The 144,179-nt window shown below is 39.3% G+C and overlaps 5 protein-coding genes across 8 annotated transcripts; 2 read left to right on the plus strand and 3 right to left on the minus strand.

Annotated features, from left to right (window-relative positions):
- Window positions 1-26,225: 26,225 nt before the first annotated feature.
- Window positions 26,226-52,917, minus strand: LOC135479830 (peroxisomal ATPase PEX1-like). Its single transcript, XM_064759735.1, has 21 exons — window positions 52,792-52,917; window positions 50,527-50,676; window positions 50,019-50,102; window positions 49,151-49,216; window positions 48,030-48,078; window positions 46,392-47,278; window positions 45,368-45,491; window positions 43,749-43,971; window positions 42,526-42,758; window positions 41,438-41,605; window positions 40,068-40,222; window positions 38,437-38,614; window positions 37,287-37,465; window positions 35,221-35,355; window positions 34,724-34,788; window positions 33,952-34,011; window positions 33,398-33,480; window positions 31,941-32,044; window positions 30,950-31,348; window positions 28,837-29,030; window positions 26,226-26,415 (listed from the first exon to the last, which is right to left on the minus strand). Exons 1-21 carry the CDS (start codon window positions 52,885-52,887, stop codon window positions 26,226-26,228), a joined length of 3,822 nt encoding a protein of 1,273 aa, XP_064615805.1. The 5' UTR covers window positions 52,888-52,917.
- Window positions 52,918-53,216: 299 nt separating this feature from the next.
- Window positions 53,217-68,186, plus strand: LOC135479831 (trafficking protein particle complex subunit 14-like). The gene is made up of 12 exons (XM_064759736.1): window positions 53,217-53,582; window positions 54,706-54,928; window positions 55,788-55,874; window positions 58,969-59,086; window positions 60,541-60,682; window positions 61,872-61,954; window positions 62,880-62,957; window positions 63,558-63,658; window positions 63,973-64,039; window positions 65,425-65,494; window positions 66,329-66,648; window positions 68,024-68,186. The coding sequence occupies exons 1-12, from the start codon at window positions 53,217-53,219 to the stop codon at window positions 68,184-68,186; spliced, it is 1,818 nt and encodes a 605-aa protein (XP_064615806.1).
- Window positions 68,187-73,101: 4,915 nt separating this feature from the next.
- LOC135479832 (collagen alpha-1(XIV) chain-like) lies at window positions 73,102-78,867 on the minus strand. The gene is made up of 6 exons (XM_064759737.1): window positions 78,859-78,867; window positions 77,934-78,108; window positions 76,341-76,571; window positions 75,742-75,848; window positions 73,911-74,015; window positions 73,102-73,630 (listed from the first exon to the last, which is right to left on the minus strand). The coding sequence occupies exons 1-6, from the start codon at window positions 78,865-78,867 to the stop codon at window positions 73,430-73,432; spliced, it is 828 nt and encodes a 275-aa protein (XP_064615807.1). The 3' UTR covers window positions 73,102-73,429.
- Window positions 78,868-102,125: 23,258 nt separating this feature from the next.
- LOC135479611 (testis-specific serine/threonine-protein kinase 4-like) lies at window positions 102,126-103,537 on the plus strand. Its single transcript, XM_064759500.1, has one exon. It carries the CDS (start codon window positions 102,227-102,229, stop codon window positions 103,400-103,402), a length of 1,176 nt encoding a protein of 391 aa, XP_064615570.1. The 5' UTR covers window positions 102,126-102,226; the 3' UTR covers window positions 103,403-103,537.
- Window positions 103,538-104,816: 1,279 nt separating this feature from the next.
- Window positions 104,817-122,150, minus strand: LOC135479247 (regulator of nonsense transcripts 3B-like). 4 transcript variants are annotated; one of them, XM_064759054.1, is made up of 12 exons: window positions 122,028-122,150; window positions 120,077-120,183; window positions 119,562-119,668; window positions 118,342-118,440; window positions 117,873-117,983; window positions 117,532-117,614; window positions 116,212-116,373; window positions 114,152-114,795; window positions 113,151-113,243; window positions 112,953-112,983; window positions 109,333-109,551; window positions 104,817-107,260 (listed from the first exon to the last, which is right to left on the minus strand). In XM_064759054.1, exons 1-12 carry the CDS (start codon window positions 122,121-122,123, stop codon window positions 107,090-107,092), a joined length of 1,923 nt encoding a protein of 640 aa, XP_064615124.1. In that variant the 5' UTR covers window positions 122,124-122,150; the 3' UTR covers window positions 104,817-107,089. The 4 variants fall into 4 exon arrangements, with proteins under 4 accessions (XP_064615124.1, XP_064615123.1, XP_064615126.1 ...); XM_064759053.1 differs by having other exon boundaries at window positions 112,953-112,986; XM_064759056.1 differs by lacking the exon at window positions 109,333-109,551.
- Window positions 122,151-144,179: the final 22,029 nt, after the last annotated feature.

Raw genomic sequence — 144,179 nt, forward strand, 5'->3', positions numbered from 1 at the left:
AAATTCTGAGCATATGACATGACTGTGACTCTTTATATGGAATAACTGGCCTTGTAAACTGGTACCTTTGACTCTTTGAGCTCGATCCTCTTTTAGAAAGTTGCAGGCAATAACTCCATATCAATCACACCTTCGTCAAACAATAGGGGAGTGTCGAGTTCAAACTCTTTTATCGACGAAGGTAGAAAAAACCCAACTGTATCATGTGACCAGTCAAAAAGGTTAGGCAATTATTTTTGATCACATTCACTATAACAAGAAAGTCTGAAAAAACTGTCGTAAAAAGCCATTTAGAATAGACGAATGATGGAGATAATTAAGAATCTGAAAGATTGTGAACTTGAGAAGTTTCTAAAGGAAAGAAATGTCATTTGTGCCTCTCGAATGGGGTAAGACAGGCGATCAGTAAATTAATGTCAACATAGGTTGCCTAACATTTTTCACAATTCACATGACATAGTAGGACTGTTTTTACCTTTGTCGACAAAAGAGTTCCAACTCGAAACTCCCCAATAAAACTGATTTTTGAATGCAAATACGGCATCACACGCAGAAACCCCCCCTGTAAAACACACACATTCCACCATCTTGCTATACGACAACCATGCACGGATCTTGGTTTTACCAGAACCTTAACTTCCCGGATATTTTACGACAAAGGTCACTTTGTATCGCAAAGAATTACGCTTTTGTCAGTGCAGCAGAACACAAGCACTGCCTCCAGCTAGGAATCCTGGCGAATGCAAAGTGAAGATTTGCGAGGAAGTGCCAAGAAGCCATAGGAATGGCAATGGCCGATAAAGAGAAAAATTGCTGGTTTTGGAAATTATTTCCGAATAACCCTGCAAGCAATCATAATGCCTACCATAGCATTTAGGTCTTCGTATAAAACCTTTATACTAATAAACAAAAATGAAAATCGTATTAAAGCTGATAAATTGTTTTGCTTTCCTTAATGTTAAACGACTATTTCTCTGTAGTTAAAGCATTAAACTTCATCTCATGTTTTTAATTGCCTGATTACTTCTTACAGTTCAATTACCATGGATTGTCGCACGAAAACAGGCCCATTTGAGTGTGTAGTTAGAGGTACAGAACTGAAATATGTTAACAATAAAAGACTTACCATAATAACAGACCAGAATAAATAAGATAAATGGAGGATATAGTCCTATACACAAGTAAGTAATAAAGCTGCATATATATTTTGATCTCTTTCTTAATGTAACCTTCGTTCTAACTTGAATAATCAAGGATATAAGTTTTAGGTTTGAACAAATGTTGGATTTAGGGCCAGCACAAATGTTGGTCAAACTGAAAGTACTGTATAGCACGAAAGCGTAAAGAACGGTGTTCACATGGTTTAACTCAGAATTAAAAGAAAAAAAAAGGAGACTGGCATCATGTACATACTACAAAAATTCTATAATTGATAACAGTGAAATGAAAGAACCTATTATTTTATTGAAAAGAATCTCAGGTATTAAAAAATAATGCCCGATAGAAAAATAAAGAAAGCGGAAGTCCCGACTCTTGCGCGCACAGTAACCGCCTTTTGTCGTAACTGAAACAAATCCAAAATCTCGGACTACAAAAGAAAAGTGAGTATCGACAAAACGAGGCCGTTATAACGAAGTCCGATTTACAAATGCCAGCTCGGGTGGATAAGAGGCTGGATTGAAGCGTGGTGAAAATCATTCACACGTCAAATAGTATCAAGACGGGTCAATATCGGTGCGCATTCTTAAACCGGCTTTGCCGATTTGCGCCCTCACTGAAGCATTCAGCTGGCAAAAACGTCTAATTTGCTGGCGTAGCCTCATAATCTAATAGCTAAGCTTACAAACACGGGTGTCCACAGTCGGATAATGAACCCGGCGAGTTTCAATGGTCCACTGTTGGAGGGACTCGAAACTACGAGGGTTGGTATTGAATTGCAACTAACACACGCAATGGTCTTCTATTCAATGGGACTCCTTTACTAGATCTAGCGGATTTGAGCGCAGAGAGAGCGCCCCCTTGTGTCCAGACAAGAGTAGATCCTCTCGCACAAACCCTCTCCAGTAATTAATTTAACATCGGTATTCGAACGGCAAAGCCCCGGCTAAAGAAACAGCCAGACGAGCTTGAAGGACCCCACGAAGAATCTGTGTAGAGGAGGGTCCGAGAGTAGAAGGGCTCAGATAATTACTGTTTATAGAGTACAATAGTGCCACGGATAGACGGCTAATTGGAGGACAGTGCCTTCACTCGCCGGCCCATGACGGCGTCCTTAAGAGTTCCTAGGACGAAGATGAAGGACTTACGACGGCTCGTACAGTTTCCAATTTTCTCTCCACTTCTTGGGGTCCACTAAAAAGGCGGATCAAAGTTCCATAGCTATGGGCTCGGAGTTTTCCTGGAGTTTGCACTGTCGATACGCCACTTGGGGGCTTGGATGAATCCAAAGCGAAAATAAAAAGCGATAAAACCAGCGACATAAGAACAAGGATCCAAAAAAGACACTTATAGCCATCAATAGCGTGTTTCCCCTCTGGCCACACATCTTTTGATCATCATGTTTTAAACCCAAAAAGAGTAATCATAATGGTTCTTGTAGCCTGTTGTTGACTAGTTAACGCTTTTTGGAAGAAGGTACTTAGACGTAATTTACAAGAGTTTACCAAGACACTGCGCAATTCGCCCCACGGGCATGTTCAATTTAAACTTTACTGCTCTTTCAGTTCAATTTATTAAACTTAATAATCGAAGAAATCTCGGAAATTGTTACTAAATATATAGGGTAGGCCATGTCATGGATGCGAGTGGAATCAATGAATGATCTTTGGAACTGTTAAATAGAATCGTCTTCATTGAAATGAATTTAAAAATCAAGCTTTTGGATTTAACCTCTCACTGGAAATTCAATTTATCCCGGCCAGAAATCTCGCAAAGGAAGCTATAATTTTCTTTTCGGTTTTTTGTTTTACATACGCAAATCTTTCGTTCTGAAAAAAAAGATTCTCTCATTCAGTGATATGACAGTTTTATTTTGGTGTATTCTTCTTATGATGTGCAATATAAATTTATAGCAGTCTATATCCTTTTAATTTTTCAAGGTATCGTATTTCACCGTTGCAAGCTTGTTATTATGACACATGCGCTGCTGATTGCAAGGACAAAATCACTTCTTGTATGACAATGAACTTTTCTTGCGGTATTTCGCTTCGCATTTTTCACAACTGGCCTCAAAACATGCTAACAAAAATATTTTCTATGCATAAAATCTGTGAATGATCTAAACAGAAACCTTGGTTCCCAGAGTTCTTCTGTTTACTTCAATTCGCAAAAATATCCATCCATCAAGTGATGACAGGTACTCTGAAGTGGACATATGGCCTTACATAGGACATCGCCAATTCCATCACATTGGGATGAGAGCAGTGATCCCCACTACAGCTTGATAATGTAGAGTATTATGTTTATGACACGTCAAGACTGGGTCCGTGTACCACAAGCAAGCATCGTTGGCAAAAGGCAATGGAAGGCAATGGAGGTGGCGAAACAGCCTTCGGAATACAGAAAAAGAGAAAGAGAGCCTGTGTTAATGGGTCAGCGTGCCTGGTGGTGGGCAATTGTGTGTCTCTTTTGAGTATTCTAAGCTGTTTGACATCATACAATGAAGTTCTATTGACGGCAGCCGACATTCCCGTATTGAAGCAATAATAACTCGAGCCCCCCGTCCGACGGGTTGGGTATTGTGCTCCAGACAAGTCTTTTCAAAAGCCTTGTTCCCGGCGTATTCAGCGACGCCTTTACCATTCTTCCTGCTCTTGACAGATGTCCGGGAGCCTCTATTACTTTAATTTGACTTCCAGAAACCCTCTGTAAATCCACGAATGGCTTTGGCACAGTACAGTGCTATTGACCCATCCCAATGACTGACGACCAAGCTCTATTTGTCCAGCCGAACGAAACGTTGACTGGCAGCTCGACGAGATCGACCGGCGACGGGTTCGGCACAATGGGGGAAACCGCTGACAGGGCCATGAAGGGTATCCCTGCCATTTCTAACAACCTTGCTTGCTTTTCCAATCGACACGTTCGCTAAGTAATCAAACTGCCCGGTATACTGTAATTATTGATAGGATTACGCAAAACGCCTGGCAGTTGTGCTATAGCAAGACTCTTTAGCGGTCTTTATCTTACACTGGCGTGAATCGTACATTGTCGTGAATTCCTTCACACAAGAATTATCTATACAGGGTAAACCAAAACCACTCAAGGAAAAAATTCTTTGAAACTGTGTATGCTACACCGACAACATCATCGCATATTCTTTCAAACTGGACATAATTATCGGACATGCCAAAGTTACTTAGGAAAAGAATACAAAAAAAAAATTCTTCGCCATTGTGATTTATTGGAATTAGTACTCAAGAATATTTCACCTAGACTTCAGCTAACATTATGGTGAGAGGAAACCGGACAGAGCCTGGGAGAAACCCACAACCAATCGCAGGGTGCTGCGAGGTCTTCCCACGTAAAGCCAGAGAGGAACACAGCAAGAGCTTGAACTCACAGCGACCACATTGGTGAGAGGCTACTGAACCACTGTGGTGAACAAGCACGATAACAACTCGGCTCTATCAGTTTTATAAATCTTTTGAGGAACCATTTAATGATTGAAACCTGGCTTCCCGCTGACGGTAGTACCAAACTGTGGAAAGGGAACAAAGTACCAATGAGCCGTTCACACAACACATGACCAATAACTTTACGGATGGAAAATTCCGTCCATAAATGAACAAGCGTACAATGTGCAAGATGCCAGTCAACCATATGGCGAACTGTCATGGCTGAATAATCGCAACACTATAAAACCCCTCAAAGTGTGGTAGATGAAAAATTAAAGCTCATCTGTCTGAGATACCAGAGATCATTTGTATGCTGAGCTGATTGAATAGGTATACATGTATTTGATGATCCCTTTCTCACTGAAATGCGTTTTATGATCTGCTATACCAATATTGTGGTAACAACTATACATTAAAGTCAATTCTGGCTTCATTCCAATTCGAAAATCTGATTTAAGAACTGTATTTGTTTATGAAAGTTATCATTTAAATTTAAAACGTAGAGAACAAATAGATCGTGCTATGTTAAGACAAACCTTGCTTTGGGATTACAGTACTTATATACCATCAACGTACATGCACTCATATTAGCTGTAAGATTACATCATGTTTGTGTGATAGGTTTTAGCGCCTTGAGCGTACTATGTCTGCCAAAAAAAGCATGAGAGATTAATGTTGCCACAGAAGCCTTTGTAATTTTATAGGCCAACTGCCAAGAATTACGAGTCAAAACATGAAAGAATGACAATTTTCGCCGGTAAAATTATTTTATACTTTGTAACATTAGCAGGTTAACCTGAACGTGAGTATTATGTATGTATTTCGTGCCATATTGGTCAAATGTATACGTTACACGAGGGAAAGTTTATCAGCTACTTGCTGCAGGCCGGTGGTTTATGCCGGACACCAGAGTTTCTTGTGCCTATTTAGGAATAATCTGACCACTATACTTTAGAGTTATTGCGAAAGGTCGCTAGTTTATCCCAGACATTCCGTTTTCTTCCAACAGAAAAACTGACCGCCATTGCATAAGTGAAAAATGCTTGAGTATATGTTATTAAACAAAGGTCAAATTTATTTATGTATTTGATTGGGATTTACGACGTACTCAAGAATATTTCATTTATACGACGGCGGCCAGATTATGGTGAGAGGAAACCAGGCAGAGCCCAGGGGAAACCCACGAACATCCGCTGGTTGCTGAAAGACCTTCCCACTTACACAAAGGTTAAATAAGTCAGAGTTGCGCACAAGAAAACATCGTCACATCCAGGTTTATAGCCTATATTTCACCTGGTTTCCTATTTTACATGTGAATCATTTACATGTGTGCCACCTCTCAGTTACTCTAAATTGCATTTAATTCACAGGAAATTTTAAGTTCAACATATTTACTCTGCGTTTTTCTTACCTTTCGGTTTTTACGCCGAGGTCCAATGTTGAACTCATGACTGAATTCAGTTAGCTGAAATACCATCGTTCAAAGGGAGGCAATTCAGTCAACACGCATCACAGTGGAGGTGTGATGTACCTCGAGAGTGGTGTATGAATGATATTAGGTTACATTCAATCTTGCCAAAGATACCAAGGGAAACATAAGGTATTTCTTTCGAGAGTCCAGGCTTACTTGCCATTAAAAAGAAGTGGAATTTGCATTTGTTCAAATACAACACTTGTATGTGAACGACTGTAGTATGGCTGAAAAGGCGATACCAGCTTCACAAAGGGACAAAAAAATCCAATACGGCAAATACTGGGAGTGTTGATTAAACAATAAAGCTATGTGTTGTTTTCAGCGAAACACAGCCCGAGTATTGCACAGCTCTCCATGCTGACACGAGGAGTTGAGATAAAAATAAGAAACGTATGAATTCAAATAGAAGTCGACAGATATGAACCGAATCTTGGAGATCTAAACAAACCAAACCCTCTCGGAAGGTTATGTCCTTCTTTCACAGGAAACAAGACTGCCAATCGACTATTTTGACAGCTTAACGAAGCCGTCTGCAATAACAAGTGATCTCCACACATTCGGGGCAAAAGAGAAAATTTCCTTCAACAGAAAAGCAATAAAAAGTTTATTTACCCAACAAAACAAGAAACTTTCAGCCCTCGCCTGACATTTTCATTAGAAAGGCGCCACGTCACCCACTGTACGGATTTGGAGCGGGCTCCTACAGAAGCCGCTCGAAAAGAAGAATAACTCGGAAATTGCCTGGGTGTGAAGAAAGCCAAATAGTTGACGATTAAGTCAATAAAATATCTTTTCAGGCGGAATTCGCAAGTCTCGATGCCTTGACTGACTTCGTGAACTCAACATGACAGCCATTAACGCCAAAGAATGGCCGAAGACGCACAGAGTTTGGTCACATGACAATAGCTTCCTCGCACCGAAAGGCTTCCGTATTTATGAGCGGAATTTCATAACGGCAAAATGCAAGATGTAGTTAACCCTTTAGTCCATTTCAAACAGCACAGATGTCGGTACAAAGGAAAAATGAAGTTTTCGTACAATTAGTTTTATCCCTTTGTGTAATTAATGAAATTATTTAGAAAATTGTTAATAAAGAGCAATTTACAAGATTGTAAATGTAGCCCACACACGTTTGTGAACAAAATTGTTGACAAAATCGAAAAAAATTTTCATCATAATCTTTGCCCTCGTGTTCATTCGTGGGACCATTTTACAGGGCAAGATATTAACTCTTGGCGTCAAAACAAACATTCGTAGTCAAGCCGTCAACCAAAATGGACGCTCCAAGCCTGTACCATCAAGGTCAATTCACAAAACAATACATGCAAAATGGCTGCTATCCGCTTGTTTAAGTCAAAACACAAAATGAAAGACTGCTATTGACTTTCTAGTAAAGCTATGCGTCGAAACAGTCATTTGTATACCAGCAGTCAATCAGCAAAGGCGTTCCAGGTCAATAATCGTAAGATCATTTATCAAAATGACATATAACACAAACCTCCAAAGAACTAAGAGAGGATATAAAGTACGAAAATATTTTGTGGTATATATGAGTAAGTATTGTGTCGCCATGCTATAGTTTGGCGTACGTAATAATGTCAGCAAAAGGCTAAGAATCCTACAGTGATCTTAGAACCATTTTAGCTGACACAGGAAGCTCTGTAAGTCGCTTTGTCTATCTGTCGGTCATATTTTGGACAACCTATGTTTAACATGGGCCGGTAGGTCAAATATTGGACTTTTCATCTTTTTCCGTGGTTCATTCACTAGTAACAAGGGGCTCCAGTGCGAGAGGACAGCGACATTTTGCTGGATATCCCAGCTACTGAGAATTTAAACTAGTTCAGTTATACGACGGCGGTTATGTTTATGGCTGAAGAAAACTACCCACCTTATGCAAGTTACTGACAAGTTTCTCTACGTGTCACATACAGATCTGCACGATGTATTGGTTAGAGGCAAGTGGCTTTTATAAACGAACGTTAAACTGTACAGCGTTAACCAGTCAAACAAGCGGGGTCGACCGGCCATTGTCACCATGGCAACACATACAGTGAGAGTTTGGGCATCTAAAGGCTTCCAGGTCAAAGGCCGGGATTGAACCTGAGCGTTGTGTACCAGCAATTAGGAGTATCTCTATCATCTTTATCATTAGCTATCATTCAGTCACCGCCCTCTCGCTAGCATCCAAAATAAAATACATCGCCACCAAAATCTGCTCTTTTTTTAAAAAGTTTAATAACTTATTTCCTATGTAAATATAAGTGAAATAAGTTAAATGTGATAACATAACATTTTGTGTATTTCTGGACCAGTGACGTCTTAAAACTGCAATTAGCATAACTGCACGTTTTGGTTTGCCTAATTCTGCTCAAACCATGGCGCTCGGGTGTGTGTAAATTGCAAGCATTTACGTGAACAGTTAGGATAAAACCCTGAGGTAAACTGACAAAAGGCATGATTTCCCTAATCACGTGAGACCATTTGCCAACTACCACACTGTTTTATTCTCAATGTTGTTGTCTTTATATTTTATACAAATGAAAAAACCAAAATAAAAATTCGTTTATTTTATGAAAGAGTTTATCATGCTTTGTTAATACAACACAGAACTGATATTAACCAATACAATTGTTGATGAAGGCGACGGATACGGTGTCCATTTACTAGTTAATATTTTTCCATGGGGTACTTAAAAAAGTGTCTGTGTCAACGTATAATGCTGATGTGCTGACGTCCGGTCTACCGGTGTCGTCTCCAGCTCAAGCCGCTGTCATTTCCAATATGGCCGCAGTCTCGCGGGACGAACCTTCCACTTTGTCAAATTGCCAGTTGGCATGGCAATTAGCGTGTTCTCGGAGGGTGAGCCATTGATTAGAGTAACCGCTGAACAAATGCTAATACAAGATCGCCTCTCGAAATCGGCAAATCTCTTGTGATCCGCAGAGTGTGGGGGAAAATAAGTAGGTGAACCCCACATCGTTACTGTCAATTAGACAACAAAGTTGATTCAGCGACTCCCTAAGAACAAGCCGCCCCTGTCCCCCAGCACAATTAGCGTTGTTTAGAAACCCCGATTTTTATACGGCTGTTGAGGATTTTTTATTATTATTATTAATAATCTGCTGTCTTTCTCGGTGCACATGATGTGTGCATCGGTGCTTTCCTTACTGTTTGCTGACGTCTCATGTTGGGAGAAACATTTTTGTACGACGTTTTCTTACAGCCCTGAAAAGGGAAGAAGGACGGATGCTCAAATGTCATTCAACTATCGGCTGATTGTTGTTTGACACCAAACTCAAGAATTTTTCACTTTTACATCAGCCGAAGAAAGATAACCGCTAGATACATTTCCTATATAATCGTTTACATCCATTCTAATGTATGTAAATACAAACTCTGAGTATCCAACGGATTACTTTAATCTTCGGCATTGCCCAAAATTGAGGACGTTTGAGTTTGTGCTTTTGCTGAGCTTCGTTACCCAACATGGCTTTCGTTGATCACCACATAAAGTTCATTCATATTTCTAGAGAGTATCCATGTTGTGAACTCGATATGGTACAGGAAACAAAGGCGTCGCCTTCAAACATTTCCAATGAATAGTGTGAACACACAGTTATGTTCTTGTGGCAAGGCGAGTCCATGCCGCCAAAATGCTGCCGCCGAAGACGCCAGATACGACACCCCAACCAGGCACATTATACTGACACCGGGTCAACCAGTCCTGTTTCCTTCTTCTATCCTATCACTTCTGAGCGCCAAGCGAGTCAGCAACAACTACCGTCTTAGAAGTCTTTGGTATGACTCGATTTTGATACAGACCAGCGAAGCGATAAAAACCTAAATGTGGTGGACCTACAGAACTGACCCCCATAGAGTAGAAGTGAGACGTTTTTCAGTTCGGTGTTAAGTAACAATCAAATAAATTTACAAACGTATGTGATTGTAAAGAGTTTCAATAGGTTAAGTGGTTCAGTCAAACCCAAGCGCAATTGGCTGAGTGACAGAACTGACAAAACAAGAGCAATGAATTCTTTAAAAATATAATGAAATCTGTTTGTTCCAGTGTTCGAACTGAACAATTGAGCCATTAACCCACTCAGGATTTTTAGAGATGCCCATTACACCTAATTAATGTAATGGGGTTCCCACTTAACCGTATTAGGTATTATATTCGTTGTGTTGATAAAATAACTGTCAAGTGCATTGTATCTTAGCACAAAAAGGGCTGTTTTTTTTATTTATTTATTAGTTTCTTTAAATGTCTCGGATCTAACAACATAGGCAAAAATTATTTCCAGTGTTAGATGTAGGAGAATATGTATACATTCCAAAAAATTATTTTGTTAATTTTCACAGAAAGTCTGTTGTCTGATGTATTCTACTATTGCAGCAGATTGCTGTTAAATATAACACACATATTCTGTGAATTTAACATAAAGATTCTATTAGATTAGCATGATACTATGTTAAATATGACAGAATATTATATTATAATAACAGAATATATTCTAGCATCACTCAAACAACAGACGTTCTGTTAAAATTAACATTATTTTTTTTGAATGTATGGCATTAATGAGTAGACGTAAAACACCAATCAAGTAAGTAAATAAATTGTACTCAAATACAATAGACTTGTCATCCACAAATCTGGAGATTTTTTAATTATTACATGACAGTCCAAAATGTCAGTGAATGGCCTTTAATAGTTACATAAAATCACATACATGAGTGGATGGTTTGACCAGGAATATTATTTGACAACATACTGTTGTCAAGTCATTGAGTCATTAATTATTGTATACTCAAACGCCCAATTTCAACATGTACATTATCATTTTACATTCAAAACGTGTTTCTCGCGAATCAATATGATCTCTCTCACCCAAAATGTATACAATTGACGAAATTACAAAATACATGAACAATTAATTAGGACAAATACTGTGATTAGCTAGGCGAATTAAAACAGTTTGTAAATTTAATTCACTGCCTTTGCTTCATCGAATCAAACGATTCACCATGCAACTGTGCAAGATTCAAACGGAGAAATTATTCCGCTTCCGTCGTTGCAATATTGTGAAAAGGCGTTTTTACGATTACCCGACGTATGCCCAATTTGCTGAAACTTTCCAGGGTTGCAATTTGGGAATGGATCACCAATTTATGCCCTACGGTAACTTCAAACATCTGGCGATACTTGGACGAGGCCGTGTTGGGTGACAGGGACCAGCACGTTTCACGCCTCTATAAAGAGGAGATCAACACTCAAGAGAAGTCAATACGTTCTCCTAGATGACATGAAACTGTGACCTCTTCATTAAAATTGTACGTTGCTATTAGATAAGCATTTACGTGAACAAACAGAATAAATTCCCAACTGAGGTAAACCGATAGGAGGCCGTACTTCACCGGTTACGTGTCACCATCTGCCAAATGTCATCACCATTTTTTTGCACTACGTATCATTGTATTTTCTTTTACCTAATTCTCCTTAAACCATATTGTTAGGAGGCGTGTAAATTGCTACTATTTCTGCATTTTCATGAAACTGTGACTTCTTCATTAAAATTGTAAGTTGCTATTAGATAAGCATTTACGTGAACAAATAGAATAAATCCCCAACTGAGGTAAACGGACAGGAATCTGTACTTCAATAGTTACTTGTGATCATCTGTCAACTACCACACTGTCGTCAACCATTTTGTCCATTATATGTCTCGTAGTATAACATAATAACGAATAGAAACTTCAGTCCAGAATAAATTATAAACTATGAAGTATGAAGTACTTGTCTACGGCCTTGATAGGTGTAGGTACATCTCTCTATGCTTTACTTCTTTAATTATATTAATTCACTTAATGGTCTTAATGGACTTACTGGTCTTAAATTGGAGCCAATTCAACAAAGTCACCATAGGATTAGTTAAATGTAGCGATCAAGGCTAAACACATGCTAAAGAATACGTTGTCTATGGACATTTTTGCACTGCACAACCTTAGGCCCCCCACCGCTACCGAATTCGACAAAATGCATACAACCCATTGATGCCCAGAGTGGTAATTTTGGGACCACATATTACCTGCTCTAATGGTTTGTATGACTTACCACTTAACAGTTTCGTTTCACGAATACCTTAAATTAGATCTGAAAACACTTAGAAGATAAAAAACGCCGAAGAATTGTAATCCGCGCGCTATACCCTCTGACGGCCATCTTCTGGAATGCAAGAAGATATGGCGAATAAACCCATAACAGCGACGACAGTGTGGAAGCTGGGAAAATGTCACACGTAACCGGTGAGATACGGCATCATTTTCATTTACCTCATTTAGGATTTTAGTCCAACTGTTCCTGAAAATGCTTGGAAGCAGCTTCCCCACCCTCTAGCTCCATGGAAGCAGAATTAGGTAACAAAGATGCTGCGATGTTAATTGGAATTTATTAGACGCCACAGAATTACTCAAAATGCTGTGATGCTATCACATTTTATAAAAAAAGAAAAACATAAGGACATACTTTCTCCTCCTGTATGTATAAGAGACAGAGCCAGGGTGAGCTCTTCAAACATCTTTAAGCCAGCGTCATACGTTTGCCAGCCGGGTCCGATCCGGATTCGAAGTCACCGCCTCGAGAACTGATGAAATTAGTGTATCTGGAATTGAAAACGAAAATCATAAGAAAAGAGATAAAGTGTCTAAATCAGACGACAATGTTACAAAGGGACATAATGCCATTTATAGAGCGACGCGCTTCTGTGTTAATTCGCTTTTATCCGACATGTGCTATACAGCGCTGCCGTCTTGGGTAATAGCCTCTGGGAATGGTTTGTCTGACATTTCTATAAGGGATTTCAAGAGCGGGCCAAGGGTTGATGCGCTGGCGAAAAGCGGATAAAGAAAACTCCCTTTGAGGAAAGACAATACGAGAAATAACAGGAATTCGCCGTAATCTAATTGTGAGCCACTTCCCACTCGTTTGAGAAGATCCCCAAGCGATCTTCGGAAGAAGGTTTGGGGGGGTTCGCTGGTGGTAGAGGCGATTAGGCGCTAAACCAAGACAAGAAGGGTGTGGGGAATCGGACTAGAATGTCACACCCAAATAATTTAATTTACACTGGAAAGATTAAGTCACGGACACATGCTAAAGTGGCAGGGGATAGCCTTGTGGCCAACAATTGCTGTTACAAACAGAAAATTGACGTCCATTATGTCATCGAAATTCGCTTATAGTAAGGATTTCCTTGCGGGACAAAAGCCCCGGCTCCGTTCACCTATTATATTTTGAAAAGACGTCAGAGAAAACTAGGCAAACAAAGAAACGGCGTGAGAACCCAGGAACAATTTAATCCGAGGCAAACATCAAAGGAAGTTAACGGTTAATAATAACGATTGACCCAATGCCACGGCGTCTTAGTAAGACTTTCGTCAAACTAAAGATGGACAATCCAAACTTTCAGTTTGTGAAAGTAAAAACCCATTAATTCATGGTGTTTCTGTTTATCTATCACCTCAATATTCGTTGAAATTATTTGTAAGATTAACTTGTAGTCTTGAAACTGCAAAGCTGTTTTGGTTTTTCATGAGCCTTATAATATTGTGTAATAAATGAAATGAAATTACTATATAGAGCTCTGAAAAGAAATTCCCAAACACCTACACTGAATTCGTAAAACAATCATTAGACGAAAACAGAACGTTACAAGAAAAAAACGACAATAGAACAGCCGAAATCCGACACAATTACCAACACAAATTGCGACACTAAATGAGTACGTACAAAACAAGTATTCCGTAGATATAGCGGTCTTAATTCATCTTCCAGTTTGCACCATCAGATTAATGGCGAACAACAGAAGAAAAGCCGCAATAAATTTGTTGAAAATTACCGACAAGGTCCAGAATATGAACCCGGCCTGTATATAAAGGTAACTTGTCTGGGAGATGCCAAGCACCAAGTTTCAACTTTAAATAACCAAACGTTTTTGGGTAAAAAACAGTCGATGTCCAATTAAACACTACAAAAACGGACAAATGTCGAAAATGGGAGAAATGACCCGAAACTCGACCGTGAGGTTCTATTCAATCTGATTAACCTGATTCACTGGAACACCTGGGGCAAACCACCACCCTTCGCCAGTTTTATGTACGATAACCCTGCTGACTTAAAGCCACAATAATCTTACATAACTTCAATTTTTAGGACAAAGAATGTGTCAAATTTTCCCAAATGAGTAAAATAATTTTAAGACATCGGATGATACGATGGTATACTGGGATCCAGAGATTATTAATGAGGTCACATCCATATTTTTGCTTGAATCTGGTAATTTCAAGGTTCACTCGGCGCAGATATTCACAGCTCTATTTGCGTTTTTAATGTAGCCTACCACAAGCCGGCATGTGCTAAATTACGTCAACGGTCAGAAAGGTCAACTAGGATACCAGGTTTTCAAATGCATTCTACAAGGTGGCCAAAAACTCTTAAAATAAAAATAAATCAATCTATTTTCCTGGAAAGTGTTTTGTCTTCAGACATATAACATGTAGATAATAATACCACGTGCATGGGCAAGTAAACTTCTATGAAATTAAACAAAATACTCCAGGAAGAGGATGTGCTGTTAACGACCTGGTCTGAGGCGAAAGCATTCGTGGTAGTGTCAAGAACATGCAAATCTCGAGACTTTAGATTCCCACACACGTCGAGCTGTACATTTCAAACGTGCACAGAATTGTCAATCATTACCGCCTATTGGTGAACACCTGGCGAGAAACCAACACCTGGATAGGCATCGCTCATTCGTTGTCTTCTGTGAACTGTTTGGCAAACACACAAGATGGGCCTCGTTCCCCTACATCAGACATTTTGTTCATGTCACGCGCGATTCGTACAAAAGTATCTGTATGACTTTTCATTGCATTAACCGTAAAAACTGGGACGAGAACAGTCTCACGCAGACGTTTTAGTAGCGCCTTCAATACATACACACAATCGTCATAAAAGTGACATATCAGTGAGTTTGACGTGAAGCACCAATCAAATAAAGAAAGATACAATCGATCCTAGTACTTTTGCAAAAAGAGTGACCATAATATTTGCAATACCTTTTTGTTTGCTTTAAAGACCAAAAACATTACTTTCAATTTCCGGCTGCACCATTCCGGATTCTATTGGTCGATTACAAATGCCCGCTTCGTTTCCGAAACAACTGTTCACTTACAATGAAAGGTTTGTTTCCTAAGAAATGTTTGCTTCCGATGCAAGGTTTGTTTCCGAGCAAGGAATAGTCAAGAGAGTTTCTTACTCTGAGACTGTTTGGACTTAAATCTCTTTGTACATTTTATTAGTCTTTCACAACTGTAGCTTATTGTGCCCTGCCTAAATAGAACGTCATGCCACCAAATACGACCCTCCTTCCAGTCACGTTATACTGATACCGGACCGAGCACGACTTGGTCTATATCCCTACACGATGTTGAACGCTAAGAGAAGTAGTGTTAAGATTATCAGAGAGCCAAGATGTGACTCCGGGTTATAAGGGATAAACTATACAGAATACAGCTCCTATTAAAAGTCTGTAGTGAGCTGAGTTCCTTTCTAAGGCAGTGTAAAACCTGAGAAGGGTATTCCTCACAGACAAAAACCTACGGAGACTGAAATCAGTCTAAATTCAACATTATTTTCGGGGTTTTATGTTTATCTTTAGTAATCCGTAATAGTTCGTGTCGCAACAAATAAACAACCTTCAAAACTACAGCCCTGAAAGACTATGTTCGCTTTTTTTTTACTTTGCCTGGCGCTCGTGTTTAGGAACATAAATCATTCCGGGTTACTTCAAAGCTAATGTTTAGAGTGACGTAAGTCTACCTAAATTTTTTTTATTAATGAAATAAAGGTACATGTATACATGAAATAGGCATGAATAAAGCTATTTTATACACGACGAAGACGTCCATAATATCATATTTAATTCTCACCTGTGACAGCTAAACAGATACACAAAACTGTGCCCGACATTTAACTCATTTTTCAGATTAACTTTCATATCTGTAAAATTTTTGTAAAACTTTTACAAATTACTGCATATGCGAGTCCAGATGTCTGTAGAAAGAAATGGCGAATTGGTGTTTGATGCATGGACACTACGCTAAAACTGATACACCTTACCCGAATCTAAGTTTTTATCGAAGTTAAAGCCTTCGTTTGACGTGATAGGCAACTTATGGCGCCAGGCCAAACACGACCTTGGGGTAAAAATAAAACCAGTCATCGTCGACATGAAACCCAATGCCCATGGCAAAATTAAGATTAAGGGGATCGCGACAGAGCCAAAAGGCTAATATACTGAACAGAAAATGAGGAAAACTTGTATTATTTGTCAAACGTAATAGAGAAAACGAGACACATCATACCTAATAATGATACGTGTCAGCTTTTTGTGAGCAATTTTGCGACGTTTAAAAGGACAAAATATACGACGAAATAATTACGAGCGGAAAACTCTAGAGGAATTAAATCTGCACCACTTTCACCTGCAATTTTAGTAATCACAAGTAAATCAGGCGAGTGCCTCATTACAACATGTTTCCTGTGACAATAGCTATTACGCTGTGACAGGTAAAAACAGGTGAGTGTGGATCAGATACTAGTGAAAACGTCCACTAGGGCTTTGATGTCGCCGCTGGGCGACTTTAGCCTAATTAACAAGATCAGATATCGTCTCCGTGTAATTTGTGTAAAATTAATTATCAAATCTCTCTGCCAATCTGTCAACTGTCGTGATTCTGCCCTAGGTCTCGTGTTTCTTCTTTAAATAATGCATTATTACTTTTTTCTGAAGCGGAAAAGGGCCCGCGACGTCCACGTCGCCTGCTACAATGCGTCGTAAAAGTGGTAACGTCACTGACGCCAAATGCCGCAGATGGCAAGGGAGGTAACCGTTACAATCATTGATAAATATAAGCATACATCCATATCTCGCTAGACCTTGGAAGATGACAGAAACTTGTTGTCTGTTTGCATCTATTTATTTGATTGGTGTTTCACGCCATATATACTCAAGAATATTTTACTTGTACGACGGCAGCCAGCATTATGGCGGGAGAAAATGTCAATATGATACTGGCGGAAGTAAACAGTTCATCTCAGAGCCTAAAGTATAAACCGACAGATTAAAAGCTAAAAGAATCTTAAGAACATAAAAATCATAACACATATTAAAAAAAACAAAAAGAATAAGGAATGAAACATATAATCAACGATTCAATCAAACCTAAACTGTAAATATTAGGTATTCCACAATTTTAAAACGAATGAACGAATGAATGGTTATAGTTTATAAAAACGTTTTTCGACAAAATTTTGCAACATCTTTGTCGAGAAAGGTTCGTCATTAAAACAAATAACCCCCTTAATGGAGATTTTTCTCGCTGAATATTAAAAATCATTTTTTCAGCTCAGTCAATGACAGAAAAGTAAATTAAACCACGGGTACATGGTATTCTATGTTAACATAACAATAGTATGACAACAGGTAAAAACAGCTCATGCATTATTACCCTTTCGTTTAAACCACATGTATACTACATGTATGGTATACCCCTTTTCTCTGCAGGGTCTGTGGAAGCGCCTTAAGTCTAGCTACCTGTCAACACTTAAACAAAACACCTGTGTACTAAGCTCAAGTAAACAAAGCGCATTCATGAGCAGAACAGTGGATAAACCACTGCACACCTGAGCTCTGTGTACCTGTATAACGAGGGAAACTGACATCTCTTCTCACCTGATGAGGGTCTCTAAGGGGATTATACAGGTAAGAAATCTACCTCAAACTCAGTCATCAAGCCTCAAACTTTCACAAGAGCTGCTTATCCCAACCATCCAGCCACACATCCTGTCAGGCAGCCGGACATCATTATTTATAGCCCAGAAATATATATCCAGACATTCACATTGGCACAACATGCTCACCACAGCAAAAAGCACCAACACTTGGTTCGAGATAAATAATGCCTTTTTAACATAACTTTTGGATCTTTGTATCTTTCATTTCAGTGAAATTTCATAACGATCAAATAGTTCAAGCATACGTTCCATAAAAACTATGATTTGCAGTGTAATAACAGCTGAAGTTTGAGAAATGTTCAAAAAGTAATTAACTGAATCATGTGTGAGCATAGAGGAATTCCGAGTTCGAAGTCTTTTGTGGCTTAAGTTGTAAAAAGTCCTACTGTATTATTTGACCTGTCCAACATGTTAGGCAACTATTACTGATCATTACTGATAATTTATAGGAGTCGGAAAACAGTTCTACAAAAGTCATGTACAGTAAATTAGCCGTGGAGAAAATCGAGAAGCACAACTTTTGTGAACTAATAGGAAGATGTGTCATTTGTCCCACCGGCACACGCAGACAGGCGATCGGTTCATGATGCAGTAAGACTGTTTTAAATCTTAACGACAGAAGAGTTCAAATTCGAAGCTGTCCTACTGCGTACCTGTACAAATTACTGGGAATGAAAACAAGGTTTATCAGACACGGGACTCCACCTGTGGATCGAGTCCTCTGGGGTGTGTGACCTTTACAATGAAAAATCAAATAAAAATGGAATCGTGGGCAACAGGCTCTGCTGCATGTATCTAAGACACTATCTGTAGGCCCCTGAGCCCTCATTATATATGACAAATAAATTGCGCCAAAAACAAAAATGTTCAAAATGTAATCATTTACCTTTCTACATGTTAAATGTGGAAAACACTACCTCTCTGTGATTACTTTACAAGAAATTTGGAGCAACGACATGAAATTTCAAGGTCTGACCAAAAGCGATGCAATGATAAGGGTTATTTTTTTCTGATACTCTGATTAAATGATAGAATGACTAGGGTTCTCACACAACTAGATGGGATTGCAGTTCTGGTAAAACAGAGTGCAGAATTAAAGTTCTGACAAAAAAATGGAAGGATAAGAGTTATTTTTCTTCTGAGGTTCTGACTAAATGATGGAATGACTAGGGTTCTCACACAAAAATAAATGACAATGTAGTTCTGGTAAAACAGATGCGCCAATATTATATTTGTTAGTTGTGTCTAACCCGCAGTAGCTAACTTCGAGTAGCTAACTTCGAGTGAATCAGTGAGTGAATCAGTGAGTGAGTCAGTGAGTTAGTGCTTGGAGTTTAACGTCGCACTTAGCAATTTTTCAGTCATATGACGACGAAGGAATCCTTAGAGTGCATGTAATGTGCCTGCTTGTTACAGGACGGATTTCCACCGCTCTTTTACCTAGTGCTGCTTCATCGCTCTTTTATCAAGTGCTCCTTCACTGGAACGCCTCCCCGAAGGCAAGTAAGCCGCCCCCAACAAGCCATTATGGGTCACCCTGTCGTTGCACTATCATATTCGCTTTCTCTTTTAGGTGTGACTCGATCCAGGGTTGACCCTCGATCTACCGCTCCCGAAGCGGACGCTCCACCAACTGTGCTATCGGGACCGGTCAAACTTCGAAGGTAATATCCAACCTTACTGGTCTGGTGGCAGCGATTTTTACTTACCCTTCCCACTACCAGCCGACAAATTGTGCTGACATTGCCATCCCTGTATGCCTGGCCGCTCGCAGCTGTGAAGGACGACGCGGGCACTCAGTGACCTGCAGAGCGCGGACGTCAGCGAGATTTCGAAAGTAAACAGCCGAAGCATTACACGCAGTAAGGCATATACGTATCGTGCACCGACACAATGGTGCCTTGGATCATCTGAGACCAATTACATTGTCTCTAGATCCTAACTTTGCCCCCTTTCTGGCGAATGGCTCAAGAAAACACGGGCTATACCCCCGCGTGGTTTCACCGCTGATGGTGAAGACGTGCGCGAAAATCTTCGCCGTAGAGCTCAACAGAAAGCAAACATGTTACAACTCATGTCAGGACAAATTGCTAACTACTGCCCGGTAATTTCTCAACATATTATTGTGCGTGACTCCACTTCAATCGACTAGATATGGAAGGTTATCCGATTACACAACGGATTTCAATCCACTGGCACCCGATTGAAATGGGGCAGTACATCTAGGGCCACAGGAACGATCTGCTGACCTGTACCAGAGTTTAATGGCATTTGTAGACGATAACTTGTTACGTCGGGAGGGCGGAATACCTCACCATGGGAATCTCCAACAGGAGACGAGGAAATGTCTCCCACTCTAGAAAATTTCATTGCTGTGACGTGGTTACCCTTAATCTACCCTTATTTACCGAAGTTGGTCAAACAACGCTTCGGCACTGAGCTCCGTTCTCGTACACTGTCTTCCATTAAACCAGAAATTTCCCCGGCCCTTTCTTCCTTACTGGACCAAATTTCTACACCTGAAGACGCTAAAGTGATGCGCAAATTTACCCCACGGCCCAATGACAACACATGCACATTAGCGCATCCAAGGCAATCCCCCGCTGCGCTCAAACTTCGTCAACCACGCCGTCTTAACAAGTCTTGTCCGTTGTGCCATCAAACCGACCGACCAGTTCGTCACTTTTTAAATGAATGTTCATTTCTTTCCGATTATGGTCGTAACCCAGGCCTAAAGAATACAGATTAAAGAGTCACCATATTTCGAGGCCTTTTCCGGCCATCAAATTACTCAAGTTATTTTAGACGGAGGTGCAACGGGAAACATGGTGAGGACTTTTGCAGCTAAACGCCTTGGGCTAACTATTAACAGGAGCTGTCAGTCAGCTCACCATGCTGACGGCTCTTCCCCACTTACAGTTCTTGGAGAAGTCACCTTTCAGCTCACGCGAGGGATACAAACATTCAGATTTCACATGCTCGTTGTGGAAAATGTATACGTTGACGTACAGGTTGGAACACCATTCATGGAGTTAAACGACATATCTGTTCGACCAGCAAAACGCAACATTATGTTTCGTGACGGATCTATTTTTTAATATCGATCCCCAGATAACCAAAACACTACACATTTCATCCGTTCCTCTGACATTATCTCCAGTGTTTCGGGCAAAATTCGGATAGCCAACAACAAAAATGACCCCCAGGTAATGAAGTCACATGAACATTTCTGCCAAATTCGGCCCGTCTTTGTTGCACCTGAGGAATCAAGTGATCAGTCTGCCAAAGCTCTCCAGCCTACTCCCACTCGCGACCCAACTAAAGTACACTCTGTTGCAATCAATCTGGACCCGGATAACCCCTTCCCTGAAAATATCAGAAACCAATTTCGTCTCATAAACGAAGAATTTGACGAAGTTTTCGACCCCACACCAAAAGGATATAATGGCGCCTCTGGACCATTCACATCTGTCGTTAACATGGGCCCTGTGCAACCACCCCAACGAAAAGGCAGGATGATACTGCACTTGCGCCAAAACTTGGTAGAACTACAAAAACTTGGTAGAACTACAAAAACTTGGTAGAACTACAAAAACAAGTATTAGAATCGGCGGGAGTTAACGTTCGTCCCGAGACCATCGGTGTCTTATGTAGAAAACGTCAACCCATCTTTCCTCGTGAAGAAAACTAACGGCGGTTTTAGGCTCGTCACGGCATTCGCTGATGTGGGTCGCTACAGTAAACCACAGCCATCCCTAATGCCCAACGTAGTCTCAACAATACGGAACAAGCACCTTTTCTCAAATACCGCTAGCAAAAGACTCTATGAAGTATTGTGGCGTTGCCACCTCTTTCCAAGATGTACGCGTTTACGCACGATCTGCCATGGGCATGCCCCGCCCTGAAACCGCGCTTGAGGAGCTTACCCGTCGTGTCCTGGGTGACCTAAAGGAAGACGGTATGATAGGTGAAGTTAGCAGATGACCTGTATCGTGGGGACAATTCCCTCGATGAATTTTGCGTAACTTGCGACGATTACCAGAAGCCCTACAACAAAACAGTCTGCAGTTATCAGATCCAAAAACAGTCACTGGGCGGACATCTGTAAACATCCTTTGTTTGGTGTGGCGCCAAGGCTCGATCTCAGCCAACCCTCATCGAATTGCCACATTATCCTCGTGTACCCCACCAGCTAAAATATAAAGACTCCGGTCTTTCATCAGCACTTATAAAGTTCTTACTCGTGTCATACAGGGTTGCGCTAGCCTGCTGGCCCCACCCGATGCTATGACTGCTGGACATACTTCCCAAGATAAAGTGACATGGGATGATAGTTCTCAACAAAATGTTCCAGGGAACCCAAAAAGCGCTTCACTCCCATCGCCCTATCGTACTTCCTTGCTCAGATGATCAACTGTGGATAATCAGTGACGGATCCGTCAAACAGATTGGTATTGGCACCACATTGTATGTTACCCGTCACGGCAAGCAGCGTTTGGCCGGATACTTTAGTGCGAAGCTCCGCGGCCGCCAAGTCTGATGGCTATCATGCGAGATTGAAGCCTTGTCATCTGCTGTTGCTACTCAACATTTCAGTCTTTACCTGATTCCGTCGGAACACAATGCCGCTGACATTATGACTGGGACGTGCAAGTTACCATTCACCAGTTGTGCTGACTGACTGACGATACAGTAAGAATGTTCAGATCTCCCTCGCACCCATACACATTTAAAGCAGGGGACTCTGCCATCATAGAAGATCACCAATATCAAGGATGTCAAACTTTATCCCCACTCAATGACCATTGCCAAAAGCGGCCTATTAGCAGTCAAAAGAAATGACCAATTCAAGCTGCAGAGTCATTCCACGAGAGTTCTTGCCTTACTTACCACCCTCAATATTAAACTTGATCATCCTTCATCCCATCAGCTTAACCAGGTCGTCCATCGCCACTTTTTCGCACTCGACATGGACAACACTGTCGATGCCTTGACCACTAATTGCCATCAGTGTTCATCCCTTCGCAAAGGATTTCCTCCCCACTCCCCCCCCCCACAAAGTGCGTCTTCTGCGCCTGACATTATGGGCATAAGGTTTGCTGCTGATATATTTAAACGTGAACGCCAACTGATCCTGGCTGTACGTTAGTGCGTTTCGTCCTATACTCGCGCTGCATTCGTCGAAAATGAGAAACACCCAACACTAAAGGAAGCCTTATTAACCATCCTTCTAGGTCTCAAGCTTTTGGATGGACCACCGAACCGATCCAGCTCTCGGATTTCAAGCTTTTCCCCAAGGGGAGGCTCCTTTACGACCATGGCATAGCCATAGAATTGGGCATCAACAAAAAATCCAGTCGTTGAGAAAGCTATCCAGGAACTGGAGGCCGAACTGTGCCGTCAATCACCTGAGGGTGGTCAGGTTGAATTCCAGAATCAGATCCAGAGGTCTTTCCGCAAACGAAATGTGGACCAACCGTGACCAGTACTCAGGAGAGTAAATTCCCCTGAATAACTAAGAGATGATCACAGCCCAGCCCAAAGGCATCTTGCCACCCTGTGGATACATATTCCTCGGAGACCTGGTCTACTTAAACGCAAACGCAAGTCTGTCAATGGTGCATCTTGCGAAATTCACAGGGTTTCGACTTCGTAAAACACCTTATAGCGTCCGGATATCTGATTGTTACAAAGTGCCAGTCTCAGAGCTTCCACAAATTAGACACCAATATCCAAAGTCATCTGAATATGAGAATTATGCCAACTCTGTTCTATCACCGCCGTCTCTCCCCTTTATCCCTCCTGTTTTATCTGAGCCACCCTCGCTGCCTGATTACAACCCCAGTCCCGCCTCTCCAACTCCACACAGAAGATCAACAGGTCTGCGAGCTCAACCAAAATATTTGACCAACTAAGTTCTGTAGTAAGTTGTCTTGTTCGAAACTTTGTAGACATCAGTGTGTTGATAAATGCTCTTCTAGATATGTGCAATGGGGCCGAATAATCCTCGGAAGTTGAGGCCAGAATGGCCGACCATAGCTTCCCATATAACACATGTTAGTTGTGTATTACCCACAGTCTCGCTTACGCACTGCTCACTCTCTCTTCCGGCTCACGTTTCGTATGTATGTGCTGTTGTGATAGAACGATTAATAAAGCTCTTTATTCAACGGATCTGACGTCTCCAGTTAGTCCTGTGTCAAACTAACTTCGAAGGCAATATCCTACCTTACTGGCGATGGAACATTTTGAGTTCTGACAAACATTATGGGAATTTAGTTCTGTTTAAACAGATTGAATAGATAAAACAGTTGAATAGCGTTACTACAAAACGGATAAGCAAGCGAGATAACGGTACTATGTTTGTATATTGTATCAGTTGGATTCTTTTGTGTTAACAGTACTGGTAACGTGACATCTTGTCATTGCTTTTATTGTAGTACATTTTATATTCTGTGACATACAAAGTGTAATGTTACTCTGTATGTTATGAATGTACTGTTGTTTCAGCGGCATACTATAAGGCATACACTCTTTTCCTATTTAATGTCAGAGGCATTATCATACAGAGAAGTCGAACAGGTGTAATAATTAGGGTTGTAACCAAAAATATGAAAGGCTTAGTTCTGACGTAAATGAAAGAAAAAAAAAGAGGAAGCATCGGAAGACAATTCTGACAAAACAGATACAAGAATCAAAGCTCTGAAAAGATGGAACAATTATAAATCTGACAGAGAAGGATTGTATTCGTAAGTCACACATAGAAGTATTTTAAATCTGGCTGAGAAGGATAATAAATCTGACTGAGAAGGGTTGTAAATCTGACAGAGAAGGATTGTAATCTGACTGAAAAATATAATAAATCTGACCGATAAAGATAATAAATCTGACCAAGAAGGATTATAAATCTGACTGAGAAAGATCATAAATCTCACTAAAAAGGATTAAAAATCTCACTAAAAAGGATTATAAATCTGACCAAAAAGGATTATAAATCTGACTGAGAAGGATCATAAATCTGACCAAAAGGGTTGTAAATCTGACCGAGAAAGATAATAAATCTGGCCGAGACAGATTATAAATCTGACTGAGAAGGATTATAAATCTGACCAAGAAGGATGATAAATCTGACCGAGAAAGATTATAAATCTGACTGAGGAGGATTATAAATTTGACCAAGAAGGATGATAAATCTGACCGAGAAGATCCATAAATCTGAAAAAGAAGGATCATAAATCTGACAGAGAAAGATCATAAATCTCACTGAGAAGGATTATAAATCTCATTCAGAAGGATTAAAAATCTAAACGAGAAGAATTTGAAATCTGACAGAGAAGGGTATAAATCTCACTGAGGAGGATTATAAATCTGACCAAGAAAGATTCTAAATCTCACTGAGAAGGATCATAAATCTGACCAAGAAGGATTATAGCTCTGACCGAGGAGGATTATAAATCTGACTAAGAATTATAAATCTCAACGAGTAGGATTATAAATCTGACCAAGAATGAATATAAATCTAATCAAAAAGAGGGAAGAAGGGAGTTCTGTCACAGGAGTGCAAGAATTAGTCCTGGCAAAAATACAGAAGAATTGTATGTAAGAGTTCTGATATAAAAGGTGGACGCACAATAATGAATTCTGAAAAAAGATGGAAAAGTAAAATTCTGACCAAAAACTGGAACAATTATTATATCAACAAAAGGATGTCAGAAATTGGTCAAAAGATATATTAGAACTGACTGTAACAAAAACAGAACTTTAACAAACGACACAAAAAAAAATGGAAAAATATGGAAATATCCTGAAGGCTAGATAATACCAGGATTTTTAAAAACTGTACAAGAATTGGCTTGAGTCGAAACAAGACAGATGAACGAATTACAACACTTTATGATGCAAAAAATGTGTTCAGACATAAATAATTGAAAAAAAAAAATAGGGTACAGAAGAGGAAGGTAAATGAATACTGGTTCAGATGTGAGAAATTGAAGAAATTCAGGTTCTGGTAAAAAATGTTGAAGGATACAAATACTAGTAGAAAGGATTAAATAACAGAGACTAGAATAAAACTGAAGAATAAGGAAGGAATGTTACAGAAATGGAATAGTTGTATGAACTGTTTTGAAAAAGTTGAACCTCTTGGTTCATAACTGAAACTGCTGGTGAGCATGGAAAGTGGCAGGCAAGAGGTGGGGTAGGGATTAATTGACATATTTTGTGTCCAGAAGAAAAATGCTGAAGAATGACTATGCTCCCCTTACGGATCCCTCCAAGCCATTCACCCCTCCCTAAGACACCTGTTTGTGTCCTGAGGGTTGTGTTTGACAATCCCGCAGCCTGCCAGTGTCTGGTAAAGGCTGAGGGATTTAGACTGGCCTGTCATCTCAGTGTTGTCAGCAGTACCCAGCACACCCACATACACAGAGGCAGTAATGGCCACAGAATACATGCTAATCCCCAATCCCACTCTAACAATCATGAAACAAGCGGCTCGCAAATGACTGTATGCACAGCCCGCTGGTGGCTAGCCCATTCAGACGAACACATCCGAGGGGTATTACCATCTCTGTAGTATCGTGGGGGAATCACGGCGGAGGTGGCAGGGACGCACAAAAGCTGTAGACAAACTCCATTCAGCTTGACATGTGCCACGGACAAAAGGCTGCTTTCACGAGGCTGTGCCGAGCATTGTGATGAAGAACCCCTGATTCATAATAATTGAACACACAGACAACATACATAGTTCAACCTGGGCCTGTTTTCTCTTTCAAACATAGCCACACAAGATGGATTTTGCCTCTCCCTCCTCCCCCACAACCCACTCCTCCCTAACACACACACTTTTCTAGCAGGTCTCGTATGCCCTACCACACACGCCCTTTCATCTCTCACGACCCCTAACACAGGACGGAATAAAAGATCTTGCTAAAAAGCAATTGAATCCTACCGATAAACCCAATGTCAAGTAGATGAACAAGAGACCCCAGAGAAAGAAAAAAAGGGGGGACACAATTCACCCTTAATAACCCCATTTTCACTTGCTTTGTCCTCAGCTAAGAGAAAATATTGAACATTTTAATTTGCACCTATTCCCACCCTCTCATCACTTTGGTCAGAACAAAAGCAAATACCACAAACTGACGAATCTACCCAATTTATAACCTTGCCTCGTTAACCAGATAAACCGATGAACAGTGCCATCATCTTCCTCCACAAAGGCATATGACCAAGCATAAGCCGTACAAATGAGAAAGGCTTTTCCCAACACAAAAAGGACATACTGTCAATCTTCGCTTCCTTCTTAAGCAGGACAGATAGGACCATTATATCTCTCTCTCTCCCTCCCTCTCTGTCTCTTTATCAATGGCTAATTGATATAATTTCTCAGCTTCTTGACTAAAGACAGGTGGAAACAGTTCTTTGTGACAAAAGATCCATTAAACTTTGCAAGATCAATATAAGTACCTGTATAAAAGGAAACACCTCACACTTACAGCTTTGTGACTTAGCCATTAGCAAAACAATAATGTAACACACAGAAGGTCACCATCAGATTATTGGAATGAATGATTAAGGCTCAACGCCACCTCGGCAGTTTTTCACCCATATTGTGCTGATAGATTATTTGAAAGAGAAAACAAAAAGTTTGGAAAAGTTAGTTGAACTTTCAGTTCAGAAGACAAGTCATCCTGGTTTCTATTTATTTATTTACTGCAAATCTTTTCAACAACTAAAGCACTTTTTTCAGTGGAATTCACGCATACAATTATTAAGTAAATGATGATAAAAAAAATGATTTGTTTGTGTCATGAAAAGTGCAAGAATCATAGAGCTATGCAAATCTACAATAGTGCGCAATTTGAACCCACGAACACAAGACTTTAAAACACTCCCATATCTCACTGAGTTATCAGGGAAAACCATACAACCTTCTCCTCTTAGATGACTTTAAACTTTTGTTGTGACATCAATCTTTTGTCTAACCGATCATAACAATGTTATACATGAAGGGTCAAATCATTTCTGTTCGATGTGAAATTTATTCTCTAACAATTTCGTCCTTCGACTTCGCCTCAAATACATCAGATGTTGCCAGTGTGAAAAAAGGCAGAGTGGTCTCATCAATTTTCTTTGGCATAACCAGGCCTTGAGATATCCAAAATGTTCGAAATCAAAATGGCAAAATTAGACCCACCAGTTCACCTTAGTGCAAACTCTGTTTTGTGGTTCATATTTGTGCTATTTTGATTTCGAACATTTTGGATATCTCAAGGCCTGCTTATGCCAATGTGACAGAGATTATATAACATACTATCTGACTTCCTCAGATGACATGTTAGCTTCCACCAATTCAGATTTACTTTCCCGCATAACTAATCATAGACCGACTCACCACCCATAATCTTACACACCCAGTGTATGCTCATGTCATAAGCTTTACAGAGTACAAACAACTGGACTACCATCACCTAAAAGCTCTAATGATGTTGGACTTAAACTTTATGTAACACCGTCACGAAAGATCAACCATGATACATACTATATTCCACTATGCAAATAATGTGACTCCACCGGCACGAAAGAACATTCACTGACGATAATTGCGATATAACTTTTTTTTTTTTATTTGCTTGAAATGACATTGCGTGATTCTTGGTCAAGAATCGATAGCTGTGAGTGAGTGCTTGCTTGGGGTTTAACGGCATACTTAACAATTTTTCAGTCATATGACGATGATGGATAGTTGTGACATTACTACAAACACATTTAAGTAAGAGGAACAACTCACAACAGCGGAATTCTTGAGAAAAAAAATCAAGCGTCCCAGGCATTTTTTCTGACCTATTTGGTAATTCTATAAATCAACTTCTAATAAACATAATACTTACATCATTTTGTACTTCAGTCTTTCTTCAGCTGAAACAGACGGCCTCATCTCCTTTGCAGCTTTCTGGAGATGTGATTGGCTGACTTGTATCAAGGCATTTGATTGGCCATTCTGTGTGGGACTAGCATCACTTACACTCCCAGTTGTACTTCTGTAGAGGTTTAACGTCTTCAGACGCTGACTGAGTTGGCCCACCTAATCAGCAAACATGATTTATTTATTTATTATTTATTTATTACTTACTTAAAAAGTTTTCATTGATGGAATGGCGGTCTTAAGTTTAGGGGTGTAGAAAGCCTAATAGCCCATAAATAAATAAATAGCCTGCTGTCTGGTACATGTTCTTGACAAAGCCACCACAACCAAAGTCACAAAAACTGTAAAAGCTGGATTTGAACCCACAATCTCCCTATTAATCTGGCTGGTGTTTACAATGTATTTAAGAATTATTCACTTATCTGGTGGCAGTTAGTTTTATGCATGGCAGAGAGTTTTAGGGCTTGGAATAAACTGTCACCCTTGAGAAGGTACTGGACAGACCTCCCAACCTGAAGCTGCAGTCAAACCAATCTACCAGATTCAAGTCTACAACCTCATTAGTCTGGAACAGCAATCAACTGAGCCGAGACAAATGCTTTTCATTGACAAATTGAACACAGTACAACTTGTATAAACTTAAACAGAAATTTGTTACTGCAAGGCTGTTATACTTTTGTCGGCATTAAGTCCATCTTTCAGCAACTTTACAGAAAAAGTCAATCATGGATTTTGATGAAATTCTAAGCATATCCAGGATGGTCTTGGGCTTTTAAAATTGTAGCAATCTGTTAAATTTTGATTGTGATGTGGATCTGGGTCAGATACAAGAGTTCATGCGAGAGAGGATGGAAATCACGAGGGCTGTCTTTTTCTCCGTAGTGAATTCCAGTTAATTTATTCATGCATTTTTTGTCTTCATTTGTTGACTGATTTACTGATTTTTTAAAAGTTTTCTTAAGTATTAAGTATTGTAATTACTTACTTACCTTTTTTTATTGTTTTTTTTTCATACTAAAAACAAGATTATTTACTTTGGCTATGACCACTGAGGATCAGTTTCCTAATTGAAGAGCGTTATGCATCCCCAGGTCAAATGAACTCCTCAAACCAAATCTTCCTGTAATTTTTAACCACTATAAGCTTGAGGTAAGCAACTGTAAGTACCCACTTTTACCTAAAGTGTATATATGAACATTACCAGTAAAAACACTTTCTTACAAAATATAAAGCTGATTTAATGCTTAACTGGAATTATACACTGAAGGTACATCTAGATATGTACACTAATAATCTCCTTCCTTGAAACATTTAAACTAAACCAGCAAAAACAAGGATCTCCAGACTTGTGTATTTTAAGCTTTAATTATCTTTTAATTTTATCTAAGGTATCCAAACAATTTCAGCAAGGCTCTCAAAACCTGAAAAACCACTGGAACAAAACTTTCCAATGATGTCTATGAGGAACAGTATGCACCAAATATATTGGAATAATTCTAATTCATATGTAAAGCCAACCAAACCCAATTTTCTTAAAATAATATATTGGAAAATTGTTGCAAGTGGTTGAACCCTTCCTATTATGCAAAATAATCTCATAATCTCAGAATGAGTTCCAATACCAGAGGTGAAGTGGGCATTCACAAGAAACAAGGAATCAAGTGTGATCTGCCCATTGTATATGTTCTTGTGCTGAGCTAAATCCGGTTTCTTGTTTTCATGTGCAGGGTAGTATTTCATGTATATGCATTCGAGGGGAGAGCATTCAATCCTCACACAGATATTAGTCAACCATTATTGGGTTACCTCCCCTTAATGTCAACCCGCATTCTCCTTTGAAAATTTGCAGCAACTGACGATGCACCTTACAGATGTCACAAGAAGTAATATAGAAGACTACAGAATGGAGGGTAAAACCACAGCAGTGGCATCATCCTGATTTATTCCTCCACCTTATTGGACCACTTTAGCATACACTGTTAAGTTGGATTAATTTCAGATAAACTTAGTGCTGGATTTAAAAACATCAGTTTATAAGCCATAATTGTAACTTTTATCATATTTTCCCATATTTTTACCTGTTGCAAAAATTGCTTTTCTGCCTCTGGGTCAAGTTGAACGGGTCCCTCTTCAAGTCTTGGGATGTACGTGACAAAACTTTCAGGTCTTGCTAGTTTACTGTCATTATCTTCAGGCGGAGTTGTGTTCCTTGAATCAGAGGAGCTCTTCTCTGCTGTAGTGACAGACTGACACACTACTTGTGTCCTCTCTTCAAGATCTTCACTTGTAGAGTTAGAGATACTTTTCCTGAACACAGGGGTCATTTCATGAATGGCCTCAAGCTGAGCATTGTACAGCAAAGCTTTGAAATCTGCCCCTGTAAAATTTTCACAGTTCTCGGCTATGGTTTTCAAGTCTACATCATCACCTAGTTTCAGTTTTCTTGAAAGACTTGTGAGAATTTCCAAACGTTCTTCCTGGAAAATTAAAATCAAGGAGACGAACGCATGTAAATCAATATTTTGAAAAGTCCTCCACCCATAATGCTTTTCTCCAAACAGTCATAAACAACTTGATTTTCATTCCAACTTCTACATGCCCGATGGCTGTAACAACATAAACAGTTTGAACAGCGTTTCTGTACAACGCCGTGTTTTCAGCACACTGCATATGGAAAACTGAACACCGGTATTTCAAAAAAATAAATAAATAAATAAAAGGCAGAGGACTTTTTTGTCATCATCTACGCGCCATTAACATGATGTAATGTTTTCCAGTATCTGAATGTAGGCCTACATATGAAGAGCTCGGGCATAAAATAGACAAATCCATTTTAAATTTTTTCATTTTGAATCAAATTAAAATTTTGTACTTATCTCCTGTCTTTAGGAATGCAGTCATATGAAGGGAGGTTTAAAAAAGTTATTAGCACCTATCCCAAAGTTGGGAGAGCAAATCCAAATCTATCGAAAAAGTTATAAATTCCATGAATTTAATTTTCTTATCTTGGCATGAATGGTCTTTATCTGCTTTTGCACCTAACCTCTTCATATCCACTTTGTGTCTTACCACAGAGGGCATCTCACAGTGGAGACACTTGTCAAGCCTCCCTGGGCGCAGGAGGGCAGGGTCAATCAGGTCGGGGCGACTCGTGGCACCCAGCACATACACACCTGTGGGTGGACAGGGAGAGATGCAGTTGTGGGAGGGAGCAACAAAATCTCAGATATTCTTTTTCATGTTTTTCAAGAATATTCAACGAATCTCATTCATTTTTTACACCCTTATTTTTCCCTTATTCTATGGCTGCCAGCGTTATGGTCACAGAAACCTGGGCATAGCCCGAGGAAAACTCACTACCATACAAATCATACTGGCAGACCTTTCCACGTACATGTACAACCTCAGACGAAGCCAGCATGTGCTGGGCTTGAACTCACAGCGACTAGATTAGTCACACTAACCACTCAGCCATGCAGAATTGGCCATGAAGAATTCCTACTGAAAAAGCAAAGCATACACACATGCAGTTTTGTATCTATCTTATATCTGACTTCCGTGCCATCCTCGTGAGCATACCAGTATTACTTTGACTCTGACAGAAAGATTCTGGGGAAATATTTGATTTACGTGCCATCCTCGCGAGCATACCAGTATTACTTTGACTCTGACAGAAAGATTCTGGGGAAATATTTGATTTCTGTGCCATCCTCGCAAGCATACCAGTATTACTTTGACTCTGACAAAGAGATTCTGGGGAAATATTTGATTTCCGTGCCATCCTCGTGAGCATACCAGTATTACTTTGACTCTGACAAAAAGATTCTGGGGAAATATTTGATTTCCGTGCCATCCTTGACAGCGTACCAGTATTACTTTGACTCTGACAAAAAGATTCTAGGGAAATATTTGATTTCCGTGCCATCCTCGTGAGCATACCAGTATTACTTTGACTCTGACAGAAAGATTCTGGGGAAATATTTGATTTCCGTGCCATCCTCGTGAGCATACCAGTATTACTTTGACTCTGACAGAAAGATTCTGGGGAAATATTTGATTTCCGTGCCATCCTTGTGAGCATACCAGTATTACTTTGACTCTGACAGAAAGATTCTGGGGAAATATTTGATTTCTGTGCCATCCTTGTGAGCATACCAGTATTACTTTGACTCTGACAGAAAGATTATGGGGAAATATTTGATTTCCGTGCCATCCTTGTGAGCATACGAGTATTACTTTGACTCTGACAGAAAGATTCTGGGGAAATATTTGATTTCCGTGCCATCCTGGTGAGCATATTACTTTGACTCTGACGGAAAGATTCTGGGGAATTTATCACAAGATCTAAAAACTTAAACTCCATTTTTAAACCAAACGCCATCTTGTTTAAACGGCATAAAATTACAACGAATGGATTTACATTGTTTTTTGAAAGCGAACCCCAGCGTGAAGGTTTTACTTAAATGCACCATGTATTGAGAAGGCTGGATAAGTACAGAAGGCACAGATGACCACTGATCAGTTACCTTCTAACCTCTCTACCCCATCCAGCTGCGTGAGTAACTGATTTACCACTCGGTCAGTCACACCGGTACTATCGTGACCACGTCTGTAACATAGACACATGTACACTGGAGCACTTTTGCTAAAAACACACGTCATTTTTCATCTTGTAAATCTATGGTTTGCATCACAGGTTACAAAAGGAATATCACTCAAATTCTTTTTTTCCTAAATTATATATGTGAAAGTCATTTTCCACAAAAATACTGCAAAATGAGTAAGCAACAGAAATTTTATTTTAGGAGTGAGTCGACACTAAAATAATCCCAACTGGAACGAAAATAAAAACTAAAAATCCAGCTTTTTATTTCTTTAAGTGATTTTCCTGTTTTTCAAATCTTTCTGATCAGTTTTTTGGTGGGAAATTCCACATTTCCCACAAATTACAGGTAGATTTTCATTCCACACCCTAACCCAATATTGACAAAAGACTTATTCTGCTCTCAAAACAAAAATCTGAATTGGTTGGACACTTATACATACATGTAGCTCTGAAGTGTTCAGATAAAATGCTTACCTGGGTGCTATAGAATCAAACTCATCAAAGAACAGGATACAGGGTCTAGCACTGTGTGCTCTGAAAGCAATATTCCAAAAACTGACATGTACATTTTTTCCATTCAAATTGGCCACCTAAAATAAACATTATCATACGAGGCATACGACTGAGATTTGGAAATGCCATTTCACTGAAGCCTAATACTTCCCTTTTCGTAATTCCAAATTTGTGCAATTATCTTATTTTCTGGGTGTTTGTTAATACGTTACAGATGTGTATTTCATACTAAATAAATCAGTAGAACTCAAACATTACCTTTTCTTCATAATTTTTTAAAAAGCTCAATTACGCTAGTGGAGTGAAAATAAACCACAATGCTTGAAAATAAAGTGCAAGATGTTTAAAATGTTGCTGTTGGAGATTTCTCACCTTTGACCAGTGAGGTGATATGTCTGTATTCAGATGCACAAGTATCTAGTTCAGCAGTCATAAAATTTTGCCCCCATATTGCGTCATCTTTCCACATTTAAAAGGGCAACTTTCAGAGCAATTTATGTACATATTTGATTTGACTTTGGTGACAAAACAACACTGGTTGGATGGACCAAATTCTGGACTTCACAAAAAGGTATAATTTTATCAGCCTACACAGGATAATGCCTCCAAAATATGTTTAAATAAACACGCAAACATGCGGAAAGGTTGAAGAATGACAGTATGTGCATGCAGATAAATAAATATCAGAGAATGACATTTGGTGTCATCTTGAATGAAGGATGGAGTGACTTACCTGGCAAACGTATCCCGAAGAGCCTCTTCACTTGCTCCTATGTACTTACTTAGCAACTCAGGGCCCTGAGGACGCAAACCAGAAAGAATCACATTTTTATTAGTGACAGATTTGTTCTCTGTATTTCACCACAGGTTTGGCCTGTAAAATGTGCTGTTACAAGCACATAAATAGTAAGTGCTCAAGAAGTTAAACTCAGAACAAGAAAGAACTCAAATTGTGGTGGGCAAATACTGTAGTTCTGCAGTGAAATAAATACTTCCTCGTGCAAAATGTTTCAATAGTACGCTTAGCTATTTGAATTTTTGAATACGCCTTAAGACATTCAATGTACATATATATGGGCCCAGGATAGAATATATATGGGCCCAGAATAGAATGTATAGAGGCTTTTTTAGTATGAATGGAAACCATTTCCATGAGTTATGAGGTGTCAGAAAAACTGTATGTAGACTGCTACTTTATTTCACATGACTGACACTAACATCTCAACCCACCTTAATACTGATGAAGTTAAGTCCGCACTCCTTAGCGACGGCACGTGCCAACAGTGTTTTGCCTGTTCCGGGTGCACCAAACAGCAGCAACCCAGACCTAAGCCTCAGGGGGCAGTTAGCAAACAGTTGAGGGTACTGAAACAGATCATTGCAGCTGTCTCAATTCCTTAATATAGATCCCAAACTTAATAAAGAACAACCTCCATGAAGATTTACTCCTGTCAATTCTGTTGCTAGGGCTTTACTTATTCATGATCTTTAAATACATTTGAAATTGCAGTGTAAAAAAGTGTACAGAAGTTTTTTTCATTATTGTTCCCTTTCTTTTATTTAATATTGTTCCTGATATTTATTCATCATTGTTATTTATTTATTATTGCTCATGTTTTTTTCTCATTACTGTTTCTCTGTGATTTCATGACACCTTCAGCATGATTTCAGTGGTGTGTGTCCGTAGCGAGACAGTCCTGATGTAGTTATACTGGCATACAGTGGTGTGTGTCCGTAGCAAGACAGTCCCGATGTAGTTACACTGTTATACAAGCATACACATTTCAGTGACGTGTGTCTGTAGCAAGACAGTCCCAATGTAGTAACACTGGTATACAAGTATACACATTTCATTAATGTGTGTCCACAGCAAGAAAGTTCCGATGTAGTTATACTGGCATACAAGCATACACATTTCAGTGGTGTGTGTCCGTAGCAAGACAGTCCCGATGTAGTTATACTGGCATACAAGCATACACATTTCAGTGGTGTGTGTCTGTAGCAAGACAGTCCCGATGTAGTTACACTGGTATACGAGCATACACATTTCAGTGATGTGTGTCCGTAGCAAGACAGTCCCGATGTAGTTATACTGGCATACAGTGGTGTGTGTCCGTAGCAAGACAGTCCCGATGTAGTTATACTGGCATACAAGCATACAAATACAGAATCTATAGAATGTATACAGAAAAATACATCCAAGATATCATACTTCAAAGTAAGCAAAATAGTGCAAATTGAGAAAAATGTAAGCCATGTCATCTTTTTAACCAATGCAGCATTTCTATACCCCTGGACGTCAGCTGTTTCTGCTTACGTCACCAGAACAGTGTTTTGCATGTTTACCATATGAAGGTGGAGTACGAATGACACAGCATCATGTTCCCGGTTTCCCTAGTGTAGCGTATCCGATGACCTCATCAAAATTCCTGGTTAACCTTGATTTACAGAGTTACTAAGCAAAGTCCAAACAAAATGACTGTGGCCGTTGAGGTCATTTTCCACACATCTTGAAGACACTAGTGTTGCCCAGTTTTTGATCTCTGTCATTGTTTTGAGCATAGATCAAGGTTGTTGCCATGATTGTCAATTCTTCTGTCTCAGGCCTGGGACTACGCTATGTTAAGCGCATTTACCATGATGGCGTAACTCTTCAACATGTGTGTTATCATGGAAGCTGCTCCAGGTGCAAATTGTGACACAGGTTTGTGATGCTTCGTAACACAGGCCCCAGGCCCAGTCTGCACATTTCCAGATTGGACCCTACGATATCAGAGTGATGTGATGTGATTTGATGTTGCTTTACGGCAAGGTAAGATCAATCAGCCAATTTTAGCTTCGGTGGTATATGTAATGGAGAAAACTAAGTACTGTTTCAACCACTAAAGCACTTTTTTCAGTGGAATATATGTATACAATTATCGTGAAAATGATGCTAAAAATGATTGTTTGTGTCACTAAAAATGTAAGATTCACAAAACTGTGCATCTTATTTCTCTACAACCCAAAGTTCTCTCAGAGGATGAAAATGCTGAAGAACACAAGTAGGTAAATAGGAATAAATTAATCATCTGAATTAAGAGTTCTTGGATGAGTCTCGGTGTCAAATATTGCAAAAGTGGTCAGATTCTGACTGTAGCGTTATCTGAACACAAATACTTAAAAACAATATGCATGGAGCTATACCACGCCATAAAGCCGTGACTTTGGTTGTAATGGAGTAACTAGATAATTGTATATTCTAGCAGTTGTAATTAATAACTTCATGCAGTTCTCAGCATGTCTAGCTCACCAACCTTAGTCGGCCACTCCAAAGTTTCCACCAGTGTTTTCTTCACCTCCCCAAGTCCCCCGATATCGGCCCAGCCTACATCTGTCTCCTGATGAAGGGTGACATTTCGTAACGATACAGGTGTGTATCCCTCCAGGGCTGCCCCAAAGTCCTCACCGGTCAGCCAGATGTCTTGGGCAGAACCTGACCATGACAGAACAAAGCTATTTCGTTCCCAAAAATTGTTTCAGAAACCTGTTTGCAAATATTTCCAGAGTCCAAAATCAGTTACCCCAAAACAGTTGCAAAATCCATTTCCGAAATTTTTGTGAAAATATTTGCCAAAAACTGTTTCCAAAATCTGAATCAGCTTTGAAATATGATTTTAAAAAGTTTATGCGAAATCTGATTCAAGAAACTATTTCCATGATCCGTCTCCAAATTTCATTTTGGAAAACTCGTTTCATAGATTCACTGATTGACTGGTTGATTGATTTTATTAGCCATGCAATAATAAATACATACATTGGATTTTAAGACACCAACAAAATACAGACACAATGTGATAACAATGAAGTCTAGAAAGATATAATACACGGTGGGAATAAAGCTTAGGTTAGGCTTGAGCTTGTTCTATCATATATATAAATAACAGCAGCATTGGAAGGGTGAGCCTGACATTTTAGTTTGTGTCTAAACAATTTTCTTTCTTCTAAATATATATGAATATATTTTATCTCAGCTATGCCTTGTGTAGTGTTAGACTGAAGATTGCAGCTTAGAAAGTAGAAAAGATTTTAATAAAGATTGAAAGTGCGATTTAGAAGAGACTGATCTTTGTGTTAATGGAAGGTCATTCCATTTCCTAGAACCGAAAGTGAATAAATAATATGATGGACTTGTTTTATACAATGGTTTGTGGAAGGCTAGATGTCTGTCTTGCGTGTGATACGGATTTAAAATTTCTTGTTTGATTAAACAGGACTTTAAACTTACAGGGATAGTGTCTGTGGAATAAAAGTAAATATGAGTTTGTAACAGAGTAGAAAATAGAGATAGTTCGACAAGGGGTAAGATTTTCAGTTGGCAAAAAAGTGGTATGGCAAAGACATTTCCCCATAATACATAACAGATATATTATATGGTCTGTTAACTAATTAATCATGAATTCCTACCTGATGGATTAGACATGTGATGTGCATGTATGGCTCTGTTCACAACCGTTTTCAAATCCTGAGCCACAAATCCTTCCATCCTGTTGGGTAAATCCTGATGCAAAAGCTCAGGAAGACATTCTGGATCAATAGATGGTTTAGACCGCAAAATGGCTTCCAGGATTTCTTTTCTTTCACGCTAAAAAAAAAACATAATAAAGACAAAATTAAATGGACAATATGTATCACCCAGACTGAAAAACTGAGTCTCGATCAAACAGAGTAAAATGAACAGATTTTTTCAAATATCAACTGTACATTTACATAGTAACAGTTCATAAATATTTACATGTAAACTTACATGTTTTAATACACATGTAGTTTATTAATATTTACAATGCATGACACTGGGGAGTTTTCAATGCCATAATTAAGAATAGTTGACTTTTATGTCACCAGTAAGGTTCATTGGTATAAAAAACAAAAACAAACAAGCTTATCCCAGAAACATCTTTGTTCACCTCCAAATACTTGACAAACCATCTTACTTAAACTGTCCGGTTTTCCATAATGCTGGCCGCCATTGTAGAAGTGAAATATTCTTGAGTACGGCGTAAATCACCAATCAAATAAATAAATACTCAAACTGTAGTCAAAACAGTTGGCTTATCAATTTAAACAAATATCTATTGTTGAGTTTGGAACAGGAATACTTCAACAAAACATCCATCCCTGCATAAAGTACATTACTAAGAAAGCCTGGAGAAATACAGATAATCTGTAGAAACACTACCACATTGTCCAAACTTTCCACGACATCATAGTCTGAAGAGCACTAAGGGGAGACAGCTCAACCAAAACATCAAATTTTCCATCCTCTCTAACCATTGCTTGATGTTAGTATTCTGAATCAACGAGCATAAATTCACACTAGCTGTTACCCACAAAGCTCACCTTATCTTACACGCATGCCCCTTGTTATTATAAACTTAATGGCCTATGTTAAAAGTTTAAAATTTAACCAACCGACGGACAGACCAACCGACCAATCCAACTGACAGTGAGAGCTAAGAATGCAACTGGGAACATGAGCATCACTGCGTTGTTTACATGGGAAACCAGATACATTTTGTGTGACTCTTGTCATATAAATGACAGTAATAAACTTTTCATGACACCTTTGCCTGAAAAAAAAACTATGCAGAAGACATAAACTTGTGCCACTTAGTCTTTGTCCTTATAACTATAGTCAGGAACCCTGTAGAAGGGTTGATGAGTTCAGAGTAAAAACTTGGCTGTAAAACCTTTCTTGGAAAACTGTGGAGTAGACAATCAACACTTCCCACATGGCCTGTGCAATGGCCTACACCCCAATAAACCAGAGACCTTTCCAATAACTCAACTAAATCATGCTCTGTGTAAATTAACAATAAAATGACATTAATAATTATATTAGTTAGAAAATACAACTACCTTTATCAAGTTGATCCACTGAACAGCTTAGCATAATAAACATGTAGTATTTCGACTTTAATTAAGCCAGCCTCAGGGGGGACTGTGTTGATTCTCACAAGGATAATTAATTAAAGTCAAAATACTGAGATTGTCAAAATGAATTTCTTCAAAGTTAATTTGCTTATTTGTTAAACTACCTTTCCCTGAGGTTGTATCTCCAAGACCTCCTGTATAATGTGCAGGCCACGTGAGGCTACGAGGGAGAGATGGACGGACGTACGAGACCTGGTGGTAAATATCACAGCTAGCTGAGGGTTGTTGATCAGTTCGCACTTTATTAATGTTCGTATCACTGAAACAGACAGGGTAAATTACCTTGTTTAATTACAGTACTTCCAGTCCTAGGATCCAATTAATCTCCTTCTCACAAAATTCACAATTTTCACAGTTTTGTTTTTAGACAAAAGTTCACTGAGTAATATTTTTTTATTTATTTGATTGGTGTTTTACGCCGTTCTCAAGAATATTTCACTTATACAACGGCGGCCAGCATTATGGTGGCAAGAAACTGGGCACAGCTCGGGTTAACCCCATGAGCATCAGCAGGTTGTTGCCAGACCTTCCCAGACAGCTGGAGAGGAAGACAGCATGAGCTGAACTTTAACACACAGCGACCGCATTGGTGAGAGGCTCCCGAGTCATTACACTGAGCTAGCATGCTAACCAACTGAGTCATGCAGCCCCCACCCACCACCCCACCCCCGGCCCACGTTAGTAATATGAAATATGCTTGATTAAAAATATATTTCTTCCCTTTTCCAGCTAAAATGAGTGCGCACACTGAGTGAGCATATGCACTTAACTTTGAAAATAGATGTTCGATGAAAGACCGTTAAACCCTCCCCATGAAAATAGTTACAATCTAGAACAGTAAATTTTTTTCGTATTTTTCCAACCAAAAATTTGGATTCTTCTGAGGCTTGTTCCACCCAGACTGGGACCATCCATGTCACATCAAGGGTCTGACACTTATTACACAGGCTGCTACATTTCTCCATTCAAAATGTATATAAATGTGCACATAAACACTGTGATTCTGTGAATGCATTCGGCAAATGGACCTAGAAACAAACTATTTCAAACCATACATATGAATATGATGTCAAGTACACGCCCTGAGTCACTACGGGCCACAGGAGAATCTGATGTTTTATTACCATTTTACTACTTTAATAAAATTAAAAAAAAAAACAAAAAACAAACCAAATCTATTTTCCCAAACAGTGTATAATTGCCTTTCTATTCTGATATATACTTCATTTTAATGTTTTCTTAGCAAATTAAGGGATACAGAATTGACACTGATTGGCTGACAGTGGAGATAGGATTTCCTGGGTTAAATCCTGCACTCTGATCTTGCTGGAATAAATTTGCCATAACTAAAATTCAGGCTAGCCTAACGACAGCCTGGACTTGCCTATCTCTCCCATCAGCCTACCTGAAATGATTCTGTATCCCTTTAAGTTTTAAGACGTTTGAGAAATATGGGTTGAGCATTTCTGGTCACCTTCAGACATTTTATAAGAGTACTGAGCCTCCGCAGACATCTCGTCTGGGCCGCTGTTTGACCCCGCTAAAACATCCACATCATCCAGAACCACAATGGATGGCTGTCGCCATGATAACTCATCAAACAACTTTTCAAGAAGTCTCTGAATTGTCTCAGGTCTTTTTCCTAAAAAAACAAAAAAAGCAGAGATCAATTAAAATGGCATGAGAACACAAACTTGCTCACAGGGGAGTCAAAAAGGTAAAATCAAATCAGAATCCTCAGAATCTAGTCAAACTGCTCAGACTGCCTCAGATCCCGCAACAGTACATATCTGAAGTTCATAGTCTGTAGAAATGTAAGATTTTGACTTTTTGGGGTATTACAAGTAAATCAATAAAGGAGATAAAAATCAAATATATTAGAATCTGATTTGATTGGAGTTACGCCACACTCAAGAATAATGGTGGGAGGAAAATGGGCTCCAAACTGTGACCATCGGCAGGTTGCTAGTAGACAACGAAGGGACTACACGTTAGCATAAGCTGGACTAGAACTCAAATCGAATGCATTAGTGAGAGTCTCCTGTGTTATTGTTCTGTACTGGCAAACTGGAATTTGAAAATGTCACATTTCAAAAGATTCTTGTTTTTTATATATTTTTTCTTAGAAAATGGAACAAGTCATACTTTATATCCAAATGACTGGATCTTAGAGAAAGGCTAGAAGGCAGCTGTAGTATTTAACCAAAAATTATGTTAAGATGGAAGGGGAAAAACTGAAAATTCTGAAAAGCAGATACTTTTAAGCAAAAGTCTATAATATTATAATATAAATTCCACCATTTCTGCAGATATATTCACAAATACAACAACCTTTACACTAATTCGTCAGCCTTTTCACATACAAAAGAGCAACTATTAGAGCAATTTATGCACATTTTTAATGTGCTACATTGGTTGGATGGGCCAGTTTTAGGGCTTTACAAAAAGTATATTTTTTATCAGTCAACAAAGAATAATGCCTTCAGCATATGCTTGAATAAACACCTGGATAACATGTGAAAAGTTTGAAGAATTACCATAAATGAATGTGTGCATACAAACCCTTCAAGCCTTTACATTCCAGTACACTTGTGTATGCCAGACATGGCAATCCAGCAACTTTCCTGCACAGGGCTTTCGCTAATGTGCTTTTCCCAGTGCCTCTAGCCCCTGTGATGAGGAGCACACCCATGTTCAGACCAATCATTGATGGGTACACAATCTGGGTCAAAGGTCGCTGACCAAAACACATCTCAATATGAGATAAGGCTTTGGGTATTAAGTAACTTATGCCACTGCAATTTAACAGAAAGAAGTCACAATCAAATCTAAAATATATTTAATCAGTACTGCATTTCACTTAAAGTTTTGTCAATAGAAATGTGCTTTCAGAAGAACATCATGGCCTTGAAATGATGCTACATCGTGCAATCACTTACATGAAAAGAAATCAATCAAACTTTACAAAAACACCCCAAAGTGGGCCTATAAGGTGGATGAATCAATCAGAATCAAGCAAAATGTGTTACATGAAAAATGCCATGCTTTATGTCATATACATTCATTAGAACTGGATTTGTCTGAGCATTTTAATGAGATCAATGTAAAAGATATCAGGCAAATACAGAGAATTGATATCCCACACAACAGGTTGAGGAACATAATTTTTGCATGAATGTTTTTTAAACTGATCAGATATTCTACAAAGTGAAGTTGCACACAAAATTTCACTACAAGGGAAGAATGTTTGGACGAGTCATTTTATGGGAAACAAAAAAGTGACAGGCAAACAGCTAAATGGGCAGGTTTAAATTCCATGTATTATCCCTCTCTCTCTTCGAAAAGGCATGGGATAAAAAATTTGGTGATTTACACGTACATGTATGTAGTCCTGTAAGAGTGGATCAATGTTGAGCAGATTTTCATGAACACAAATGTCAATTTCACACAATAGTTTTGTAAAAGTTTTAGTTTTGCAATTACTGCTTTGCTATATTAAGCAATTTGTACGATTTGCTTGAAATGCTTCCTTTTAATAATAATTTGGGTGGGGGGGAGGGGTGCACGGCCGAGCGGTCAGCAGGCCAGCACGCCAGCACGCCAGCACGGTAGGTCTGTCAATAACCTGCAGATGGTCCTGGGTTCTCCCTGCAATAATGCTTGCTGCTGTCGTATCAATGAAATATTCTTGAGAATAGCAATTAAACACCAATTAAATAAATGAATAAAAAAATATATTTTATTTTGTGTTCTCCTCTAATTCCCAAAGTAAAAACAAGCAATACCCAAGATTCTCTAATGACACATTGGGAACAGCTGGGTCAAATTCTGTGACGCTGGAACACGGACGGTGAGATATCTCTGGCCATTTTCTCCGTCCATTCACTCTCTCACGAACAACAATGGTCAAATTCTTGCACATGTCCAAATCAATGACGGCATAATCCGCAGAAAGTGATGCACTGGTTTTTCTGGTGTCAAAGGTCAAAAGGGCCTCCAGGTGTAAATCTGAAAATTGAGAAGAAATTTACATGAGGTTTTACATTAGGTTTATGGGTGAAGAAAACCGAAAAGTGCCTGGTTAACACTTAAGTTCGCTAGGTACATGTACCTGACAATTCTACCAACACAAAGCCTCAGCCAGAATATCAAAAAATTGGATCTGACCACACAAACTGACTGGTAAGGGGCTTCTCAGCAGAAAACTTGTTTCAAATGTGTTTATGGTTGGGATTTTACATTGTTACTAACAATTTTTCTGTCACACAACAAGGAGTCATTAGGTGTTTGTATATACAATGTGTCCAAAGCACCAAATGATACCCCTCCCAGTCACATTATACTGACACTGGGCCGACCAGTCCTGTTTTCTTGTTCTAACCTCTCCGTGGTGAGCACCAAGCGATGCAGTAACAAATACCATTTGAAAGTCTTGGCATGACTCCACCCGGCCAAACATTTGAGCCAGCAACAAACCATGGTTACATATGTATTAATATTTTAATTCCTTTATTTGATAAAAGTTTTATCTTTGAGTCACAAAATGCAATCATATTTAGCAGCACCCAGAAGTGATGAGGATCACCTAGGAGTTTTGTTATACTTTCCTGATGATGGAAAGCAAACAGCGAAGAAAAGAAAGACATGGATCGTGCGCAAAAATGGGCCCTACACAGCTACAGTACAGCTCAGCTTAAAACCTAAATCAGCGCAATAATTAACGCGATATTTCTCCGCTGGTAACGCGATATTCCTCTGCTGGCTAGCGCATTTTTCATCCACACTGGTACTTTGCCAGAAGTGTGAAGTCAGCCATATCACAGGACACTTCACACACGAGTACAGAACACTAACATAGGGTGAAAATATAGTTCTGCAGCGGGTAAAAGCTCTTGTGAAAAACTGAAGTAAAATGTAGACTTTTTCTCCTTTATTTAATATTGTTCAGGACAAAGTAAAGTAAATTCACAGAAATATATGGTGTTAACGCACAGGAACAGTGGGATCTGATTTCGTTGTATTCCAGCATTGACCTGGCTACATATAATCTGCCTTGACAAGAGTGGAATTTCGATGCGCAACACATTTCAAATCCATAAATGTAATAAATGCTAATGTGTACAAACAACTGAGTGTGCCACTGATTTTATCTCAATCTGTATCACGTCTTTCCTCGGCTTGATTTGGGAATTAAGCAGAGCTGTACTGTAGGCCATAGGGACATTGGTACAAGTATACTGATTCATTTGTGTTATTTATTTGATTGGTGTTTTATGTCATACTTAAGAACAATTCAAAAGAAGCAATATGGTGGAAGGAATAACACACTGAAGACAGAGCTATGTATTACCTGGATAAGCACCTTTGCTATAAACAGATGAAACCCAAATCAATACTATCATACCTGGTAAGACTGGAAACCTGATGAGCATTTGCTGGAAGATGAGAAGGGATGGTTTATCTGTCAGAGCTCTCTGTAACCATGACCTGAAAGCTGCGGTAACCATCTCACTGTTTATGCTGCTGGGCTGAAAAACAAAAGTACAAAAACACGCAGCTTTTTATTGATCTCAATGATAAAAACACATATATACATTCATGGAACAGCCATGAAATCACTGGAATCTTTCAACAGTAGTGACTTTTTTCATTCCAAAATTAAAGGATATTGTAGAGTAGTGTTTTAATATTTATTTGTTTGATTCGTGTTTCACATGTACGTGATACTCAAGAGTATTTCACTTATACAATATCAGCAAGCATTATCAGTGATGGAGAGAAGAAACAAGGCAGAGCCTGGGGGAACACAGTATGGCCTTAATGTTTAATATTCAATACCTGACGATAAGTTTGTTGCTTTATTGAGAAAAGTTGCCATGCTAAGCACACTAAGCATCAGGAAATGGGACAAACGCAGAGCACCATGTGTCATTTTTTACACATTTCTCATATTAAATTCACCAGTGGCATCATACCTCCTACTTTACCTTGGTTTTGCACAGAACAGACCAAAGTAATGGACAAGTGGAATACATGTTCATGGTTTTAGCTTCCACACTTTCCACAACGCTAAAGGGTATGGTCAAAGTATACAAAATACTGTCCAAAATATGCCACTTAAAGACAGTAATAAATTTTGGATCCACCCAAAGTAAGGCTAAAAAGAAGAACAGAGGGCATGACTGTTGAACTGGAGAACTCTATTTTGCCCAAAGCTTACCTTTTCTTTAAGTGACATATTTCGCTCGAATCGGCTTGATCAATCAGTATTTTTGTGAAAATTGATTAATTTCTAATTGGCAAACCTTAAGTGTGAACATCAAAAGTATCATTTTACGGCCATTCAGACAGTGAATTTTTACAGGCCAAACTTTGGGGGAAATTCATTAAATTAAAGCCGTGAGCACAACATCTGGAAACCTACTCACCAAATATGAAATCTGGAACAAGTGGACTGTGTCAATTTCAGCAGGTGGAGAACAAACAGCTTCTAACTGCACACGGCCAGTCACGTCCAGTTTTAGTTGCCTCCTCAGAAAGTCTGATATCATCATGTGACCTTCTAAAATCGTCTGCTGACGTAAGATATCACGAACAACAGCCTGATAGCTCGAGTTCATGCAGAGACCCGACGATTCTATGGTGACCACACGAACAACAACGCATAGGTCTTTGGTGGTAGTTGCCTTAGTCAAATTTGATGTAGCGTTTGAAGGAGGTTTTTTGTTGCCTGCATTAGTTTCTTTTGCTTTCTCAGCTTCTCTCTGTTCAGCTGCTTTTTTTTCTTCCTCCTTTTCAACAGGAGACAGAATTTTTGTAATTTTGGCGAAAAATACGGAAGGGAGAGGATTAGCTGTCGAGTAATCATTTCCATAGTTCTTGGGGGCCACGTCAGAATATCTCACAAACACATTGGTTGAATATTCAAGCTCCGCCTCCTCTTCTCCTAGTCTCAAAGCTTGGACGCGCAGGCCACATCTGAAAGTCTTCTCCAAAATAGCAGAGTTGTCTTTCCTTGAATTGACAGTCGGTTTGGACATATCTTTCACAATCTCAGGCGTCCAGAAAAATGACTTTACATAATCACTCAAACCTTGCAACATTCCTGCAGGCTCTGAAGAATGATGCTTCTGATTGGAGGAAAGTCTTCTGAGATTTGATTGGTCCATCTGGGAAGTCTGATCACCACTGGCTGATGAAGTCTCAGGAGGAGGAGCTAATCCCTGACCTTGAGACGTATGTCTGACCTTGGGATCAACAATAACTTCTGTATTATTGACTAGAAGCACACACTGTCCAGCAGGTTGGATGGCACCTGATGAGGATAAGAGTAAGAAATATTTACACGATGCATGAGATGCATGTTTCAGAGGTATAATACGAGGTGAAATGCAGTAACTGAAACGCTATATGTATAAAGCCATTAATTTACACTAATCTCAACGTTTTATCTATTTCGTCTCCAGAAATTTGTACTATAATAATAAATCATGTAGGGGGCTAAATGGTTAGGTTTGTTGCTCCAGCGACAATAAAATAAAATAGGGAAATTACAGAATGCACTCCTCCCAAAGTTTATGTAGCCTTGAGGGCAATACACTGTCAGTGACATTCACTGAAAACTAACGGCCTTCCACCAATATGGTATGATAGTCTGTATTTCAAATGTGGGAAAGTTCATTAGTAACTGGTCAATTGTTTAACCTAGCCCCTATGGCATCACTCTGTATATTTATTGATTTATTGATTTATTTATTTATTTATTTATTTGCTGTTTTACATCATAGTCACAGTTCTTTCAATCTTGGGTATGACAGTGAACAGAAGTCAAATACAGCATCTTCCTTGTGAGAATTTGATTTACTTATTTGATTACTATTCCTGAGTAACCCATAGACTTTGGCTAGGAGCCTGGCAAACCTCCCTTTTATTCAAGCAAGCGACCTTATTCGCCAAGGGCCTGTAAGAATTTCAATTACACAATAAATAATGTTTTAATCAGATTAAAAGTGTTGGTTGTTCTGGTTGCACAGGCTAGTGAAAGTTGACCTATGAGACACACCTACCTATTTTGAGGAAGACACAGGTAGATGAGCTGACCCAGACAGGTAATACCTGTTAAAACAAGAGTTCATGTGAACACAACGTATACCCCAACAAATGCGTTTGTTTGAAAAGTATAATGCCAGCAGTATTGTGGTGAGTATACTCCCTGAGGGGAATCTTCGTGGGTGTCGATCATAGGCATGACAACTACGCAAGCGGACAAATGTGTCCACCAAAAATGAAAACTTTATGCGGAACACAGTTGGAGTCGTAGCCCAGACACGAAATCATTTTTATTTATATGGTATATATAAAAAAATGGCTGTCTGGTTACCATGACAACAGTGGAAATAGACTAATGTGAGTCGTGACACATTGTCATCTGTGTATGTATGTATCCACCAAAAATTATAGCTCTGAGTGGAGTTATAGCCCGGACATGAAATCATATCTATTTATATATTATACATTTGGAAATGGTAATCTGGTAACCATGACAACTGCAGAAATGAACAAATGTCATTCCCTACACATTGTCATCTGTGTATGTATGTATCCACCAAAAATTAAAACTCTATGTTGACAGTTGGAGTTATAGCCCCGACACAAAATCATATCTATTTATACAGTATATATAAGGAAACTAGCAATGTGGTTACCATGACAACTGCAGAAATGAACAAATAAGAGTTATGACACATTGTCATTTGTGTATCTATGCATACACTAAAAAGTACAACTCCCCATGGAAAACACTTGAAGATATAGCCCGGACAGGAAAACGGACGGGCAGACAGACAGATGGACAACATCACTATAACATAATACCCTTCACCTAATGGTGGGGGTGTGTAAACATCACGCAATGTTAATGTCTTCGGAAAACGAAACTGAAGTGGTTATCGTGTCAAAATAGGTCTCTGTTCATTAATGTGAAATTGTCTATGGCGTACTACATTGGATATAGTCAGTGATCACCTTTTATCTTATTTACCTATATTTCATACATACTTTATACACAAATAACTTTATGTGTAAATGTGAGCATGTGTGATGGACTCAAGGAAGATTGGTTTTGTAATTAACTGGTCTCCTTCACGAAACAAAGTATTATTATTATTATTATTGTTATTATTATTACCTGTCCCTGCCACACCACTCTCACTTGATCCAGCAGGTGTGTCTCCACAAATGACGCATGCAGCTCCTACAACAACAACGGTAAATTGTAATGTCAGATTAAAGATTACCTATTTTGGATCTCTTGCTCGTTTCTACAGCTGAATTATGGCTTGATCCCGTTTTTCAGTGGTTTTGTCAGCTTAATGTGACATGCCCCAATTCCTCAACCTTTTCGCATAAAAAAGAGCAACTTTTAGTGCAAAAATTTATGCACATTGGTCAATTTGTGGGTTTCACAAAAAGTATAAGTTTATGAGTTTACACAGAATAATGCCTTTAGAATATGCTTGAATACACACCTTGCAAACATGCGAAAACACTGAAGAATGGCAGTAAGATAAGCTCAACAACCATGTTAACAAGTCCAGACTGTTTAATTCCATAAAATTTTTTTAAAAAAACACAACAGCATAGCATACTATTCAGGGTGGGAAACATGGTAAAGGTATCAGCCAGTACATTACAATATCCCACACACCTGATGTCATATACATGTACATGTATGTGTATTTGCACACGTACCACATCTGACATCACGGTGACTGACCCTAACACAAACTTGAGCCTGTAGTCAGATGATTCACACCAACTCTGGATCAGTCAAACACCCATACCGGCCGTATGAGGCTGAGGATTTCATTGTGATCATGATAGACAAGCTATAACTATTTATTCTTTAACATTTGACTGAATTTTTAAAAAAGTCTAAAAAATCTAATATATAAATTTTGATGACCTATCAAATGACAGTTACATAACTTTCAAGCGTTCTTTGCCTGTCTACAAAAAAAAAATGACCATAACAATGAAGACCAGTAACAACTCACCAGTATCTCCCAGTCATCTACAGACACTGGCTCCACAAACACTTGTTTACACTCCAGAAGACCCGATATCTGTTTGAGGACAACCTGCACAACATACAGCATTTTGAAAATTATTCCAGAATTTCCAATCATATTAATTTCTATGACTTGAACACAGCAGCAGGCCAACTGCTGCTTCAAAGTTGGGAGGCCTGGGACTACAGCCTGGAGAGGACTATACCAAAGACTTTAAATACGGCTTGGTTGTCCGTGTAATGTGACTGGGTGGGGTGTCATGTCTGGTGTTACGTTTCAGTGGCGGCATGGACTCGCCCTGTCAAAAAAAGACACAGTATATGCATACTAATGACTCCCTGTTATCACATGAATGAAAGATTAAGTACGAAAAACCTCAGGTACATATAAATATTAATTAATCAAATTTTGTTACAAAGTCTTTAAGGGAGTGAAAATACTAAGAGAGGTACATGCAGCCTTGGTTTCATTCAAGCTTCTATAAAATGTTTACCACAGAGCCATGATCAATCCCAAGTTTGTTTGCATAAAGTCCATTCAGCAAAACCGTCTTCGATCCATCACTTGATGCCTGAGTTGTCTCCCCTGACCAACTGCAGTATGCGCTGCCTTTACCTTCCACTTGAAGTTCAAAGACAGTAATCTGGAACATAATTTATTTCATGAGAGCGGTTAAATTATTTTATTCAATTATTAAACTGTTAAGGGGTGAATAAGAAACAAGAAGCTGCATACATGGCAAGTGCTTCTCATGTGTCATCACCAGTAAATCCACACAAGCGTGAAACTTGTGGAAACTATACCACTGCAATGTTTCCCCTCACTGTGAGAAGTGTGCATTCAAACACATCAGTTTCATGCTTGTGTGGATTTACTAATGATGCCACATGGGAACATGTACCTGGAATTGATAGCTGAGACAATTATGAGTCTGGACAGACAAATCACTTGTTGGATAGCAGTAGTGTATTGAGGACAGCATGGGAAGTACAGAGGTGTTCCAGATAAGCCTATGGGACAAGACAGGGCTGTAACAGTACATGTATATGTAATCATAACCCTATAGAGCTAGCCTTTTATTTGATTTTTTTTTTCACTCATATATCTTCTAGTTCAATTATATTGAATGTTGAGGTCTATTTTCAACAGTTTCTGATATTGGATTTAAACGTGTGTGAGTGTTTCAAAAGGTTGTTTTTTCGTTCAATCCACACAAGGAATCGATATGCGCAGCCATTTTTGAGTGGACTGAAAAGGCCCAATTTGTTCTTTGCAGAATGGATCGAAATTTTGAAAACAGACCTCAACGTTTAATTTAATTGAACTAATATATTACTTATTTTATTTCATTGGTGTTTTACCAATATTTCACTTACACGATGGCGGCCAGTGACCATCCGCAGGCAGCTGGAAGACCTTCCCATGTACATCTGGAAAGCAAGCCAGCATGAGCTGGACTTGAACTCCAGCATTGGTGGGAGGCTCCTGGGTGATTGCTACATGCTGTTGTTCTAACCATCTCACCGCTGAACTAATATAACCTCTTGACAAAATATCCTGCTAATTAGTTTACCCCCTTCCAATTTTTGCACACATGGCAAAAAGACTACTCCTGGCTATTGAACATCAACCGTGAAGAAGTAACCTGGCAGTTAAGGGCCTCCTGATATCAGATACATACAAATTTATTTTCAACCATGCCTTACTTCATACTAAAGATAAAACACCAATAAAGAGCTCAAAATAATCCTCGTTAAACAGTGACTAAACATAAAACCATCAGTAATTAGGATTAATCTAATTATGTTCTAAGACAATGGCATGGAGTGAAACATGCATATCTCTTTCTGTTTCTCATATAGATGTATAAAATATAATGCAAAACAATCCTCATGTTTCAATGTACAGCACCCTACCTGTTCTTTTTTAAAATATCATATTTTATACCACTACACAGGCAACAAATGTAATTAACATAAACAGAAATGCAAATGAATAATTTGACACTGCCTTTGTCAGAAATTTGCAAAAATGTGGATAGAGTGCCCTTGAGGGATATGCAAGGCATGTTTTGTGTTATAGGCGGGGTCATTGAGTTTAAAATTTAAAACTTCTGCATGTTCTAGTCCATATACCATTCTGTAAGACAAGTCCGAAGTTGGAGGTCATGTGACAACTATTTCGTTATTACAACAAAATGTCTGCGCAATTATAGCATTGGGGAAAAGGCCACTTTTTGCCACTTCACTAGCGACCAGTAAGACCTAGTTGTACAAAATAATGTCATGAAAGCTCTGTAGAAATACTCAGACTATCTGCAATGCTGAAAATTATACAAATCCAACCGATATAACATTGCTTACAGCAATTCAAAAAAGTCATTTTCCTACGCCATAAAGTTGCAAGCACATTTTCTTCACCCACGTTGTTAGTTTCTAAGGAGATCACGTAGTCTCTAGCTTCAGATCCATCTCGCAGAATTGTCTTACAAGATAATGCCATATAATTAGAAAAGATCTAGGCCTAATTAATGCATACTCTTGATATGATATGTATACTCTGTGCTCTGAGAATTATATTGATGGGTTGGTTGTTGTGCAGTGGAAAATAGGGACAAAGACACAGTCTAACAAAGATATGCACATTTTCTGACAAATGTCACAACAGATGATTCTTAAAAGCGAGTCTTGTGACAATGTGTTGTTGTTGTTGTTTTACTAGCAGCTGAAAAACGGTACTAACAAAATGACAGCGTTACCTGATCCGACACACTTCCAGAAATCAACCCATCTGGGAGCGTGAGAAAACAGTTCTTGTCCGACTTGTATTCGAGAACTGCACAATAACACGTCATCTTATCACAAAATCGCTAAGTTACCGATGACCTTTTGGCATACCGACGATATCGTGTTGGAAAATGAAAGTTCAACATGGTCTGTCTAAAATTTTGATATGGATAATATTTTTTACGCAAAATCCGGAATTCCATTTCTGAAAAAAAAAAATAATTGAAAGAAGGTAAACCTGAGGTGTGTAACTTGCAATACGGTAACTGGACGCATAATCTGCAAGATACAATGTGATCTTGTAATATAAAAAAAACCTCTCATTGGAAATTTAACATAATTGTCAGTGTCAGGTCAAGAAATGTACGAGTCAGCTCTAAGTTTACGTTTCAACAATATGGAAGACACTTTGGACGTCTCGACCAAAATCAGATTAATTTTCCGTAAAGATGCAGAATTGCAGACGTTAGATGTCAGCAGCACAGATGCGTTGCTAAGGTTACATGTCGGGCAAACGATTGCACTAGCTGTTGTGGCTGTTTATGCCGGAAAACATGCGCACAATGAGATTGAAATGGATGGTTGGCGATCTCGGGTTCGTCTGCTGTCAGTCCACGCATGTTTGTCTCCGAGAGAGGCTCAGAAAGATGGGGCATGTCCGACTCGAACTGACGACAATTTCGCACAGTCGACAAAACGATGTCCACCGTGTTCAAGCTTTGTAGAAGGACTGGAAAATGAGTGTATCTGTGATTTTAAATTGGTACATATTTTTAAACTGTTAATTAAAATGGTCATATATTTGTAAATGCATATTAATTTATTAGGTAAGGTCTTTTCTGGTTTTGGCTTGATAAATGAAACCGTGTGGTGTTAAAGTTGAGAAATCCACCAAGTGATTTATTTGTCTGATCAGTGTTTAACATTTCTAATGAAAAATTTTTCATTCACACAACAGTGTTCGAATTCTGTCAACATGTCTTAGGCCATAATGTCGTATTGACAATTGATTCCTTTTTTCCCGTCAAAACAGGCGTAGTTGATTATTAGTGTGTACAGCAGAACAGTATTTATATTTCATTATCATTATTTCAGCAAATTTTACCTTATGCAACAATATCTGTCAAAAAATGAAATAATGTGTTTATATGTGAAGGTAAACTCTGCTCTTCTTACGTTAAATGACTTATTTGCTGGTGGGTGCCTGGAAACAAGGAATCATGTATGATAGGCCTCACACATAAATGAAACTGAATTGCCCAAATAAAACTAACTCTTCAGCAGGTGCCTGACAAATAATAACCCATTCCCAGTTAAATGTAATTCTTTTTTCCAACTGAGATATTCCGGAACTCAGATATCTGGGCATTTGCTGTTATACTTGTGCCAAGATGCATACTCAGTCACACACAGCAATGAAAACATTGTCTAAATAACATGGGAGTTAATAGAAATCTCTGCTTCACATCCTCATGCTTCAAAAACAGGTTGTGTTGACATTCACAATTTATATGTGCTTTGCATATTGTTCTGTTGTCTTACATACTATAAATTCTGGTTGTTGTCAGCCGTACTGCTCTGAATATCGTCCCGTATTGTTCATTTTCCTATACCTTCTTTCACCTTTATCTTTCACCTCGTTGACTGCTTGCGGCTGACTTGTACTAGCGAAGTACAGTATGTCCACAGTCTCGAATCACTTAAATACATATACTGCTAAAGTGGCATATCTTAAACCACAATCACTAACAACTGACAGAGTTTCAACAGATGCTACCACTTTAGTTGTTGTAAAGATCTAAGACACATGAACATACAGTCTGCATGTTTAATTTTATGATGTGTAATTTAAATAACGTGCATGTCAACATTTGTACATTTCGCAGGACACTGAGCCAAAGTTTATTGATGACCTCAGCTGGGTTATTCCATTCTCGCTGACACTGAACTCCTTGCCAGGGCCTTGTGACAGAGTGGCGCTGAACGTGACCGTGTGGCTGGCAGATAAAGTTCACCCACCAGGAAGTAAGGCACTGGAACAGCTAGATATGATCCTGGAACCTAACGAGGGCATCTTATTGGATGACAAGATTGTGTCACGTCTTGGTTGTAAGTCTGATGATGTGTTGTTGTGTCTGCACATTGGAGTTGTCAGCAATTGACAATATTGTTAATTGGAATTAATTTTACCACAGACCATTTCTTGTGATTACATTGGCTGAGATTACTGTGGGTTTCAAACCCATGACCTCATAGATGTAGTTAAAAATTGGTTACATTTACATGTTATAAAGGAAGGTCTTTGCTCTAAAAATTCACCTGAAAAAAAAAAACAAGCATTTTAAAAGGAAGGCAATTGAAGGTCATACAGTATTATCTTTGGCACTGACATTTTCCCAGTAGCATATCATTCTACCTTCCAGATAAAACATAAACTATTTTTCTAATGTGAAAAGATCTTGCAGGACTAGGCAATATGTGTAACTTATTCAAAATCAAGGTGTTTAGGTCAAATTCATTTGTTATTTGCATCGTTCAGACACATTTGGATGCAGCTGCTTATCAGGTGAGGTTGTCATGCTGTAGCACGAGACAAAAATATTGATTTCATTGAATATTAATCTGCAAATAGAAATTTATATGGTCTTACAATAATAGATGGTTTTTAATGTAGAATCAAGGGAGACAACTTTGCTTTGCTTGTTGTTTTCTCCCTGAAGTCCGTCTGGTAACTTGTAAACTTGTTAACACCCAAGTTTTGTACTTTTTTTGTTTCTTTTTTTTTCTGTTTCAAATCTTTAAAATAAACAACAAACCAGAAAAAAGATAAATAAAATTGTTTGTATATCTGTACACTAAAAGTGTAATTTGTCCTTTTGTATTTTGATAAAATTGAATTATTCCCATGTACTAAGGAGTTACAGGTTTTTCATGGTTTTAAGTGTTTATTTTTAACTATGTGTTTCAGTTTCTCATCTGATTGATGTCTATGATCCTCCTGTTGTTGATGTTAAGCTCATTGTTGTTGGTGGAAAACACAATCTGCTGCTAAAAGGTTTGTATTTGTTTGATTGACTGGTGATTGACAGACTAAAAATATTTAATATGTATGAAAGAAAGGCCATCATTTGTATGGCTAAAGAAACTTACGTACCCGTGGTAATACACTGATCTTTTGCAAGGGGAATCTATGCCTATGTAAGGATTGAAAAGAATACCTTTATATGCCAGGTGAAAAATACTCGGTCCGGAGAGTAAAAGAAGGCTAAAATATGAAGTAATGTTCATCAGACAGACATCTGAAAACTATACGTGTAGATACTTTCATTTATCTTCTTAGATTTTTTGAACAGTGTTAAAGGAACTTAAATATTTGAATTCTATCGTGGGCTTTATTGGCCATAATGAGGGTGTTTAGGATACTTATGTCACATGACCTTTTTTCCCCTTATGTTCACCAGAAGGAAGAAATATTCGAGAACACTATTTCAGTAATCTTTTACTCAAGGCTGAAGAGAGCTATTCCAACAGTCACTGTCATGTGTGGAGTTGGAAAAACTTCCTGTGAGGTCAAGAGTTCCTAAACCATGATAGTATAGTTGACCTTTGAATTCAAATGTTTGAATACCGTTAACTCTTCACAAAAATCCATAAAAAATAAATGAAAGTATATTTAGACATAGTTTTAAGTGCTTCATGTGGTGTTGCCTACTTTGATTTTGAGTGACCTTTTCCTTTAAAGTTTTGAACCTGGGTTTTGTAGGTAATATTTTATGCCTATTTATCTCCCTGTACACATGTATCTGTCTGTTTACTGCACAGTGAAGAACCAGTCCCACATGGCTGTTCCCATGCATCTGTCTGTTTACTGCACAGTGAAGAACCAGTCCCACATGCCTGTACATATGTATCTGTCTGTTTACTGCACAGTGAAGAACCAGTCCCACATGGCTGTTCACATGCATCTGTCTGTTTACTGCAGTGAAGAACCAGTCCCACATGCCTGTACACATGCATCTGTCTGTTTATTGCACAGTGAAGAACCAGTCCCACATGGCTGTTCACATGCATCTGTCTGTTTACTGCACAGTGAAGAACCAATCCCACATGCCCGTTCACGTGCATCTGTCTGTTTACTGCACAGTGAAGAACCAGTCGCACATGCCTGTACACGTGCATCTGTCTGTTTACTGCACAGTAAAGAACCAGTCCCACATGGCTGTTCACATGTATCTGTCTGTTTACTGCACAGTGAAGAACCAATCCCGCATGTCTGTTCACATGTATCTGTCTGTTTACTGCACAGTGAAGAACCAGTTTCACATGCCTGTACACATGCATCTGTCTGTTTATTGCACAGTGAAGAACCAGTCCCACATGGCTGTTCACATGCATCTGTCTGTTTACTGCACAGTGAAGAACCAATCCCACATGCCCGTTCACGTGCATCTGTCTGTTTACTGCAGTGTGAAGAACCAGTCACACATGCCTGTACACGTGCATCTGTCTGTTTACTGCACAGTAAAGAACCAGTCCCACATGGCTGTTCACATGTATCTGTCTGTTTACTGCACAGTGAAGAACCAGTCCCGCATGTCTGTTCACATGTATCTGTCTGTTTACTGCACAGTGAAGAACCAGTTTCACATGCCTGTTCACGTGCATCTATCTGTTTACTGCACAGTGAAGAACCAGTCGCACATGCCTGTACACGTCCATCTGTCTGTTTACTGCACGGAACCAATCCCCCATGCCTGTTCACATGTATCTGTCTGTTTACTGCACAGTGAAGAACCAGTCCCACATGCCTGTTCACATGTATCTGTCTGTTTACTGCACAGTGAAGAACCAGTCCCACGTGCCTGTACACTTGTATCTGTTTACTGCACAGTGAAGAACCAGTCCCACATGCCTGTTCACGTGCATCTGTCTGTTTACTGCACAGTGAAGAACCAGTCCCACATGCCTGTTCATATATCTGTCTGTTTACTGCACAGTGAAGAACCAGTCCCACATGCCTGTACACATGTATCTGTTTACTGCACAGTGAAGAACCAGTCCCACATGCCTGTTCATATATCTGTCTGTTTACTGCACAGTGAAGAACCAGTCCCACATGCCTGTTCATATGTATCTGTCTGTTTACTGCACAGTGAAGAACCAGTCCCACATGCCTGTTCATATGTATCTGTCTGTTTACTGCACAGTGAAGAACCAATCCCCCATGCCTGTTCACATGTATCTGTCTGTTTACTGCAGTGAAGAACCAGTCCCACATGCCTGTTCACATGTATCTGTTTACTGCACAGTGAAGAACCAGTCCCCCATGCCTGTTCATATGCATCTGTCTGTTTACTGCACAGTGAAGAACCAGTCCCACATGCCTGTTCACGTGCATCTGTCTGTTTACTGCACAGTGAAGAACCAATCCCCCATGCCTGTTCACATGTATCTGTCTGTTTACTGCACAGTGAAGAACCAATCCCACATGCCCGTTCACATGTATCTGTTTACTGCACAGTGAAGAACCAGTCCCACATGCCTGTTCATATGCATCTGTCTGTTTACTGCACAGTGAAGAACCAATCCCCCATGCCTGTTCACATGTATCTGTCTGTTTACTGCACAGTGAAGAACCAATCCCACATGCCCGTTCACATGTATCTGTTTACTGCACAGTGAAGAGCCAGTCCCACATGCCTGTTCACGTGCATCTGTCTGTTTACTGCACAGTGAAGAACCAGTCCCACATGGCTGTTCATATGTATCTGTCTGTTTACTGCACAGTGAAGAACCAGTCCCACATGCCTGTTCACATTTATCTGTCTGTTTACTGCACAGTGAAGAACCAATCCCACATGCCTGTTCACATGTATCTGTTTACTGCACAGTGAAGAACCAGTCCCACATGCCTGTTCATATGCATCTGTCTGTTTACTGCACAGTGAAGAACCAATCCCACATGCCTGTTCACATGTATCTGTTTACTGCACAGTGAAGAACCAATCCCACATGCCTGTTCACATGTATCTGTTTACTGCACAGTGAAGAACCAGTCCCACATGCCTGTTCATATGCATCTGTCTGTTTACTGCACAGTGAAGAACCAATCCCCCATGCCCGTTCACATGTATCTGTTTACTGCACAGTGAAGAACCAATCCCCCATGCCTGTTTACATGTACAACTGCAAGGTGCTGCCGAGCTCGTGTCACTGGGCCACCCGCACCCCAGAGGATCCAGAATGTCATCATGATACCAAAGATGGGTGAGTGCCTGACGCCATCGTAAGAGGGGAGAGGGGAGGATTGCAGGATGTGGAAATTGTCAGTCTGTTGAGAACGGTCAATACTTCTGCCATAAATAGCCACTGACACAGTTTTGATAATACCACAAGAATATTTTCTGGTGAAAATTCAAGCCAGCAGAATGCATATGTACCTTTTTTTTTTTTTTTTTTGGCTTTAATAGAAAAGAGAACGAATAATATAACCCGAGCTGATAAGAAAGAGGGGTGAAAATAGATCTAAACGGTTTGTATTAGCTCGCTGTTATGTGGTGATGTATTGCGAGTGTGGGGGAAAAATGTTGTAGGTGTCGGTGTTGGTGTCTGTGTTGGTGTCCAAGTAAGCTTTTTTGTTTGGGTCAGTTGAGTAAGGTTTTATGTTTGGGTCAGTTGAGTAAGCTTTTTTGTTTGGGTCAGTTGAGTAAGGTTTTATGTTTGGGTCAGTTGAGTAAGGTTTTATGTTTGGGTCGGTTGAGTAAGGTATTTTGTTTGGGTCTGCTAGTCTCACAGTCTTCACATCACCTTTATGAAACTTGGTGGGAATAATGAACATGATTTGGACATTTACTGATTTTGATTATAAATTAGGGATGTTTGCATTATTCAAATTATCAGGTCTTTGACTCAGCGTTTTACCCAGTACTATGGTGGGCCAGGGTAAGGTTTTTTTGTTTGGGTCAGCTTTTGCCACAGATTTTACCTCATGTTGCTGAAACTTGTTGGGTACGATGGGCATGCTTTGAAGACTGAATGAAATAAATGATTTTAAATAAATAGTTATATTTGTATTTTTATTCAGATTATCAGGTTTTTTGACTTTGCTATTTTATCTTAGCCAGTACTATTCAGTTTTGCTGGCCAGGGTAAGGATTTATGTTTAGATCAGATATTCCAACAGTTTTCACATCATTTTTATGAAACTTGGTGGGAATGATGAACAGGATTTGGGAATTTCCTCATTTGAATAAGCAGGGATACTTGTATTCTTAGCTCACTGTTATGAAGTAAACTTTTTTTGTTTTGGTCAGCTGTTGTCAAAGTTTTCATGATATGTTCATGAAACTTCTTGGGCAAAGATTAACATGCTTCAGACTACCATTTGAAGTCAAGCCATTATCTGCGAGCTGTCGGGTTACTCTTAACACTTGTTTATTTATGTGATTGGTGTTTTATGCCGTACTGAAGAATATTTCAGGATGAAACCACAACTATCAGCAAGTTGCTGGCAGACCTTCCAGAAACTTAAGATTCAAATTTATGCAAAGAATTATTGTATGATATAAAATATCTGTATTTTATGTCTGTATTTAGAGAGACTTCTTACCTACTTTGTGTTGGAATCTGAACAGTCTATTGCTATTTGCAGTAACTATCAATATATATATATGTAATTCTTTCTCTTGTTTTTCATATCAGTTTTAAATCTTCATTTATAGGACTTCTGAAGAGTCACATGACAACTGTGTAACCATGACAACAAGCATCAAGAAGAAGGACATGATTCTGTTTCCAAGGGAGGAGTTGTCGCTGTTGTATCAACTCAGATACCAGGGTATTATCAAACAACACCGGCTCTCCGTAAGAATTTACCTAAAAATTATGATTTATTGTAAGAATTATTTGTTGTCGGTGATAGATCTATAGTCCAAGATTGCCCTGAGGTTATGTATGGCAAAACTCTGTTCAGCCATTGATGGCCCTAAACTGACATAAAAGTGCGCTCCGTTTAAAAAGCCTGATGCAGTTGCTATGGCAGTTTGTCACAGTGTTTGAGACAAAAATTACGCATTAAAGACATCTCAATGGCCTGAAGTTTGCAGACACTTGTGTTTTTTATCTTTTTTTTTTATCTATCGATTTTTTGCAATCACAGCTTTCTTGCGATTAAGTCACATAGGCCTGAGTTTCCTTGGTAACGCTCAAAGCGAATGGCTGAACTGACAGCCTCAACATATTTGACAAGGGCAGATAACTGCATCATGCTATTAAATAGAATGCCCTCTGACCTGGGTTTGGGGTCATCCTTGGCCAAACAAAACTTTTGCATATCCTAGCGTCAAAGCAGTTAATAGATGTAGAGGCTGACAGCATCTGTGAAAAAACAAAGAGATAATGTATCCAGTGTAATTTTTTGAAAATTTTTTTATAAATCAAGTGAAGATCAAGAAAACTAAAACTTTCCTGGACGTCTCAATTTCATTGTTTCAAAAAGTAAATAAGAAAAACATAACCACAGATTCTTGGATTTTACTGTTTTTAAACCCTGGGCCCACTTGTTCGAAAGTTTATTAGCTAATACTGGTATTAAGTCATATTTTGTACTTAAATTTTTAGCCAAACTCAGCAGCCAATGAGGTTCTCTGAAGTCAGTGTATAACAGCAGCAGTTTTGGTTCATATTTAAGACAATGTTACTCAGTTTTTTTTAGGCTAAGTACAAAATTGAAGAGTTAGCTTAAACTTAAATCTCATATTAAGTCTTGAACCAGTTTTGAACAACAGGGCCCAGGTTGTTTGTTATAATGTTGGTATTTCTATTTTTTCCTACGAGTAGAGCAATAGTTACAACGACAGAATGCATCAGTGTTGCTTCCCATTGAGGCACCACTGTAAATATCTTGACATTAATACACACCTTCTTCAGGGAGACCGTTTCATGATCTGACTGAAATAATGTTGAGAAAATACAGTGTTAAACATCAAGTAAACAGCAACTGAGCATAAATAGTTCAGCACTCTTGACTTCATTTTTACATTTTCTGTTTCAGGAGCTTTCATTGGCTGCCCATCTGACATGGAGTTTTTCACCTCCAAAACAAGAGAATTGCACAAGAGTCATTACTACATACCTGTGAGTAACCTGTTCAATGCAAAATTTTGGGACAGTTGTATCAAATTACACATAGGTCTGCAGTAACCTGCAAACTTTTATGGGTTTCCCCCAGACCTTATGTCCTACCGCCATAATGCTGACTACGGCATAATTAGCGTATAAGTCGAATATTCTTGAGTAAGGTGTAAAGTCCGGTCTGCTAGCAACCTCCATGGCCTGATGGTTTAATGGTGTGTTAGCGTAGCACGAAGACCCAAGAGTTTAAATCCAGTTCATGCTGGCTTCCTCTCTAGTCATACATGTGAAGGTCTACAGCAACCTTCAGATGATCATGGGTTTCCCCTGAGCTCTGCCCGGTGTCCAGCCACCATAATGCTGGCCGCTATCATATAGATGAAATATTCTTGAGTACAGCTTAAAACACCAAGCAAATAAATGAAGAAATAATAAATAAACAAATATATCCCCAAGTTGACATTGATATAAGACGGAATACAGAATTGAATCAAAGGAATGAGCCTCCTGAGTTTTTTATGTGAAAGTTTTCCCCAGTGAAAGGTTGTAAAAGATGTTTTCAGGTTTCTTTCTGCCTCAGCACATGTAGAAGACCATCTTTGGCTTAGTCGATTGTAACTGCTGCGGTAACTTCTGCCTTTATCACGACAGTTACAATCTATTTAGCCTACAATGCCTATTTATAAATAAATCAATAAACAAATAAATAAATAACAGTTGTTTGTTAGTATCGTTTTTGTTTTACTTAAGATCGTTATATTGCTCATTTCACTCCTGTGGTACATGGGAAGTTCTGACAGCAACCTGTGGATGGCTATGTGTTTCCCCCGTTAAGCTGTTTCCTTTTTTTCTTGGAAAGGATTAAAGAGTAAAACACCAATTGATTAGATAAATTAAAATATTTATTTCCATTTCTGTTTAAACACAGTTTGCCAAAGATCTCCTCCAGGAAGCCACTGTTTGTAGTATCAGCATCATGCCCACATGTGACAGAGAAAATGAACAGGTAAGAACAGATCAGAGGTGTAATTATCTCAAAACATGACACCTGAATGGTGTGTGGTTATCAAAATATTTGACATGTCATATGACATCAGAGTGGTCCTGCTGGAAAGCGGATGACACATGTAGTCCGGCATTTGGGGATTGAAGATAACACCCTCCTTGGCAGATAATATCGTATGAATCATCTGGTTCTTTAGAGTAAACACAAAAAGCATGATGTACATAAATAATACTTGGAAATTTGATTGTCTTTAATATGCTCATTGTATATTGATTATTTGGGGGCATTTCTGGTTCATTTCACTATAGCTTTGATCTTGCTGCAACCTTAATGCACTTCTTCCATGTCTAACATGTTTAACTCCCATACTCGATAGATGTGTATGTATGCTTGGGGTTTAACGTTGTACTTAACAATTTTTCAGTCACATGACAACAAGGAGGCATTAGGTGTGAAATGTCCCAGTGGGCAAGAATTAATAAATGAGCAAGAACAAGATTGATTTATTTATAAATAGGCATTGTAGGCTAATGTGTCTTAAAATCCCAATCAAATAAATAAATAATCACAGAAAATATACTGTGTTGCGTATTTTTGTAGTTTTGCTGTGACGTACGACATCTGCAACAATCTCCAAGATTTCCTGGCTCTCAAACTTTACTGGTCGCCAGAGAGGGCTCTCTCAGCCAATCAGGATCCAGGTATTTCTGTCACTTTACTGTTGTGTATTCTGCTTCCCTCCTTGGCCCATTCGACTAAATTATTGCTGTCATTGGATAATGATAGTTGACACACTCACTTCAGGTCGCAGGCTTGAGCTTAAAGCTTGTTGATTCGGCTGAAATTTTAATTTCGCAGGTTTAGCAGGGCCTTGTTATTTATCTTGTTCTTGCTCATTTATTAATTCTTGCCCACTGTGGCATTTTCATTTTCTACTTTAATTTTAATACCAGGAATGAATTTTATGTTCTATGTTACGTATTGATGAAGCATTTGAATCGTTTGTGTGTTTCAGTGTCTCGCCAGCATGTGGAGCGTCTCGTGGAGTCTGTGATCTGCCATGATCCCTGTGTCGAGCTAGGGTGAGTCGTTCGTCATTGACGTATTGAAGTTAACTCATTTTTTGTTTAACACATTGCAAACTTATACAACAAAGGGTTTTATTGGTGGTGGAAATCAGGATGGCCAGCTACTCATACCCCAGTCCCAAGTCAGCTGATATTAGTTCTATTTGAACTCTGTCTTCAGAACTTTTAATATAGGACAGATTAGAAAAAGCGACATCTGAGATAAAAAGGACTCAAAAAGGGTACCCTCTTCCACTTTTGTGAACACAACCTTGGGCAATCCAGTGACCTTTTGCAAGTAACTGACAAGCTTCCCCACATTTGACAAATGTACTTACCACCCACCCCCACCCCGCCCCCGTCGAGCTAGCACAAAGTCTATGCCATATTGGTGGACGGCTGGTGATCTCTAACAACCTTTAGGTAAAACCCGCCTCGTAGGCAGCTTTACTAGCTTTGCCAAGTGTTTATTGCCACGGGGTCCCTCAACAACTGTGGAAACTGGGTTGTTTCTATTTTCATCTGACCACAATATTGTGCTTGTTTTAGTAACTTTTGTCCATTTAACCATCTGTCTGTTCCTTTTGGCAGATGAGATTGGGAAAATGTTTTCTTTGTACTTTCAGACAGGTATGATAACTTCAGTATAACTTGCTGTTCTGGTTGTTTGACCTGAAGTTATGTTGTTCAGAACTCAGATTCATGGCAGTTTAAACATCAGGACCCTTTGTTTATTTTACTTTTATTTATTTATTTATTTGATTGGTGTTTTATGCCGTACTCAAGAATATTTCACTTATACGATGGCGGCCAGCATTATGGTGGGTGGAAACCGGGCAGAAACCCACGACCATCCGCAGTTTGCTGACAGACCTTCCCACGGCCGTAAAGGAAGCCAGCATGAGCTGGACTTGAACTCACAGTGACCACATTGGTGAGAGACTCCTGGGTATTTTACTTTTAACAAGGCTAAATATCAGTCATTGTGATGGATGATGAAGTACATCACAGATATGATTTACCCTGATCACGCAGAAGTGAAACTGTTGTTTTTGGGTTTTTTTTTTTCTTGTTCCACAGAGATTCTTATACTTCTGCAAAACGTTTGTCTGTTTCCTGGTATAAACATCTAAATAGAAATGTCATAAATTGTGGTAGTAAACCATAGAAAATTGTAACAAAAAATTTACTCAAAATAAGGATTTGACAGATCTAATGAAAGTGGCTCCTGTTATGTAATTTTGGCTGGCTATACAACACCTTTGTCCAAATAAAACTACTTATTTATCAGTAATTATTAATTGATTGATTAGTTTTTTTGTTTGGACTAAATATACTGCATGCATACACATATTTATTTTTTGTTTTTTTTTCTGATTTTTCCTTGTGATCGTTTACAGAACCTGTCCAAAGAATACATCCCTTTCTGTGAAAGTGGGTTTCCAGATTTTACAGCCAGGCCTTTTTGAGGTAAGCACTGGTTTATTGTACATAGATCTCCGGTAGTAGTAAGCACCATTTCTGTATTTCACCTAATGTTTAGCACCTTTTGTGTGACACATTTTAGCAGGATTCTGATTGATTCAGCCACCTTATACATGCACACTTAAGAATGTTTAAAGGTTTGGATAATTTCTTTACCAGAAAAACTTAAGTGTTGTCACCACCGCCATTTTGTAGGTCTGAAAGAATATTTGTACATGCCAAGCCATCTGTAAAAGACAGTATTAATCATGAGAAGCAGAGGTACACTTACCTTAGTGGTAATGGGCGGGACTGACATTAGCTAGCACAAGAGTTTGTGTACAGTCCCTGTTCAGGGCTGGAGTTTTTGAGATTTGCCTGTTCTGTTTTTTGGAAGGGAAAATTTGCAGTTCATTAGGGTAATGGGGCACTTTTATCATTGTTGAAGACTTCATGTCTCACATCTTACTGTGTGATGTGCAGGTGCATATTTCACATGTTCATGAGTAACTTGCCAAAGTTAAGTGGTTTAACACAAGGATTCTTACATTTCTATAATTATGCACCATCAAATAAAGAGAACCCCTCAACCTTCTTGCATTTGAAAGAGCAGCTTTCAGTGCAGTTTATGCATGTTTTTGATTTGATTTTGAAGACAAAACTACATTGGTTGGATTGGCAAATTTCAGGGTTTCACAGAAAGTATAATTTTTATCAGTCTACACAGAATAATGTCTTCAGAAGTTTCACCTTGCAAATGTTCGAAAAGGTTAAAGAATTACATTAGCTCTAGGATCTTTTTTTCTTTTGTGTTTTGAGTCAGAATGTTTTCTTTCACAGCTTGGAACACATATGAAGTTAAACCTGAGGTACGCCCTGGGTAACCATAGCAACCTGGTGTCACCAACCTACAGCCTGCCGTCTCCCTCCATTACCAACAGCGATTCGAATGCGACGATATCAGCAGAGGACCAGCTGGTGTTGGAGTCTGAAAACCTTTGGCGAGATCGGAGTTGTAGTGTCTCATCATCTCACAGTGCTGAACCAGATAGCATACCAGTCACAGTTAAGCGAAAGTCATTTGCCACCAAGTCATACTCGTTTGGGGACCTGGGTCCTACGGGTTCTGGTGACTCAACAGAAGATCCTTCTAAAGTCAGGTAGGGAGCAAGTGATGACTCAGTGGTTAAAAATGCATGTCCTTCAGTTTTAGGACACATGGGATGTGAGTTCAATTCCGGCCTTGGACAGGGAATTTCTAGTTTCCGCCGCTATAATTTTTTAAAGAGCCATGGTGACTGTAAACGATCAGCAATGCGTGACACGTGTAAATGTGGGCATTTACACAGTCTGGTCATCGTTGAAACCCATGTGCCTCCACCAATATTTTTTGTGGTTTAATCTGGGATCTCGTTTCCTCCATCCATAAAGTTTACTCTCATTGTAGAAATGAACAGCTCTTGAATTCAGTGTTAAAGAAACATCCACAGTCAGCTATGTGAGATTTCATAGAGCCTTATAGAGCTTCGTAGAGGGAACATTTAACGGGGGTTTCGTCATATTAGATTCAAAACTTCTTGAGTATGGCATTAAACAACAGTCAAATAAATAAATAAATAAACAACTAAGGTTGTCAGGAGTGTGAGTTGTGCTCTGAACAAAAGAAGCTTGATTACTAAACAGATTGTCATAAATGGTGTCTCCGGTGTGATGCTTCAGTGAGGCAGCACTATGGCAGCCTTGGAACTCATTGTCTGGCTAATAGGACAATAATCAATCAACCTATTACAGTGTAAAACACATACATCTCATCTTTACTTGACTTGTTTCTGTGTTATACCTCGTCATACTGCTCAAAAATTCACACTTATTTCTTTAAAACAAGGCGCTAGCTCAGCGTATTGACCCAGGAGTCTCTCATCAATGCAATCGCTGTGAGTTCAAGTCCAGCTCATGCTGGCTTCCTCTCCAGCAGTACGTGGGAAGGTCTGACATCAACCTGCAGATGGTCGTGGGTTTCCCCCGGACCTTGCTCGGTTTCCAACCACCATAATGCTGGCCGCCGTCATGTAAGTGAAATATTCTTGAGTACGGCGTAAAACACCAATTAAATAAAAATAAATAAATTTAAAGCAAGGCCGTTAGACAAACAAAGTATTTCTTTTTTAGTGGGTATTTGTTTGAGATTTGGCATGTAGACGTAATGTTACTTTTTCTTCAAAAAGACATTGTTTGAAACTATTCCTTTTTGTGTTGATGTACATATACATGAGACTGTTTACTTGTAGTAAGGCGGGCAGAGGGAAACCCATCTGCAGGTTGCTGACAGACCTTCCAGTCTTTCACCAGCATGAGCTGGATTTGAACTCACAGTGGAGTTTCATTTTATTGATTTCTAGCTTATATTCTTTTAGACATTCAGTTCCATGTATTCTTTTATTTATTGAATACTGTTTTAAACCAGTTTACCAATCATGTTTTAAAATCCAGCCAAAATTTGTGATTAGCACTCTGTCTTGTTTTTTTATTTTGTAGATTTAAGAAGATAGAGCGATCCTCGGCTGTCCCTCCTCCTCGACCGGCAGCTCCACGCCTTCTGCTACCCTCAGTCAGAGTTCCTGACCCCACCCCATCATCTCTGATGGACCCAGGCAACTTCCTGAAGAAAACTTGCCTCATATATGTGCCAGCTGACTGAGTCCCCCTCCTCACCCAGCATCCCCACACCTCCGGCTACCCTCAATCAGAGTTGTTGACCCCAGCCCCTCATCTCTGGTGGACCCCGATAACTTCAACTTATGTCCCGCTGACTGAGACAACTGGCTGTCATTGTCAACAACAGGCATTTACATGTATAATACAGCCTTTAAATTCTAAAAATTGTTATACATTTTTGGGGGATTTGTCATAATTTGCTTGTTCTCATAAAGAAAGAATTTTGCCAAGTAAACAGGGTGCAGACATTTTTGTTTTGCTCATGACTTAATAAGAATGCCAGAACCTGTCATTTCATTTTTTGCAAGTCTGTCTTGTTTTAAAAGTCTAACAGACATTCACAAGGTATTAGAGCCTCTAATATATTCATTGGTAAGGTTGAACTCTCGACCTCTTGGTTATTTACATGTAACTAATGACTCCGTATCATACATGGAAAGGGAAAGTGCAATATGTTAAATTTGTCTCCTGTCTGTGGAGCTCAAAGATCTGAAAGCATTTAATTCTAAAGGTTGGTGAGCTATTTAGTTTTAATTTAGTATATTTATGGATGTATATTTATTTTCGTTATGTTTTGTTTTGTGTTTTTTGTTTGTACATTTTTGGGGTTTCTTTGTCTATTCTCTCTGAGGTCAGCTCAGATTATTTTCCACTTAGTATTACAAAGGACCAAAAACATTTATCTATAGCTATGTTATTTAGTATATAGTTTTGGGGGGAAATATATATTTCATTTTGAATATAGTGTGTTAATGATTTATTTACATTTATTTTACAGATAGATGCTTCTAATGCAAGAATTAATGCATAATGTAAACTCAAAGTGCTGCCCAAAACTCTCTCCATTCCTATTTTAATTTTTTGCTTTTGTCATTTTTTGCTGCACCACAAAACAGGATAACATGTATGCATGATGACCGTTGTGGACCACATCTAAGTAATGTGATGTGTTGACAGTAGTTCTTTTCTTTCAAACGTCATGATGAACTGTAAACTTTTAAAATCATACTTGTGAAATTCTAATGAATGGTTCAAAATAATGTGTGAAATTTTTGTGAACTGTGGTCTCAAAAACAGTTGCCTTTGTGGCATTTCTTGGCGTGAATAAAAAGTATTTCTGGACACAGTTCTCTGTTGGCTTTCATTTGAGGCAGACATTATTCTTGACATTATGTACACTGTAAAGATTTATGTGTAATGAGAATCACAGTGTTATACGCTCACAAACCCAACGCCTCAAATGTAGAGGGATGAGAATTTTCAGCTGATCAGCTAATTTTAGCTCAGTTTAAGGGAAAACAGGATTTTCAATGTAACTGGGATCTAATATTTGACCAACATGGCCAAAAGTAATTGTTTTACATATGGTGGTCAGTTATTAGAAGAAATTTCAGCTTATTTTGATGCGAAGTACTCTCTTCCCTGAACATAGTAGGGGAAATTCTGTGCTGCGCCCTGCTCCATTTCACAGGCAGGTACGTGCACGGAGCAAATTTATTACCCTGTTGACTTACTTCTCAGATTTCTCTTGATAACAAATATTAGTGTTTTCTGAATATCAGTATTATTTTAATTTTACATGTTTGAGTAGGTACTATTATTTTCCTGTATTTAATTTCCTGGCTTTTGTATACACAGGTACATCCTGTATTGTTCAACATTTTGGCATGTTTCCAAGGTGTTAACTCAAGCATAGTCTGAAGGCATTATTCAATGTAGACTTGTTATTATTGTACAAATTATACTTGTTGTGAAACCCTGTAATTGGCCAATCCAACCAGTGTAGTTTTGTCTCCAAAATCAGATTTAAAATGTGCATGCATTGCCGTGAAAGTTGCTCTCTCCTATGTGAAAAGGTGGATGAAATAGGGTGTTATATTAGGCCTTTGGAGCTATGGTTATGCCAGCTGTAGTGTACTTGGTGGAGAGTGTTCTGATGGGTAACTGAGACAAGCAAAATTCCAGTTCTACTCCTGCAAGACTTCATGTGTGTACCTAAGTGATGTGTGTACATCGGTGATGTGTGCACATGGGTGATGTGTGTACCTTGGTGACGTGTGTACCTTGGTGACGTGTGTACCTTGGTGACGTGTGAGTGCTTGGGGTTTAACGTCGTGCTCAACAGTTTTTCAGTCATATGACGACGATGGTGATGTGTGTACCTCAGTGATGTGTGTATGATGGTTATGTGTGTACCTCAGTGATGTGTCTATCCCAGTAATGTGTGTACCTCAGTGATGTGTGTATGATGGTTATGTTTGTATGTTGGCGATGTGTGTACTTCGGTGATGTGTGTATCTTGGTGGTGTGTGTACACAAGTGATGTGTGTATCTTGGGGATGTGTGTACCTTGGGGATGTGTGTACCTTGGTGATGTGTGTACCTCGGTGATGTGTGTACCTACATGTAAGTGATGTGTGTGCCTCGGTGATGTGTGTACCTTGCTGGTGTACACCTTATTGGTGATGTGATACTGGATTGCACACTGCAGGCCTATTTCAGTTGCATTACCATCAAACAAGCCAAGTTAATTTAAGGCACATATATGTTGTTATATGTTTTATTTTGTTTTTGGTTCATTTTGTGTTTCACATTTTGCTTCTTTGGGTTCATGCTGGTTATAAGCATTTTTTTTGTTTTGTTGATTATATTATATTTATTTCGTTTTATTAAGTGTTTTACTTCTGTTTTCCACCTGAGAACGTTTTACAGTTTGTGATAAGATTCTCCCTCGTCATAATACTAGTATTTATACAGGTTTGTGTGGTAAAACATTGGAGCCCTTGTGACTCACTGTTTAATTTGATTTTCACATTTCAAACAAACATATAGGTAGACCCTGCAGGTGTCCGTGGCTCGAGTCTGTACTTTTACTGTTAACCATTATTTATGTGATCTGTTTAGTGGATTGCTGTCTCAAAAATATTTCACTTATGGCGGCCAGCATTAGGGTGGAAGGTAAGAGGACAGATCTCGTTAGAGACCAACGTTGATGGTTGATGCCAAACCTTCCCACGTACGGCCGGAGAGGAAGCCAGCATGAGCTGGACTTGAACTCAGGTGATCACCTCGGCCACATTAGCCATTGTGTTTGAGCGACAGGGATGCACAGGGTCTATATACACTGTTTTCAGTAACAATGTATTATTAACATCACACTTTGCCATCTTATTTTCCAAATTATTTACATGCAAGCTTTTGCTGTATGACTATGAAGCTTATGCCCTTTGTTTTGGGTGTAGATGGTTTTACAGTTTGTCTCGTGACATTAATTAAATGTTTCAAGAGCCTGTACAATGGCTGACGTACATTTACTAGTGTATGTTTACCAAGGTGTATGTTTGTAATTTAACTAAGTGTTGGTTGTAAAATAGGATCATCTGTCCTTGTGATAAAGTGAATAAAGGAATCAAATACCCTGTTCGGCTTTTTTTGTTTTGGTTATATTCTACTTAAACTGGCGCATTAGGCGTAATAGGATCATGTATTTATTTATGTATTTATTTGATTGGTGTTCCACGCTGTAGAGAAGAATATTTCACTTATACGACTGTGGTCAGCATTTTCGTGGGAGGAAACCGGGCAGAGCCCTGGGTAAACCCACGATCATCCGCAGGTTGGTGGCAGACCTTCCCACGTACGGCCGGAGAGGAAGCCAGCATGAGTTGGACTTGAACTCACAGCAACCGGATCATGTGTTGAAGATTGGTCCTCAAAACAGTGGCTTCTACCATACGGCCCGTTAGTCTTGAAGCAATGAGGTGGCAGGTTCGAACCCATGCAGCTCCAGCTAAACCCCAAGCACTCACTCATTCCAACCATTCACTTGACCATCATCAGATACGTGAAACATTTTTCATTGCAGTGTATAAAACTAATCAATTACATAAATCAATTCATATCTCTGTTTTTCACGCGTTGCGGAGGGTACAATAAGTTTACCCCTTCTTATTTTCACAACTGTTACAGTTCATTATATTGTACTGAAAGTGTTATCATGTATCAACTTCCCGGTTAAATAAGGAGCTTCGTGCCATACTCTGGCCAGTTTTCCCCCGTTTTGAACTTGTGAAAGTTTTCGGGGCTTCAAAACGATTAATCATGTTGCATTAAAACGTAGTACATGCCTTCAGCATGGCAGGTCACAGATCACGTTTGAGATGCGTCTGTTTTCGACAGAATTATGGCCTGTTTTTGTGCTCAGTTTTCGGGACTTTTTTTCAAAACTGTATATCATTGAGTCTTGGTGTACAGATCACGTTTGTTGTTCAACGATAATTATAGTTGCAAGGAAATTATACCCGTGTTTCCCTGCTGTGAACATATGCATATAGATATTATTCTGACGGCTCAAACCAGTTCAGGGGGCCTTCATGACATAATGATTAATGTGCTAGTGCAGCATAATGAATCAAGAGCCTCTGTGCGTGCGCTGTGAGCTCAAGTCCAGCTCATACTGGTTTACTCTCCAGTCGCAGGCGGCAAGATCTGTTAGCATTCTGCGGGGGGTTTTGGGTTTACCCCGGTTTCCTCCCACCATAATACTGATCGCAGTGGTATAGGTGAAATATTCTTGAGTATGGCGTAAAACTGCGTAAATCCAATAAATAATACCAAATAAAAAAGAATGTGTATTTCGCAAAGATGACTTATAAAATGCTTGTTTTCAAGTCTTACATTGATTTGTCTTCCACCATAGATTTCCAGCCGCATTTTTGCATTTTGTTCATTCTTGATTTTATGGAAACGTTTCATAGGTAATCTGGTATCGTAGTATTTATTTATTTGATTTATTTATTTGATTGGTGCTTTACGCCGTACTCAAGAATATTGGTATCGTAGTATTGGTGTATGACGCGAAAAAATTTGCTAATCCATGCTGTATCCAGGTCACCATTGCACGGAAAAGATATCGCCGTTCATGATATTAAAGCATTGTTGAGTTAGCGTTACGAACCGGTATCGAAGAGAAGCATACAAAATCTTCCATCCATGAAGTTACACTGGTCCCGAGACAATGTTCCTACAAAAAATTTAATTTAACCACGACGATGGCAAGGGATTTTTCTTACTTCAAAAGCCGTTTTTACGGCTTCGTCCATAGCACGGTACCAAGAAGGAAGCATACAAATATGGAGTTCACGTTTCACACACAAGGACATGAGTGATCACAAGCAATTGCACACGTTTAGACTTTGGCAATAGAATCAGGCCCTGGTTTAATACTTAACTAAGCAAGAATTTTACGCAAATTAACGCTACGGTCAGAACAACTGAATAGACATCCTTGTTCCCATCCGCAGTGATGATCGTGTAAAATCGGGCCAACTCGGCCTCGTCCGCCACATATCCGGCATACACGGAAATACGCGTTCTTCCATCTCGAACCAGCTTCTTGAGTTGCCCAGGTGGAATAAAACAACGCCCCTAAACATGAACAGAAAAGAAAACACGTGGTCAATGCTGGATTATGCAAAATAGTAGAAGACTGCCAGACACTTTTTTCTCCAAAATTTATGACTAAAACAATTGTGTATCAGTTATAATAAGCTTAAGTTTTTAAATTTTTAAATCAGTTTAGTTTATTTACATCATTCCTAGAAGAACAATAACAGGGTGTGAATAAACAAAAGCCAGTATGAAATTAAAAACTCATCACCTCCTCAAATGGAAAGGGTGCTCTTTGTTTGCCATATACCATACATACCCTTTCATGCATGTTGCCCCGGCATTTCCACTGATGCGACGCGCTGTTCGGGTTCTTGGTCTTCGCTGAAAGATAAAGTTCCACTTCTCCCATGTGTGTTGCAATCTGCCAAAGAACCAACCGTTGCCAAAAGATTTACAGCATAAGGGTAAAACCAGAGCACTAACGACAGTGGGATACTTGGCAAATGGTATCACGTAACCGGCCAAACACGACATCACGTCAATCTTCCCCGCTCCACTCCAACCGCTCTTGTTAAAGCCCAAACGATAGCAAAATACACGCAACCATACCATGAATGGCCACAGCAACATCAGGTGAAAAAATATGCAGTAATTTCAATTGCAATATATTAGACGTCACTGGTCTAGAATTGTTCAAAATGTTGTAGTCAACACATTTAAAATACAAACACATTAACTCATACATATACATGAACGTATGACTATATACCATGGAAATTCAGTGTAGTCACAGTTTCGCTTTTATTCCTTTTCCTTTAAAATTAGGGTATGAATGTGAAATACTGTATTTTATTGTTTTGGAGCCCTTTTGTTTAATCCCATGTAAGGCGTGGTGCTAAACAGTCCGACCTGCTCATGTCACAAAAGAGGCTTTGTCCTAGACAGTGAATGTACTGACAATCTCAGCTCGGACCACTAGCATTGAGCGGTTCATGTGCGTCGTACGATCGACCAGCACTGCCTCATGTTCAAGTGTACAGAGGGAGTCCAGGGTGTGTATATTTGGAGTGCAGGGTGTGTACAGAAGGAGTGTACGGTGTGTACATTTGGAGTGCATAGTGTGTACATTTGGAGTGCATGGTGTGTACAGTTGGAGTGCAGGGTGTGTACATTTGGAGTGCAGGGTGTGTACATTATTTTGGAGTGCAGGATGTGTACAAAAGGAGTGTAGGGTGTGTACAGAAGGAGTGCAGGGTGTGTACAGAATGAGTGCAGGGTGTATACAGAGGGAGCGTAGGGTGTGCACAGAAGGAGTGCATAGTGTGTACAGAAGGAGTGTAGGGTGTGTATAATAGGAATGCAGGGTGTGTACAAAAGGAGTGTAGGGTGTGTACAGAAGGAGTATAGGGTGTGTATAGAAGGAATGTAGGGTGTGTACAGAAGGAGTGTAGGGTGTGTACGTAAGGAGTGTAGGGTGTGTACAGAAGGAGTGGAGGGTGTGTACAAAAGGAATGCAGGGTGTGTACAAAAGGAGTGCAGGGTGTATACAGAAGGAGTGTAGGGTGTGTACAGAGGGAGTGTAGGATGTGTACGTAAGGAGTGCAGGGTGTGTTCAAAAGGAGTGTAGGGTGTGTACAGAAGGAGTGTAGGGTGTGTACAGAAGAAAAGTAGGCATACTACAGGATGTTTGTGTGAGATGCGCAGTTGGTGAAGACGAGGTACACAGGGTTTGTACAGACGATGTACAAGAGGTACACACAGGATTTGTACAGATGATGTACAAGCGGTACACAGGGTTTGTACAGCTGATGAGCACGCGGTACACATGATTTGTACACGTGATATACATGAGGTACACATGATTTGTTCAGGTGGTGTACAAGAGGTACACAAGATGTGTACAGGTGGTGTTCAGAAGGTATATAAATGTATGAAAAGAAAAGATAAATCAACATAAATGAAGTGAAACCCATAGCATTCATTTAATCATTCAACGTAAAAGCTCTATCTTTCAGACTCCTCTTACGTGAAATCTCGGGATGCCATGCAAGTATAATCTATTTCCGAATTTCACAGACAAATTTCCTTTAAACTTAATTATGACCTTCGACGAAATTCCTGTCATTAACTGCTCCCGCTTTACTCACATCAATTTTTATCCCTTTGTTGACGTCAGCGACAAAAGTCAAGAACATATTCTGTCCAGCCTGTAAGGTTCTGATGATGTCAGAACCCAACTTAAGCTGCGCAGGCTCTGAAAATGGAGTATCAGGAAAAGATTGTAACTGCTGAGAGAAAAACTTCTTAAATAATCATCAATGAGGAACTATATGATATTTAACCCGTCTTATGTCGTCATCTTAATTCCTCAACCCATACCGAATGATAAGATCGACAAGGCAAACCTTGGTAAAGTTACTACACATGAAGATTCAACAAAGAAGTTGTTCATTTGAAAGTGTTTTTGTTTTCCTCAATGTCCCTGTTAGTGCTTGTTTGAAAGTTTTAGAAATACAAAAGCCCAAACCGAGATAGAACCTTATGGAGAGTCTGGATTCGAAGATCGTCTCAAAAAGCTACACGTACATGACATACTAGTGTCTTTTTCACCCATTTTAAGGAATTTTGTGAAAGCCCAGAGAAAAAAAAATGCCCCCGATTCATGATGCAGTTTTGATTTCACACAGAACCAACAAAACACATAATCTTGCATGCATGGGCTTAACATAAGGTTGGCTACACTTACCTTTACATGCTAATCTTCTAATCTGTTCCACAAAGTCTATAACTTCGTCAAATCCCGCGAGTTCAAACACGTGACTACAATCAGGATCAGAGGCGATGGTGTTGAGTTCGGAAACGTCCACATCCTTCCCTATACCAACAGCAAACAGAGACACCCCGGCGTCTCGGAGTTGTTGTGCCGCATGCGAAGTGTCACCTGGGCTGTTTGACTGTCCATCGGTCAGGATTATAGCTACCAGTATGTAAAAAAAAAATAAAAATGGTTAAGAACATGCAGAAAGAAATGAAACGGAACAGGTAGATGGAGTACAGGAACGCAATAACCTAGAACGCACTGGACAGAAGGGGGAACGTGCCCGAACGATGCAGCATGCTTTCCAGCTGAACTACAACTACAACAGAAAGTGGCGATGTTGACGAAACAATAAGAATCACAAAGAATTGCAAAAAAGGGGGGAGATTACAATGTAATTAAATCGTTGTGGAGCGAGGACAGTTTTGGACATTTCAGAACTGTTTTAGTGCCTGTACGAATCGACACAATCAGCACGAAACACAAGGGAAATTTCGCAGAACAAGAACGAACTAAAAAGAATCAGAAAACCCGAAAACGATCTTCTTCACGAATGCGAGATATTTGTTGTTTGATATTTATATTTGATATCTTAGGAGCCACTATCATCAACATTCGTAAATCAAATTAATTTTGTTTTGTATTTTCTTTTTCGTAAATCACGTTATCTAGATTACAGCGCCACAAAGTGGGCCGGTTTATGGGCAGAGCTATGAAAATTGCATGACTTTCAAAAGTTTTCTGATAATGCATGACGACAGAGCTATAAATATGTCGTCATTGATGGCGGTTCTGCCATAAAGAGTCACGGTCAAACGACCTAAACTATAAATAACAAGCCAACATCGGCCATCTACAAAGAGAAGTAAATCTTATAAATCGAGTCACAATTATAAGACTTGTCCCTTTGCCAACCAATCAGAGGTTGTGCGGACGAAAAGGAGCTTGAGTCATGGTGCTTGGGGGCATGCAATTTGTTACTTTTTAAGAAGTTACAGGAATGTTTAGATTAAAACCCCAGCTGAGGTAAACTGACAAGAGGCCGTACCATGCATTTGGCATTTGTTAACCATCACACTGTCATCGATGCTCTGGTTTTACCCTCTATGTTCTAATCTTTTTATATTCTATTTTGATGAGTAGGTCATTACTTAGGGCTGAAAGATATGACTAAATCAGTTGTGAACACGCTAAGATGCCCTGGAAAGGAGTCAACACAAGCTACAAAATACACACCAAAGCTCGACTTTGCCCTACGTACATACATGCATCTCAATATATCTAGATACTGTGAATCTATAACAACTTGATATAATGGACGAAGACCTCAGTCCAATAGGCCTATAGCAAGACATTATAGATGCGCAGTACCCTGATGTATATGTAGGACTATACGTGGTACGCAAAGAACGCAGATGCGCGAAACTTCCCAGGTTCTGGAGAAAGCCAAGATCATACAAACTCTGAAAACACTGGCCGTGTAGAAATACTTCTTAGTTCTGTGGTGGATTATATAATTACATTTTCCAGAAGGGATCACTTGGCGGCCATTACTCTTACCGATTTTGGATACTCCAGAGTTGTCCCCTCTTGCACCTCTGAAAGTGTTGAACATAGTATTTGCCGTCAGTCGCAGAGCCGCAGCTGTATCTGTGGATCCTTTCAAGTAGCGGATGTTAGTAACCGCGTCCTTGGCCTGAAACGATTAACAGTTAGTATATGTTTCTGTAAATAATCCAGTTTTGCCGCACGCCTAAATCGCGGTTAGACTGAAATCAACCTGTTTGAAAAGACAATTTTCAGATTTGGTATTCATTTTGGAACGTCTGAGTAAACGCGCATCTTAAAATACGATGAATCGTACATAATTTTTTCACTCATCGATCCCAATAATGAAATGGCCATCTTCTTTTTCAGGAGTGTACACGTGCCACAAAATTTCAAATTTGAATCGCACGACCATGCATAAGATTAGTCAATGAAAATGACGCATTGCTTTCTTCTGTCATCGAGGATGTCTTTCACTGTCCACTATGTCAACGTTTATGTAATGGAAACCGACTAATAAAACGAAATATCCCTGCAAGTGTTTATGGGTTTTAAAGTTCGTATACAGACAAACACACTTGAGAAATCTTATCAAGAATTGTAACGATACTTCTGGTAACGGATGCTAGACATATTGGTCACAAATGAGTTTGTATTCCTGCATAAACCAGGATTCTACTGGTTGACTATGTATCCCCGAGGCCTGAAATCGTTTTAATGTTTTTGTATACTAATGGAAAAAAGTAACTGTGCATCACAGAAAATGGGACAAAACAAAAGATGTTTGAAAAGTTATAAACCTAACCGTCAATAAACATTTAGCCAAGCATTTTTCATGAAATGTCATGTCACGTATCGCGCGTGGCACGTGCACTTCGTGTAAAATGACATGACTCACATCCTGCATGATGTTTGACACATGAAGTTCACACACCTGATTTCGAAAATTGAAGAACTGTTGATTATTCTTTAGCCTCTAAATGTTGTGGAAAACACGTTAACTTCAACATAAATTGTGCGTACAACATGCCACGGCTTACAGAAAATCAGCGTCTCCGCGCCGTGGGTATGCTGGAGACTGGAATGGCCCAGAATGAAGTTGCCAGACATTTTGGTGTCCATCGAAACACGATATCCTCTCTATGGCGACGTTTTCAACAGAATGGGAACACGAGAGATTTGCCCCGGTCCGGCCGTCCACGTGTGACGTCACGTCAGCAAGACAACCATATTCGGCTGACCCATCTAAGGAATCGATTCCAGAGTTCCAGTTTGACTGCTCGGACCATTCCTGACTTACGCCAAATCAGTTCCAGGACTGTACGGAACCGACTGCGGGAGCGCAACATCCGGCCCAGACGTCCTGCCATACGTCCGATTTTGCTCCAACGTCACCGACAGGCACGTCTTGTCTGGTGCAGACAACATCTACGGTACAGGAGACAAGATTGGGATGGTGTTCTGTTCACTGACGAGTCGAGATTTCATCTGGACGGCTCAGATGGCAGGGCAAGGGTGTACAGACGTCCTGGTGAACAGTATGCTGACGCGTGCGTTGTTCAACGTCGAGCGTTTAGTGGCGGCAGCGTTATGGTATGGGGAGGCATCACATCTCATGGGTGGACCCAACTTGTCATTGTGAATGGCAATCTGACAGGCCTGCGATACAGGGACGAGATCATTCTGCCTCATGTGCAAGCGTTCATTCAAGGACATGGACGTAACATCACACTTCAGCAAGATAATGCCCGTCCACATGTCGCTCGTGTTGTGACGGATTTCTTGAGACAGCACAACATTCCGGTACTCCCTTGGCCAGCAGTTTCTCCTGACCTGTCCCCTATCGAGCACGCATGGGACGAAATGGAACGGCGATTACGTCAGGGCCCGAATCAGCCATTGACGTTAGCTGATTTGGGACAAATGTTGCTTCAGACATGGAACAACATTCCCCAAGCTTTCTTCACTCGCTTAGTGTCGTCTATGCGTCGTCGTTGTCAAGCCTGCATCAGCGCCAGTGGTGGACACACACGATATTGAGTTTGTGAACTGACTTTTGACACCACATCTCTTCGAGGGCGTATCATGATGCCTAGTGTCAAATCATAAAGATTTCGAGATTATCCTGTCAACAGTTAAACAGTGATTAAACAGAATACCAAATATCATATTCTTATCTTAATTCATTAGAGCATGGCATAACTGCAGATGATGCACAGTTACTTTATTCCAGTAGTATATATTAAATGTGATTACTGTCTAATATATTGCAGTTAACATCACTGCATATTTCTATACCCAACTCTGCATAAACCAAGGTGCTAGGGCGCGTGGAACGTGCTATTATTTAAGCCTTTACATGTACAGTTAAAATAAAACCCCTGCTGAGGTAAATTGACAAACGGCCGAATTTCACCGTTTACGTTTCATCTGTCAGCTATCCACTGTGGTTGCGGCTCCGGTTTTGCTCTGAATGCTGTACTCCCCTATATTAATCTTATTCTTCCTCTTAACCGTTCGGAATATGGAAATGTAACGCGTTCATCCACCTAAAACTTTTGCCATTTTCATCAATGGCTACAGTCCATCGGTGTTGATACTTAAATACTAGAATATTACCGCTTCTTTGTCGTAGAACTCGTTCAGATAAAACTCCACTTGAACGTCGCTGGAATATTGGACCACTGCTACTCGGGTGTAATCGAAACCCAAATCCACGGCGTCCAAGAATCTCTTGACAAAATTCCGGACTTTGTCGAAACTGTCCGAAGTCACACTTCCGGAACCATCCAAAACGAGGACAACATCCAAAGCCGCTGATCTACAACCTGAACCAACAAGAAGAAACTTTAATGATAGAAGCTTGGATCGTGTATATTATCATATATTTTTAGTGAGTGCTTGGGGTTTAACGTCGTACTTAACAATTTTTCAGTCATATGACGAGTGAGTGTGTGAGTGCTTGGGGTTTAACGTCGTACTGAACCATTTTTCAGTCATATGACGACGACATATGACGACGAAGGAATCCTTAGAGTGCACCTAATGTGCCTCCTTAATGCAGGAGGGATTTCCACGGCTCTTTTATCTAGTGCTGCTTCACTCAGACGCCTTATCGAAGGCAAGTCAGCCTGAGCCATTATACTTATAGGAGTCAACCAGTCCATGAACTATCCCCTTCATGCTGAACGCCAAGCGAGGAAGTTACGACTTCCTCTTTTAAGGTCATAGGTGTGACTCGACCCAGCAGATACTTTTGAGTATGGTTACAAATTCTAATGTATAGCGCCTGTACTATTGGTATTGTAACATATCAGATATCGACAATTTGTAACATGAAACACTACTAGACAGCCACTCCTTTTCCTTTGATCACTTTCCCTTAATGTATTGATACCTATAGTGAACTTCTTAGTTGTTTGTTTGTTGGTTGTCAAGCAAACTGGAGGTTTCTGTTGGGATATCTATCATCAAATCCGTTGACAATGATTAGTTTATTTATTTATTTGGATTTTTACGGCGGAATCGAGAATATTTCACTTGTGCGACAGCGACTAGAATTTATGGTGGAGGAAAGCTGACAGAACCAGATGGAAACACACAACCATGCGCTTGTTGCTGACAGATCTTCTCTCGGGGAGGAAACCCACCAACACCTTAATTTGTGCCTAGTTTCGGGCAACGCGGATCTTGTTCTGTTATGGTTGCCATTTCCAATACGTCTGAGAGAGACCACCATCGACCATTTTGCCACCGAGGCCATTAGAGTACTGGAAGCTTTGGAATGTGACAAAATAATGTTACTTTCTTGGACAGAGAATCTGTAGGTTTCCTCCTCACTCTCACCTGTAGCGAGGCCTTGGTGACAATAAGCACTCAACGCCTCGCGTGTATTCGTTTGTGTAAACTTACATTTGTTCAAGACAATTTGTTTTCCATCAATATGAGGTCACATGTGGGAAAATTGGTCAATAACTTGCCAATGGTCGGTGGTTTATATCTGTCCTCCGGTTTCTTCCAACCACAAAACTGACCACCATCGTATGAATGAGAAATTTTCGAGTATATGTCGTTAAAAACAAATCAATTGAACAGATAAATAATTTTTACTTTGATCTTCTCTGCCGTCCAAGTTCTGCATAAACTCTTCTTCAAGCCCAGGAATTCCAGGTAAAATTTCCTCTGCCACCAACTCTGCTTGACCGGTGATTGTCCTCGGAATACCAGCAGAGATTGACTGTAGGAAAAGTTTTGCGGCGAGCGCAGAGAGCAGCGGCTTGGTTAGGCTAGAGTACTCAAGAGAGGACCAATCTATGCCCAGCCTATTCTGAACTGCGGTCCTGTAGAACGCCAGTTCCGGTAGGGTTTGAGACTGAGTAAACAACGACTCGGATATCTGAAAACATAAGATATAATGAGGATTAACTGTAACTTAAAACAAATGTATGATGACAAACGATTTTTACAATTCTTCATTGTCCTTACTTTAGGTCTAACATTGAAGCGTGTGGCGTTTAAAAATAAGGGACATGTCGGATAAGGTGGGCTGTAAGAAATTTTCTGCTGGCGCTCGTTTAAGTTTTTTCCACATTGTAATTGATTAAATGAAAAGCCCATGTTGATGGATGTGATCAGAACATGCAGAATCTCGGTTAGTTGTACTCGTGTGTACTTAAATTCGCTCGAAAGAGCCATTACAGCAGCACAGGTACAGAAATTTTCTTTCGGTATAATTCTAGAAACTTGAAACCAGGAGGATTTGCATTGTCGATCCAGTCTTAAAACAGTTACAAGAACTTGGAACTAGATAAAACTGTAGTAAAACTAGAACACTGCTACACTGACAATGAGAGTATTTATTTATTTATTTCCTTGATTGGTGTTTTACGCCGTACTCAAGACTATTTCATTTATACGACAGCGGCCAGCATTATGGTGAGAGAAAAGCTGTGCACAGCCCGGGGAAACCTTCGACCATCCGCATGTTGCTGGCAGATGAGAGTGTTAAGAATGTTACACAGTAAATGTACCATGAGATGTAATGAGATGCATGTAGTATGGCAGACAGTTTGGCCTCGACCTCTCTGTAAACTAAAAAAGCATGATATAAAGCCAAGTCTATACGTATAATACATGTAACTAAAATTTAGTTATTTGCTTTCAGTGGCGCTAATCTTTCCAATGAATAGAGCTGTCATTACATATCTGTACATGAATGTATGTAGGTTAGAGTATGTCGAATAAACATCTTCTGAATAGTTATTCAGAAATAGTTATGATAAATATAAAAACAGACGTAAAAGGCAGAATCAAAAAGGACTTTAAATTTGTAGAAATCTATAACTATCCGTGGTCATATGTGGCCAGGTACTAATTACGACTGAAGTTGCAGGTTTGTAGAGGTCATTGTTTTGTGGTTTACTCTATTCATTCTATTTCTATCTCTATTCTTATCACCCTCTTGTCTGAAAATGCTGACGTTGTTATAAACTCAGCTAAATTCAATTGCATTTCGTCATGTTGTACATTTTAATGGATTATTTCCAAAGTTTGGTGGCAAAATTATTTTCATTTATTATTTTTTTATCGTCTTGACTTTTAAAGATCGTCATGACAGATTACTCTTACTCTAAACATTTCTTGGACAGAATTAATTGTACATATGGTTTACACGAAGACTTACGTTCCATATGCCACCTTCCGCTCCTCCTAGATAGGTCTCCTCGTCCAGTCCGTCATTCGTCAGAGCTGCAGCCATCCGCCGCAGTAACAGCTTATCGTCGTCAAATATACATGTTAGGTCGATTGTGTCGAGCGCGGCGTCAACGACGTCCGCACCAGCGCTGGCGATTTCCAACGTCAAATCGACGTCAACGTAGGTAAGCTCTCCGGTCTCCCATTGCTCTCGAGAACCGCTGCCCGATTTATTTCCAGACTTTCCTGCTGACTTACTACCGGACTTTTCAGCTGAAGTCGAATGACAAAGACACAGAGTTGCGAATAGAAAAAGCAGGATTCTGATCGAAACACACAGCATTCTGGGTTAAAATATCGCACTCGAAACAGAGCTGAACTGTAATAAACTTTAAGCAACTCTACCAAAGATGAAATACTCCACGTTACAGCTCACGTTTAGGGGCATTCGATGTTTCCAGCTAGTACAGTGTCTGTTAGGATTCAAACAAATTCATCAACCAATGCAATCATTCTCCAAAGTGTACAGTGTACACACCAACAGATGCTCACTTTTATTCGTAGCTGTCATGAGGTGTACGATAACTATGCCTGTAGTGTTCTCAGCAAATGGTTGGAATGTCACTAACATTTTTATGGTGGTTGTCATGGCTGACAACAAAATGTATAACAACAAAATCCGTTATACACGCCTCGGCTTGAGCTAAATTCTCCTTTCTATAGGTTGTAAATATGAACTTGACATATATGTCATCTTAAGTCCATATTTCCATTGGCGTGACCACAATGTACACAAATGGGCTCTAGATAAGACTCCTCTCTACTAAGTCCAGTAACAACAAAAATCAAATGTGTAGAGTTCACATAAATACGAATACAGAAAAAAGCAACTGTCAAACCATTTTTCAGCTTATTCTTGTTGGTACATATTTTCGAAGTAAATACTGACCAGAAAAAATATATACCAATCACATAACCAGGAAAATAGTTCGACAGTTTTTTTTCGTGTAAGTCGACTGGATGCAATTTCAAATTACTGGAGAGTTGTTTTTAGCCAACTTCAGTCAGAGTTTAAGAGAAATGTAGGCGCTTTCAATCGATAATGGATAACCTTCAAATACGGTTAAATACATGGATTAGGACGTAAGGTGTTAATAACAGAATTTGCGTGATATCACTCAGCGTTTCTCGCCTACACAAGCGAGTTGCAAGCTGGGTAAATACTGCGATCTATTCCTTTTCACTTTACGCGGCGAACTATTCCTCTTCGCTTTACGCGCACAACTATACACAGAAACACACACAAAAAAGCACAAAAGAGCATATCCCTTGGATCGACTTATTTTAGGCGTATCATATTCAACATTGCAGTTAAACTGACCATTACTGTTGGTAGGTACTTTGTCAACACTATCCTTCTATTGATTCTGTAGTGCACAAGACTGGTAAAGGTACGAGTCTACTTTCCACGTTAACGTTTGACGGGATTCTTTCTATTGCATGGGCGATCAATTTTACACTGACATACACAACGGCCTACTTTGATAATGTCAGAAAGGCTAAAACAACGTTTAATATCATCTGGAATAAGCGAAGGTCACAAATCAAACCTCGCCTTTGTGGTTATTTGATTGTGTCGAGTGAGATTTACAACCATTTTATAACTGACATTAAGAATTCCATTTACATAAGCTCCGACGTGTATTAAAATCCACTGTAGTATCATCTGTTGGATATAATATATGTACATCGCAGGGGTATTAAATAGCACGGGGAGTAAAATCTTAGTGGCAACTAAAACGCCCACTAATACCATGGTTTAATCACAGTTAGGTAAAAAAAAAAAAATGCGTAAACGTTAATAGCAATGTATATCACGTCACTTGTCTAGAATTACTCAAATGATGTGTGGCTATCCCATGGAGAACTGACGGTTTGCAAATATGCATAACTACATGAGAAACTCAAAACAAATAAAAAAATGAACACAGAATGAAAGCAACATCTGTTTTCTTCATGAAATGCCAAAATCATGTCCAGAAAATATACTTGAAGTCCGGATTTAGTGATTCACGTTCAATGGCAGGAGACATATGTAAACCAAATAGAGATGGCAGAAAACGTTTTATTAGAGTGACGCATAGAGAAAAACGTATATAAAGCGTGTGTATCCAAATGTGAACGAATCGTGCAAGTATCAGTATATTTATAAATTCATTTGGTTGTTACTTAACGGTAAATTCCAACGCCACAAACAAACCAGAATGGCATTTGAAGAATTCTGAAATTAAACCATAACAAACTTGTCGAAATTAACCAAAAGCTGATTATCGTTGTTACATTGTGCTAAGTTTCAATTCATCACAGCGTAGCCTTACCACATTTGGCTCAGAAGCAAAATTATGAGCCGGGTGGAGGATGAGGATGAAGAAGATGGTCCACCTAAGTGTCAATATTATGACCAATTTGAAAATTTCAAAGCAAATATCAATTTTCAGCAAGTATTGGAAAATATACCAGACATTTACAGGTCGTCCCTAGAGACATTTTTCAGACTCGTCAACAGTATCAAAGACGACTGGTAGCCATTTTGACGATAAGTAAAGTCACGAGAATCAGGGCGAAGTTGCCGTATGGTCGATTATTCCCAGCCACCAATGTGTAAAACAGCGACCCTTCGGCGGCATCCGTATAAAATGTTGCGTACATCCTGATTGTTTTCTCGCCATTCTTGGTCAGATTTCTTAGTTGTTCCGGTGAAATGAAACACGTACCCTGAAGATATAAAAAAAAAACATGGCGTCATTTTGTGAAGAGAGATCTTCCATTTAAAACAATCCACTTTGAAAAAAATAATCTTTTAAATTTAACAAAAAGTGTGTTAACTGAATTGATGCTAGAATGTAATATGTTATTTCGGACGATTACTCTGTTAAATATAACACACATATTCCAGTAATTCAAGATGCCGATTCCGTTAGACTAACAGGGTACTATGTTGAATATGACACAATAATGTGTTATAATAACACAATACAGCATTCTAGCATCACTCAGATAACAGACTTTCTAAAAAGTTAGAAGTAATAGACTAATTTTTGGAGAGTAATTAATCACGTGCACATTGTAACTGATCTCACTGTTATAGGGGACCTATGGTGACGCTCATGTGTGCGTTGTCGCAGCTCTCGTTGAAGGCTAAGCGTTCTCCACAGACACACCCTTACGGCACACGTGGGAAAATTTGTCAGTAACTTGCCACAGGTTGATGTATGTTATATACACCAGGTGGGCTGCCACGAATAAACCTGACTGCCATGGTAAAAGTGATACAACTATCGAATAAATAAATATATAAATAAATACTATAGTTTACTGAAAATCTTTGACGACATTGTCCTGTTACAAGATGAATAATTAAGACGAGTCGAATAAAAATGCTGAATGCATACTTCAACATTTTCCCTTTTATTGTAAATTTATTACAAAGAGAATGCAGTCAGAATACATTTTCTAAATCATAATGTTAGACCCCATAAACTTACTTTTTCGACACCAAGAACTCATTGGCTCGGGTGATGTCATAATTATTCAAAAGCAAGTAGCATGCTGGATAATAGGCGTGGAGAGTAATTTTGTTTTTAAATGATTGCATTAAGAAGCGGTTAGAACAAACTCTACGCCGTAACACGGGCATGCTGGACAATGGGCGTGGAGAGTAATGTTTTTTTGCAATAACTTCATTAAGAAGCGGTTAGAACAAACTGTACGCTGTAACACAGCCTACACCAAACAGGGTTCACATTAAAACCAATAGCTATTTAGGTAAATGGTGCCGACCGGCCTTTCTGAAATAGAAATGTACCCACTGCAACCGTTGAGATCACTTTATTTCGGTACCGTAGCATCACGTAAAAAGGCACGTGATCTCCAATAGTCGCCCGCCGTTATAACATGCTGAACTCCACCCAATAATTATGACTTCACCCGAGGCAACGAGTTCTTGGTGTCGAAACCGAGCTTACACAGTTTAATATTATGAATTACAAAAAGTGCTCCAACTTCATTTTCTTTGCAAGAACATGAATTTTAAACATGTCCATATGTAGAGGTGTTGTGGTGTTATATGTCACTGACTAAAAGCCAGTTTTGGTAGCGAGTATGACTGACTTTACAGACTAGGGATGTAGGAAGCTGGCTACAATAGGTTTTTAGTCGAGTCCATAGCTGCATCGAAGAAACCGAATGCTCACTTGATCCTTTTTCAGCGACACACAGGTGACGCATCTTTCTGGCTAAGTTCATATTCGTATATCTAGACGTACCAAAAAAACTGTTCAAGACAAATTAAAACCTGATTGGATACCAGTGATAAACTGGTTTAACTCAGAGTAATAGTAACGTTACATGGCACTGACTTTAGCACTGAAAATTTGGCTCCGACCACCTTGGGGTAACGTTAAAGCCATATACATGTATAGTTTGGGACATCAATGAAACAGGCCTTGTGAAATTTTACTTTGGGTATTATTGTCTTACCTGTTGACAATCTTACCTGCAGTTTTGGATGCTTCCCTTAATATTCGAACCAGCGACCTCAGGGTCATCGAAACAGATATAAACCTTTGAAGAATAGTCTGAAAAGAAACACCTACCCGATCATTCATGGCTCCTCGGCATCGCCATTGGTGAGAGGCCATGTTGGGGTTCCTTGTGCGCGTGGACAGGTACGTTTTAATAACGCCCGTGGACGTGGACAACTGTGAGTAGAAGACAAATAAAAACGTCAAAGGATTTTGAAGAAAACAAACTTTGGGACCTGTTGTTCAAAAGTGTATTAAAAGTTAAGAAAGAATTAAATATCAGTCTGGCTTCAATGCAAAACTAACTACACTCAAGAAATTAATCTGTTGATTTTTTTTTGCAGAAAGTCTATTCTTTGAGTGATGCTAGAATGTATTCTGTTATTATAACACCATATTCTGTCATATTCAACATACCATCCTGTTAAAATAATAGAATGTTTAGGTTGATTTATTAGAATATGTGTGTTATATCCAACAGAACAATCTGCTACAGTAACAGAATACATTCTAGCATCGCCCAGACGACAGACTTTCTGTTAAATTCAACAGAACAATCTGCTACAGTAACAGAATACATTCTAGCATCGCCCAGACGACAGACTTTCTGTTATATTCAACAGAACAATCTGCTACAGTAACAGAATACATTCTAGCATCGCCCAGACGACAGACTTTCTGTTAAATTCAACAGATTAATTTTTAAGCGTATTGTTAATATAGGTCTTATAACTACTAATATGCTCTTGAACAACAGGACATTATGTCAAAAGTTTTTAGAAGGAGCAGATGATGGTACCACGATTGTATGCTATTTCACTGTTAACCACACCATGGTTAACCATACTCAAGAAATTTCCATCAAATAAGATTGTGGTCATTTTTATGGGTAAATAAAAAGAGACTTTCCGGAATAAAGTAAGCCAAATATCATATAAGAATATGCATGTATTTTCAGCGCATGAATAGCAATGTGAACTTTATAGGTCACACTGGCAGTGTTAGATCAAATACCGTTAATTTCCATTGCACGAATAGCAGCGTGGACTTTATGGGCCATATTGGCGGTGTTAGATTCAATATTGTTAATTTTCATTGCACGAATAGCAGCGTGAACTTTATGGGCCATATTGGCGGTGTTAGATTCAATATTGTTAATTTTCATTGCACGAATAGCAGCGTTAACTTTATAGGTCATACTGGCAGTGTTAGATTCAATATTGTTCATTTTCATTGCACGAATAGCAGCGTGGACTTTATAGGTCATACTGGCAGTGTTAGATCCAATACTGTTAATTTCCACTGCATGAATAACAGCGTGGACTTTATAAGCCATATTGGCGGTGTTAGATCCAATATTGTTAATTTTCATTGCACGAATAGCAGCGTGGACTTTATAGGTCATACTGGCAGTGTTAGATCCAATATTGTTAATTTCCATTGCATGAATAGCGGCGTGGACTTTATGGGCCATTTTGGCAATGTTAGATCAAATATCTTAACAGTGTAGTAGAATATTTTCTTTTCTAATCACCACTGAAGAACGCTAAGTGTTTTGTAATTAATTAATAATTTTTAAAATTATTATTGAGTTGGTATATTTAATGCTGTGCTCAGGGAAATTTCCCTTACACAAAATGGTCAGGTTTATGGCTAGAGGAAACCAGAGTTTCCAGAGTAAACCACCAAATTTCCCTAGATGCCTGTCAAACAGTCTGACTGAAACCGAAGCTGAAGCGGAATCTAGCTGGATTCGAACACACGAAATCATTTGTTAAAGGCCTGATAGCCGCATTGAGCTATGTCGATGTCATCACTTGATCAATCAACCAAGCCCTCTCGCATTAAAGTTTGGAGCCCTTCCATCACTGAAATTCCATACACGCAAGTCTGTATACTTACATCTATTTTAAATCCAAAATCTACATTCACGTTATAAGAGGCATATGATATTTGTCCCGCTTCCAACCGGCCAAACAGTGGATGACCCACGTTGAGAAACGCCGGCTCTGTTAAAAGGAGACAAATTCCATATACTTTCCATTTAAGCTATATACATATTCAAAGCCATATTCAAATATATTTTACTTTTCCAATGAAGGGCACCTCTGGGGATGGAGGAAACCAGACATGGCTAGTGGAAGAATATACATGTGAACGGGATATAGTTGACTATTTCTGTTGGTTTTGGGAACGGATTCTTCTTTTTTTTTATTCGATTAGTGTTTTACGCCGTACTCAAGAATATAACACTTATACGACGGCGGCCAGCATTATAGTGGGTGGAAACCGGGCAGAAACTCATGATCATCCGCAGGTTACTGCCAGATCTTCCCACGTACGGCCGGAGAGGAAGCCAGCATGAGCTGGACATGAACTCACAGCGACCGCATTGGTGGGAGGCTCCTGGGTCATTGACGTGCTATTCCTCTCGGCCACTGAGCCTCCTCTCCCTCCTCGGGATTCTTAATATTTTATCAGATGACTATCTGTGTCAGTATATTAACTGTGCTGCCTCACTATACGGTAATGTCATACCGAAGACATCCGTTATGACACTCTATCCAGACACAATTTAATGTAGATTGTATAACGCGCGAAGCATTCGTAATCTAAGAAAATTGTTATCACCATAGCGACATGTGTTAAAGACAAAACATGACGTGGTAGTTGAAATCATCTTATATAACCCAAAACTACTTTTGCATCTTGGAACCTCTACCCCTTATACAAAGATGATTGCGAAACGAGGATGATCCAAGATTTCTTATCAAATCAATTTCCAGTAAACTACGTCACTTTAAACGACACGACAGGATCAGATGTAGGTGTCGAGTGTGCATGAAATAGGCAGCCCAGGTGTTCTTACAGATTGGTCTGTTTTCTGATATACTATAATGTCCTTTTATCACCTGCCGTAGTTCTAATGTTGTCTAATGTTGTTCATTTCCCTACAACTATACTGTCTGTTCCTTTCTTGTCTGCTTGTTGTTGTCTCCCACGAGTTAAGTACCCGGATATGCCGCCCGGCAAAATTCTGATTGTTGCTAAACGTGTTTCAAAGTTATCAAAGAACTATAGTAACCCGGCAAAATTCTGATTGTTGCTAAACGTATTTCAAAGTTATCAAAGAACTATAGTAACCTTACGTGAATACTCCTTACAGCGCATGCCTCGCTTTCTACCTTCCGGTTTACATCACTGCCACCAATAGACAAGCTTGACCTTTGGAGTCTGTGAGACGCAGGTAGGCTTAGTTTAGGTTTAGCCTCATATCTTTAGATAAGGGAATGCATGTGTATAAAATATTATTAGAGACAAAGATTGAGAGATTGTTTATGTTTTCTGACATCACTTCTTGCCTCATCATCGTAACCCCAAGTGCCTCGGCGTTGTTTAAGATTTCTGTACAAAATTTACTAGTAATGGCAGAGATGTAAACCGAAAGGTCGAGAGCGACCCATGTGCTGTAAGGACTATGCCTTACGTGTACAAACGAGCCGCTGAATTTCTGGACAAAGCCCTCAAGCTCCGTGTATACCCTGAGATGTGTCACGTGACGGCAGCCTGATCCAATAATACGGAGGTATTCCTCGCTGACACCGCCCCCAATTCCGACAGCGAAGGTAGCCACGCCCATATCTCTGAGTGACTTCACAGCCTCCGTGGTGCCGGTGATGTCGTTGGAATTAGACTGAGTCAGAACTATGGCTGCAAATAAAATCAAACACTTCCTCTGCACTCGGGATTCTTCCGGATTTCTACTACATTTTTTTAGAATCTTTAGGGAAAAAAGGAAGATAAAAGCAATTCATCCAATCATGCATTGACCCAGTTTTGCAAATATACACTTCACTAAGAATTGATCATAAGGCAATATACAATTATAGACCAATAATTTTAAGTTTAATTCATATGTTCGTTATACTGGGTCCGACTTCCACAAAAGCAACTTGTGAATATTAAACCTCAACATAACCCTCACAGCATGACCCCAGAACTTTTAACACAGTTGTCTCAAAATAATACTTCTTACGTTTTCCCAATTTCAACGTCTATAGACCAAATTACAGCGCAAAATTAATCATAATTCCGGGCCGAGTGTCACACAGCGGCGTGGCACATTTTTTTTTATCGTACATTTGTCGTACGATATTTTGCACGTCACTATTAATGTACCATTGTTCTATATGTGCAATTATCGTACATGTACGACATCTTTGTGAAACTGGGCCCAAATTCTGAAAGGAGTCAATTGAATTAAAATTTGCTGTGTGGAATCGACCCCTTATCAGAGACCAATGAAACCACAAGCCAGATTCCAATTGATCAATAGCGACTTTAAGCCAGTAGCTTTGTCAGTCACCAGGTGAACGGAGGTTGTTCATTCAACCTGTGTTAAGATAGACGTCTCTTAATCCCAGGTTCAACCCATAAATCTGAGTGTCGATCGTGTGTCGTAAAAATAAGTACTGTGTTTAACACCGATCAACTTAAACAGATCAATTCTTCAGGTTTAGCCTGGTTTGGTGTCTTCTCTCACGGTACGGATATCTAAGTATTGACTTACCAATCCTGCTAACACCACTAGAATTCTGTCGTGCACCATTGTTTTGAGAAAACAGACTAGCTGTCTGCCACAACGCAGGGATAACGTCACCGGTGTCATTTTCTGGGCCACCCAAATACTCAATCTTTTCCACTGCAGCAATCATCTTGGGGAAAGCAGAGAAATATATCAGAGATTTACGACGGCATTTTAAGGTACTCGACATCTCTGTTCACCAAAGCAACCGATAGATCGAAAACTCACAAAACATCATCTTTCTCGCGGAAAGTGTGGTTGTTAAAAATGCTTCCTGTTAATTTCCAGCTCGAGAACATGCACCCAGTTAGTTGGGGTAATTCCCGTTGCCTCGCCAGTGAACATATGACATCATCTAATAAGAGGTTATTGCGTCAGTCAATGGGAACGTTTGTAACGTAAATACACCGAAAGGCTTTGAGGGTAAAGACGTATTGTTGCACAGTACCAGAGTTTAAACTCTGTGTACAAATTAAAGCATGATCTGTAGCGAAGCCAGGTCTGCGTGGTACTGGACAGTCAATCAGTTCCATATACAGTTCAAAAAATTATCTGGATGCTGCTGGACTGTACACTCAACAAATTTATCTGTTCATTTTAACAGAAAGCCTTTTGTCTGAGTGATGCTAGAATGTATTCTGTTATTATAACACAATATTATGTCATATTCCAATATCCTGTTAGTCTAATAGAATCTTTATGTTGAAGTAATAGAACATGAGTGTTATATTTAGAGGAACAATATACTGACCAATTATGTACAAGTAGGGAAATAAAGTGCTCTGATGTATCAGATTCGCAATGGTGACGTTGTTGTTTGTGCAGTTTGGTGGGGAAACTTGTGGAGTTAGTTGTGTCATATGCCGTTTAGTTTGTGCTGTTTGGTGGGGAAACTTGTGGAGTTAGTTGTGTCATATGCCGTTTAGTTTGTGCTGTTTGGTGGGGAAACTTGTGGAGTTAGTTGTGTCATATGCCGTTTAGTTTGTGCTGTTTGGTGGGGAAACTTGTGGAGTTAGTTGTGTCACATGCCGTTTACAGATGCTAACATGTTACTTTGATTTGAATGGCACAACCGCGAAAATTACAACGTGTAAAGGTCTCAAATGTGTCGTTCTTCTAGAATAGATACATGTCTATTTTGGCCGCACTTCGTTCAGATATTATTCACTACCCTTTACATCACTGCCATCACTAGGCAAATTTGACCTTTGGAGCCCGTGCGACACACGTAGGCTAGTTTAGGCTTAGCCTCACCACTTGTGTCCTCGCGCGGAACTGTTTCATCAGCTTTCATTAATAAAATTGTTTCAAGTGTTGGTTAGAACCCTGTTGTACATACTTTAGATAAAGAGAATCCATGTGTATAAAGTATCATTAGAAACAAAGATTGAGACATGGTTTTTGTGTTTTCTGGCATGACTTCCTGCCTCATCAGCGTGATCCCAGTGACCTAGGCGTTGTTCAAGATTTCTGCATAAAATTTGCTAGTGGTAACAGTGGTGTAAAGAGTATGCATGCAGCATTCAGGAGGCAAGGTACCAGATTGAAAAAAAAAAACTCTTCTACGCAGTTGCGATACTAAATTATCATAAGAGAAATTTGAAACATTTCGCATTGTAATTTTCGTGGCTGCGACACACAGATTGGAGCTACATATTTCAGTTGCAGTATCATACGTTTTGGCACGGTGCATATATGTGGGGAAATTATCTCTTCAAGTGAATTTCTCCAAAATTTGTACCTACCCTGCTGACGTCAGTGAATTTGTTCAGAGGTATTTCCGTCTGGGTTTCCGTGGAATACTGAACAACACCCAGTCTGGTCTGGGAGTGACCAAGGGGAACAACTCTTGTAAAGTTCTTCACAAATGTTTTCATCGTGTCGAAATTCTCCCATCCCACACTTGCGGAACCATCCAGAACGACGACGATGTCGGCAAGAGGTGACTGACAGGCTGAAAATGACCAAACACAATTACTGAAAGTATATTTGAGGGAAATTTGACTATATAGCTGTAAGGTTTGAAAAGTGTAAGTACTTTGAGCGGCACTTTCGGATTTGAATCCGGGTCTTAACATCCGAAATGCCCATTCTACCAACTTGGATAAAAGGTCATTCCCACTACCTACTGCTAGCAAAAGCATCCGGAAGCCGCCCAGGACGGGGTTACCACCAGGCCATAAGACCTTGCACCAGTCAAAGTCAAAGTAAAGTTAAAGAAACCTACTGATTCAAGGATCAGCTTTAAGGCTGTTTAGCTTAGTGGGGACCATGATTGCAGGCGAGATTTTGACAAGAGCGAATGTAATTTATACGCCCTGACATGCATTCTTATACCAATCGTGGACAATAATTGACGTTTCAGGCCAGTAATCACAAAGCCAACTTCCATACCAACTTTCAACCACAACCCACTAAAGAAGTTAGAAAGCATTTATTTATTTATTTATATGTTGGTGTTTTACGTAATCAAGAGTATTTCATTTACACGACTGTGGTCAGTCGTGGCCGCAGGGATTAGCACTACACGGCAGAAGCCTCTCACCAATGCGGTCGGTTTGAGTTGAAGTCCATGCGGCTCGTGCTGGCTTTGTCTCAGACGTCAGCAACGTCAGTTGTGTAAGTAAAATATAACTGAGTACGGCCTAAAACACCAATCAAATAAATAAATAAAGAAATCGTGTACCAATTATGTTTTGTATGCATTGTTGAAAGTGAGATACAGATGCAGTATTTTGTGTTCAACCTCATCCAATAGTATTTTATTTATTTACTTCACTGGAGCTAGCACAGTTGGTAGAGCGTCCGCTTCGGGAGAGGTAGATCCAGAGTCAATCCTGGGTCGAGTCACACTTAAGACTTTAAAAGAGGAAGTTGTAACTTCCTCGCTTGGCGTTCAGCATGAAGGGGATAGTGCAACGACTGGTTGACCCGTATCAGTATAATGGCTCGGGCGGGGCAGCTTACCTCCCTTCGGTAAGTCGTCTCAGTGAAGCAGCACCAGATAAAAGAGCGGTGGAAATCCGTCCTGCAACAAGGAGGTACATTACATATACCCTAAGGATTCCTTCATCGTACGACCGAAAATTGTTGAGCACGGCTTTAAACCCCAAGCACTCACTCACTCACTCACTCACTCACTCACTGGAGCTTAACACCGTACTCAAGAACTGGTAATTTTTACGATGGTGATCAGTTTATATGTATGTCATCCTCATGCCATATCAGTGAGGTCGTATGATCTCCAACAAACTTCACGTAAGCACGAGCGCTGGCGACCTTTAAATGTCATCAAGGACACCTGTGAACAGTGGAGGAGCAATCAACACTTCCTGTTTGGAATATCGACAAATTCTTCCTGATATCGCACCGCGTACAGAGTAAGACGAGAGCCCGACGGCAGTGTGATAATTGGCAAATTGCCATAAGTAACCAGTGACATACGATCTCCTGTCAGTTACCTCAATCAGTGTTTTATTACTGTTCATGTAACTGCTTAAATAGTAATACAATAGCTTTTTTAAAAGCATATTTATATGCACGTAATTTGGGCCTATAAACTGATTAGTCTATTGTCCATTCCTTCAATGGCAATGACATACCCTGGGAAAAATAGCCCCGTCTTACACATCATCGTAAGAGAAAACCTACCGCATGGATGCCAAAGGACTAGTGATTTGGAAATGGGCTTAGCCAGTACAGAATTTTGACTTCCACGTGTTGTCGGTTTGAGGGTGGCGTACGAATGTGACATTGGCGTGCAATCCATAATGACTATACTAGTCATATCGTATACTCATTCCAAATTCAAGTCAAATAAAGCAAAAGTTTAAATAACTTTGACATATTTACACTTCGGATGTGTTTCTAAGTAAAAGATAGAACAACAAAATGGAAACGAGGTACAATTTAAGCAGCTACGACAAAGTTGTTGTACAGTTTTCACTTACTGTAGCCTTCTTGAACAACACTGGCAACAAAAGTATCCTCGGTTGTCGTATTGGCTGACGGAAATTCTTCGGCTAGGAACGCCCCCTGGCGCAAATTGTCACGTGGCAGAGAGCAATTTGGGAGCGTTTGTAGGTAGAGTTTGAAGGCGAGGGCAGAGTAGAGGGGCTTGTTCATCTCCTTCAGTGTCACAGTTTGCCAGTCGACGTCAAAATGTCCCATTATGGCGTCTCCATAGTGCGTGTACAGGGCTAGACGCTTTGCCGATGTTAACATGCCTTCAGAAATCTGGAAAAAAGATGACTGTATTTGATAAAAATGATTACTATCAAAACTGTCAAGAAAAGAATTTCTTTCTGGGTATCCACTTTTATGGATTTCCTTATTGCTGATTGAAACGAAATTCCGTTTGCATCAAAGACGATTCCTCCAAAACATATTCTAGGATAATTTACGGTAGTTTAGAGCTGCGAATGAAGACATTTGTGATCAGTTAAACGAGAAAGATTGATTGATTGGTATTTCATAAATGCTGTTCTCAAAAAATGTTTCACTTATGCGTATATATAACGGCGGTCAGGTTTATGGTTGAATTTATTTATTTATTTGATTGGTGTTTTACGCTGAACTCAAGAATATTTCACTTATACGACGGCCGCCGGCATTATGGTGGGTGGAAACCGGGCAGAGCCTGGGGGAGACCCACGAAAATCCGCAGGTTGCTGGCAGACCTTCCCACGTACGGCAGGAGAGGAAGCCAGCATGAGCTGGACTTGAACTCACAGCGACCGAGTGCTCCGAGTAATAACCAACGCCCTTCTCCAAACACCTGCTGAACCTCTTGACAAAAAGGCCCAATGGTTATAACAAGCCAGCGCTGCGATCATCTGACACTGAGGCCCCTAAAATGGAAAGAATACAGAAATGTATTTGCTCTCTAGATTTCGGCCTACTATATCTCTGCTGAAAAAAATCTGATACGGTGACTTACAAAGTGTGGAGTTTGCGTTCATTTTTACTTTTAAAATGAAAACGAGTGAAAGGAACGCAAACAAGAAATAGAAGTTATCCTCGTCTGGCCATACCATATAAAATACATCACAAGAGGTTTTCGTTTTCAAAAAAAATCATCGCGCAGTTATAGATTTCAATATTTGATTTCTGTAAGGTGGACTTTAGTGGGCCATTTTAATAAATCTTACATGTACTTATTTCCAACCCAAACCAAGTGTTTCAGATAATGAGTTTCCATTACATGAATAAAATATACAAAATTCTGTTTACGGTTAAATCAAATTCGGCGGTGGTAAAGGAGACCCGTATAAATATGCTTCGTGTAGCGTACGTTACAATGGGAACCCGTTCAACGACCGACAGTAGGACCTCGAAAAACCGGCCCCAGTTTATTGACGTCAAACGTTCGTTTCCCAGCTCATCATGATGGCGTCAAAATAAATAGAACGACGTTACAGTGGAAACTAATACATTGTAACATTTCTGACGGGACAATGGCCCAAAGCCCTGCTGCATACTAGCGCCAACTCTAGCGGGATTAATAATTATGCCGCTTTCCCATCGCATCATACGAATGGCGTATTTATTCTGGTATGAACATTTCAGACTGCCGGATAAATTACAACCTTCAAAGTGCTTTTTGTGTTTTTTTTTTTAGTAATACTTATTATGTCACGATGTAATAAATGTAGACAATGTCTAAGCCAACATACGTGTTTTACCAACTTCCTGAACTATAAAAACCATCACCGAGATATTGTTATCCATTATGATACTTAAAACTGAAATGAATGGATGTTCAGGGTTTAAGGCCATTTTAACAGTATTTCGTCCACATTGTAGTAAGAACCGTTTCAACCAGGAAACGGTCATGGCTTATGACTTGAAACCATCAAAAACCCAAACAAAGATAAAGATGGTTTTAAAACCAGCTAAGAAAACAGAGGTGTTAAAATTCCAAATACCCATTAAATATTTTCAAACAGAAGTATATTGTATACGTGCACACAAAATGAAATCAGGAAAGCAGCCGACTCTCGTCAGTTACCATCTTGTTCAATAAATTAATATACATTTTATTTTGAGGTATATATCACGAAAAGGTTATAATATTATATCCATCTTTCTCTGATGTCTCACCTGCCAAATTCCCCCACCCGTGTTGTTCCAGCCGACATTTGCCACCGCTCGCGCGTATCTCCTTAGCAGCAGTTTGTCGGAGGGAAAGATACATGCCGTATCCAGGGTATCCAAGGCAGCATCCACCACTTCCGCACCGGAAGCGCCTTCAGACAACGTCTCATCCACATCGATTAACGTGAGACTGCCTCTAGGCCACGTTCCAGATAAACAGTGTGGCACTAGAATATATGTCACCAACAATAACTTGATCATAAACATGTTCTAATCTACAGTCCTACAATTACACAAAGTGCAAACCCGGAAATTACAGACTTAGATCACAAGCTGAGGCGAGGTTTCAAGAACAGATATATCCACGACTGAAGAGAAAATTCTTCGGTTCAACATGGAAGGCTTAACTTCGGTTCCACTGTTTAAATGTTAGTTTCAAACGCATGGACTTCTGGGTTCGTGGGATATGGTGCGTGAATTCTGCCTGTTGTGTATATTTCAAACCTCGCCTGGAAAAAGCTCACGTGTTTTCTCCGTCCTTGTAAGTTCACACCTATATAAACCGACTGTGGACGGTATAATCACAGTTCACGCTTTTCGTAATGCTAAAGGTGGACACTCTTGGTGCTGAGTGCTATGAACTATGCTTATCATCCACTCTATTTTCATGTTGCCATTAATGTTCCCTTGACAATGAAACCCTAATTTAATTTAATACTGAGAGAAAACAGTGCAAAATTGCTTCGTGCGATTATATTTGTGTTGAGCATATATACAGGTAGAGTCAGTGTAACACTTATACAATGATGGTCGCGGGCCTCAGTGGTCTTGATTCGGCCATGCTTCGCGCTCAGCACCGAGAGGTTAGAGCAAGTGAACAGGACTGTTTAGCCCGGTGTCCGTAATGTGAGTTGGTGCATGCGGTGTCAGATCTGGTGTCTTCGGCACGATACTCCATGATAACTGTTAGCCAATATACCATTAATGGTAAACAATTATCACGTATATGGCTCAAAACCAAGACACACACATCACCACCTGAATGTTGTCCAAGAGAGGAGAACTCTGTGGTGTATTTCAGTGGGTCATAACACAGTCATGTGCTAAACCACTAAGCTATCTTCCCTTAGACAACATCGAGATGGCCCTATGCCCATAATTGAGTATTTTTCCCCATTATTATAAAAATACAGCTTTTCTTTTCTCACATGGTTAGACCATCTAACATATAACAACATATCTTTACTTTCCTGAAAAAAGGAGAGAGAAATGTAATCCGATCCAAGAATTACAGTATTCAATGTTAAGTAGCCCTTATAACTTAATTTGTATATACAGCATACGTTGCTATCGTCAAGGGTTTACTCGGTGCGTTTCATGAAACCACCTCCAACTACCTGATCAATCCCTGACTTAAGGCCTGCAGTTGAACTATCCAGGGCTGGATTCCAACCTGCTACCTCACTGACCAGGGGCCGATCGCGGTTACGGCGAAAATTACACGTTAATTGGATTAGCCAACTGGGGTTCGTTCAATGCCTTGTACCCACTTCATGTATATACAGACAAGTTTGTCTATTTATTTATTTATTACTAGTATTTATTTTGCTGCTGTTGGACTTTTCACTTTTACGATGGTTGTCGGGTTTCTGGGGTGGAGGGAATTTAAGTGTATAAAACAAATGTCAACAGTTATCGTCATCTTGCTCACATGATAGTCACAATTAATGATCCTTTCTAAGTCCTGTGGATTAAACGTCGGATGTAACCAATACGTCGTCTGTAATAATGATATTTATTTATTTATTTATTTGGTTGTTGTTTAACGCCTTACTCAGAAACTTACACTCATGCAATGACATTATCTATATGGGTGGTGGGAATCCGAGCGCCAGGGATAAAAAAGCTTTTTTGGCAAGCTGCTGAGAAACTGTCCCATATGTGATACTTCCTCCATCCTGATCGAAGACAAGCGGTCCTGTGAACTGGCCTGGCTTTTATTGATTTGCAATGTCCATCTTGACTGACAACTGGTATACGAATTTCTATTTCGACGCATAGATTCAACGAGTGATAGCTAGCACACACGTCCACGCGAGCATAGTCGACCACTTATTTTTATCAAGGCACCAAAAGAAGTGAGAGAGAGAGTTTCGACAAAATTCTCCGTCCAAAATCGGGTATAATCCATATGCATGTGGCAACTGTGTAGAGGGACAAACGAACCGAGTTCAAATCCGCCTGTTGAGCGATAACGGCCGTTTTCCACTAGGCAAATCTTAAGTCATATGCAGTTAACGGCAGTTAGTGGCCTAATAATTAAGCGTCCGCGTCGAAGTCGGGAGACCCTTGATCAAATCCAGGTCGGGTCACCAAAGACTTCAGAAATGGTACATGTTGCTGCCTCGCTTGGCGCTCAGCACTGAGAGATTAGAGCAAGGAAACAGAACTGGTTGGCCTGGTGTCAGCGTAATGTGACTGGATGGGTTGTCATATCTGGTGTCTTCGGCAGGAAGCTTCAATGGCGGAACTAACTCACCCAAGAAGACACCGTACATCTTATATGACTCCTCCTCGTCATATAATTGCAAAATTGTTAAGCAGGACTCTAAAACCCAAGCATACATTCACACAAAACCAAAGACATAACATACATCTACGTACATAATAATTTATATAATACAGTGGGGACGTAAAGTGGGGCCTCTAGTCAATGAATCTGTTAGTGTTTTGTTCTTAATTATTAAGGTAATGGTTAAAACGTAGCAATAAACGTCCTAGATCAAGCACAAATATGCAGTGATGTTAACAGCAATTAATTGGATTAGTCCAGGAGGCTTATGACGTCATCTTAGCCAGGTGTGTTAAGAAGCCCCACCTGTGGCTAAGGCCGAATTGGAAGCTCTGAAAATCGTTCCATGCAGAGCTTGGTTGTCATTCACAACAACGTCATTAGTTTTGTGACGTTTGCTAACGTTATAATAAAATCTTCCTGCATGAAAATAAAAGTTTTCCTATTTATATTATTACATGCTAAGCAAAAAGAAGTAACGTTTACACCTCGCTCTCTTTGTGACGTCACAAAACATAACGTCGTAAGATATATCTGTTTGTTACCATGTCGACCACATTTCACGTCAACGCATTATGACGCACAACAGTTCACAATGAAGAGCTACAGCGCGGTAGCAACGCCAAACAAAAAACGTGACGCGACCAAGAGCAAACGTCGTCCATTTTGAAGAGCCCTAACTCAGGAAAAATTTAAACTCGATGTCATCCCGGCTACAGTTGCCGTTTTTTCGGATATGATAAAATCTAAAGGTTTCACAAAAGTGCGAGGACGCAAACGTAAGATGGAACCTCACTTGGGCGGCGACAACAAAACCGTTAACGAAGAGGGGGTACAGGGTAACGGCAGTCCCCTGCCGGGCGGAGCGGCTAGTGGCGACTCACACGGTGATGAGCATCAGTTCCTGGGGCTTGTTTCTAAACGACCGGAGGGAGGCGGTCCACTACAGTTTGAAATAATTCAAGAGGATTGTCCATTAGATGATTCCTGGGCCAGAAAGTATACAATTCCTTTGAGCAAATTGTCGAAAAGCAGACGATTCAGGACGGGAAATCATGCGTTTGATAAAGTTTTGCCAGATCTTCCTACGCATGGCTACAGGCCACTACAAATCCTCGGGCGGAGTCGGAGAGGGGTGATCTTCTTGTGCCAGAACATGAAGGCAACGTCAGAAGAGAGTAAAGAATGCATTCCAGTTGTTTTGAAGCTGATCAGTCGTAAAGGAAAAGGTAGACCTCCCAAGGAAGCCATAGACAAAGCAAAGATCCCAACTGATGCCATCCTGGAAGAAGCAGCGATACATTCAAACATCGAACATTCTAACATCGTCTCCATGTTGGATTCTTTCTCAATCCGGAACTGCTCCGGTTTGATTTTAGAATTTTGCGAAAACGGCCACTTAGATCAGCTTCTTAGGGCACAGGATGCCAGGCTGGTCACCGAGCCCGTGGCGCGAAAGTATTTCCATCAAATGCACAGTGCCATCGACTATCTCCATTGCCAGACCATTACCCACTTGGACATTTGCATGAGGAACATTCTCGTTGGGCCAGACGGCATCTTAAAACTGGCGGATTTTGGGCATTCCAAACGTTTCACCACGGGCGACCCTCTGTTCACGGAAATCGCTGGATCTGTCGGTTACCAAGCTCCGGAAATGTTACAGCCCCTTCCTTACAATCCCAGATTAGCGGACATCTGGTCTCTTGGCGTCGTACTGTATGCAATGACAGTCGGGAAACTACCTTTTGGCTGCAACAAAAATGACTATTTAAGGCAAAACGGAGAAGGGTCTGGAGTTCCCTCACCCTGGGGTGCTCTTACTTACACCAACACTTCGGGAGTTGCTTCGCGGAATCCTGTCTTACCTGCCCGAAGCTCGACACAGCTTAAATCGCGTCCGAAACAGTGATTGGTACCAAACTCCAAACAACAAAGTCCAGATAGGAAATTTCTACCTTGTCAGACAACCACGTAAAGTCAAAGAGAGCCAAAAAGAGTTGAAATTGAAAAAGGACTACGGGATTTAAGCTTGTGGATATAAAATGAGTGCTTATAAGCTCCTCAAAAAAAAAAACGTCACCATGAAAAAGCATTTATAAACGAAAAATGAAATCTGTCTGTGAATTATGTCTATCGTAATAAATCTGAAGTCAATATCATATCTATGTAGTCTTTGCTCACTTTTCTCTTCTACTTTTAATTTGTATTTCCGTGACGATCAGGTAGGAGAAGTTTAATGGTCAAAAAAGATAAAAAATAAAAACGGGGAAATATGACAACATATTTAATTATATATCTTTATTGGTGTTTTACACCGTACTCAAGAGTATTTCACTTGTACAACGGCAGCTTTAACTCACAGAACCCGCATTTGTGAGATGCACCTGTGCCATTCTGCTGCGTTAACACGCTAACCACTAGGCCACAAAGGATCCAAAATATGGCAACTGATCAATAATAATACCTACATTTTTACGGAGAAAAATCTGTCCGTATTTCTGCAAAAATGAACCTAGTCTTTCCAGACATTTGTAAATGCATTGCTCAAGCTTGGATTGACTGAATGAGCGACCTATTGGTGTTACATCTCCTACCCTGAGGGAGAATATTTTACGTAAACGACGGTGCTCAGTTTTCGCTGGAGGAAACCAGGGTATCTCGAAGTAACCCAGCGACCTTTGACAATTAATTGAGGTACAACAGGTAAAGTGATGAATTTGACCTGTAGAGCGAGCTTCGTGGTCACGGTGGTCTGCCCAAGAGAGACTGAGCATGCGTGTTGGATTGTTCGGTTTCATCCAAACAAACGTAACCTTCGACATATTTTATTTTTGGCCCAACTCGCTGGCCTTCTTTCCGATCGTACGACCGAGGGTCTGCCACCAATCTGCGGATGTCCGTGGTTTCCCCCAAGCTCTGCCCAGTTTTTCTCTCACCATAATGCTGGCCGCCGTCGCACAAATGAAATATTCTTGAGTAGGGCGTAATAGAACAAATAAATTATTCAAATAAATAAATGAAGTTGTGGTTTGTGGTAGGGTGTAATGTATCCGAGATATATATTCATTAATGAAAAATTAGATATTTAACAACTATTAGCCCGGCTAACTTGAATTGGATGTCAACACAATACCTTACTGGTCCACAATACCAACTACTGATCAATCAGAGTAGTAAATATTTCACAAATACACAAGGATCCTTCCGGCACGATGGGGTTGTAACATATTATCGGCTTATAAGCATAATCAATCATCTGTTCTTGTGCTGAAATGACGACAATGTGAAAATTGAAAGATTGCGACGTCAACAGGACAAATAAGTGAAATTCCATTGTGTTTACTTCATCAATTTACAACAAGAACAATACAACAATAAATAATAAATTCAGGTTCTACCTTTGGTCAGTTTTCAATGAATCAGGTCAAGGTAGATGTCAGAATTGCCAATATGCACATGTAGACTGAAGAGCTTTTGTGCTGTAATAAAGAATCACACATTTATCCCAGGTTGTCCCGGATCAGGTTGACCAAAGCCTACTTCATAAATAGCTAATCTACACATATTGTCACAAATATAACCAAATACTTAGGCTGTATGCTGTATCAAATTGCACACATGAAATACAATATCACAAAATGAGCTCAAATATATTCTTTGTGTATACGAATGCATACGTGTATCAAAGGAAATTTATAAATTTAAATGTTAGGAGGCGCATAAAATTATCCAAATTATCCAAATTAAGGGTCTTACCTTTAAACCACAACCCTGAGAATAAACACAAAGCATTTTAAAGTATTTCATCACTAATGTCAAAAGTTCACAGATAGTGAAGTATGCTTTACTAGTAACCTTGGTAACCACTGTTGTCCTACACCAAATATATCCACTGACTTTCCTTTTTTGTGGAACGTCTCACAGAAATGATCCCCGTTGAAAATTAAAAAATAAAAATTAACTGCTGTACAGGCTCGCAGTATTAATCAATAGCACCACATTCGTCTTCTAAGCAAAAATTTCCATCTCAATCTGGTAGCCCTAAATGCTAGAAACATGACTAAAAAGTTGGATTAATGAATAGTTGGAACAAAAGAACAATGGCTTCAATTTGTCTCTTATGACCGGGTCCATACAAACATGTGTATTTTGAATGTATCTGCTGGAACATGTGTTTGACGCCATTAAGATATCCGTCTACAGGTACACGTTGTTATATCCTTGAACTACCTTCTCCAATAACATGGAGCTGTATGGCTTCATACCAGTAACATTTCAAGAAGATGTCAGTATGGATGTTTTGCAGCGGGTAATGTAACTTTAACTTTTAAACTACGTTAAAAATCTCAAAGAAATTTGCATGAAAATAAAACTTCATTGCGTTCTGGGAATCCACAATGCTTGCTTCAACGATGGAAGTATACATAACTACATACCTCCATGTTTCAACCTAAAACGCTCTACTTGATGCAAAATTTTGAATATGACTACGTTCCTCTTGTCTCCTCACTCTGGAGGTTCTATTCACCTTAGGGAGAGGTTTCCTAGTTGGTTTGATATCCTACCTTCCCAAAATGTCAGTTTCCGCACCAAAATTCATATTTTATGACCTTTTTCCTCTAAAACTGCATTTCTCATGTGAACTTTTCAGGAAGATACAGTAATCTTAATATTAGTCTCTTCTGAACTCACATATGAAAAAATGCAATTTTTTTCAGACTGAATCTTAACTTTTTAATATTCTACGAGAGTTTCGAGTTCAAATTCTATAGCTAATAAAGGTAAAAAGACTTCTGTATCATGTGACTTGTGAAAAACGTTAAGCAAGTTTCACTGACCATAATTTACCTTACACCTGCCTCACTGTGTTCTGGAGGCATACATGGCACATCTTTCCTTCACGAACTTTTCACATTTCACAAACAACTTCTCAATAATTTTTGCATTTAAATAAAATTTTGTGAAGCATTTTTTCAGACGTCCATGTTATTGTGAAAATAATCAAAAACTGTCACGTGGTGCTGTAGGAGTTTTTTTCCCTTCAGCCAAGGAAGAGCTCAAACTCTAAACTCCCCATTTTGAACAACTGACTTCAGCTGTCTTACTTTTGTGTCTTGACACATGGCAGACATGAACATGCCTTCTGTAACTCCTGACCTAACCTTAGCAGGTTGAATCCACAATTCTGAATTAGCCAATAGGAGAGGATCCAGTTTAAAGTCTTACACTGCTAAAGGTAAAAAAGTCCTGCTGTACCATGTGACCAGTCAAAGATGTTAGGGAACTATTTTTGATTACAGTTACGATAACATGGACATCTGAGCTTTGCCAAAAGTGATTTAGTGTAGACAAACAATGGAAACAGCTGAGGATCTGAACATTAGTGAAGGCAAGTGGTGTCTTTTGTGCCTCTGAAAAATGTGGACAGAGGTGAACAGTAAATTAATGTCAGTAAAGGTTGCCTGATATTTTTGACAAGTCACACAATAAAGTAGAACTGATTTTTACCTTTAACGACAGAAGAGTTCAAACTCTAAATTCCCCTGTTATGCGACAAAAATGTAGTGAAGTCAGATGACCAGAAAATGAGTTCACTTTAGCTTTTATCTGTAAAGTCTTGATCTTTCTTCTTCTCCTGGGTGGATGGGTCTGTGCTTGATGACTTGGATGACCTTTCACCTGACTTGATCTCTGAACTTTTCGCATCTGTTGCACTGCGACTTTCTCGCGCTTTGCGGGGCACATAGATTGCTCTCTCTGGCCGATCCTGAAAAGTGAATAAAACATCCACAACGTTATGTACATCTTGATAAGAAATGAAAGAAAAAGTTCAGCAGAGAACGAAGTGCAAATCCATCCAGAGTCTGTAGTAATTAAAGGGGGTCACCTGTTTAAAACTGTATTAAAAGTGATTAATTTATCTTATTGTTGTTTAACGCCACACTTAAGAACTGCTCGCATTTGGAGTCAATTCTTTGGCTGTAGAAAACCAGAGGGCCCTTGGGTACAACCACCATCCATTAGCAAGTAACTGACAAACTTGCCTATGTACAGCCAGCAATTTTGTATGCCATCCTGGTGGAATGCAAGTGGTCTTCAACGAGCATATAACTCTACATGTGCCATCAACCACTTATTGTTACAAAGGTCCCAGAAACAAGAAGAGCTGGTGAATCTACAAAATCCCTCTCCAAGACAGGATTATATAACAACTGGGTACAGTGCTAACATACAGTGCTCTACCTTGGATTTCCAGAAAACCAACTAAGCTGCAGAGAAAATGCTAATATGACCAACAAAGGACAAAAACACCAACATTAATATGCTGAAACCAATATTTCTGAAGCTATCTTCCATCTCTCTCATAAATGCTTGCTTTACTTTGTGATGAAGTACATATAATTAAATGCTTATTTCTTGTCTTCAAAAATAAGCGCAATTGTTTTTTTTTTTTTCACTCTCAATACAGAACAATATAAAATTATGAACTAAACTATTATATAATGGAAGTATGATATGAGCGCCTTCAAATTAAAAATGATTTGAAAGAATAGAGAATGAATATGAAATACAAACTTAGCATTACTGTTATTCCGGAAGACGGGTTAAACAGGTCTACATGGACACAGCCATTTTGTTCTGACATGCTTCGTAATTCCGTATATCAATTTGTACGCTAGAATTCTTATGAGGCCATGTGATACTAGTGCATGTATATCATATTATAGAAACTGGAAACCTGTCGCATCACCCATATCCCCAGCTCACATGGCCAAGTGGCAAACAGGGTTGACATCAGCAGACACTGCTGCATTTGCACTAAAACTACAGCTGAAATTTGATTCAAACTTATAACACTGTAGGGCTTTGGACCTTCTGCTATATCTTTATTATGTAACATCACAAAAAGGTAGGGTTTTTCAAATTGTCTATTGATGCACAATATACATTTGTTCTGGTGTTGCGATGTCTTTTGATAGTCCTGATGAAGCTGAAATTTTTCCACGGCATCTATCCTGTACAAAAACAATACACAACACACGGCACACAGCAAACATCTTATACTGACAAAGACAGGCAACGATCAGAAGGCACAAAATCCAAAAACAAAGACAAAACAATCATACACATGCTTTTAACATGCTTCCATAACTCACAGCGTTGTTTCACCTGAATGTTATCTAACGTGCTGTTTAAGTTCCACTGGCATGACTGAATTTCATGGAAAGACCATTCCAGTATAATGAGCATTCTAATCAAATTGCATTATACTTCCCAGTTACAGTTGTTGTGCCTAATGGACAATGGGCCTTAGGAATATACTAGTACATGTATATAAAGTGGTATTGTTGTGATATAAGTGTTACTGCGATGCTGTTGCAACACTACTCTACTGTTCCGCCAGAAACTGATGTTGTGGCATGACTAAGGGGCATTCACAATCCCTGCGGGAGAAATCACTATATATGTGTGTATTAGTCCACCTTCCCCTCTGGTCATACGTGGGAAGGTCTGCAAGCAACCTGCGGATGGTCGTGGGTTTTACCCGACCTCTGTAATGCTTCCTCCCACCAAATTGATTGGTGAAGTCGAATTAGCGAAATATTCTCTGACTCTGACTGCATATGGAAAATCTGTACGAGTGTGGCTATTTAAGATCCTCAGCTTCACACATCTCACCCAGTCTCTGTTCACACATCTCACCCAGTCTCTGTTCACACATTTTAACTAGTCTCTCTTCACACATCTCAACCAGTCTCTCTTTACACATCTTGACCAGTCTGTCTACACACATATTTCCTTGTTACACCAGATGACATTTTTCAAGATGAAAATTACCTTTCTGCGTCGTCTCCCTGAAGAGCCATCATCTTTACTTGCATCGCTCTCCTCTGCATTGTTCCCCTTCACAGAAGCATCTTTTGCTGACAGTAATGATTGGCTAGTTTTGCTATCTAAATTAGCTTTTGATTGGCCAGCTGAGGGTTTATCAGAGTTGTCTTTCCCTTTCCTGTCACTCTGCACATCAGATTCACTCCCCTTAGTTTTCCCTTCCACCTACACAAAAACACAGACCAACCCAGAAAAACCAAAAAAAAAAAACACAACAGAACAACTCATGATGAAAATATACATGCTAAAATATCTGAAATGAAAGTTTTGAGACAACAGCTAAAAGCTTTAAAGGAGAACCCCAACACTTCCATACCAAATGTTCCCTAGACACAATATGTTAGTATGTAAACTGCATTCCAAAAAATATTATTTTAACTAGTTCCACTTAAAAGAAACCACCAAAGCTGGACCGTCTGCCTATCTTGTTGGCCACGCACGCCAGGTGGGGTAACATCATGCTGTGAAGACCTACTTAATGCTGTGAAGATTATAAAATCCCTGCAAAGCATTGACAAATCCTTGCATTAGGCCTACGCAGTGTGTGCCTTTCCTGTATCGTATGACTAATCTATAATTAAATCTCTTAATTAGTACCCTGAAAATCATATAAGTAAAACAGTTTAACAACATGTATTTTGAAAGATACCGCAGCATAGCGACTAGGAGATAAGAAGACTGATTTTTGCTCACATACTCGCCACCAAAGATGACATAAACGTGCTTCTGTCTGGTTTGTATGACATGAATTGGACATCCATGGAATTATGGTAACACCTGTGAAGAATGTGGAGCAGTTTTGCAGGCCACAGATTGCAGTCCACAGATAGCAGGCCACAGATTGCAGGCCACAGATTGCAGGCCACAGATTGCAGGCCACAGATTGCAGTCCACAGATAGCAGTCCACAGATTGCAGGCCACAGATAGCAGGCCACAGATTGCAGTCCACAGATAGCAGTCCACAGATTGCAGGCCACAGATTGCAGGCCACAGATTGCAGTCCACAGATAGCAGTCCACAGATTGCAGGCCACAGATTGCAGGCCACAGATTACAGGCCACAGATCGCAGGCCACAGATCGCAGTCCACAGATTGCAGTCCACAGATTGCAGGCCACAGATTCTATTTTTTCACAGTCAAGTGTAGCCATATGTCTTCTGGCTTGCGACACAACAGTCCACGAAGTCGAGTCTGCTGATTGTGATGTGCAGTGACGAGAACAGTTTGTCGTTCAACCGGTGAACGTAACAATCAAGCTAATTAAAAGCTGAAAGTATCACTGTGAAATGTAAATAAAACTTGAATTATATTGAATGGAAACAGTGACCGGTAACTCACAGAAATGCCACTGTAAAATTTTGTCTGAGTTCCTGCTACAGGCTTCAAGGTACTGCATGCTGTGGGGTATCAGACGCCGTGTGAACTGAGCTGGAGGACCGCCCTGTAGCTTCGTGGACATTGCAGAGCAAAGGCTAGCGGCTCCCTACGGTTCGTGTCAAAGCCTAACTGAACAACTTCTGCATTCTGGGAGTGAAAATCTGAACTTCTTTTCTTTTTCATTTGGCTTTTCGGGGGAGATATATGCCTTGTCCATCGGCCTTTTATTTTAGTAGGTGGCTGAATTAGCAAGTCGATCTACGACACACGACTACGATCCAGTCCTCCGTAATCAGGTGTTTTTGGTGAGAATTATTTTCTCAATCTCTGGCATCTTTAGACCATGTATATGTAATTTTACAGCACCCTGCATGACGTTACTGCGTTATGTCGCGAAACCACACATGGGCATGGAATTATCGCGATATTAGTTGTAAAAGTATAGCCACTGTCTCCTGTGGTCTGTGTTGTACACACAAAGCCTCAGATTCCCGCGGTGCACTTACTGCCATGAGGTCACGAGGTTAACGGTGGCACAAACATAGTGGAGTAGGTTTTCGGATGTTTAATCACCAAATTCTACCGTTTTTCTTCCGTTTTCGATGCTTTAAACAATCGGAATGGATTCTGGGAAAATAAAGGTATCTATATGCAGTTTGAAATGTCCAGTGCTGGGGTTCTACTTTAATAGGTGTCAGGAAAAAGTCCCAATTCCATTTTTCTGTGTTACATTTCACTGACAATTTAAAAGATATAATCTGTTTTAAATGCTGCTTACGGTTTACAAGGCTCTAACATGGGGCTTTTGATTTATTTATTTTTTTATTTGACAGCCACACCAATTTAGATTATTGGTCCATAAGCAGAATCATTTTTTTACCTAATGTCGCAGGAGGCTATAAATATCAAACTTAGAAATCATCTAATTTGTGGGAAATGTGAACTGTCACAGTTTCTTTTTTCTCACATGGTCAGACGATTTAATGAAACAACATCCTTGTATAGTTTTACTTTTCCAAAAGACTGGTACAGAAATGTAATATTCTGCTTTCAACATTACCAATATCTGTCCCAAATTTTAGAAGAATTAGGGTACCTACATTTGTATATTTTGAATCCAAAAGGATCTCCTAATCTGTGATGCCACATCATACAAGACATAACTGTAAATCTGGTACATGTACACTTGTTATTTTGATGGAATTTTTGACTGCCGATATATACAAATTGGCAGTAATATTAAATCCTATGTTTTGTACGAAGTCCATTTTAACATCTCTTGAGATCAAACTTAAGTTGTTTTTTAATGTGGGATAATGTGGGATACTGAGAGACAGTAAATGTGGGATGATGTTACAGATTTAATTTGGGATACTGTGAGTGACAGTAAATGTGGGATGATGTCACCGATTTAATTTGGGATACTATGAGAGACAGTAAATGTGGGATGATGTCAGAGATTTAATGTGGGATACTGTGAGATAGTAAATGTGGGATGATGTCAGATTTAATTTGGCATACTGTGAGAGACAGTAAATGTGGGATGATGTCACAGATTTAAAGTGGGATAATGTGAGAGACAGTAAATGTGGGATGATGTCAGAGATTTAATGTGGGATACTGTGAGAGACAGTAAATGTGGGATGCTGTCACAGACTTAATACGGGATACTGTGAGAGACAGTAAATGTGGGATGCTGTCACAGACTTAATACGGGACACTGTGAGAGACAGTAAATGTGGGATGCTGTCACAAATTTAATGTGGAACTTCTGTCACGAATGATTGTGAAGTAACACTTTTATGTACTTCGTGTATTTGGTTTGCAGCATTTCTATATCAACCTGGAATTTTTGGTTTTCACAAATATCCTCCTTTTGAACCTCCTTCAGTCTGATAAATGAACTCGGTAAGATTTCCCAAAACATAAATCTGTACAGAAAACGGAAATGTGTACTTGAGACAAAACATGTTCACACCAGGCATGGAAATGAAGTGTAAAAGGAGGAAGGGCAGGGAAACTTGACAACTAATAAATGAGATGAAATGATATATATTAATATGCCAAGGGAGAATAACCTCTAAAATATTCAAACAAAGAGGTGCACATACTCTAAATACATGTATATCCAAAAAGATAAAAGTTGACAGGCAAAAAAGAAAATGGAGAGTCAAATAAGATATCTTACCTTGTATCTTTCACGATCATTCCGGCGACGACTGCTGAATAGGTAAAAAGGTAAAATAATAAAATCATTTTAAGACTCAGACTAGAATGTAAAATGTAAAGGCACATTGAAGGCATCAATACAGCACATGGAAGTAAACTTGAAAGTTGCTTAAAAGTTTTCTAAATGAAACATAGACCAACTATAAAAACAACTGACCTCTCATCATCATGGTTACCTCCCTTCTTATCATCTCGACCACCAGATGGTTCTGCTGAAAGTTTTCCTCCTGCAGACTTGATTCTATCTTCTCTGTAAGCACAGGAAAACCACATCATGAAAGATAACATATTTGAATATGTTGTCCCGTAGAAAGCACTATGTTCAATATTTCAGGAACAGTCACAGGATTTTGTGACCTCCCAAGTTACAAAAGCAATGGCCGTATTCAAATCTATGTGTCATAGTGCAGTGTTATTGTATCAGCTAATTTCGATGTGTAAGTGCAAAAAGAGCAAAGAGGGCACTTTATTCCAATATCATTCTTGTTGCACTCCATTCAAACCCCAGTTAAATGGAGATTGAAAATCTTGTTCGCGAACACTGGTCCAGCGTTACACTTTGGCATTGAAAACCTCATTCTCATGTGGGACCAACACAGAGAGTACAGAGATCTGAATTTAATTAACAATCTTTCAGTCATATGACTTAGGTGTTTGCATCAAGAGTATAATTTTAAGGCCTTGTTTCAGGAAAATTTCACTAGAATCTGTACAATCTCTGGTGTACCCCAATTAACAACAACAATAATCCCTATGTACTGAACAGAAGAGTTTCAAGTTCAAACTCTTTTATCACTGAAGGTTAAAAAGTCCTACTGTACTCTGTGACCAGTCAAACATGTTGGCAATTGTTTTTGATTACATTTACTATAACATGGCAGTCTGCAAAAAAGTTTCACCACAGGTTATTTAGGCTAGACAAACAATGGAAAAATCAAGAAGCTCAATTACTGTCAACAAGAAGTTCCAGAAGAAAACAGATGTCATTTATGCAACCAGATCGTGTGATTGCTACATGAATGTCAATGAAGCTCGACTAACATTTTTTCACAGGTCACAAGATATAGTAGGACTCTTTAATATAATGTTTATTGACAAAAGAGTTCAAACTCGAAACTCCCCCATTATCACAAGTAAGCAACAATTTCTAATGCTGACCTGCTGCTGGATTTATTGCTTGTGGCCTCAGATTCGCTCTTGTCCTTGCCTGAACCCTGGCGACCTTGACCTTTCTCTCTTTCCCTCCCTTTGTCTCTATCCCTGTAGTCCCCCCTGTCTTTGTTCTTATCTCTCTCCCAGTCCACATCTCTATCTCTCCCCTTGTTACCATGATTATTGTCTCTACTCCTTTGCTCTCTGTATTTGTCCCTCTCTTTGTCCCAACCTCTATCTCGCCGTCGATCACGATCTCGATCGCTTTGTTTCCCTTTGTCTGTATCCTCCCTGTCACGATCCTTCCCCTTTCCTCTATCCTCCTTGCTCCTCCGATCATCACTGCTGTGACTACTCTTAGTGCGATCGTCGCTTTTCCTCTTATCACCTGAATCGTGCTTGTCCTCTCTCGCAGAGCCGACGCGAGATTTATCCGAGCTAGACGCGGACTTGGACGTCCTGTTCTGACGTGCTTTCTCTTCTTCCTTCTCCTTGGCGGCCCTTTCACGATTTTCCTTGGAGAATCTCAACTGCTCTCGAGGTTTCTCAGAATCACTGTGTTTGGATTTTTCTCTCTCTTTGTAATTCTCCTTGTCCCTATCTTTAGGGTGATCTCTGTCCTTTTCTCTCTCAGGGTTCTTCAGTAGTTGCTTAAAAATCAAACATAACAAATTATTTATTTATTCATTCATTTATTTGATTGCTACTTAATGTCATAATCAAGATGGCAGCCTGTTTTGATAGAGGAAACTGGTTATCAATCCTTGGCAATTTACAGACAAACTTTCCCATATGTGATGGAACGCCATACTGGTAAAAGACCTTCAACTGCAACCCTCATCCTTGTGCACCAGCAGTTGAAAGGTACACACCTTCAATACATTTTTCCAGCTCAAGTATATGTAATTACTTTACTACATTGTATAATGTGGAAATCAAAAGGACATTTATCATTCTCTTGAATTTGCACTGTAAATTTAGCCAGCTGAAAAACACAGCTCAGGAAGGAGAAAAACAAAATGAGTCAAGGTTTCAAAGCATAGGTGACTTTAATACGACACTTTGAAGGCACTGATACAAATGACTACACGAGATCAGCCGAGCCAAACTTTATCAGTGAAATACCACTGCCTCACTTGTAGCAGGCTTATAGCATTCCATCGCTATTCATTCTGAACTATGGTAATCTCTTATTTCTATTAAATTAAGCTATTTCTATGAAAAATACAAATACTGCTTGTTTCATGCCAAGAATAAGTTGTCTAGTAAACTGCAAGTTTCATATCAATCAAGTACATGTAACTAGACATCATTTCAACAGCATATCTGCAGATTTCATATGAACCACATATCTGCAGATTTCATATGAACCACACATCTGCACATTTCATATGAACCACATATCTGCAGATTTCATATGAACCACACATCTGCACATTTCATATGAACCACATATCTGCAGATTTCATATGGACAGCATACCTATGCATTTCATATGAACCACATGTCTGCAGATTTCACATGAACCACATACCTGCAGATTTCATATGAACCACATATCTAGAGATTTCATATGAACCACATATCTGGAGATTTCAGATGAATCACATATCTGGAGACTTCATATGAACTACATATCTGCAGATTTCACATGAATCACATATCTGGAGACTTCAGATGAACCACATATCTGGAGATTTCACATGAACCACATATCTGCAGATCTTATATGAACCACACATCTGCAAATTTCACATGAACCACATATATCTGTGGATTTCATATGAACAGCATATCTATACATTTCATATGAACCACTTGTCTGTGGATTTCATATGAACCACATATCTGTAGATTTTATATGAACCATATACCTGTAGGTTTCATATGAGCCACATCTCTGTAGATTTTATATGAACCACATACTGTATCTGTAGATTTCATATGAACCACAAATCTGCAGATTTCATACCACCCACATATGTACAAGCATCATCATATGTGACATTTTGAGATTAAATACGAATGCAGAAGACATTTTAGGCAGAAATCAAATGCTTAGTTACTTTCACATAAGAATCCTCTTTCTTGTTGTCGTAGTCTTTCTCAGAATCTTTTGACTTCTCTCTTTCTTTCAACTTCTCCTCTCTCTCTTTTCGTCTCTTTCGGTCATCATCTCTGATTTTTTTCCTTTCCAACTCTTTTTTTCGTCTTTCGTCCCTACTCCGCTGAAAAGATAGTGATTGAAAACTATCAGCTTAAGGTTAACAAACTAAAGGTTTGGCAGATTTTGATGTATGCTGAAAAAAATGTGCCCACTGTTTGAGAATGAGGGTGGTGCAGCCAATTGTTAACATTAGGCTTGGTAGAAAGGTTGTAACATCAAGAGTTATCTCCCTTTTACAACAGGCTATATAGAGAATAGATAAAATGCAAAGATATTTATTATAAGTTATTCCTAACTACATGCTAAATTGACCTGCAGTTAAAAAGTGTACAGCTGTGTCTAGGCCTCATACATACAAACCCATGTTAATTATCAAGGTAACCTTGTTCACTTTGGCACAGTCCATGCTGTCAAATGCTGTATCAGTTAGTGTATATTTAAGCCACGTGTATATTTTGGCCACATGTATGTTTCAGTCACATGTATAATTTAGTCATATGTATAATTCAGCCACATGTATCATTTAGCCACATGTATAGTTTAGCCACATACATAGTTTCGCCACATGTATAGTATAGCCACTTATATAGTTTCGCCACATGTATAGTTTAGCCAGATGTATAGTTTAGCCACATACATAGTTTCACCACATGTATAGTTTAGCCACATACATAGTTTCGCCACATGTATAGTTTAGCCACATACATAGTTTCGCCACATGTATAGTTTAGCCACATACATAGTTTAGCCACATACATAGTTTCGCCACATACATAGTTAAGCCACATGTATAGTTTAGCCACATATAGTTTCGCCACATGTATAGTTTAGCCACATAAATAGTTTCGCCACATGTATAGTTTATTTATTTATTTATTTATTTATTTGATTGGTGTTTTACGCCGAATATTTCACTTATACGACGGCGGCCAGCATTATGGTGGGTGAAAACCGGGCACAGCCCGGGGGAAACCCACGACCATCCGCAGGTTGCTGGCAGACCTTCCCACTTACGGCCGGAGAGGAAGCCAGCATGAGCTGGACTTGAACTCACAGCGACATGTACAGTTTAGCCACATACATAGTTTCGCCACATGTATAGTTTAGCCACATACATAGTTTAGCCACATACATAGTTTCGCCACATGTATAGTTTAGCCACATACACAGTTTCGCCACATACACAGTTTCGCCACATGTATAGTTTAGCCACATGTACCTGTAGAGCAACTCTCTTCTCTTCCTTCCTTTGCCGGATATAGTCTATCAGAGGCGTGGTCACTTTGGGGCAGCCATGGTTTGCTGGTGGTAAGAAAACATCGTTCATGTTAATTTCTAACACAACACATATTTCAAATACAATCCTGCCTACAAAAACCAAACCAAAACAACTGACTTCACCTAGCCAGGTTTGCTGCAGCTTTTATGATGCAAAGCCCACGCAGACCCAATAAACATGGAAGTCAGCTTTAACCAGACAGCACAAAGGTGTTTCCAGTTAACCACCTTTCTGACTGGTTTTGCCAACAAATGTCTTACTTAGTAGAAGTCAACGCACACCTTTGAGTTCTTTCTCCTTTGTTTCCAGTTCCTCCAGGTAATTATCTAGTGAAGAGCTCTGGTCTGATTCAGGGTTCTGGAGCATCTCCACAAAGGCTAGGTAATCAGCATCTGTGATAAGTAACACATAAACCAGATCATTACAAAGTTTGGAAATTCTGTAAAATATATGTATATTAATTATTATGCAATGTTATAACATCATCAGAAGGCTTCCATGCGACAGTGCGTTAGCACAGGACAATGACCCAGGAGCCTTTCATCAATGCGATTGTTTCTACTTCAAGTCCAGCCCACGACGGCTTCTTATTTGGTCATACGTGGAAAGTTCTGCCAGCAACCTACGGACGATTGTGGGCTCTGTCCAGTTTCCTCCCACCATAAAGCTGGCTGTGTCGTGTAAGTGAAATATTTGTGTGTGTAGCGTAAAACTTCAAAGAAATAAATACATAAACTATGATGTCATCACCTTGTTCAAGGGTGCCTTTCTTTGGGTCCAACTTCTTGCCTTTTTTCTTTGGTATTTTCTGAAATGGGGCAAGTTCCACAACTGCTGGATATTCACCTCCTATGTAGACAAAAATACATGAGGCAAATCTGTCAAATCAATGGCATGAAGTGGAAATACCAAACAAATCCAAAAGCTATCCAACTACAAATTTCTTATATGTAGCTTGAAAAACATGTTTCCTAATGCACCAAAAAATCCCAATCAAAATACAGTTAAAATGAACGACATTACATCACTACTTTCACTATAAATAATACAATTTTTAGGGTTTTTAAGACCTTTTTATTTTGGTTAAATGCCAGTGACACACTGTAATAAGCCAAACTCGCACTTCAAGATGCACACCGCTACACTCAGCATAACAGAGCAGCTGTAGTCAAATTAGCACCTACTCGGACAGTGGTGTTTAAAGTTTGAGGTTGTATCTACTTTTCAACCAATAAAATGGCAACATTTCAAAGTCATACTTCCCGCTCAGCATTTTCAGTTTCTCCCTTGTTTTTACTATAAGTTACTGTAAATGGGGGAACGATTTCCAAAGCAGAATTTCAATGAAATGCTGGGTCAAAGAATAAGCTGTCGAGTGAAAATTAGCACCCAGCTTTCGTGTACTGCCAGATCTTGCCACATTTTTATAATGGTGGCTGTCTTAAAGGTTAATGTGGCCTACACACATGGCATCAGCACTGCAATAAAATACTGGGATCATTCTCAAATACAGTGTGATCAGTCATCTTGAAATCCCAAGCAAAAGCCAAACTGAAACCAGATTTAACACTGACTAGATCATAATTTTGCTTATCCAGATCAGTTGATGAGTTCTGAGTTCAAAGCTTTCATCCATGAATAGAACATAAATAAAAAGTACTTTTGCATCACGCAATCTGTCAAAACTGTTAGGAAAATCTTACTGATCACACTAATACATGTACTATAACATCTTATGAAAAAAGTTCTATAAAAAGTTATCTAGAGTAGATAAACAGGGGAGAAAACGGAGGAGCTGAACATTGTGGAAGGAACATTGTGAGACAGGTGGTACTACAAAGGTAATCGGTTAATTATCAACAAAGGTTGTCTAACACTTTGACAAGTCACATGATAAGTAGGATTGTTTTTAACTACAGCGACAAAAAAAGACTTCCCTATTGGCTTCTATATGCTATACACAAACTTACCACGTGGGTCAACAAATACGTAGCCATCAAACTTATCTGTAAAAGTGTAGATGTCTTCATGTTGTACAAAGTTGAGGTAAGCTCTGGTGAAGGAATCTTTTCCCAAACTGTAATATCAACAACAAGTCTATTTGTATTTGAACAGTCAGGGCCACATACAAGGACATTTTGAATATACCCTTTACAGGTGCCCAAATCACATCATACCCTTAAAATGCCCAAATTATGGGGACTATTACATCATAAATTTGAAATGCTCAGAATGTTTTTAAAAATTCTTTATACTCAAGTAAACTAACTGTATGAAGATTTATAATTAATACTGACACAATAATTTTGTATCTAAGGCATTAGGTTAAACATATATGCCCATTAGCAATGAAATCTTGCCAGTGGAATGGGATGAAGATTACAGAAACATCTTGGTGTGCTGATTACTTATGTCTACAGCTGGATTCAAACTGACCAAATCAAATAAGCAGAACTACAATACTCAGAAGCATATAAAACCATACCTCATATCGGCCTTGACAAAGGAGAAGTAGTCATAGTCGGGTAAAGGAGAGACTTGTTCTAGGAAAGCTTCAGACGTCAAGCTTGGAGGTAACCGTCGCACCACGATCTAGCAAAGAGAGGACAAGTAACAAATGTTGATTGCTACTGATATATTCATAACAGGCTTAGTAAGAGTCATCGATCATGCTTTTTGGCTTAAGTAACTGAGAGGGATGGGGAATGGATTAACATCCATTGGGGGAATAAACACAAAATAACAGAACAACTGATGAAAGACCAAGGTGCAGGTATATGTTTTATCTTTTTTAGTTCCAAAAATGTCAAGTTAAAAATGAGCAGCACACAATGGGTTAAAATTTCACAAACAGTGTTTAAATCTGCACATACCATTCTCAATATGCAGTTAACCACTCTGTCTCTACAATATTTAACAGTAATTCTGTTGTGCAGGGTAGACCATAAAGTAATTAAACCTCTGGTGTGAAATACATACCCTTTGTGGACATGTCCTGCAGCTCTAGTAGGCCTAAGTGTACATGTATATTAATACATTAGCCCCTCTAATCACAGGTGATGTAGAACAAAATGTCACAAACTCATCTAGAGTAATGACATCAAAATATCAGAAGATGGAGTCAACTTGGACTACTAAGTGAGGTTGGAATTGGGGTGTTTATATTTGATTTATTTATTTGATTGGTGTTTTTACGCCGTACTCAAGAATATTTCACTTATACGACGGCGGCCAGCATTATAGTGGGTGGAAACCGGGCACAGGCCGGGGGAAACCCACAACCATCTGCAGGTTGCTGACAGACCGGGGTGTTTATAACCCTGGATGACTATCACTTTGCTTCTTTATATTTGCACTATATGCAAGCGCTAGTACAACTATTAAAAAGCAAAGTTATAGTCTTCCTGGGGTGGGGAGAGTGGTACATTCTTAAACTAGCATCTAAAAGACTAGTCCATCTCAATGGACTCAGTGTGCTATTTTAAAATTCTGATATTCAACGAATCACCGTACAGTTCACCCTCATGGCAAGCTTACCTGCACTAAAAATATAAGTTTTTTTTTAATGCCTTTTCAGATTGAATTAAGAATGTTGAAGTTGTTCTTGCAGACGGCAATCAAAATATAATAGTTTTCTCTGGGATGTCAATACCAAAACTCAGTTGCATTTCAAACCAAGAAATAGGTCATATGACACTTCAAAATGGTTGTCAAGGGTGAGGCACTTAGGACCGCCTCGGATTAAGATAGACCTCTATTTTAATCCCAAGTACCACCGAAGTTCAAGCAGTCAATGTGACCACTATGCAGCAGGTTAATTAGTTTCGTACATGAGGATAGTAAATTAAGAGGATCATATTAGAAATTCCACCATTATACATAAATGAGCACAGAAGGTGAATTAGACTGCCAAAATTGGAAGGGAGATGAGGGTTTGAAAATTTGTGCCATGTTTGTTGAGAGGTGGGATGAACTGAGTCAGTGTCAGTGTTGCAATGAACGTCAGAATTTTAAAACAGCACAGTCCATCTAGATGGACTACTAAAAATCAAAATTACGTTTATCCATGTGAATGTTGATGTACCCCGTCCCACACTGCACAATTATGACAGACTGACAGAAGTGAGGCTCTATCTCGAAGATAAGTGGGCTTGGTGGATAAATGGTGGTCAACAATTGTGCAGACGATTTTAGTGGCTTGAAAGTTAATTTGAACAACGGTATCTTAATTATTCTGAAAGTATATTTCATTGATGGGGGTAAATGGAACTTGGTGTGCGTTTATTTGTTTCTTTAAAGCGTAAAGCTTGTTCGAGAGAGTCGTTATAAAGCATAAGCACACTGTTTGAAGTGAAGACTGAGCTGAAGACGTGACAAGTGACAACAACAACAACAGCAACGCCGTTCACAAACACTTCACTGACAGAGACAGTCACCTTCGTTGGGGGCGGATCTTTCCTCTCGCGGACCTTTTCTTCCACCTTTCGGTCAAAACGCATTTTTGACTTGACTTCTTTCTTTTCTTGTGTCATTACGGGAATTTGCTGTCATTCACGAACAACTCAAGATGCTCGATCTCCCATTCTAACCATACCCTAACCAGCTACCGTCACCCGGGAGACCGGAAGTGAGACTGTATCCATACCAGTGGACCGGATATTCCTGTGAAGCACTCAAGATATCAATTTTGGGGTCACTTTATTCGTTTTTTATGTAAGCTTTATTTGGCAAGGAAACATTAAGAAAGCTTATATTGTTTCCCTCTCATGATAAGACAACTATTCATTGAGTAGGTGTGCAGTGCATATATACATATGGTGCAGAACTAAACGACACAGGCCTACAGTTTTCCATTTGGGTGAGAAATACATATTTCCTGTGGCCGTTGCCATACATGCACAAGGACTAGTTTAATTTAACTTAATTCTTTATTTATTTAACGAGGATTTCTCACAGCCTAATGGCTACTACGGAGATTTCCTCAAAGCAACAATTAACAACATAATAACTAACGAAGTACATACATATAAATATGGGAATACATATTTCAGATAACGGAATGTATGCTGAAATAAATTATTATCTTCGTAATTTAGATCTTTCGAACCAAACAAAAGTATATTACATATATATCGTGAACATTGTGGAATAAAAACAGAATAATTTACACCGGGTGAAATAATTTGTGTGAGAGTATGTAGTTTGTGCTTCCTATGGGTGGCAAATTGAGAGCAAAATAATGAAAGGTATCTTCACATGTATCATTACAGTAATGACAAGTAATATCTTCGATAATATGATACTTAAAAACATATGTAAAAGGGGAAGAAAGGTTATAGTGCACATGTATATCAAATTATATATTCTGTAATGTACATGCATACATGCACTTACACGTGCATCGACATACAAGCTGAAAACTTGTATAATGACGGTCATATACATGTATCATGCAAGATGTACACAAATGTGTGTCAACTCGATGAAAAGAACATATCGAACGTGGCATTAGATAACTCAATGTGTCTTGAAGGAGGCTGGAAATATTGTATCCAAAAAATATGCTGTTGATGCTTTAAGAGCCGTAAAGGAGAAGAGTTGCCGTAATTTCCTCGCTGTATCCTGGAGAATTCATTGACTGCAGTAGAAGTTGTTGGTTTGTGTTAAGGGGACAATGGGGAAGGAAACAGTATTTTGGGTTCTGTGTTAGAAAATTATTAAATAAATCGTCATTTAAGGAACTGCAGCCGTTGCGAAGCCGGGTCACTATTATGTTCGCAAGCCAACACGTTCCGCTGCAGTACCATTGAAATGGGGTTGGGGGAACCTATAGAAGGTACTCATTTTTCTGGAAAATTCGTTCATGTTTCGTGCACATTTTATAGCGGTAGGAAGCGCATTCCATTCTTTTACTATTGATGAGAAAAGGGTTTTGCGAAAACAGGAATGGAGTGATATTGTTATTCGATCGCTATGGATAGGGATTACGTGTAGATCTTAACGGCGGAAATCGGTGGAACATACCGTTAGAAGGGTGGGAATGAATAATTTTGAAAAGCATACGAAGTTTGTGCATTTTTCGTCTTAAATACAGGGTTGGGAAGTTAAATTTTTCGTGTAGCAATTCAGAAGATACAGTTCTTGTTAAGGCCGTGATAGTTCTAAGGCAATCTTTTTGGATTTTTTCCAGCCGATATGCGTGATGTTCGGGGAGGTTGTCCCATACCACATCTGTGTATTCAAAACTAGGTGTAACAAAGATATTATACATTAATTCGAGACTCCTTCTGTCTAATTTATACTTAAAGGCAGAAAAGACTGTTGATTTTATGCCGTTGTATGTATTGTAGTTTCTATATGTTTATTCCACGTACTGTCACGCGAAAACGTAACACCAAGATGTTTATGTGGTTCGGATGAACTGATATTTGCAGTTTTGAAACATTTTTACCACGACTGATTGACACCTTCGCCTAGAAACAAGTAAAGCTTTTATTTTGGCAGCATTAAAGTCGAGAAGCCACTGTTCAGACCACTGTTCAAGTGGAAGTTATCACTTATGTTACAATGTTACATATAACCATCTGTTGTCCTCAGACAAGCGAATATTATTAACAACGTCACAAGGCAGATCATTTATATATAGTAAAAACAAAGGGCGACCGAGAACCGAGCCGTGGGAAACTCCTGCGTGTCGGCTTAGCAATTCCGACTTACTACCATTTACAAGTACGTGTTACATACATGCTCCGTTCATCAAGAGCATGGGCAAATGTCAAAGTACATGTCTAACAGTTGTGTAACAATGGATGTATTTGGTAAGAAACCATACTGGTATGGTGATATAGTATTATGGAGATATTGAAACAGATACTTAAATACAACTCGCTCGAAAATTTTACTATTACACATCTGAGCAGGGAAATAGGTCTGTAGTTTTTTGGGTCGTGTATATTACCACTTTTGTATATAGGGGTCCTGTTAGCTATTTTCCATCCAGCTGGAAATGTTCCGGTTCTTAGCGACTTAGTCAAGACATTATTAAGTAAAGGAGTCAGAATATGCCTAGCTTCGTAAAGTGACCTCGGACTTATGCCGTCAGAACCCATTGTCTTGCTAGTGTCTAAATTTTAAAGCACCTTTAACACTTCTTCTGCTGTAACATGTAGGTCCGATAATTGCGTTGTAGTTTTACCAGGTGGGACCTCCTGTTACTGTCATTCACTGTACAAATGGACGAGAAGAAATCACTCAAGATACTGGCCTTTGCCTCTAAGCTGTACTCGTATTAGCCTTTGCCAAATAACAAAGGAGGAAACAGATTGTTTTAAGTAAGTTTCCACCAAAACCAAAATCACCACACTGTTCACCATAGTACAAAACTGAGTGAAATCGGGTGCTTCCCGTTTCCCAAAACTGTTCCACGGGGCAAAGGACATCAAGGTGACCTTCGAGCCGAATTTGCTATTTGTCAGAATGTTCACTGGCGAAAAAAATGTATTACCGTCGAAAATCCAAACGGAATAAATCTTTCCTTCCTTTTTCATCTGAAGAAGTTTCTTGAACAGCGGGTACCTCAGTTGTGTCAAATCTTCAATAATGTAGATATTGGAGGCATTGAGCAGGTGTTTTAGTGTCTGTCGTGATGTGATAATTTCTGTTCGCTTCAGATAATCTGTTGTTTGTTTGGTCCTAAAAACATGAGATCAAGAAATGTCATCCTTAGTCAGTTTAACTTTTAAAGTTTCCGCTAATTCGCACACGGCATCATCAGTTGATTGGGTGTCTGTCAGCTCAAGCCCAGTTTGCGCTGACAATTACTCCTGCTGTACTTCTCGGCCTTGTCATAGAGTAAGGTATTTTCCTTTTTAAGTTCATTCACCTCGGCCTTCGTTTCACTGACGGTGGCTTTTAGTTGTTTAATCTCAACATTTTGGGCTTCCGTCAGGGTTTTATGTGACTCGACTTTCTTATCTCTCTTCGATAAGCCTTCCAGTGTGGGTTTAGGTCTTTCAAAATAGAATTAATTTGCGCCTGCATGTCCTGAATGACGTTAAGCATAGGTTTGATCTTTGACATAATTTCATCGTAGTCCGTTTTTTTCTGCACTGATGAGTCGATGATCTCATGAAGTAGGGGTGGTTTTTCTTCGCCGAGAGTTGATCTTGCGTCTTGGAAGGATGACATATTTCCGAGCGAATTCACTCTTTTAACAGTGTGATTGGGTAAATCTCCGCCAGCTTTCCGTTTATCGTGGTCTCAGTTTCTGTTCGCCATTTACGCAAATCGGTTTGGCCACTCGATGATGTACATATATATGAGGTTAGTAATTCTGCTGAAATGTTATAGGCTGCCTTAATTATCACATGTTCGTGACCATCGTGTACATTGCTCTTCTGTATAAGCGTTCTTCATAAAGAAAAGTTAACGGGTGACTGGACTTGTGTAAGTTAGCCCATGCCAGAACTAACGAGAGCTCCCAGAGAAAACACATCCGACCAGTTCGACTTCTCGTTCGGAATCACTTCATTCCACCTGCTTAATCGGGTTAATATATTACCAAGGCTCTGTTTTATTAAATCAGACATAAACCAGTCATTCCACAGACATAAACTTAAAGTTGGAAAATTTAAAAAAAAATCATTTTTTTTCGTATACGGTGGGACTATATGATGCAGATCAGCAATTGCAAGGAAAAGATATATATCGCTACAAAAGATTTATTTTCACTAGGCGTGGCAACTGACTTGGCGTAATAGGAATTTCATGCTATTTGATCAAGCTTGTAAATTATAATGGCCGTTTGTGTTGCAAACTATAGGCTACTTTTGTGGAATGGTTGAAATGAAGAATTCGATTTTAGATATACAATGAGAGCCATTTTGAATGGATTACAACGCTCTCTCTTTTTTTAGTGTTTTCGTGTTTCTGATCGTCTTATTATGGCTTTGAGCATCCGGGTTACTCACAAGGACCAGGGGACGATAAATAACGTGGAGCTAAATGGACGAAATGCTGATTTTTACCGATTGCTAAAGTAAAAAAAATACAGGACAATGAACCATCGTATTTGAAGGCTAGGCACATTTTAACCACTTTTCAAGAAAAATGTTTCACCTAAAAGCTGCATTTTTCATTATTCGTGCTAAAGTCTTATTCAAGGCCTATCTCAGCTGGATGAAATTCAGTTTCTTGTCACCTCTAGTACTCTACTGACGTGACTAATGATTGTGTCGATGATTGGCTCAGAGCAGATATGACATCACCTCAAACTTGGAGACGCAAGGTAACAGCAGTCCTGGGGGATAACTACCAATTAAATCCATTGTGACAAACAAACTGGGTGGTTGTCTCCCTTTCAACACAAAACTAGGAATCGGTATTAAAGTACACCACACGCCAGTTACGCAGGGACATAGGGCCTCCGCTTTTATATTTATTTATTTACTGATTTATTTGCTTGCTTATTATCTCTCCCAAACAGAAGTTATGTTTTTGCCGCCGTTTATTTGTCTCTCCGTGTTTCTATGTGTGTATCTCTTAGCAACTTCCCTCAGCAACTTTATTGTATATATATTTAATTGATCTTCAGCGCCATACTCATGAAGTTTTCACTTATGCCATAGTCATCAGTTCAGTGGGTGGAGAACACCGGAGTGCCCAGGGTAAAACCACCGACCTTTGGCAAGTTGCCGACGAACTTACCCAGATGTGATGAACAGACATGTGTAGGCCTACAGATATATCGGTGAAGGGCAAATGGTCTTACGTGAAGTGGGCAAGATTACGCAAACGTCACATTAGAGTCGTAGTTTCTTTAGTTTGTTTGTTTATCAGTTTGTTTGTTTGTTTGTGTCACGTACCGGGTGGATTTTATTGCTCCGTTCTGACGAATAGTGGAATAGAGGCCATGCTGCGGAAGCTGGATTAGCATCTTGCTGTTCAAAGGCTAGCACTAGATTAAAACGCTGATGACTTGACCGACGAGAGTGAGTGAGTGAGTGAGTACTTGGGGTTTAAGGTCGTACTTAACAATTTTTGAGTCATATGACGACGAAGGAGTCCTTAGAGTGTATGTAATGTGCCTCTTTGTTGCAGGACGGATTTCCACCGCTCTTTTATCTAGTACTGCTTCACTGAGACGCCTTACCGAAGGCAAGTAAGGCGCCCCGCCCGAGCCATTATACCGATACGGGTCAACCAGTCCTTGCACCAGTCTTTAATGCCTATAGGAATTACACAGATAAAGGGTTTCAGTTAGAATTCTCTAGATTACCCCACTACCAGTGTTTTCGGGGTTTGGTGACGGTTTGTGTATTATATATGACGCATGGTGTGCATATCGTACATGTACATCATAATCCGCACTTGCCAAAGGACGGTGGTTTATGCCAGACACTCCACACATCACACTGACCGCCATCGCATAATGGAAAAATGTATGGCGTTAAAGAACAATGAAATAAATAAATAAAGTAAGTCCAAACTCCATGCCAAACACTCCTGATGTATTTGATTTAGGTAGGCCATTCTGAAAAATGAACTATTCACAGTAACCGGTATATGCATTTATTCTACGGGCGAACTTGAGGGACAGAAAAGTGAAAAGGAAAATAAGGGACCTATGTAGGCCTATATGTATCGATCCATTGGCACTGCTGTTCTTGATATTTAACATATGTTAGGCCTACATGTGTTTAAATAGTACGCTCCAAGAACTCTAAATGTTCTCTATTGACGTGCATGTATGCATTTTAAAAGATATATAGCATTTTGTAACATCAGTAAAAACGCTGTTCTGTCAGGCTTCAGAGTATATGAATTGCTTTTATATTTTCATATATATTTTTTTAAATTCTAGTCAAAAACAGTTCACTTACATACATGTACAACGGTGTATTACATCTGACCATCAGGTTTAGGATTATAAGCCTGACCCGAACCTGGGAGAGACCGTTCGCCCACACATGACAAGTACCTGACTTAAAATTCGCCACCGAGTCGTCGGGAAGTGGATTCGAACACGCGACCCCGCTGGTCAAGACCTAGATAGTCTTTGTTGTTTTAATGTTATTGTATGTTAAATGGATCACATCACAGCATTATAAGTATTTTTACCTAATTCTGCTTAAACTATGGTGATAGTGGGCGTGTAGTTTGCTACTATATAAACATTTACATGAACAGTTAGAATAAAACCCTAACTGAGGTAAATTAACTAGAGGTGGTATTTCAACGGTTACGTGTTACCATTTCCTAACTATCACATCATCGGTGTATTAATACAAACTTCCAATCAACGTATACATTAGTTCAAATATAGCGTATATTGGTCCAAAACAAATAAGTGTACATGTGTATAGACACTTGGATTTGTTTTTCCGACATTCTGTCCAAAATAAACCGGAAGGCTGGTTTGATATAGGGCGGGTTAAAATGCCAACAATGTTACAAAACAGCGATTTGCTCATCTGATGTTGATGAAAGAAATTATGGGCTAAAGCAAGCAGCGAAATTCGACCAAATGGAAGACATTCTTGAATACATTCTCACTGAATCCTATAGTTTTACACGCATTCCTTCGTCCCGTATCTTTTATTGGACGCAGACATGGCGCATATTTATTGCCAGGGATGACGTCCAACCTCACTCCCGGGCCTACTGGGAATTGTAGGCGTATGTTTTCGATGGTGAGAATCTAAGACAAGCGTGTTGGAAAAACATCGAGAGCAAGTTTCTCAAAGAGCCTCCCACGGCTATTGTTTTTGAAACATTTAGGAAACCAAAACAGAAATGTACAAAATGTATACGTATAGATAATCATATGAAGGCACATTTCCAAACTCTGACTTTGTATCTGACACTGACACAACTATTTTCTTATTTTTTCGTCTTTGTCAATGTCAAATCAAAGCCACAATCCAGTCTATGCAAAAGCCACAATTCAGTCTGTACAAAGCTACAATCCAGTCTATACAAAGCCACAATCCAGTCTATACAAAGCCACAATCCAGTCTATACACTTATACACAATTCATGTACAATAAGTCACGTTCGAATTTCAGACGGTCGTCATTTTTTTAAACAGAAATATTGCGATGTCTCGCAGTATACGGAAGCTGGGTGCTAATTTTCACTTAATCTGACGACGGCGTGCTTACTACATTAAATATTTGTTTCATTGAAATTCTGCACTGGAAATCGTGCGCCCATTCACAGCCTGATACTAAAAAAATGAAGAAACTGAAAATGTCAAACTTGGCCATGTTACTCAGCCGTTTTATTGGCCGTGCAAAGCAGCTGCAACTCCAAACTCAAAGGCGACTGTTTGCTAATTTGGCTACGGCTGTTCTGTTGTGGCGAGTGTAGTGGCATGCGTCCTGAAATTGCATGTGGCTTATAAACCACACTCCTGTGAATAAAAACAACACAATCCTATATATTAAAAGCCACAATCCAGTACCCACAAAGCCTCAGTCCAGTCTCTACAACATTACTAGCCAGTCTGTCGCAATCATCTATAGAAACCACGATCCAGTTTTCATAAAGCCACAGTCCAGTCTATGCAAAGCCACAATCCAGTCCTTATAAGGTCACAATCCACTCCATACAAAGCCTCAGTCAAGTCTATAGAAAGCCACAATCCAGTCTATACAAAGCCACAATCCAGTCTATAAAAGGTCACAATCCACTCCACACAAAGCCACAATCCAGTCTATACAAAGCCACAATCCAGCCTGTACAAAGCCACAATCCAGTCTATACAAAGCCACAATCCAGTCCATATAAAGTCACAATCCAGTCTATACAATACCACAATCCAGTCTATACAAAGCCACAATCCAGTCTATAAAAGGTCACAATCCACTCCACACAAAGCCACAATCCAGTCTATACAAAGCCACAATCCAGCCTGTACAAAGCCACAAACCAGTCTATACAAAGCCACAATCCAGTCTATACAAAGCCACAATCCACTCCATATAAAGCCACAATCCAGTCTATACAATACCACAATCCAGTCTATACAAAGCCACAATCCAGTCTATAAAAGGTCACAATCCACTCCACCCAAAGCCACAATCCAGTCTATACAAAGCCACAATCCAGTCTATATAAATTCTCAATCCAGTCTATACAATGCCACAATCGAGTCTATACAAAGCCACCATCCATTCTATACAAAGCCACAATCCAGTCTATAAAAGGTCACAATCCACTCCACACAAAGCCACAATCCACTCCACACAAAGCCACAATCCAGTCTATACAAAGCCACAATCCAGTCTATAAAAGGTCACAATCCAGTCCACACAAAGCCACAATCCAGTCTATACAAAGCCACAATCCACTCTATATAAAGCCTCAATCCAGTCTATACAATGCCACAATCCAGTCTATACAATGCCACAATCCAGTCTATACAAAGCCACAATCCAGTCAATACAAATCCACCATCCAGTCTATACAAAGCCACCATCCAGTCTATACAAAGCCACCATCCAGTCTGTACAAAGCCACAATCCAGTCTATACAAAGCCACAATCCAGTCTATACAAAGCCACAATCCAGTCTGTACAAAGCCACAATCCAGTCTATACAAAGCCACAATCCAGTCTATACAAAGCCACAATCCGATGTGCATAAAGTCACAATCCATTCCACACAAAACCATAATCCTGTCCGCCCGTGCATGGCATGGCGCCCACCTCCACACTTTCAAATGCCGGTGATGCAAATCTGCGTTAAAGAGAAACGACACAAAGCTAGCAAGTCGAGATAAATGTGGACGAGTTTGCACTCTACCCAAGTACATGCACATTTAAGAAACACAGGCACTCGGATAATGTACACCTGTAAACTAGGCATCTGTTATGCAGCTTTACGAATAATTCAACTAGTTTCAATCATTGGCTATTTCAGACGTATAAATCCGCGTTCACGCGGTGCGAGTTGTATCCACTCGTCGAATTTGATTAGTGGGAGTTGAAACGTCAAGCCAAGCGTTGATTCATACAATTTGTAGAATTTGACAAATCGAATAGCATGAATGCGGCTTCTGAAATGAACATATAAACAGACGGCATATCAGCATTAATGGAAAATACAATTATACGTGTAATAAAGATTTTCGCCTTTATCATATTTGACCGGAATTTGGATTTTGCCTACATTATTATTAAGAATGTGCTTCACTGGATTTTTTGGATAGTTGTTACTTAACGCCATACTATTATTCTAGACTGTTGGACTTAAATGATGCCGGTCGGTATATCTTTTATAGTAGTTTTCCATGCTGGCTAGCTTTTCTACTTGTGATGTATTGATGAAAGAACTGCATGTAAGGCCATACATATGAGAGAACCGTCACAAAGGCATCAACAGTGCAAGCAGTGGAATCTTGAAAATTCCACGTGCGAGAAAGGTAGTGAACCCGCTCCTCGTGTGACTTGACGAATGGAAAACAAACGCCTTAGTCATGAGTCATTCTTATGGAGCACTCATACAGAGCGTGAAGGTAGCAAACATGTTACGGAATAAATCGAATTCATCATGGGTATTATAAGAAAAATACTAGTAATCGTAAATATGGCATCAATAAATGACGGAATTCTATACGAAAACTCTGCCTGAAAATAAAAACAAATCTAAACTTTTTTATTTTGTACATCCTTTTTTAAACAAAGCGCTATCGTTCAATGTCTTGATGTTTGTATTCCGGTTTACCAACACAACTGTCATAGACGCCGTCAGTTTGACATTAAACACACTGCTGAGCATTACATTGGACACTCTTCATAATACTGCCTGCACATCAGAAACCAAGTAGTTCCACATGGAAACCGGAAGGCGTTGTTAGAGCTGTTACAGATGGAAAAGTTCTTCAACGATACGTTGCTCAGCACAAGAGCGTTAAAGAGTCTGAACTTTGCTTTTATCCATACTGACTGTTAGAAAAGAAATTGTCTAAATTACATACAAAAATATATCTAATCAAGACGATCTATCATCATAGGTCAGTATAGACAGTAAAAACAGATATAATGGCTATTGATCGAGCTGTACAATTACATTGTGTGAGATCAAGAGGTAGTCAAGCTTTCCCTAGTCGACAGCCCAATGCCAGCCCCATCAACAACGTTTACAGCTCAAAGGAACGTCCACGGCGGGATGCGTGTCTTTGCAACGTAGGGCGTTTTGCAAAGAGCAGGTCCGCACAGCGGGAACCAATGAGAGGCCAAGACAACATTTTCAGATGACCCAATCGGATTTGACGTGACCGGAACTGGCATCGGACACGCTCTCCGGGGATCGGTAATGTGGTTGGGACTGCCTCCTGCGAGGAGAATGGTTTTCGACGTAAATCGCGGCCATTTGCTTCGGCTGTAATAGGGGAATAATGCTGACTGGCCACTAAATCACATCCTTTAATTTTCCGGTGGGAATTACAGTTGTCTTCCCAGGTAAATGGATCGTTGATCATTTGCGAAGAAGTCCGGCACGTTTCCCATTCCTGCAACCTTTTTCTAAATAATAGACAAAGTTTTGTTACACATTTTTTGTAATTAAGCGATCTCGGATCTTGTACGTTTAAAAGGTACACGTGGTTAGATTAGCATCAAAAACTTTTTTTTAAAACTATCCCCTCCAAAGTTCGACAGAGCAGTTTGTTAAATTCACAAAATGTGTTCATTACTAAAACTTTCCAGACTGAAAAGGAGGTTATGCCTGGAAAATGTAATAAGCAAGAATACATTTATCTTTTAGTTCATGTGTTCCTCAAAAATACCACATACCATTATTTATGTATTTATTTATTTGGTGTTTTACACCGTACTCAAGAATATTTCACTTATACGACGGCAGCCAGCATTATGGTGGGTGGGAACCAGGCAAAGGTCAGGAGAAACCCATGTCCATCCGCAGGCTGCTGACAGACCTTCCTACGTACGACAGGAGAGGAAGCCGGTGTGAACTGGAAATGAACTCACAGCGGACACATTGCTGGGAGGTCACGCACCGTTATCGTTAATACATTCGCAAGTCAAATGTTCATGTGCCTTTGCATTCTGGGTATACTGGCAATCAAAAGTCATTAATGTAGAGCAGTAAACCATGTTATCTAAGGGACAAATCTAACGAACTATTCAAGAAAGACGGCTTCAGTTAATCTGGTTATATAGGCCTATACCAGAGGAGTTCACATGAGAACTTTTTTCCTTCACTTGAATACTTCCATTCAGTCTTTACTTGTTCCTGTAACAGAAGGCCTTTGAGTTTAATTTGTACGAACATAACAGAGAGTTGTCTGTTGAGCTGCAAACCACGTGTCATACTCGGAATTTCCCAACAAATGAACAGTTATGTACCACATCTCAGACCACGACAACATTTTTCTTTCCCATCGGGGAATTGGAAAGCCTTCGAGGAACTCCTGTACACGTGGTTCCAAAGACAACAGGTGCGGTTATGTTAAAAAAAGACAGACAAGGTTTGACGCACCCAATGTCTCAAGGGAATGATCTGATATATCCCAGAGAACCCTTTTTTCTTTGAGTGTAACAGTATACCGACCATAACTATTTGATTAAAGCCAAGTCATGGACGAGTATCTAAGAGGATGTGAAAGCCGTTACAGAGAATAACTTTTTATGTGTTATATTTTTTAATTTATACAAAATTAAAAAGATGTGTCAAATGAATTTTCACAATCAGTACATTTTAATGTATTTGTGATTTTGTGGTACATATTATTAGTCATGTTTATGTGTGTATTTTGCCATCGTATTTGATTTATTTTGTAAATTGTTGATTAATGCTCTTCGTTCGAAATATTCACTTAAACCACGGCACAGGGGCGGCCGTGGTTAGCGTCCTACTGCAACACACTGGCTCAGGGGCCTTTCACTAATGCGGTTTTACTGTGAATTCAAGCCTAGGCACCTTCAACCATATATTGCTGACCGCCGCTGTATAAATGTAAGCGAAATATTGTTGACAACGTCATAAAGCACCAATCACATAAATAAAACAAATAAATATACCGTGGGTTATTCGAAACAGAAGTGTTGCTGTCATAATGAAAGGTAATAGCATTTTTAGAAGATTACATGACTCTGCTGGTAACAGGTAGCAAGGGATTTAGGATTTAAAGAATTAAGAATCGACACTGATTGGATACAACCCTGGCTATCTTGACCAATCAAATCAGCCAGTCAGAGGCTATTCTGCGTCTGTTTAAATATCATGAAAGACTCGCATAGAGAGTAAAATCAGAACAAAGACGACAGTGTGATAGCTGTAAATAGGTGACCAGTTAAACACAGCCACTTGTCAATACGAACGAGTTAAGGCTTTACTCTCTTCATGTTCATGTTTAATAAGTACTAATGTAACCCCCCGCCATTGCAATAGGCTAAATAGCTTCTATAACTTGCTGGTTAAATTTAAGTAATTTGTGAATTTGTGTTTATCGTCTTTACAGTCGTGGATGTTTTGCAGAACAAAAGCCGCTTGTCACAGGTCATGGCAAACATGATACACGCCATGGTAGACCCTTAAGTACAATTGTTAAAAACTTGCATGCTATAATTAAAGCAGGCAGAGTCAGTCAAAGTAGGTTTTTCACAAACTTTATGATAATAAAGAATAATTTGGCATATTTATCGTGACAGGGATTTTTTCCGGCATAATGTGTCCGCTGACCGGCGCCAGCGTGTTTCCAGGGCAGGTGGAAAGGCCTCAGGCCCGTTGGCCACAGATTTGGGCCCTACGCACAGCTGGGCTGATAACGTCCTGATGGCACATAATCCAACAAACCCAAACGGAGTCAACCGTTTAATTGAAGTCATGCTGTCAGTTTAAAGCTGACATTTCACTCCCCATAGATATATACGGGGAGATATTTTGAATTGTCATGGCTCACATATTCCTCTTTTCCGTTCAATACCCGTAGCGTAATCCGATTACCCCTCATGCAGCCAGCCAAAATTAAACGTCAAGGCCGGATAGCCGCTCGACACCACACTGTGTATTACGCTTAACTCCCTTGGTAACCCCGTAGCGCCAGGTGGCTTCTGGTTGGATTACGTCACCAGTTAAACGTGCGGATCGCTAATGCTGGCCACAGGCGCAGCCATAATTACAGCGGGCAATAAACTACACGTGGTGAAGACACATAACTGTAATATTGTCACTAATCACGTAGAAAAAAAAGTTCACCGTATACACAGCACATGCCTTCCGATAAGTAAACATTTTGTGGGGATGGATTTATCTCGCCATAAATAGCCATAGTATAAGACTTCCAGAATATCCCTAGAATAATTTTACATCCTATGCATTTTCCGAATCCTATTTTCTAACTATTGTCTTCCAGAATAGATCTCGTCATGTATAATGTTGTCACATGCAAGCAATAAGTATAAACTTAAATGGAAATTCGCAATATTACGCGGTTGAAATACACTGTGATATCTGGCGTTAAAGAGGGTAACAGGCAGACGAACGAAATATTAAATCAGCGACGTTATATACAAACTGACAGTTCGATCACTATGTCTTAATATCGTACAACGGTCGAATCACTATGTCCGATCACTATAAATATATATTACAGCGCTGAAGTTGTAAAACTATAGGCTTATTTTAGCTCATGAATGGATCTGGGCCCGTACTTATCAGGCAAAATAGAACAGGAAAGAGTTCAAATTGCGGCTAGTGCATTGTTTTGCAGCATAGAATCAGTGTACCAATTTTAAACTTTCTAGAGCAAAACATTTTGTTTGTAGCTGTGTTTGGATATTTGACTCCAGCTGTTTGATAAATATGGCTCAGCTGTGTAAAGATCAGTTATGTATCCTGCGACTGTATAAGCGTTGCAAGTGCATACAGATTAATTACAAGTCACCAATGCAATCAATAAACTAATAAATGAATCATTAATAAATAATTTTTTCTTTGTTTGTTTTCCTTTTTTTATGTTTGCTTGTTTTTTTTTCTTGAATGAATATGAAAAACAATTTTAGGAGCATGGGTTGTTGGCTTCATATTTGTATTTAATTCCCCTTTATTCTATGCACAAGAGTAAAGTGTGGAGCGTAAGGCTACATGTGGACCAGTGGGTAAAATCCGACCTATATATATGTATATGTGCCATCCGTGTCTTCGAAAAAATAAAATTATAAGGATAAAGAAAAAGAATACATGTATAAACCAAATTTTTGTCTGTCAATTGACTCAGTTGACATAGCCGCAGTCGTTAATCAGCTTGATGTTATATTGCTTCGGTTTACGACCTAAAAGAGAAAATTATAACTACATATTCAATTTAAAAAATGGTATCTCGTGTGGTGATCAGTATATTTGCCACTGTTGATCAGAAAACGAAGCTAACTTATTGTGTCGGTTTCACAATTATAAGGTGTTGTCCGAAACAGTGTTGAGATGCGGGCGGACAACGAATTTCGTCGTGAAAAGCGGTATATATAAAAAATTTATAGCAAACATTATGTTCATTAGAACAGCCGAGGAGAACAGTGATATATGATGATGTCTCAGGGAAAACATTTACGTCGGTATAATAAATAATTTTATCCGGGTAATACAAGGTAGTAATTTAAGGAACTCAGTCCGAACCGTGCCGGTAGGGGGCGTTCTGTTTCCGTCTTTGTGCGCAGCGTGAAGCGGACTGCGCTGAATAATTGAACAGCCAACATTAAGACGAGAGAAAGTGAGCATTCAGCGAGGTAGACAATCATTGCTTCTCGAAGCGATCGGAAGCTTGTCAGAAGATCCAAACGGATATGTTCTCGGACGTGTCCAAGACCGGAGGAAAACAACGTGGTCAATACAAGGGCGTTAAAAGTCGCCGTATACACCCACGAATACGTACACACATGGCACAGTCAAAATTTACTGCATTTTCCGCAACTCGCGGAATATATATATATGACATACCAGGGTTAAAGGAGAAGAAAACTTAAATATCAAACAAATACCATTGAAAAGATTATGCATTATCTCGCAAATGCATGCCATAAAAATTCTAATATGTACCTCAAGTTGATAAATTATAAATAAAGTCAGTGCCAAAATCCGCTGTGGGCGACTCCATTTTGCCTAAGGACTAGTCCTGAAGTCTTCTGTGTTAAGAGGAGAATTGCCGTCGGAAACCGCCGAATACCGGTACTGTATACAGGTGTGAAAATCGGGTCCATCATTAACTATATACATCTCCGGCCGTGCGTGGACAGCAACCTCCGGATGGTCTTGGGTTTCCCCCGGGCTGTGCCCGGTTTCCTAACACCATTTTACGGCGTAAAACACCAACTAAATAAATAAGTAAAAACTATATACATATATGTCAACTACCCATGCAGTTAAAAAAAATGCACGAGATTAGGACCGCATCATTCACAAAATTCAACAATAACTTTATTTATTTATATTTATTTGTCTGATTATTCCGCCCACATTAATTTAACAGTTTAATTCACGTATACGATAGCGACCAGGTCTATACACGTATTTGGGCATGCACCCAAACGTGACCAGTAAACTTTCAATCTTTACCACTGGGTCACATGGAAAAATAATATTTATAATGCGTACAGTGCTTATACTACAGTTCAGACTCGAATTTTTTGTTAATAAATTGTTTGATTTAATACTGTTCGATCCACCGCACGATATCCCCGAGCGTTACAATTGCCTTGCCTGGGAATACTAGGTTCTAACTCTAGAAGCCGATTTCGGTCAGAAGATTTCTGCGCATGCGTCCTTCTTCTTACACCAGCATCCATGGTGTTGAATAATTACTGTTGAAACATACAGCATGTTAAAGAAATAGTAACTGTCCATTCAAAGTTATTTTGCACAATTTTGAAATATATGTTCCGATAAATTAATGACAGTTAAGGTAGAAACTCTGAATGTCTGTCAGTAACTTTATGTTAACATTAAAGAGCTAAATACATTAAACAACATTAAAATACAAATGGTATTTAGTTAGATGATTTTTTTTTCAAATAAATTTCTCTTTCTTGAAATGAAAAGAATATTTCATTTTTAAATAACATTTTAATCTACGTATATACCTACAGATAATGTCAATATTTGTGAGCTTAAAAACTATCAGAGTAGAGTGATAATGCCATGAAAAGCTCTAGAAATCACGAGCATGTTAAACTATTAGCTTTAATTAAAGAAATAAAGCAGGCACCAAAGCTTACCTTACTCAGTCACATAAAAATATTACAGATAAATGAATAACAAATAAATTAAGTTAAAAATTGTTAAGATAATTAGCATTTTTCAAGGAGAACACATCTCTTGCCAAAAACTTACAAGTTAATATTTTTTGGAGAATTTGCACGTGGCGAATTTATTCAGATTATTATTAATTTATTTTTTTAAATTGAAGTTCATCAAAATTATAAATAATGGTGAACGAAAATACGCAAAATATTGTTGGTTTTATAACGTGTTTGGGAAAGCTTATATCTGAAATCTAGTCGGAATTAGTTTCAATGCGAGATACTGCATCGCCGAGTATGACCTTCGCCAGGCACATTAAAGTTGGTTTTGTTATCTTAGCCATGCATGTAAAATGAGCATTAAGACGGATGATCTTGTTGATTAAATTTTACAGTCAGTGCCTTTGATTTGCTTAGGGTTTGCCGCTTAAAGGACAGGGCTTTTTAAAAGCATGTTCATGAAAAGCGGAGATCGAAATGTAAAGCTTGAGGACAAAGTGGCAGAGACTCGTTATAGCATTGACTGAAGACAATACAGCCTAGCATCCGCAAAGCTCCACGCGAACGCCAGCCAGAAATTAAGATAAATTTCTTGTGGGCCCAAATCATTAGATTTCGGCTCATCTCCCCGGCTTCACATTGCGGCTGGCTAATTAGGGGTGTTGATCTGCCCTTAGGCGTAGGGTAAGACAAGGCAGAACAAACAGAGCTAAGGGGCGGTTGAAAGGAAGGGGATGAGCAAATTACAGGGCGAGGGCGCTTGGAGTCATATCAGCGAGTCGGCGGAGCACCGGAGACGAGACCGGCACATCCTATAGAGCTGCAGCAGAAAAAAAAGCGAGAATGATGAAAATTAGCAGCAGAGGAAATGTTAGCGAAACGTGGTGGAAGGCGAAGGAAAAGAAGAAAAAAATGTGAACAAAAATACAACGCAGGGAAATAATTAATAAAAGAAAATCCTGTCCTAAAGATCAATGTTTTTTTAATTACTTTGTGCACTAGTCGAACGTCCTCCCTTTGTGAGATGTGAGATATAAATGTGACCGGTGTGGCATCTCCGAACAAAAATATAACATTGTCTATTTCTAAATGACGACAACTTATAAACTATACAGGATTAAAAAAAAATCTTTTGTTCGAGTTATGTCTGTTACGACACCTATATAATGAAGAAAACTGTATATTCTATAATGTTTAAAAAATGATATACAATTGTGTCAGTAAGTGATTTGGATGAGTAGAAGCATGTCAGGGATACAATATGAAATAAGTTAAAAAACAGTCTATGTAAAAAATATCTGCATTCGGATCAATAATTTCATAACACTGCAGAGACATATCAAGTACACTCAAAAAATTAATCTGTTAATTATAACAGAAAGTCTGTTATCTGAGTAATGCTATAGAATGCATTCCGTTATAACATAAAATTCTGTGATATTCAACATAAAATCCAGTTAGTCTGACAGAATCTTGATGTTGAATTAATACAACGTGTGTTACAATTTAACAGCACAATCTGCTACAATAGCAGAATACTTTCTAGCATCACTAAGACTCATTTGTGCTGGAAACTATAAAACACACATTTGGTAAACAGGAATAATATCAGGGCGGATACCTTGCCGTCTTTAAAGATACATACTTTTTACATAGGCTACATGCGGTATTGCTTTATGGTACTCTTTTCCTTAGAACAATATATATATATATATATGTATATATATATATATATATATATATATATATATATATATGTATGTATATTGTTAAAGTCTGTTACACATACTTCGTGTTGTCAAACAGCCAGACATCTTAAGTGGGCCTGTCCATCAGTGGGTACCTGGGGGTTATCAGCAGGTATTCACATCCCGGACGCAGAGGCCATCCATTACTGGACCCCTACGCTGCTGCCAGAACCGGAACGATTGTACGTTCACCTTTACACGTCAAGTACAAGGTACAGATGTAGCACTTACTCCCATATTGTCAATAAGCGCTGTAAAAATGTCAAACAAAACCATCTGTTTTCTAACTTGGCGTTAACTTCAGTCACTAATGAAAAAAATGTTTTCATCCATTTTTTAATTTTTTAGCATTATTTATTTTATCTTAAATTAAATATATATATATTTTTAACATGTTCCAGAAAACATAAACCGGAACCTTATAATTAAGGTTATTATTGTTTTCTTCATGAAAACAGAAGTAGTTTCAAGTAAGTTGTAATTCATTCAACATACATCTGCCTATATTTCTCACAAAATACTTCACAAAATATATGTAATGTATGGTGTCCATTAGTCATTCACTATGTTTTAACACAGTATTGTTTTAACTGAAGCCCCTATTACAGCTAACGATTTATTTCATTTATTTGTTTCACTGTTGTTGAACGTCACATTCAAGAATTTTTCGTGTATGACATGAAAGTCAGTTTTATTAGCGGAGTAAACCGGAGTGCCTAGAGTAAACCGGAGTGACGGGAATAAACCGGAGTGCCTGGAGTAAACCACCCAGTTTGGACTACTCTCGAACTTAATCATTTGTGGCGTACATGTTATGACAGTATAATTATTGCTGGAAGACACGTGGTCTTCAGCGAACATTAGGCTTTGCCGGCCGTCACTGGAAAATTCGACAGTTCATTGTCATCAAGGCCCCATGAACATTGTGAGGCGCACAGCTTTCTAAGGTTCCCGAAAACACGCACAAATAATTTGGTTAATTGACAGCCCGATTCTTCATCGATAAATTCATATTTTATAAATTTTACAAAACTAAACTTAACAACTAGTTAAGTATATTCTATGTAACCTTTTGATTAGATGCTGACTGCAGTGGTTTATTTATAAAAGCCATTTTAACATTAGTTTTAACGAGTGTGTTACTGCCAACAGCCAAGTTACATATATTTGACGTAAACACTAATAGATGTTGCACCAGCAGCTGTATTTTCTGATGTTTTATCTTTCTGATTAGTATTTAGCCTTTCCTTTGATGCACAGATCAAAAGGCTGTTTCATATTGGGTACATCTCGCCGAATTATCATCCAGATTATATGAAAATCTTCAAAGCAGCAAAAATTCAAGGAGGTAGAATTTCACAGGTCGCAATGGGCCGGACACCAAAAAACTAATTTGAGGACCTCACTACTAATATTGTCTGTATGAAACCTATTCTCCACAGGCGTTAGATTTCTCTTTCTGGAGTGGTTGAAATTTAAATGAAGGAAATATATATCTCATTTTCGTGTCCAGGGCAATATTAAAATAAAATATTGTTCAGAACTGTCCGATTGTCTCGAGGGTTACACCGAACTGAGAGTTGACGGTTCCACGTGCTGCTGTAACGATTAACACTGACATACTACAGCAGACATGACGGATCACCCCTCGGGTCAAATATCCTAAAGCCCCAATGGGTCAATTAAGAGAAAACTGTAAAGAATGAGTGAGGGAACCGCATTTTGAATAACAACAGTGCGATGCACGTGTGCTATTCGGTTGGCCATTGTGTCACACCGATAAATTATCCTTCGAAGATTCCACCTAAACAACGTCGACCAACGACATTAACAAAGGCAGCGCGAGACTACGAGTCAGCCGCACATGCGCACAAGGTGGGAACCGAGGCCAATTGATACGGTCAGTTACAACGAGGCAGGTTTTTGTCATTGCAATAAACTGACACAACCAGACGATCGTTCTTGTGTCAATTAGAATGGAAAGAAGAAAAATTAGCATTTATAATTGGCTCTATAACTAAACAGGTCGCCAGAAACCTAATTACGAGTTGCGAAAAGAAAGACGAGATAAATAACATCTATAAGATGCAGATAAAATGTCTGAATCGCAAACACATGCAGCTAATTATGAAGTTCTGTTCAAGGTCTATTTCCAGGAAATAACATGTACAAAGTATGTAGAAAATAAAATTTATCTTTACATTGGAGATGTTGATCCATGGTAATGCGTTTTTACATAAGATTACTTCTGCATAAATAATTTTTGCGCATGTTTTGAACATGTTAAGCACGTTCATAGTGCAATGATCTTTGCAGCAAATAAAATACCGTACCTTGAAATTATCACCATATATTTTTCCGGGATCTAAAACCCTCAACCGCATGGCAAATATCTTGCTTCCGAAGACTTAAGTAAAACCCCACTTACAACGCATGACAATCCATTCACATGGGGCTTGTTCCTAAAGAGACCGCTCTTAAACCACATGGAGAACGTCTTGTTTCTGGAGACGGCTCTTAAGCCTCACTCACATGGAGAACCTATTGTTTCTGGAGACAGCTCTTAAACCCCACTCACATGGAGAACGTCCTGTTTCTGGAGACCGCTGTCAAACTTCACTCACATGGGAGACGCCTTGTTTCTGGAGACAGCTCTTAAAACCCATTCACATGGAGAACGTCTTGTTTCAGGACTCTGATCTGAAATCCCACTCACATGGAGAACGTCTTGTTTCTGGAGACCAATCTTAAACACCACTCACATGAGGGACTTTTTTTTCTGGAGACCGCTCTTAAGCCTCACTCACATGAGAGACGTCTTGTTTCTGGAGACCGCTCTTAAAACCCATTCACATGGAGAATGTCTTGTTTCTGGAGACCAATCTTAAACCTCACTCACATGGAGAACGTCTTGTTTCTGGAGACCACTCTTCAACCCCACTCACGTGGAGAACGTCTTATTTCTGGAGACCAATCTTAAACCTCACTCAATCGGGAAATGCCTTGTTTCTGAAGACCGATCTTAATCTCATTGACATGGGGAACGTCTTGTACCTGGAGACCGCTCTTAAGCCTCACTCACATGAGGGACGTCTTGTTTCTGGAGACCAATCTTAAACCTCACTCACATGGAGAACGTCTTGTTTCTGGAGACCGCTCTTAAACCTCACTCACATGGAGAACGTCTTGTTTCTGGCGACCAATCTTAAACCTCACTCACATGGGAGAGGTCCTGTTTCTGGAGACCGCTCTTAAAACCCATTCACATGGAGAATGTCTTGTTTCTGGACTCTGATCTGAAATCCCACTCACATGGGAGACGTCCTGTTTCTGGAGACCGCTCTTAAAACCCATTCACATGGAGAACGCCTTGTTTCAGATCTCTGATCTGAAATTTCACTCACATGGAGAACGTCTTGTTTCTGGAGACCAATCTTAAACCCCACTCACATGGAGAACCTCTTGTTTCTGGGGACCGCTCTTAAACCCCACTCACACGGGAAATGTCTTGTTTCTGAAGACCGATCTTAATCTCACTGACATGGGGAACGTCTTGTCCCTGGAAACCGCTCTTAAGCCTCAC

Source organism: Liolophura sinensis, chromosome 12 (genome assembly GCF_032854445.1).
Source record: "Liolophura sinensis isolate JHLJ2023 chromosome 12, CUHK_Ljap_v2, whole genome shotgun sequence".
NCBI classification, from domain to species: Eukaryota; Metazoa; Mollusca; class Polyplacophora; order Chitonida; family Chitonidae; genus Liolophura; species Liolophura sinensis.

Bases quoted from the DNA above. Each gene is read 5' to 3' on its own strand.
- LOC135479830 (XM_064759735.1), bottom strand. From the start codon at position 52,887: ATGACGTGTTATTGTGCAGTTCTCGAATACAAGTCGGACAAGAACTGT. The intron at 37,466-38,436 runs GTAGGAATTCAT...TGTCATGGTCAG, and splicing joins TCACATGTCTAATCCATCAG to GTTCTGCCCAAGACATCTGG. The intron at 34,789-35,220 runs GTGGGTTGAGAT...TTGCGTCCTCAG, and splicing joins TTAACTTCATCAGTATTAAG to GGCCCTGAGTTGCTAAGTAA.
- LOC135479247 (XM_064759053.1), bottom strand. From the start codon at position 122,123: ATGACACAAGAAAAGAAAGAAGTCAAGTCAAAAATGCGTTTTGACCGA. The intron at 117,615-117,872 runs GTGTGCGTTGAC...TCTTACCACCAG, and splicing joins AAAGGAGAAAGAACTCAAAG to CAAACCATGGCTGCCCCAAA. The intron at 112,987-113,150 runs GTCAGTTGTTTT...TTACCTATTCAG, and splicing joins GGTAACCATGATGATGAGAG to CAGTCGTCGCCGGAATGATC.
- LOC135479831 (XM_064759736.1), top strand. From the start codon at position 53,217: ATGGAAGACACTTTGGACGTCTCGACCAAAATCAGATTAATTTTCCGT. The intron at 54,929-55,787 runs GTAAGTCTGATG...TATGTGTTTCAG, and splicing joins GATTGTGTCACGTCTTGGTT to TTTCTCATCTGATTGATGTC. The intron at 64,040-65,424 runs GTGAGTCGTTCG...GATCGTTTACAG, and splicing joins GATCCCTGTGTCGAGCTAGG to AACCTGTCCAAAGAATACAT.
- LOC135479611 (XM_064759500.1), top strand. From the start codon at position 102,227: ATGATAAAATCTAAAGGTTTCACAAAAGTGCGAGGACGCAAACGTAAG.
- LOC135479832 (XM_064759737.1), bottom strand. The intron at 75,849-76,340 runs GTAAGTGTAGCC...CTCCATTTTCAG, and splicing joins TAGAAGATTAGCATGTAAAG to AGCCTGCGCAGCTTAAGTTG. The intron at 74,016-75,741 runs GTGAGTAAAGCG...GTTCTTTGGCAG, and splicing joins ACAAAGGGATAAAAATTGAT to ATTGCAACACACATGGGAGA.